Here is a 132,215-nt window from a genome sequence, read left to right as displayed (position 1 = left end):
CACCTGGGGTAGAAGCCCCTGGGCTTCAGTTTTGGCCTCACCAACCTTTGGAATTGGCCCTCCAGATCTGGGCAGCGGGATGCAGGCTTCAGAAGTCCCCTCCTCCTAGGGTAGTGTAGTAATTTTTGTTGTCAGAAGGGAGTCATGGTACAATGAAGTTTGAGAACCCCTGGTTTAGAGGACTGCACTCCAAAGAGAGAGGGAAGACTCCAAGAGCAAATGTACTGATGGTGGTGGAGGGGCCATTCCATTTCTCAGGCCTTTGCTAGCCACAAAAGATGTACAGCTTTAACTCTTCTAGTGGTACAACCCCTCTGTGGAAGCAGTTATCAGTATAAAGGGCCTTTACACTGGTAAAGCTATTCCTGTATGGGAATAAGTTATGTGCACACAAGGTACCAGTATAACACTATGATTGTATCCACACTAGCAGTTATAGTAGGATAATGACTTTAGTTTAAAAAAAAAATCACTGTGTTAAGTGAACTAGTTAAATTGGCACAAAATCTGTTTGTAGAGCAGGCCTCAGTGCTGCTCCATCTACTTGTATGCGGTACAGAGAAGGATCTACCCTTAAGTTCTGCATGGAAAGGGCCTTTCCTGGGAAGCTCCAATATAAGTTCCTATTTTCTCCTCTTTATGTTCCTCAAAGAAAACAAAAAAAATCAAAAAGCCTACAACCACCTTTTAAGACACACGATTTTCTCTTTTCACATGGATTTTAATTTGGTTTCATGAATGTTAAAGCTTCAACTATTAATTGTAATAGGCTCATAACAACAGTTGTCAGTCTAACATTAAGAGTTCCACCTCAGCATTCAGGAGCATAGGGACGATCTGATTTTAATTCCAAATGCAAGACAGGAGTTCAGCTACCCAGAGCAAAGCATCCCCAACTTTCCAGCACTCCTAACTTTCCAGATAGTTGCCTACACACTAACAGCAAGTAGGGGAAAAAAATCCATCTGAATTTTCTTTTCTTTACTATAAAAAGATAAAAACCAAAGCAAATAATGAAATGTTTCCTGTAACCTCCAGTATGACATCACCCTGGGGAGTTCCCTGATGTATCTCATCTCCCAGAGAGCAACACTCCAGAAGACATCTCTTCAGCAAACAATGTTCACATAATGCTGCTGAGTCTATTCCAGAAAGACAATACTGAACTAACCAATCACCCAGGCCCACACTGGAAGCAAGGGATACTAATGGAATCAGAGCAAGGGCAGAGCTGCTCAGACAGTAGAGAGGAACACCACCCCACCAAAGCCTACTCACCCCCTACAATAGCATGGGACATGCCAACCCTCTTCCAATACACTAACCCCTGGTGGGACTCTCTACAAAGCCGTCCCTGCCAACACAGCCCAGGTGAAGACTGAATAATTCACGTGCTTCACTCTGCCAACGTACTCCCCGAGGGCGGCGGAATGAAAAGGCCGCGCCATGACTCCAATCTGTCAGTATGCCCCAAAGAGAGTCCTGCCACCCCTGTGAGCAAGAGTCACTGTGAGCAGGCAATGTCCCTGCAGAGCCGGGCACCCGTGTGTACTACTCACTCGCACTGCCCATGGCGTTGGGAGAGGCTCAGGACACAGGGCTCCCTGCGTCCTGCTTTCACCTCCACAGCATAGGCACACAGCTAAGGAACGCAGTAATGCCACGGGCACTAGTGTCCCGCCAGCCCGCCCCTTCCCCCGCGTCCTCCCCCCAGCCCGCCCCTCCAGCACGCCCCTTCCCCCGCGTCCTCCCCCCAGACGCGGGGGTCCCCCTCAGCCATCTAGCCCCCCAGACGCCGGGGTCCCCTAGCCAGCCCGCCAGTTCGCCCCTTCCCCCGCGTCCTCCCCCCAGGGTCCCTCCAGCCCGCCCCTTCCCCCGCGTCCTCCCCCCAGACGCGGGGGTCCCCCTCAGCCATCTAGCCCCCCAGACGCCGGGGTCCCCTAGCCAGCCCGCCAGTTCGCCCCTTCCCCCGCGTCCTCCCCCCAGGGTCCCTCCAGCCCGCGTCTGGGGGGAGGACGCGGGGGTCCCCCTCAGCCTCCCCGCCCCCCAGATGCCGGGGTCCCTTCAGCCAGCCCCTTCCCCTGCACCCGCCATCTCGCCCCTCCCCCCAGACGCGGGGGTCCCCCGCAGCCATCCCGCCCCCCAGACGCCGGGGTCCCCTCGGGCTTCCCTTCCTGGCCGGCGGATACATCGAGGCTCCAGGCCGCGGACGGTGGTGGTGGTGGCGGCGGCTCCATGGGGAGCGGAGAGATCCGGCCCAGGCCACTCCCCGCAGCCCGGTCTCCCGGCGACTCTCTCACGAACCGAGCGCGCAGCGAGCGGCGCCGGACAGAGCGGCGCCAGCCGAGCCCGCGGTAGCCGCTGCCCCCTGCCGGCCGGAGGAGCTCACCGCACCGCGCCGGCTCCTCCCGCCCTGCCCCGCAGCCCCAGCCTCAGTCAGCTCTGGGCCCGCAGCGCCGATGCCTTTGGCGTGGGGCGCCGCACGGGGGCGCAGGGCAGGGCGACCCAGCCACGGGACCCCCAGCCATAGAGCCGCCGGGAACACGCTGGCTCACATCAGGGCAGCCCAGGGACAGGCCCGCTGGGTGAGGCCTCAGACACAGGCTGCTGCCACCAGCTCCTCACCGCACTAGCACTGATTGCTCTAGAACTCTTCCCAGTGACCTGCCATGCAGGGACGGCGCTACCATTTAGGCAGCCTAGGCGATTGCCTAGGGCGCCAGAATGATTGGTGGGCGCCGTTTTGCCGGAGGGGGCGGCAGGCAGCTCCAGTGGAGCTGCGCAGTGATGCCTGCAGACGGTCGGCTGCTCAGGCGGCTCCGGTGGACCTCCCGCAGGCACAACTGCGGCAGCTCCACCAGAGCCGCAGAGCACCGGACCCTCCACAGGCACCACTGCGGCAGCTCCACCGGAGCTGCAGAGCACCGGACCCTCCACAGGCACCACTGCGGCAGCTCCACCGGAGCCGCGGAGCACTGGGCCCTCCACAGGCACCACTGCGGCAGCTCCACCGGAGCCGCGGGACCAGCGTGCGGGGCAGCGAAATTGCTGTGCGCCTAGGGCGCTCAAACCCCTAGTGCCGGTCCTGCTACCATGCCACCCTGAGCAGTGATAATGACGTGTGTCTCTGCCCTACACAAATGGGTGCGATCGCTGAGCGATTCCAGGGCAGTGCCTGTGAAATGCTGGGTTTCTACAGCAGGATTTGTTATGAAGCTCGAAGTTGTTCCCCACCACCTTAGTTAAGCTGTCTTTTGGGTTTCCATAGTTAATAGGGATGAAAAGCTTGGTAACCCTGCTCTGAAATGAGAACCAAATTGCAGATATTGGCTCAGCTGTTCAAACCCTAGACAGCCCTGGTGATGACTTGTGGAAATATTTTTAGTTATTACCAAATAAAAACACTGCTACATCCTATCCAAAGTGTCCTGACAAATTATTCCCTGGTTCAGTCACAAAATCATCTCTGTGTTATTCAAGCAAGTATGAAGGAGTGAAACTAGTTTTTATCATTGTAGGTTAAAGTGTTCCCGGAACCACCAACCCCCAAAGGTGTTGTTTTGGGGTTTTTTATGTGAGAAGATCTTAAAAGTGAAAGAATGGACAGGTATTTTAGGGAAGCTCTTCCTGGTGTCCAGACTTTGCAAACACCTAGCCACTTTGGCTGCTGCTTTTCCTGCTGTTGCATCAGCTCCTGGTTTGTGATAGTTTCCTTTCCTTAAGCTGCAGCCAGTACTTCTCCCTCTCCATGTTGCCCTTATCTTTGTCACTGTGCCTAGGGGAGTGCTGTGCTGGGTTTGAGATGCAGATTTTTTACATGAGGTAGGTAGTTAACTATTGGAACAGCTTCCTGAGGGATTCTCCAAGCACTTGGAGAATGACTATCTTTCCAAAACATGTACTCTGATACAACCACTAGTTGTGGGGGCTGACGGAGGAATTTCTATAGCCTGTGTTATGTAGAAGGACAAACTAGATGACTATAGTGGTCCTTCCTGGTATTAAAATTAATGAACCATCTTGGTCTGTTTCTGTAGCAATTTTGTAATATGGCTGAAAACGTCAAATCTCCCGCTGCAAAAAAATGGTTTAGAAGTTGGCTTATGCCCTGATTCTCAAGAGTTTAACTCCCTTCCAAACCACTGCATTATCTGATTATTTGAGACCCTCACCACTCTAACTTTGGATAGTCTTGCTATGCAACCCTGCTTTGACCACTGCTAAGCTCTTGGCCTCCTAATGTCTATCTCCTAATGCCACTGCCAATCCCTTGCTGAATGCTCATTCCGGATGGAGCTGCATCCTGTACATTGAGGGATTCTGCTGACAGTTGCAAGGCACATTGTTTTAGGAAGATAAACTGGTGGGAAGCCCAGTGGTGTCACACAAGTCGATGTGCTGGCAGAAGTGGACAGGCAGGAGGGCTGGCCTGAAATAAATCATCCCCATAACATTTGGATGAGTGGGACAGTTCCTGTCCCTTGTAGTTACATGGTCAATGGCTTGTGCCCATGAAGAAGTCATGGCTTGGTGGGACTGTGAGGTCACAACAAGTTCCTCTTTCCCCTCTCCCCCGCCCCCCCTTCTCCTCCCTCTGCCTGTTACTTATTGATGACTGGCAGGATACTGAGGTCACAGGTACTTGGCAGAGAGGCTGGCCCTTGCTCAAGAAGCAGAGCCGTTGTTTGTGACTGGCCTCGAATTGTGAATCCAAACCCTGAAGCCACACTGAACAACCTCATAACACTGGCTTGTGATCACAGTGCCATCCACACCCAAGCTGGTGGAGAAATGGCAGAGCCTTTCATTGCAAATTGACTCAGGCTCATGAGGGAAATGATCAAACAGGGTCCTGACATGCAGCTTAGTCAATAAAACAAGGTTTTCCCACAGTGACCAGTCAGTGAACAACCCCAACGGGACCGTGTTTGTGGCTGAAGATGTACAAATGCAGGAGATAACTCTGGCACTGAGAGCATGGGACAAATCACTGCAGCCCAGCAGGTCACATCCTGCAGCTAGGTGCCTGCTGATACTACACTGATCTGGGACACCATGGTACACACACACACCCTCATGTTACATTACATGCACACATGTGTGTGCACATCACTGCCAGGCTTTGAAGTTTTTCACTGTCCTGTTTGAAATGTTACAGTCTCTCTCTCTAAATTGTTGTGGAAAGTTAGTTATTTATGATTGCGAGAGTAAGGGGCTGATAGCATGGAGCAGAGCCAGTTACAGGATGTACCGCAGGAGGGTGCTAGGCATGCTGCTCAGTGCACCTGAATCCTGGCCTCATAGCATCCCTGTAAGTGCAGTCTTGGGCTCCCAGAAAGGCTCTGCCCCTCACACCTGTCCTGAGATACAGCATTGTGTATGTCCTCCAAACTGCTGCTGGTGCGAACACTGTCCAGGGCCACAGCACTCCCTGCTGTTTCCATCTTGGTCCTGTGACATGGTGTAGTAGGCCTTCTCTGCCCTTGCGGTAGGCGTCACTGCCCTGACATACCCACTCAAGAAGAATTGTCACCTAGGAAAGAGTGGTAGTGAGTTCAGAACTCCAAGCTCTGGTACTGGCAGAAATAACAAGACTTGGTCCTCTGGTGGCTGAAAGGGCTAGGAGGAGGCAGTAGCCAATCAGGACCCATCAGGCAAGATAAGAAGGCTTGCCTACTTCTTAAGGGAGAGGCTGAGTCACTGGGTGGTGGATGAGCAGATCAGCTCCCTGGTCTTACCCCAAAAGCAACTGCGTCAGGGCCTCAAAATCCAATAGCACCTTTGATTTAGGCCAGGTCCCCACAAACCTTTGCTAACACACCCCAATCCCGACTTACAGCTCCTTGCATGGGGCCTCACAAATGTCTCCCAGTGCCTCTGACTCCCAGCCTGCTGTGCTCTCCCTGCCACTGGTTCTTTTTTTGTGCCTCTTAATTACTCAAAGTCCATTGTCTCTGCCTGAAGAGACAGGAAGTCTTTCTGGAGTGCAAATTCTGTTGAATAGTCTACTCCCCCACTCATTTAGTTTGATGGCTTTGTTTACCTTATACGTAAACACATTTTAATTGTTCTTTGCCTGTAACCAAGCCTGTCAGATAGGTAAATACACATTCATTTGTCTAGAGCAGGCTAGTTTTATTAAGAACATATTTCCAGCACACATCTATAATTCATGCACAATCCATACGTACACCATGCAATGATTTGGGGATCAGTGTGTCACCAATTTACATATCATACTTTACATGACACCTTTGGGATATATTTATGATAAGAGTGTGTTGAAGCAATTAATGTATAAAGATTGAGGTGAGTTACAGTATGGGGAACACTCTGCAAATTGGCATTGAGGGGTTCCTGGGGTCACAGAAGCCCGAGGATCAAGCAATTCCAGCTGGTTTGTTTCCTGCACTGCTGGAGAACCCAGCATCAATAAACAGAGCAGATGTCATGCTGCTGCATAGGCCTCGGGCATTTCTTGGTACCAGGGACACTGGAACTAGGGGTGCAGCAGCACCCCTGGCTTGAAGTGGTTTTCCTGATATCCTGGGCTTACAGGTTTGTTTAATAGCTTTCAGCACCCCCACTATACAAATTGTTCCAATGCCACTGCCTGGTACTGAGAGGTTTCCCTGCTGCTGCTGTTGTATCAATGAATGGATCAGTACCACAGTAGGGGTCAGCCTTAATGGCCCAGGCACTAGTACCAGGTCAGTAACCATTGACTAGGGTTCTGGGCAGCGTCTCTGCACAGGGGATGCTTTGCCTTGTGTTCCTGCTTGTTTCCTGATGGACAGTACAAGGGAACTTGACCTCTTAGCGTGGCTTGGCTCCTTTGAGGAATGTGGTCTGTGTTTCTTTCTCTGCACTGGACAAGGGGCTCAGTGCTGACTCTCTGCAATGTCTAGAGCAGCACTCCTAACTGAGCTAGAAGTACTCAGTATCTTTCCTAAGCAGGAAGGTGTGATGCTGGCAGACCAACTGCCAGCTCAGGCCAAAGCTCCAGGCCAACTCACTTGAGTATTAATATAGGTCAAAGTAATTGTTAAATGTATAAGGGTGTAGTTGGTGTTTAAACTTCATGAAAACAAATGCGATGTTACTTGCATTCTTTTTACTTATCCATATCCTGTTATAATGTAGTAGCAAACATTTACGTTGTGTATACCCCTGTAATTAAACAGCCCATCAAACAGGAAGAGGCCTTGTGGCATAGGTGCTGACTCCATGGGTGCTGTGGGGCTGCAGCACCCATGGGGAAAAATTAGCGGGTGCTCCTCACCCACCAGCAACCATGCTCCCCCTCCCCCCTCCTCACCTCCTTATCCCCCGAGCGCACTGCATCCCCACTCCTCCCCCTCCGCCACAGCTGTTTGGCGGTGCTTAGGACTTTCCAGGAGGGAGGGGGAGGAGGGGGGAAGCGGCATGCTCCATGGAAGAGGCGTGGCAGGGACGGGGACTTGGGGGAAATGGGTAGAATTGGGGCTGGGTGAGAGTGGGACAGGGATGGGGCCATGGAGGCGGGAGGGTCAAGCACCCCCAGGGCAGAGGGGAAGTGTGCACCTATGCCTTGTGAAATGCAAATGAAGAACAGAAAAGAGCTAATTTCAAAGCAAGTGGTCATTGTGTGTGATGATCAGAGGTTAAAGACTCAAAATGTGTTCCTCACTCTCTTTCATCAAAGGAAAAGCCCATGTGGGTAATGAGCCTGTCAGCTTGTTTTCTATGAGAAGAAGCTAGAAGTATGAATTCAGGGAAAGACCCTTCATCTTTGGACTGTTTGGACTTTTACAGGAAAGTGTACCAAATGCAAAACTGATGTCCTCAGAGACAATCTGGGAACCTTGAAAAGACGTTTTGGAAACTCACAGTTTATTACATCACTACCACCATTTGGAATTACAGTGATTTACCCATACATATATTTTACCTGCTTTAACCTCTTACTCATTTTCTTTTCTTAGCTAATAAACCTTTAGTTAGTTTACTATAGAACTGGCTGTCAGCATTGTTTCTAGCATAAGATCTAGAGTACCAACCGATCTGGGGTAAATGACTAGTCTCTTACGACTGGGAACAACCTTATGTGGTGTGATTTTTGGTTTAAGTGACCTTTTTACCAGTTCTCAACCTGTGGCCTGCTTGCAGCCCAATCAGCACACAGCTGCAGCCCATGTGACATCCTCAGGGTCATATATGTAGTATTAGATGTGGACCACATAACACATTTTGGACAGCATATGCGACCCACAATGGTAAATAGGTTGAAAACCACTGAGAGTCTCAGGGGACTGTCTGTGACTCCATGGTAAGACTGAAATAAAGTTGAAGGAGTTTACATCTGTTACTGGCTTGGTGAAATCTAATTATAGACTATACCACCAGCTGGGGGTATCTGTCCTGTTTTCTGACAGTCTGCCCTGAGGTCAGCTCTCACAGTTGTAAGCCATGCCAGACAGCATGACAGAAGGTTCAGAAGGTGGATGCAGGACAGCCTCCATAAGAAGGTGACACAGTCTCACTCCCTATCCTGCTTCATCAGGGGTTGGAAGTTCCTGCATATCAGGCAATGGTCTCAGCTGTGACCCTCATCAAGGCACTTTAAGTACTTAGAATGAGGGTCACTCATCAGCATAAATTTTTTGCAGGCAGCACAAGCTTAAAGCCCAGAGATTGAGACATACTCCAGTACTGGTCAACGGTACTCCTTGTATATTAGGGATCCAATGTCCAAAACTGACAAAGAAAAAATAAAGAAAACCTCACTAACTATTTACAGACAGGAGATAAGCCCTCTGGAAGGAGAAAATTCACAGTAGCAAGCTGACATGCCCTTGTGACAGGTTCGGTCACAGAAACTCCCTCGAGACTGTCACTCAGTGAGCTAGGATACCACTGAGAACAACCCTCCTGCCAGAACAGGGGTCCCTCCACTCCTGTCTTGTCAAGTTAGACACACCAGTCAGCTCCAGCACAGACCAGAGGTTGGGCCACGCCTCTCTGCAGTTCACTGAAGCTGAGATTAACTCAGCCCAGGGGCTTCTCAGTTAACAGTGACTTTATCAGCGCCCAGTGTTCAGCCTTTCTGGGAGCCTGAACCCCAAATAAATCTGTTTTACTCTGTATAAAGCTTGTCCAAGGTAAATTAATAAATTGTCTGCCCTCTATAACACTGATAGAGAGATATGCACAGATGTTTGCTCCCACAGGCATTAATCACTCTGGGTTTATTAATAAACAAAAGTGATAAGTATAAAAAGTAGGATTTAAGTGGTTTCAAGTAATAACAGACAGAACAAAGTAAGTCACCAAGCAAAATAAAGCAAAAACATGCAAGTCTAAGTTGAACACATTAAGAAACTGATTTCAGGTAATATCTCACCCTCAGAGATGTTCCAATAAGCTGCGCTCCCAGGCTAGACTCCTTCCTAGTCTGGGCCCAATCCTTTCCCCCGGTACAGTCCTTGTGAGTTCTAGCAGACATCTCAGGTGGTAAGCAGGGGTTTTTTCATGACTGGCAGCCCCCTTTGTCCTGTTCCACCCCCTTTTATAGCTTTGGCACAAGGTAGGAATCTTTTTTCTGTGCTTGTCCCCATCCCCACTTCATCAATGGAAAAGCACAAGGATTAAGATGGATTCCAGCATCATGTGACATGGTCACATGTCACAGTGAGACCCCAGCCTCCATTCTTCCTGGGCTGGCCCACAACGTACACAGGGAAGTTTGCAAGTAAACAGCCATTTACAGTTCATTGATTCTGAAGAACCCTTAATGGCTTCCACTTAATATGTTTACATCAGTAATACAAGTTTATATCTAAGGGCTTGTCTACATCAGAAAGTTGCAGCGCTGGTGAGGGAGTTACAGCGCTGCAACTTTGAAGGTGTACACATCTGCAGGGCACCACCAGCGCTGCAACTCCCTGTTTGCAGCGCTGGCCGTACTCCCGTTTTGTCTCGGGTGTAGAGGATCCAGCGCTGGTGATCCAGCGCTGGTAATCCAATGTAGACAGTTACCAGCGCTTTTCTTGACCTCCGTGGAAGGAGGAAGCCTCTGGTAATCAAGCTGGTTTCCTTTCCCGGTTTGCTCTCTCGGTCCCGGAGCCAGCCAGCAAACCGCGGGGAAGGAGACCTGCTTGCTCGGGGTTCCGGGACCGAGAGAGCAAACCGGGAACGCCGCGGTTTGCTCTCTCGGTCCCGGAGCCAGCCAGCAAACCGCGGGGAAGGAGACCTGCTTGCTCGGGGTTCCGGGACCGAGAGCGCAAACCGGGAACGCCGCGGTTTGCTCTCTCGGTCCCGGAGCCAGCCAGCAAACCGCGGGGAAGGAGACCTGCTTGCTCGGGGTTCCGGGACCGAGAGCGCAAACCGGGAACGCCGCGGTTTGCTCTCTCGGTCCCGGAACCCCGAGCAAGCAGGTCTCCTTCCCCGCGGTTTGCTGGCTGGCTCCGGGACCGAGAGAGCAAACCGCGGCGTTCCCGGTTTGCTCTCTCGGTCCCGGAACCCCGAGCAAGCAGGTCTCCTTCCCCGCGGTTTGCTGGCTGGCTCCGGGACCGAGAGAGCAAACCGCGGCGTTCCCGGTTTGCTCTCTCGGTCCCGGAACCCCGAGCAAGCAGGTCTCCTTCCCCGCGGTTTGCTGGCTGGCTCCGGGACCGAGAGAGCAAACCGCGGCGTTCCCGGTTTGCTCTCTCGGTCCCGGAACCCCGAGCAAGCAGGTCTCCTTCCCCGCGGTTTGCTGGCTGGCTCCGGGACCGAGAGAGCAAACCGCGGCGTTCCCGGTTTGCTCTCTCGGTCCCGGAACCCCGAGCAAGCAGGTCTCCTTCCCCGCGGTTTGCTGGCTGGCTCCGGGACCGAGAGAGCAAACCGCGGCGTTCCCGGTTTGCTCTCTCGGTCCCGGAACCCCGAGCAAGCAGGTCTCCTTCCCCGCGGTTTGCTGGCTGGCTCCGGGACCGAGAGAGCAAACCGCGGCGTTCCCGGTTTGCTCTCTCGGTCCCGGAACCCCGAGCAAGCAGGTCTCCTTCCCCGCGGTTTGCTGGCTGGCTCCGGGACCGAGAGAGCAAACCGCGGCGAAGCTGGTTTCCTTTCCCGGTTTGCTCTCTCGGTCCCGGAACCCCCCTTGAAGCCGCCCAACAGCGCTGCAGTGTGGCCACATCTAACACCACTTGCAGCGCTGGTTGCTGTAAGTGTGGCCACTCTGCAGCGCTGGCCCTATACAGCTGTACTAATACAGCTGTAACAACCAGCGCTGCAAAATTTTAGATGTAGACATGGCCTTATTCTCCTAACTCCAGACATAGAAATAATACATGCAAACAAATAGGATGAACACACTCAGTAGATAAGCTTTATAATGATACCTTACAAGAGACCTTTTGCATAAAGCGTATTCCAATTACACATATTCACATTCCTAAGCATATTTTCATAAAACATATGGAGTGCAAAGTCAAAGCACTGACTACCAATCTTGAGCAGTAAGAAGGAATTGATGGGGGGTCAGGGGTGGCTCCATCCTTTTCTTGATTGTGCGGCAGCACAAGGATGCAGAGGGCAAATGCACCACCCCAATGGGTACTGCTAAGGGAAAAATCTCTGACTCTGGTGCTCTGGGTGCATGCACCTGAAGTAGAATGGATATACATAATCGCTAATGACTATGTTTACACCTGAGTAGCAATCTGGTTCCTAATGCCAAAAAATCCTCTATTTCAGTTACTATTGCCTTTTGCACTATGGCCATCCTGAGACTTTTCCAAAAATGACCATGGCAACACTATAGCGTTCTCCTTTTAACCCTGCCCTCCTATCCAGATCACCTACACTAGTGGTTTTCAAACTTTTTTTCTGGTGACCTAGTTGAAGAAAATTGTTGATGCCCATGACCCAGTGGAGCTGGGGATGAGGGGTCTGGGGTGTGGGAGGGGGTTGGGGTGTAGGACGGGGTCAGGGCTCTGGGCTGGGGCTGCAGGCTCTGAGATGGGGCAGGGATTTGGGGTGCAGGAAGGGGCTCCAGGTTTGGGGGGGCTTGGGGCTGGGGCAGAGTATTGGGGCATGGACTTACCTCTGGCAGCTCCCGGTCAGCGACACAGTGGGGGTGCTAAGGCAGGTTTCCTGCCTGTCTTGGCTCCGCAGACTGCGCTGTACCCTGGAAGCGGCCAGCAGCAGGTCCAATTCCTAGGCAGAGGCAAGCAAGTGGCTTTCACCTGCAGGCATCCCCCCACCCCCCACAGCTCCCATTGGTGAGTTGCTGGCCAATGGGAATGTGGAGCCAGTGCTTGGAGCAGCGCATGGAGTCCTGTGGCCCCCTTGCCTAGGAGCCGGACTTGTTGCTGGCTACTTCTGGGGTGCAGCGTGGTGTCAGAACAGGTAGGAACTAGCCTGCCTTAACCAGGCAGCACCACCGAGACTTTTAATTGCCCAGTCAGCAGTGCTGACCAGGGGCGGCTCTAGCTTTTTTGCTGCCCCAAGCACAGCAGGTAGGCTGTCTTCAGCGGCTTACCTGCAGGAGGTCCCCAGTCCTATGGTACCCACTGCTGAATTGCCACCAAATCTGCGGGACTGGCAGACCTCCTGCAGGCATGCTGCTGAAGCCTGCCTGACTGCCACCCTTACAGGGACCGGCAGGGTGCCCCCTGCAGTTTGCCACCCCAGGCAAGCGCTTGGAGCGCTGGTGCCTGGAGCCGCCGCTGGCGTTGACCAGAGCTGCCACGACCCAGTACCTTACATTCCACAACCTAATACTGGGCTGCAACCCACAGTTTGAAAACCACTGACAGACACCATTTCCCTCTTTGGAGATCATACCCGTCAGATCCAGGTGTGTGCTGGGAAACCTTGAGAGCTACTCTGAGACTTTGGAGAACACACTGAAAGGAACAATCTGGTCCAGATACTCAAAAGTAGGTAAACTCCTAACTCCCATTGGTTTCTGAAAACCTTAGGACACGGGTGGGGAATCTTTTTTCTGTCACGGTCCATTGACCCACAGAAAATATCAATCGCAGGCCACACAGCCCCCGTGTCCTCTGCCCCACTTCTCCCTTGACCCGCGTCCTCTGGCCCCGCGCTCTTCCCCCAGTTCTCGTCCTCTTCCTCCCACCCCCTTGCCAGGACTCATGGGGGCCCTTCCCCTTGCGGCGGCCGAGAAGCGCCGATTGGCTGATGTTACCGGCTTTTATTTGCATACAGCGAGTGAAAGGCTGACGAGGCGGTTCCGCGCAGGGCAGGTCGGGAAGGCGGCGGGCATTTTGAAAGATCGTGCGGCGACCAGCGGGCCGCTCTCTCCTCAGCAGCGCGCCATGGCGGGGCCCGGCCCGGAGGGGCTCTACGAGAGGTGAGAGCGGGGCGCCAGCAGGCGGGGATGCCTGTTGCCATCGTTTTGCCTCAGCCTGGCGTGTGAGCAGGGGCAGGGCTGGCCCCCCCCCCGGGGCCGCAGTGGAGCTCACGGAGCTCTACTGCCTTCTCCCGTTGTAAGGGAAAACTGAGGCACGGAGAGGCTACTTGCCCGAGGCCACCCAGCCTCAGAACCTGGTATGGCCCCAGCTCATTGCTCCTTCCGCTGGGAGGCGGGGCTGGTCTGTGATTGCTCACAGAAATCCCCTCTGCGCTTTATGTCCCAAACCCTGACAGCTTTATGGCAGGCTTGTTACCGTAACTATCAGCAGGTGAGAGCAGGCTGGTGTGTCTCCTCCTCCACCCGCTGCCCGCCCCGCCCCATGACTAAGCCATGAGCTGGTTCTGCAGAAACCAGGGACATGTCTGAAGTGGCTCCTTACTGTCTTCTGCCCTGCGCTGCTGCGCACACGTCTGTCACAGATTATTACTGGAGAGCCTCATGCTACCTGGTTATGTAGCCCAAGCTGAGCACTGAGCTGGGCCCCTCTCCCCACCCCCAGCTGGAACTCCTTCCCCTGCTTCAGACAAAGCAGTAAAGAATCCTGTGGCACCTTATAGACTAACAGACGTTTTGGAGCATGAGCTTTCCTGGGTGAATACCCACTTCCTCAGATGCATGTAGTGGAAATTTCCAGGGGCAGGTATATATATGCTAGCAAGCAAGCAAGCAAGAGATAATGAGGTCAGTTCAATCAGGGAGGATGAGGCCCTGTTCTAGCAGTTGAGGTGTGAAAACCAAGAGAGGAGAAGCTGGTTCTGTAGTTGGCAAGCCATTCACAGTCTTTGTTCAATCCTGAGCTGATGGTGTCAAATTTGCAGATGAACTGAAGCTCAGCAGTTTCTCTTTGAAGTCTGGTCCTGAAGTTTTTTTGCTGCAGGATGGCCATCTTAAGGTCTGCTATAGTGTGGCCAGGGAGGTTGAAGTGCTCTCCTACAGGTTTTTGTATATTGCCATTCCTAATGTCTGATTTGTGTCCATTTATCCTTTTCCGTAGAGACTGTCCAGTTTGGCCAATGTACATAGCAGAGGGGCATTCCTGGCATATGATGGCGTATATTACATTGGTGGATGTGCAGGTGAATGAACCAGTGATGGTGTGGCTGATCTGGTTAGGTCCTGTGATGGTGTCGCTGGTGTAGATATGTGGGCGGAGTTGGCATCGAGGTTTGTTGCATGGATTGGTTCCTGAGCTAGAGTTATTACGGTGCGGTGTGCAGTTACTGGTGAGAATATGTTTCAGGTTGTCTGTGGGCAAGGACTGGCCTGCCACCCAAGGCCTGTGAAAGTGTGGGATCATTGTCCAGGATGGGTTGTAGATCCTTGATGATGCATTGGAGGGGTTTTAGCTGGGGGCTGTATGTGATGGCCAGTGGAGTCCTGTTGGTTTCTTTCTTGGGTTTGTCTTGCAGTAGGAGGCTTCTGGGTACACGTCTGGCTCTGTTGATCTGTTTCCTTATTTCCTCGTGCGGGTATTATAGTTTTGAGAATGCTTGGTGGAGATTTTGTAGGTGTTGGTCTCTGTCTGAGGGGTTAGAGCAGATGCGGTTGTACCTCAGTGCTTGGCTGTAGACAATGGATTGTGTGATGTGTCCGGGATGGAAGCTGGAGGCATGAAGGTAGGCATAGCGGTCGGTAGGTTTTCGATATAGGGTGGTGTTAATGTGACCATCACTTATTTGCACCGTGGTGTCAAGAAAGTGGACCTCCCGTGTAGATTTGTCCAGGCTGAGGTTGACGGTGGGGTGGAAGCTGTTGAAATCGTGGTGGAATTTTTCCAGAGTCTCCTTCCCATGGGTCCAGATGATGATGATGTCATCAATGTAGCGTAGGTAGAGAAGGGGCGTGAGTGGACGAGAGCTGAGGAAGCGTTGTTCCAGGTCGGCCATAAAGATATTGGCATATTGTGGAGCCATGCGGGTGCCCATAGCAGTGCTACTGATCTGGAGATATATATTGTCATCAAATTTGAAATAGTTGTGTGTAAGTATAAAGGCACAGAGCTCAGCAGCCAGTTGTGCTGTGGCATCATCAGGGATAGTGTTCCTGACAGCTTGTATTCCATCTGTGTGTGGGATGTTTGTGTAGAGAGCCTCTACATCCATGGTGGCTAGGATGGTGTTTTCTGGGAGGTGACCAATGCATTGTAGTTTCCTCAGGAAATCAGTGGTGTCACGGAGATAGCAGGGAGTGCTGGTGGCATAGGGTCTGAGTAGAGAGTCCATATATCCAGACAGTCCTTCAGTGAGAGTGCCAATGCCCAAGATGATGGGGCGTCCAGGATTTCCGGGTGTGTGGATCTTGGATAGTAGATAGAATAACCCTGGTCGGGGCTCTAGGGGTATGTTGATTTCTTCTGGTGTTAGTGTAGGGAATGTCCTGAGTAGATGCTGTAGTTTCTTAGTGTATTCCTCAATGCGATCTGAGGGAAGTGGCCTGTAGAATTTGGTATTGGAGAGTTGTCTGGCGGCCTCCTTTTGGTAGTCAGACCTGTTCATGATGACAACGGCACCTCCTTTATCAGCCTCTTTGATGATGATGTCAGGGTGGTTTCTGAGGCTGTGGATGGCATTGTGTTCTGCACGACTTAGGTTGTGAGGCAGGCGATGTTGTTCCACGATTTCTGCCTGTGTACGCCGGCGGAAGCATTCAATGTATAGGTCCAGACTGTCATTTCGACCCTCAGGAGGAGTCCATGTGGAGTTCTTCTTCTTGTGCTGTTGGTGGGAGGGCACCTGTGTATCAGTGCACGGTTCAGTGTTGTCCTAGAAGTATTCTTTGAGTCGGAGACGGCGAAAGTAGGCTTCCAGATCGCCACAGAACTGTATCATGTTGGTGGGGGTGGCAGGGCAGAACGAGAGTCCCCGAGGTAGGACAGACTTTTCTTCTGGGCTGAGTGTGTAGTTGGATAGATTGATGATATTGCTCGGTGGGTTAGGGGTACCACGGTTGTGGCCCCATGTGGCAGGTAGGACATCCACCAATGTAATATACGCCATCATATGCCAGCAATGCCCCTCTGCTATGTACATCGGCCAAACTGGACAGTGTCTACGGAAAAGGATAAATGGACACAAATCGGACATTAGGAATGGCAATATACAAAAACCTGTAGGAGAGCACTTCAACCTCCCTGGCCACACTATAGCAGACCTTAAGGTGGCCATCCTGCAGCAAAAAAACTTCAGGACCAGACTTCAAAGAGAAACTGCTGAGCTTCAGTTCATCTGCAAATTTGACACCATCAGCTCAGGATTGAACAAAGACTGTGAATGGCTTGCCAACTACAGAACCAGCTTCTCCTCTCTTGGTTTTCACACCTTAACTGCTAGAACAGGGCCTCATCCTCCCTGATTGAACTGACGCGTTATCTCTTGCTTGCTTGCTAGCATATATATACCTGCCCCTGGAAATTTCCACTACGTGCATCTGAGGAAGTGGGTATTCACCCAGGAAAGCTCATGCTCCAAAACGTCTGTTAGTCTATAAGGTGGCACAGGATTCTTTACTGCTTTTACAGATCCAGACTAACACAGCTACCCCTCTGATGCTTCAGACAGGCTTCCTTAGCCACCCCGCCCGGCCGGCTGGCCGGCCGGCCTGCCTGCTCCCTCCCTCCCTCCACTCCACACAGGGGGAACATATATCTTAACTATTTATTTTCTGGATTTCAGATTTTTAAATTTGTTACCTTCATTCTCTGCACCCCAGATCCCAGCTCACATGGAGGGGCAGGGAGAGGGACTCAGACATCTCAGGGAGAACTGGATCCCCCAGACTTTAGAACATATAACAGGTAGAGGGCTCAGTCCCCCTGCAGAGGGGTTGGACTCCCCCAATCCCAGCACACACAAGGAAAGGGAGAATTCAAGACTGACAACCCCACCCCTAAACCCCCAATTTCCTCTTACACCTCATATTCCCCAACTTCTGCTGTCTTCTCCCCTCCTACTTCCCCCCCAACTCCTTCCCTCCTCTCCCACCCATTCCCATTTATTTACCTGCCATAATACTCCCATTGCTCACTGGAGACCCAAACCCCTCTTCCCACTGACTCTTGCATCCCTAACCACCTTCCCCTCCCAGTGACCATTTGCATGTGTAATTTATTTTCTTTCCAGAACAATTTCAGCATCTTCTGAGTATTCTGTACTTAGAGTACATTTCCCAAAAATAGAAACCCTCCCCCCCCGCCCCTTTGACGGAACATGCCTGCTTTTTTACTTCAGATATTACTCTGGGTTGGATTTGAAGAACAGTGCATGAGGTGGTGCACAGATCTGATGACTATAACATATCCTCACAGATACCCAGGTCCTGTGATATGGAAGTGGTTTTCCAGATGGTTAGACCCTCTCTGCACATGCTCACTGTAATTCTGTAGGTGTGTAAATGGGCACGTGAGCTGTAATGTGCAAGAGTGGAGATACAAACTTTTTCAAAGAACGTTTTAGTTTGACTTCCAAAGGGCTGTTGGGTGCCATGTGCTCTGTTGGGGTACTCAAGTGTTTTTGACCTGGTGTGATAATCAGAACCCTGGTTTGATCTCTACCTGTGAGCAAAAACAAGTTGCTAGATTGTGTCAACTTAAAAAAAAAAAAAAGGCTGTTTTTTTATTTTTCCTTTGCAACCTCTGGGTCAAATGCCCCAAAATTTGGATCACTGACTGTATCCTGTGCCCCCAATGAGGAAATTTCAAGGCAATCTGATTAACTGTATGGCATTTAGAACACTTAGAACAGTTAAGTTTCTAAGCAGAAAGCTAGTCTTCACCTTAACTATGGCAGAGCAGCTGTTCTGCTATAACGAAGTTCTTGGATAGTTAATATATTCAAAGTGCTGTACAAACATCAGACTTAATAATGTTAAAACAAATGGACTTGTGCATGTTTGTGTTAATTGTTTGACTCCTGCAAACATTGCTCTTTTGTTTTGTGTTCTATAGGTATGTGACTCAGGCAAAAGAAGCAGCCAGAAATGGAAATCTGGAAGAGTCTCTTAAATTCTTCAATCTTGCAAATGAAATTCATCCCAGTGAAAAGCTGAAAAGCAGAATCAAAAGGCTTGAGGAAACACTTGCAGAGCTGGCACTTGCCACAGAGGAAGAAGAGGGATTTGTGGATGTATGTAACAGTGGTCTAATGATCTATGGAGAGATGCACAACAAACTCTTTGAGTATCAGAGAGAAGGTGTCGCCTTCCTATACAGCCTCTACCGTGATGGAAGGCAAGGAGGTATATTGGCAGATGACATGGGTTTGGGAAAGACTATCCAGATCATTGCATTCCTTTCTGGGATGTTTGATGCTGAACTCATACAGTTTGTACTGCTAGTCATGCCAACCACCCTTGTTAGCAACTGGATGAGAGAGTTTGCCAACTGGACTCCAGGACTGAGGGTGAAAGATTTTCATGGCACCAGCAGGACTGAGCGTAACAGAAAACTAGAGAGAATCCAAAGAAAGAATGGCATAGTGATCACAACATATCAAATGCTGATCAATAACTGGCAGCAGCTTTCTAGCCTTAGTGGACAAGAGTTTGTTTGGGACTATATTATTCTTGATGAAGCCCACAAAATTAAGTCCCCATCTGCTAAAACCACTAAATCTGTATATGCTATTCCTGCAAAAAATCGCATCCTCCTCACAGGGACACCAGTCCAAAATAATCTGCGTGAGATGTGGTCCTTGTTTGACTTTGCATGTCAGGGGGCCCTCCTAGGAACTGCGAAGACCTTTAAAATGGAATATGAGAATCCTATTACAAGGGCAAGGGAGAAAGATGCGACTCCAGGAGAGAAAGCACTTGGTCTTAAGATCTCTGAAAATCTAATGACCATTATAAAACCATACTTTCTTCGAAGAACTAAAGACGACATACAAAAGAAGTACAAGTCTGATGAAGTGAAAACCCATCTTCCTGAAGATCAGAGTAAGAACTTTGCTCCTGTGATGCCTTCTCTTACCAGAAAAAATGACTTCATTGTGTGGGTGTATTTAGCACCAGTTCAAGAAGAAATATACAGAAACTTTCTCTCTTTGGATCATGTGAAGGAGGTGTTAATGACAACGCGGTCACCTTTGGCTGAGCTGAATGTCTTAAAGAAACTATGTGATCATCCCAGGTTATTGTCAGCACGAGCATGTAGCCAGCTTGGCTTGGAAGGAGGTGGTTACTCCGAGCAGAATGATGAGAATGAAGGGGATGCATTTTCAGGAGCTAACAAAATTGATCATCTCTCTGATGAGATTCTGATTCAGGAGTCTGGGAAATTGCTGTTCCTCATGGGACTTCTAGAAAGGCTGCAAGAGGAGGGGCATAGAACTTTGGTATTTTCTCAATCAAGAAAAATGCTGGATATCGTAGAGCGCATTTTAACTCACAGAAATTTTAGGACCATGCGTATTGATGGAACAGTGACACACTTAGTGGAAAGGGAGAGGAGGATTGGTGTGTTTCAGAGTAATAAGGATTACTCTGTCTTTTTGCTTACTACACAAGTAGGTGGTGTTGGCATAACCTTAACAGCAGCTAGCAGAGTGGTGATCTTTGATCCCAGTTGGAATCCAGCTACTGATGCCCAAGCTGTGGACAGAGCTTATAGAATTGGACAAAAAGAAAATGTGGTGATTTATAGGCTGATTACCTGTGGTACAGTGGAAGAAAAAATATATAGGCGACAAGTCTTCAAGGATTCATTAATAAGACAAACTACTGGTGACAAAAAGAACCCATTTAGGTATTTCACTAAACAGGAATTAAGGGAGCTCTTTACATTAGGAGATACTCGAACCTCTGCAACGCAGATTCAGCTGCAGTCCTTGCATGCCACTCAAAGAAAGACTGACTTAGAACTGGATGAACATATTGCTTATCTGCACTCGCTGGAAATGTTCGGCATTTCAGATCATGACTTAATGTATACACGAGAAATAGCTCAAGAAGAACAGGCTGAGAATGAAGAAGCTCATCAGTATATTAAACAAAGGGTACAGAAGGCCCAAGAGCTGGTCCAATTAGAATCTCAGCTCAAAGACCAATTGATGGGAAGAATCAGAAGTGATACTGAGGGAGCATGGCTGAAACAACCAGTATCGTCTTCCCAATCAAAAAAGAAATCACCAGAGTTTAACACAAATCACTTTATTTCACCACCTGTATTAGTTGAACCTTCAAATGATGAAGCTGTTGATCTTACAGAGGATGAAGATGTTGCTAATGTCAGTGCTAGAATGACAAGTTTGATTATTGTGGATTCAGGGGAAGAGAAGCCAGCACAGGATGTGTCTAATATGGATGTTAATGAATTACTTACTAGCAGTAAGGTTTTGAAACAATCCAATATACATGAAGCTGAACAAAAACTTGATCCAAATTTTATACCATCTTCCCTTGGAGTTCATTCATTTGCTAACAAAGAGAGTCATAGTCATGAATCAAGAAGACACTCTCATTTCTCACATAGCACAAACAATGCCCAAATTACCTCTTCACTGTTTTCACAGCCTTCGTTTAATGGATCTGTCATTGCTGATCCTAAAAGATACAGAAATGCAGAAATGTCACTTCAAACTCATGATCCTCTAACTAACCCTGAAGATGATGGGAATGAAAATCCTCAGATAGCTTCTCCAGTAGCATCCAAAAGTCTATTGAATGTCATGTCAGAATTCCCTAGTGGACTCCAGAAGTCTCATGTGAATGAAGCCAGCTTGGAGACTACATCTGTTGCATCTTCTCAGTATCAGGCTGACTTCAATCTTGTTTTGGAAGACTCTGAAGATGGACAGCAAGACGTCTCAAAAAGGGGAAAATTACTGGAGTACACAGAAAACACAGGCTTTCATCTCCAAGTAGGAAACTGTGGCAGTTCTGCAATGAATTCTTGGGTAAGAGAACATGATGACTTTGGGAATTCCTGTAACGTAGCCATGGATAATCTAAATGACTCTATACCAGTGAGTGAAGCCTTGAGGGAAAGTGGTGATGACATGCCTATTGGCAAAAAGAGGAGGGCTCGGAGAATTGTTTCTGATAGCGAAGATGAAGATAATTCAGTCATGATTTTGGATGAAAATCTGCTTGAAAAAAAGTTCTCACCCTTAAACAGCCCTCTATGTCCATCTCTGATGGGGATTACTTCATCTACTCCTAAATGTGATAGATCTATGGTAGACTCCATTTTTTCCCCAAGAGGAAACAGGTCTACAGCTTCTAGAAGATCTCTTATTAATGTAGTGTTGGACCAGGTTGAGGATATTGAAGAAACCGTAGGAGCTTTCAGCCAAACACAGGATAGTGATAAGGTGCAAGAACTACTCATGGTAGAAGAAGCTGAAGAGCATAGTGTGGAGTCTGTGGAGCCTGAGGAAGAACCTATTGGAGAAACACTTGATACAGAAGGTACAACCAGTTATTTAGATGATACAGAGTCTGTTGTATCTGAGGCAGATGAAATTGAGGAAGAGCCTCAAGAGGAATCTACTGGTGATCCTGAGCTGCTATCTGGTGAGCAAATGGACTGCTTTTCAAAGGAGAGTGCAGGCCAGAAAGATGATCAGACTATTGTGGATTCTCTTCATACATCAGATAATTATGATGCCCTGATAGAATGTGGGAAGAAACTGAAAGATAATGGAAAACTACAAGATGCATTGAACTGTTTCCTGCAAGCTCTTGACATAAAAAATGGAGATCCTGAAGTTATGCTTATAACCTTAAATTTGTATAAACAACTATCGCAGAAGTGAAGATTTTGGTTACAAGTCAATTCCCAAAACAACAATCACAAACCCAATCTCACTTTTTCTGAGGAGAAGGACCCAAAACAAAACTTTGATCTAAGCTAAAGAATTGACTTAGACAATGGACAAGATTTGACTTTTTAAAAGGCTGGCACTGACAGAAGCTACAGTGAAGTGAGACTAACTACGAGAGAGACTTGGGAGATACCCATACTGAATATTTTTTTTTATAGAGGATAGAGCAAATTTTACAATTGCATCTCTGTGAGCAAGGTATTGTTTCAAGAGCAATTTGTAACTAGCACTTGGGTGCTGGAGAGAAGGGTCTTCATTTTGCATGCAGTTCACAAAGGCAAAAAGTCCCACTAATTGTATGTTTAGAAAAATGTTTAAAGTTTAAAAAAAAAAAAAACTACTACTTTCTATACTTCATGTCTGTTTTATTTGCAATATATTAACTTGCTTATGTATTTTATGCTTTTGCCTTCAAGTTTGGTCAATACATTTTGTTCCTCCATAGACCAACTGAAGAGGGAGGCTTGATTACTAAAGCATGGAAAACTGTTAGGCTGCAACTGTGAAGCCAATGTCGGTCATTGAAGCATGTGGTCATCTGACTTAATGCTGGGAAACTTACTGCTGGGCCCCTGAACTGGACTAGTACAAAGGTTTTATGGTACCCATTGCTACTCACTTGTGTCCTTGATGTTATGTCTCATTAACTATGCTAGGAGTGCTGTGTATCTGTCCCAAACTTCCTGTGGGGGAATTACTGAACTGTTCATCTTGGCACAGACACTTGCGGAACAGTCAGGAGTAGCTTCAATCCATCCAGCTACTGCTGTGGATTTAACTTGCCTTTCCTGGGAAGATGGGAGAGAGCAAAGCACTGCCAAGTTGGGAGTATCTGGTGATGAGAGCAGGCTGGTACGCTGTCTTGGTAGATGCTGCCTTGTCCTACGGCTACCTCTCTAGCTGTTGGGGAAGGGCAATGTGGGACAAAGGTTCTTTTCCTAAAATCCTTGTAGCCAAAATACACAATGTTTGTTGTAACTAAGCTACATGTCTTTCCAGGGTTAGGCTCATGCTCTGACATGAATTCAAATGTGGGACTAGGCAACAATCAGCATGTCCCCTCCCATAAGAGGCTCAAATGAGAACAAGCCTCCTGGCTGCTGTGCACCCTTGCAGTCTGTTTGGAAAATCAGATGTGCCTTCTCCCCATACCACATTAAGAGGGGCATATGCCTGAGCACAGTTATTGAAGTAATTCATATGTTTATTGAATAAAAACAAGGAGTCCTTGTGCCACCTTAGAGACTAACACATTTACTTGGGCATGGGCCATAGCCCAGTTTTCAGCCTTTACTTAGACAGACCAGTCCAACATCCAAGCAGGAATTAACTTAAATTTCACTTGTGTGGACTGTTTGTAGTTGTCTTGTGCTGTGAGACAAGAAGTCTGTGACTTTTGCTAGAGGTAGTGAGCAGCCATGCATCTCGATCAGAGTCTCTGAAAATAAGGCACAAAGATGTCTTAAGCCTGGTTGTCAGTTTCATAGATTCCAAGGCCAGAAGGGACCATTACAATTATCTGTTCTGCTCTTCTGTGTAACACAGGTCATAGACCTTCCCCAAAATAATTCCTAAAGCAGATCTAGGAAAAACATCCAAAGTTGATTTAAATATTGTCAGTGATGGAGAATCCATGATCCTTGGTAAATTGTTCCAATAGCTAAAAATTACACCTTATTTCCAGTCTGAACAAGTTTCTGACTGGAGTATTGACAAGGAAATTTTAGCTGGGTTCTGGATGTCTTGCTTTCCTAAAAAGTGCTATACAGCAGTGGCTCTCAACCTTTCCAGACTACTGTACCCTTTTCAGGAATCTAATTTGTCTTGCGTAACCCTCAGTTTCACCTCACTTAAAAAGTACTTCCTTACAAAATCAGACATAAAAAGACTAAAGTGCCACAGAATGGTGCTACTGAAAAATTGCTGACTTTCTCATTTCCACCATATAATTATAAAACAAAGTAATTAGAATATAAATATTGTCCTTACATTTCAGTGTATAGTATATAGAGCAGTATAAACAAGTCATTGTCTATATGAAATTTGTTTGTACTGATTTCGCTAGTGCGTCTTATGTAGCCTGTTGTAAAACTAGGCAAATATCTAGATGAGTTGATATATGTGCTGGAAGACCTGTGTACCTCCAGGGGTCTGTGTATCCCTGGTGGAGAACCATTGCTGTACAGCCCTGCTTCCTGCATGGCTGTGGTAAGTATGATCATCCTGGTTCTTGCAGGTGCACAAATAGCTTGTCATAGATACATAAAGCAGTGGCAGAGCCAGCTAGCAGCACAGTTAGTCCACTGTATCGTAGTACTTGTGTGCTTATCTAACCCATCTCAGATAATGTGACCAAATTCTGCCCTGGGACATGTGGACAATTCCTATGCCTTCAATGGAAGTTACAGGTGAGGGTTTGAGATCAACATCTGGCCCATAGTTGCGGGGCAGGTGCTAGCTGCCTCTCACTCATCCATGCCCTTCTGGCTTAAGATGGCTGTGTCTAGTCCATGCAATCAAAGATGACTACTATGATGTCATTTAAGCAGTGAGCAGGGCCACTGTGCCCTGACAGCAATGAATTGCACTGTTCCACTCGCGTACTCTCCTACCACTCCAGGCCATCTCTGCCCAACTATGCTTGGTTTATTTCTTTTGTGCTAAGGAGTGAAGATGGGACATCAAGGGGCAATGCAGAGATGCCAGTGTGAGGAAAATGATGTCCCACATTGCAAAGGGTCACTTTCCTTTATTATAGAGAAGGTTCAGTGTGGCAGTGGGACACAGGAGTCAGAAGCACCATGGAGCAGAAGTACAGTAACCAAACTTCTCTGTTTCCAATTGCCAAACTCTTCCATGGGCGGCTGATGTGCTTCCATCACGCCCCTACTCCAGTTGCCAAACCTCTCCCCACCCTCTGTCCTTCCCATTCTTCAGTGGCTTTGCTCTAGTCACCTATTCTGCTGACGTAATGGTGACAAGACAGTGATGCAGCAAGTGTTCCCCAGGTCCACTGCAGAACACTTAGTTGTAGAGATGATTCTTCAACAGCTGAAAAATCTCTTGGAGTGAAAGATACTCCAATCAACAGCTACTATCTGCCCTTTTAGAACTAGTTCACAGGCCAAACTAGATGCAAAGGGGTCCTGTCACTGCAGTGACCACTCAAAACTGAGCTGGCCTGCTTTCCACAGCATTTCAGCACCATGTTCAGTTAAGCTTGGTTAACTAGAGTTGTATGGTTTTTATGTTAATTTGTGGTGGTACTCACTTCTGAACCACCTGTCTCACTGAGAATGACCTTAGTGAGAAGCATTGTGGCCATACTACTTCACAACATTACTGACGTGAAGAGCGAGGACTCTTAGACATTTACACAGCTAGGCCTCCTAGCTTGAGCAACCAAGTCAAATATTTTGTAAACTAATCAGTGGGGAGGTGGGGCCATGAGATTACTTCCCCTCTGGAATGGGTCATACTGAATGCAAAAGGTGCTGACTTATTCTATTCTTAAGAACAGTGCTGGTGGTGGAGCGTCTGGGGGTTGAATTTAGGGGAGGCCAGATTTCAATTCCCCCTGAGAAACCAACGATGGGGAAGATACACTGCCTGGGTCTAACATTTTGCTACATGTAACCTTTGGAAAGGCAGTCTTCCCTCCTTTCACAGCTCCTGCTCATATGCCCTTGCTTCCAGTAATGCACAAAGCCTTTCTGAAAGTAAGGCCAAATTGACAACTTTAAACATGCTTCTGTTTTCAGCACCAACATCTACATGGCGGGCTTCTCATTTGCACTTGCTAAAGCAACACCCAACACACTAACAAAGTACTCCTATATATTAGATTCAAGAAACAGGAAACATTACAAATGTGTTACAAGAGGGTTGCACACTTAATTGCTCCTGGAGGCTGAGCTCTAAGTGCAAAGCAGATGGGGGAGAGGGGTGCACTCTGGAGGATCTGAAGGGGATTGGTGGGAGTTGGGGGAAAGGGTACATAGCTTTATCTACATAAGTAATTAAGTGTGTCATGCTCTAGTGACTGCTGCCTGTCATGTATGTGGGCAGCAGCAGAGGGGGCCAGAGAGCTTCCTCTGCCTGCCGTTCTAAATGGGCACGCTGTAGACGTGACTTGAAATTTTCTGGTTTTCACACAAATCAATAGGATTTTGCCTATTAAAGCTTGGAACTGATCAGATGTGGTTTTCAAAAGTTATCACCTTATAGACAAATGCCATTAAACAGTAGGGCCTCACTTTTGCTGGCCAGTTAGTGATCATAGCAACAGTGGCTCACAGACACTTCACCCAAAGGGTGTTTAATACAAATCTCTCAAGCTGATTTATACTTGGGTATTTATGGCACTCCTCAGTGCAAACCATTTACAAAGCTAGTTCAGAATCCTCCTTTTCAGAATAAATCCAGAGCACTCCCCCCAGCAAGAGAAGCTGCAGTGATATGATGGGCTCTTTAAAGTCCAGTGCTTTTAATTTCTAAGAAGAGGGGATTCTCAGCACAAATGCAAGGGTCATCATGTTCCCCTCTCTGTCCTGGAGAGAAATGGTTGGGATCCACAGGGAAGTGCCTGAGACAGGGCTCCTTTTTAACTCTATTTTCTGACATATGCAAGGACTGTTGGTTTTGAGTTCTTGAATTTAATACTTCCCTTTTGCTGGAAAAGAAGGAAGGCAGTTTATATAGTGGAGTGAGTGTGACTGTTTCTCCCCATGTTCACTAATTGCTCCCAGTGAAATCTTCCAATCTGACTGGTTTGCATTTTAGTGCCTCTGATTTGCCAAATCCCTTGCACAGAAATGGAATGTGAAACTACAGCACAACTGTCATACAGCTGATAAATACACTGTAGGGAAACCTTTACTACTTTAGACCATCTAGATTTACAAACTGAGGCTGAATTAGACTTCTGGATTTTCCTGGACAAACTAGGCTGGTAAAATGGCTTTCTCCATGGACCCAAAGTTGCAACTGCAAAGAGATTTTTTCCATGGATTTTATATGAAGTCTACTAATACTATTCCAATAAGACAACCCATCCATGTCAGCAGCCCAGGAAAAGCAAGGGCTACTCAACTGCTCAAGTTCTCATGAAGTAAGAATCTCACATGCCCCACACAACAAAGGAGATTTCAATAACTGCCTGAAGTGCTTTACTAGGTACCGACAGCTTCTTTCTGTTGGCTCCCACCCTGCCAGGTCTATAATCTGTAAACTGGGGTAAAATTGTCCAAAAGAAATGGTGTGGAAACCATCGCCAAACATGCTGCAAGCATGCACATACAAACCTGAGTCCTATAGATCCCCAACCCTAACAACTCTCACAACAAATCTGCTGGGAAGTTCCTAGTCAGTGTATAGAACAGTGAGTGTCAACTTCACTCTTTTTTGTATTTTATTTTCTCCCTTCAACCATAATTATGTGGTATCCAAACTTCGTTTTGACAGGAGGGTCTGTGTACACTGGCTTATCCATACTGCTGACTGCCAAGGTGAATGCTGCTTCCTGGAAAGGTCCCACCATAGAACCTCTGGTCATCCAGCCCAAGTCTCCCTGAAAGAGAGTCAATGAAAATGGCCAGGTCTGAAAATCCCTTTCAAAACATGCCCAGAGCTGCACTGTGAGACAGAGTGGGTAACATTTCTATAAAGCAGAGAGAAAAATCCAACAAACAGGGTTTTTAAGAACAAATAACCTTTTTCCATTCAGTGCTTGGAACCTTAAACTTTACAGCTGTCTACTGCACAGATGTGTGTGGAATGAGAGTATCATCAAATATTATGGCAATGTGTGCAGTATAAAAACCTATACAAAATAGAGCATAAGAATGGCCAAACTGAGTCAGACCAATGGTCCATTTAGCCCAGCATCCTGTCTTCCAACAGTGGCCAATGTCAGATGCTTCAAAGGAAATGAACAGAACAGGGTAATTATCAACGATCCATCCCCTGTCATCCAGTCCCAGCATCAAAGTCTTAGGGACACCCACAGAATGGGTGCATCCCTGGCCGTCTTGGCTAACAGCCACTGATGGACCTATGCTCCATGAACTTATCTAGTTATTTTTTTTAAATTTAGTTATGGCCTTCACCACATCCCCTGGCAACAAGTGGCACAGGTTGACTGTGCAGTGTGTCAAGAAGCACTTCCTTTTGTTTTAAACCTGCTATCTGTTAATTTCATAGGGTGACCTTACTTCTTAGGTGAAGGGGCATTTAATACTTCCTTACTCATTTTCTCCATACCATTTATGATTTTATAGGCCTTTATCATGCCCCCCCCTTAGTTATCTCTTTACTCCTGAGGGAATTCTGTGCCAAAGTATTAAAATTCTGCATCAAAAAAATTAAAATTCTGCACATTTTGTCAAAATAATGTAATATCATGCCAGTTTCAATTATTTTGGTGATTTATTTAAACTACAATACAATGGATGGAGAATGGGAGTGGGGCGCACTGGAGGAAATCCCCAAACCCCCTTTGTCTCACAGTAATGTAGACAGGTTTAACCCTTTATTTCTAGTTATTAGTCAACAAATATATGCAGCCATATGGTCAGTGTTACATCACAGGCAACTGAAGAGCAAGTGAGGGCTGGGGAAACAGACTCACAATTTATATTGGCTACTGACCATCTCCAGGAAGATAAGTACCAAACAGTTAATGGAGCACGGTTTGATAGGAATTTTTTTCAGTCCAAAAATTTAGACAAGTTCTAGTCACTAAAGCACCATAAAAATGTATAAGGCCATACTGTCTTTTACATCACTCTGGCAATGTAAAGGAGCCTTAAAACTTTTACACCTGTTTTATATCCCTGGGAGAATTCATAAAGACAATAAGAGCAATTCACTAAGCAGGCAGGTTGCTACATTCTGCTCTGCCCCATGCCTACCTCCTCAGAAACACCCCACAGCCCTGCCTCTCCACACTGAATGTGCTGCAATAGCGAGCAAGAGGGACAGAGTGTCTCTCTCCCTCTCACATACATGACTTCCCAGACTCCCAACCCCATCCCTGTGGTGATTTACGTCTCTACTGGCTGCTCCGGGCACCCGAACCAACCTGCCTGTACTGCCAGGAAAGGGTACATGACCACTCTTGTGGGCTTCCCTTTGTTTCCCCATCAGAAGTCATTTTTCTGCAGGGAAGCAAAGAAATCCGCAGGGAACATGAATTCTGCACATGCGCAGCATGCAGAATTCTGCCAGGAGTATCTCTTTTCTAAGCTGTACAGTCTGTCTTTTTAATCTCTCTTTATATGAAAGCTGTTTCATACCCTTAATCATATTTGTTGTTTGGACCTTTTCCATTTCTAATTATCTTTTTCGAGATAGGGTGACCAGGCCTGCATGCAATATTCAAGGTATAGGCGTACCATGGATTTATATTGTGGCATTATGATATTTACTATCTTATTATCTATTCCTTTCCTAATGGGTCCTAAATTGTTAGCTTTTCTGAGTGCTGCTGCATATCAAGCGGCTGTTTTCAGAAAACTATCCATGACTCCAAGATGGCTTCCTTGAGCGGTTACAGCTTATTTAACCCCATCAAAAACATTTCCTGAATCTCTGTGGTCTGTATTGTTAGAATACAGATAGGTAGCCATGTTAGTCTGTATCCACAAAAACAATGAGGAGTCCAAGTGGAATTCTTCAAGGGCCTCCTTCCCGTGGGGCCATATGACGAAGATGTCATCAATGTACCATAAGTAGAGGAGGGGCACTAGGGGACAAGAGCTGAGGAAGTTCTAAGTCAGCCATAAAAACATCCCGGGGACTTTCTTTCTGCCCCACCACTCCACACATGAGATACATTTCTGCGGTGATCTGGAAGCCTACTTTCACTGTCTCTGACTCAAAGAATATTTTCAACGCACCACTGAACAGAGCACTGATCTACAGGAACCCTCCTACCAACACTACAAGAAGAATTCTGCGTGGACTTCTCCTGGTGGTCAAAATGACAGACTGGACTTCTACATAGAGTGCTTCTGCAGATGTGCACAGGCTGAAATTGTGAACAAACAGCATCACTTGCCCCATAACCTCAGCTGTACACAACGCAATGCCATCCACAGCCTCAGAAACATCTCTGACATTATAATCAAAGTGGATGACAAAGGAGGTGCTGTAGTCATCATGAACAGGTCGGATTATGAACAGGAGGCTGCCAGACAACTCTCCAACACCATATTCTACAGACCACTACCCTCCGATCCCAGTACCAAGGAGTATCAAAAGAAACTACACCATCTGCTCAAGAAACTCCCTGCTACAGCACAGGAACAAATCTACACAGACACACCCCTAGAGCCCCAACCAGGGGTATTCTATCTACTACCCAAGATCCATAACTTTGGAAATCCTGGATGCCCCATCATCTCAGGCATTGGCACTCTTACAGCAGGATTATCTGGCTATTTTGACTCTCCTCAGACCCTATGCTACCAGCACTCCTACCTATCTTCGAGACACCACTGACTTCCTGAGGAAACTTTACAATGCATTAGTGATCTTCCTGAAAACACCATCCTGGCCATCATGGATGTAGATGCCATTTACATCAATATTCCACACAAGGATAGACTACAAACTGTCAGGAACAGTATACCTGATGAGGCCATGGCACACCTGGTGGCTGAACTGTGTGACTTTGTCCTCATCCATAAACATTTCAGATTTGGGGACAACTTATACCTTCAAGTCAGTGGCACTGCTATGAGTACCCACATGGCCCCACAGTATGCCAACATTTTTATGGGTGACTTAGAACAACGCTTCCTCAGCTCTAGTCCTCTAGCACCCCTCCTCTACTTACGCTACATTGATAACATCTTCATCATATGAATCCACAGGAAGGAGGCCCTTGAAGAATTCCACCTGGATTTCAACAATTTCCACCCCACCATCAACCTCAGCCTGGACCAATCCACACAAGAGATCCACTTCCTGGATACTACAGTGCAAATAAGGTATCGTCACATAAACACCACCCTATACTGGAAACCTACTGACCACTATACTTACCTACATGCCTCCAGCTTCTATCCAAGACACATCACACAATCCACTGTCTACAGCCAAGCCCTAAGACACAACTGCATTTGTTCCAATCCCTCAGAAAGAGAAACACCTACAAGATCTCTATCAAGCATTCTTAAAACTACAATACCCATCTGGGGAAGTGAGGAAACAGATTGACAGAGCGAGATGGGTACCCAGAAGTCACCTACTACAGGACAGGCCCAACAAGGAAAATAACAGAACACCACTGGCCATCACATACATCCCCCAGCTAAAACCTCTCCAGCTCATCATCAACAATCTATAACATATCCTGGAAAACTATTCCCCATTCTCACAGGCCTTGGGAGGCAGGCCAGTCCTCACTTACAGACAGCTCCCCAACCTGAAGCAAATGCTTACCAGTAACTACACACCACACCTCAGAAACACTAACTCAGAAACCAATCCCTGTAACAAACCCCGTTGCCTTCTTGTCCCCATATCTACTCTAGCAACACCATCATAGGACCCAGTCACACCACCCACACCATCAAAGGCTCATTCAGCTGCACATCTACTAATGTGATATATGCCATCATGTGCCAACAATGCCTGTCTGCCATGTACATTGGCCAAACCGGACAGTCTCTATGTAAAAGGATAAATGGACACAAATCAGACATCAGGAATGGTAACATACAAAAGCCAGTAGGAGAACACTTCAGTCTCCCTGGACACTCAATAACAGCTTTAAAAGTACCCATTCTTTAACAAAAAAACTTCAGAAACAGACTGCAAAGAGAAACTGCTGAGCTACAATTCATTTTCAAACTTAACGCCACCAATCTGGGCTTGAATAGGGATTGGGAATGGCTGGCTCACTACAAAAGCAGTTTTCCCTCTCTTGGTATTGGTACCTCCTCATCAATTACTGGGAGTGGACAACATCCACCCTGACTAAATTGACCTTCAACATTGCTTCTCCACTTGTACGGTAACTCCCTTCTCTTCATGTGCCAGTATATATTTATGCCTGTATCTGTAATTTTCACTACATGCATCTTAAAAAGTGGGTTTTTTACTCACGAAAACTTATGCCCGAATAAATGTTAATCTTTAAGGTGCCACCAGACTCCTCATTGTTTTTGTGTATTGCTAGACATACTTGCTGACAGGTATTTTGAAATAAATTACTAAAATAATTGAAACTGGCGTGATTATATTATGTTATTTTGACAAATAAAATATGCAGAATTTTAAAATATTGTGAACAGAATTTTAATTTTTTGGTGATGAATTCCCCTAGGAGTAAAGAGCTAGAGATAGTGTTCTGTCAAGGGGGTCTGGCTATGGATTGAGTTTCCTGAGAGGATCAGATTAATGTGGAGTCGAAGTACTTTGAGTGCATACTGTAACACCCTCCTCTGTGAGAGTATTTCCCTGTAAAACCAGATTGATGGGGCAGGTGGAGAAATATGGCCCACACAAAGACTCTTATTTCAAGGAAGGCGGAAGAGCAGGAGATCCAGGAAGTTCATAAGAGACTTCCCAATGCAACCTCATTTATATGCTACACCACTGATAAGTACTATGGAACCTGGTAGATTTCCCAGAGTCCCAGTCTCCTGCTAACGACTAGATTGGGGTGGCCAAACTTAGTGACCCTCTGAGCCACATATGATAGTCTTCAGAAGTTCAAGAGCTGGGCGTGTCGGCTGGTACTCGGGGCTTCAGCCTCAGCAGGCGCCTCCTGCAAGGCTGAAGCCCCAAGACCTTCCCCTGCCCCCCAGTAGGGCAGAAGCCTCTAGCCCCACAACTCTGCCACAGGCAGAAGCCCTGAGCTCCCTCTGCCCCAGTCTGGTAGGTGGAGAATGGAGTGTGTGTGGGTGGGTGGGGGGGCTTCGCAAGCCACACTTTAACTGTAAAAAAGCCACATTTGGCTCATAAGCAACAGTGTGGCCACCTCTACACTAGCCAATGGTGCCTCCCTGATATTAAGTAGTCCACCTAAGAGCTGTCAGCACAAGTATGACAATCAGTGATATGTACCCCTTGTCTGGCTTTATCTTCACTGTACTGTGAGGCTACTTCACTGAAGCGCACTCCAGACTTCAGCTTCTCCATGGCCTCCATGATTTTGCTGTGCTTTTCACATAGGATGTGTCTAACCTAGAATGCAAAAGTAGGGGGAAGTTACTGAATAGGCTCCTGTCAGCGTGTTTCTCAACACAGTAAAACTAAGTCCATTGGAGGGCTTCCCACCTCCAGCCCAGGACATAAAGCTCAGTTGCTGTCCCAAACAACAGCCAGGGCAGAGCTAGTGAGTCCTCTGCCCAGTATGCCTCCTGCTTCTGCAAGTGGCACACCAGCTTGGCAGCAGCCCGGTATCAAGCACTGCACCCAGTCCCAAAGACAGATTGCACTTAGCAGCTGTCTCTGAGAGGCACCTTCATCCCTCAGGACCTTACTGGGCAGTCAGGGGTTGCTGCTGTGTGGGCCAGCAGGAACCCCTAAACCCCGGAGCCAGATCAAACCCCAGCCCCGGCTGAGACCCACAACCTGTGGTTTCCTGCATAGCTGGACTTGTGCCACCTGTTCACACCACGTGCTTGGCTGAAGGCAGCAGCTGACGAGATGTGCCTATAGTCCTGCTACCCCTTGTGATGAAGTGGGACTGTTCTTAATGTTTTCTCTGAATACTGTGTGGGGGCTCTAGCAACTAATGGATCGGCCCCTCCCCCCTGCAAGGGGATGCTAAAGGTGTGGGAGAACAAAGAGGTCAGGTGACCTCTTGGCCCGGGAAAGGAACTCAACAGAGACGGAGGGGCTGGAGGGGGTTTCAGTTTGGAGTTGGCTGGGGACGAGGTGTGAGGGCAGACATGAGGGTCTGCCTCGTTGGGCCCCAGAATGGAGCTGGCCGAGGGCTCCGGTTCTCTGTACCTACAAGCTCTGTTTGAGACCATGTTTGAGCATTGGCCTGCTAAACCCAGGGTTGTGAGTTCAATCCTTGAGGGGGCCATTTAGGGATCTGGGGGCAAAAATCTGTCTGGGGATTGGTCCTGCTTTGAGCAGGGTGTTGGACTAGATGACCTCCTGGGGTCCCTTCCAACTACGATATTCTTTGATTCTATGATTCTAAGAAAATTCTCTTTTACTGGCTGGTTAAGAGTCACGTCTGACTGTAAAGTGGGGGTGCAGGACCCTGTGACTTCCCCAGGACCCTGCCTGGGCGGACTCGCTGTGGGAAGCGCACGGAGAGGCAGAGAATGCTGAATGCTCCAAGGAGAGACCCAGGAGGAGAAGCCGTGTGAGCTTCTTGCCCTGGAGACAGTCTGCTCTGAGGGAGAGGAGGCGCCCCAAAGTCCTGACTGGCTTGGTGGGGAGCAGTTCTAGAGCATCACCGGGGGACTCTGTGACACCCCTCCATGCCACACTCACCTTCACAGAGCTGCCCCCACCCTTCAGGGCCGGGGCCTGCTTCTCGGCACTGCCCCCACCGCCAGCAGCTCCTCCTTAGGAACAAACCAGATCATCATTAGCTGAGCTCGGTTCCTGGGGTGGCACCATGGACTGCCATAGACCAGGGCCAGCCGGGTGAGGACATAGACTGTCCTGGACTGGAGAATGGACTATGGTCACCCTATCAAGGCAACTGCCCATCCCCCTCTATCCCTCCCCCGACCCAGGGCACTACAGCCCACCCGCCCCCTCATCCATCCCGCCTTCCCCCGACCCAGGATGCTACAGACCGCCCACCCAGCCATCTCCCCTCAGCCCGCCCCCACAGCCATCACCCCTTCCTCCGACCCGGGCCTTCCCCCCCTTCCCCCGACCTAGGGCGCTACAGCCCGCCCCCTCATCCATCCCCCCTCAGCCCGCCCCCACAGCCATCTCCCCTTCCTCCGACCTAGGGCGCTACAGCCCGCCCCCTCATCCATCCCCCCTCAGCCCGCCCCCACAGCCATCACGCCTTCCTCCGACCCGAGCCATCCCCCCCTTCCCCCGAGCCGGGGCGCTACAGCCCGCCCCCCTTCCCCGAGCCGGGGCGCTACAGCCCGCCCGCCCATCCATCCTCCGACCCGGGACGCCGCCCGCCCTCACCCTTCCCACTTTTGCCACCGCTTTTCCCTTTCGGGGGCATCTCCCCAGCCAGGAGTCGCGCACGTGACGCCACGGAGAGCGCGAGGGCCCCGCTCAGGACCCAGCCGGCGGCCTAGCGCGGAGCACCCCGGAGCCCGGGCTGTCCGCGCTAAACGCCTGTCGGGGACAGTGCGGCTCTGTGTGCGCCCCGCCAGGAGCTGCCGCTGGCCGGCTGGGAGCATGGGTCCCGGCACAGACCCCCGCCCCTAGCGCGGGGAGCGCCCCTGGAGGTCCCCCCCGCTGCCCCCCATGGGACTCGATCCCGGCTAGCGCCCTTCCCCTCTCAGACCCCCACAGGGCTGCTGCACCCCCTGGCTCTCAGCACCCAATTGTAGCGATTGTCTGGGCAGGTGGCGCAGGGTGATGAGACAATGAGAAGAACATGTTTCCTGAGCTCTTGTATGGCGTTGTGTTGTAGCCTGAGTCTGCCCCTTGCCAGTCCTCTAACGCCTGCCTGCCTCAGCTCCTTAGGACGCTGTCCAGCACTTAACACACATCTAGGTGTTAGAGAAATAAAAACAATAAGCGTGACTAGCGTGGCAAACATTTTATAACAAGTGATTCCGGATATAATCATTCCTCTTCCTCACCTTGGGAGAACTGTATTTTGTCAAGCTTTACTTTTCAATAACTAAAAAAAATCCTAAGCATTCACATTTTTATCACACTTATTACAAGGGCTTCTTACAATCTCAGGGAGATCTTTTATATTTACCTGCCCATGTCCCTTCTTAACTTCCTTTTTTGAAAAATTGGAGAATTGTTTATCATGCTGCAACATGTGTACCACCAGTTGTAAAGGATGTGCTATTGGGTAAAATTATTGCCATGCCTTCACTATTGGTATCTTGCTTCTAGGTGCTGCTGAGGGATGGAGAGAAAGCAGCTAAGTAACTATCTAGGTATATAGTGGTGCATATAGGGGACTTTCAGTGAGTGGAATTTCTGCTCAGCTCACCTGACTCCTGAAATGGTGGCGTTATCTATCTCTCTTTCCATGGACATTCCTGCAGATTTGTCCCCATCTCAGAACCCCATTCGGTGTCTGGTGGGTTATTTTTAGCAAGGCTGACCAGAACTGAAAGGAGTATTCCCGCTGAGGCCATTCCACTAGAGTACATGGAATGGCATTAGAACATTCTCAATACTTTGTTCCATTATTTGATATAACATACCAATATTTTGTTTGCCTTTGTGACTGCTGGTGCACATTGAGCAGAATTCTGAACTGATCTGCTCACAGTGACTCCCAGCTCATTTCTCGGAGTGATCAGTCAATGTAGCCCTCAGAATTATGGATGCATAGTTCAAATGATTCCTTCTGCCTTGCATCTGTTGCCATTGAACTTCATCTGCCAGAGCTTCTGATTCTCCTACCTTGGTTAGATCCTTCTGAAGTTCCTCCAAGTCTTCTCCAGTCTTGACTAATCTAAATAATTATGTGTAATCTGCAAATGTGGCCACCTCCCCATTCTCTCCTTTTCCCAGATCCCTGTTTCTGGGTGGCTCAGACTGACAATGAAATGCACATTCTCCTATTCCACACAGTTCCGATTTATCACACTAGAGCTGACTTTACACTACTCTTAACAACTCCAGAACCTTAGGTCCCCCAGTCTGAGCCTTTTGCCATGTAGAAAATCCACCATTTATTCATAGAATCATAGAATATTAGGGTTGGAAGAGACCTCAGGAGGTCATAAAATAAAATAATAATAGAATCATAGAATATCAGGGTTGGAAGGGACGTCAGGAGGTCATCTAGTTCAACCCCCTGCTCAAAGCAGGACCAATTTCCAACTAAATCATCCCAGCCAGGGCTTTGTCAAGCCTGACCTTAAAAACCTCTAAGGAAGGAGATTCCACCACCTCTCTAGGTAACCCATTCCAGTGCTTCACCACTCTCTGAGTGAAAAAGTTTTTCCTAATATCCAACCTAAACCTCCCCCACTGCAACTTGAGACCATTACTCCTTGTTCTGTCATCTGGTACCACTGAGAACAGCCTAGATCCATCCTCTTTGGAACTCCCTTTCAGGTAGTTGAAAGCAGCTATCAAATCCCCCCTCATTCTTCTCTTCTGCAGACTAAACAATCCCAGTCATCTAGTCCAATCCCCTGCTGAAAGCAGGGCCAATCCCAACCAAATCATCCCAGCCAGGGCTTTGTCAAGCCAGGCCTTAAAAACCTCTAAGGATGGAGATTCCACCGCTTATTCTTATTCTTTTGTTTTTGGTCCATTTCTGCTCCAGGACAGAACTTTGCATCTCACCCCACACTGCTTAGTTTCCTTCATAGCTTCTTCTGAGGGACGTTGCTTCAGGCTTTTTGAAAACTCCAAGTGAATTATGTCAACTGGTTTTTCATGTACTTGTTTGTTGCTATACTTAAATAATTCTAATTTTAGTCTGTCTAGAATGCAAAACTAATGTATGTCATAATTATTTGTTAAGTAGTGTGCTCTCCTTGATGTTCTGCAAATAGGAATTACATGTGCATTTAAATTAGAGTTAAGATTACATGTAAAAACCTCCACTAAGCCAATGGGAAGAGAGAATAAATTGTAGCACAGTGGTCAGAAAATGCCCAAACAAAAGTTGCTATAGCAATATTAACCCAGCCAGATTGTACCCAGGGCCAGCTTTATTAACTGCGGGGCCCGATTCAAATACTCAGTGGCAGTCCGGAGCTTCAGCAGCACTTCGGTGGTGGGGGGTCCACTCTGGGTCTTCTGCAAGCATCGAAGGACCCCTGCTGCCGAAATGCCACCGAAGACCCCTGGAGCAGACCCCCCCACCGCTGAAATGCCGCCGAAGACCCCCGGAGCGGACTGCCACCGGGTGAGTAAAAAAAATAAAATAAAATAAAATAAAATAAATTAAAAGGCGCCGAAGGCGTGGGGCCCTAGCACGGGGCCCGATTCTGGGGAATTGGACGAATCAGCCTAAAGCCGGCCCTGATTGTACTGAATGGAGACTAATTTAGAGCATACACAGCATTCTAACCAATCATATAAAATGCTCCCTCTGTAGGAAGTGGTTTAGTTCCTGTTGCCTGGAAAAAAACCACCTTTACTTTTCCTGATTGTTCTATGTATGCATTTTTTGAGTTGTGCAGCCTTGGAGTTGCATTGAGCTAGACGTTTGCACTTCTGTTTCTTTTAGTTTTAAAAGCCTAAAAAAGAAAAAAGGTGCATTCCCAGCTATGATCCTGTGGAGTTGTGCAGTGAAAAGACAGCTCTAGGCTGATCTATCTATATAGAGTAGAACACATATTAGGGAAAGGGTAAAAACATTTTTAGTTGTTATTGGTTTGCGATTTCCCAGGAAAGACACAAATGAGAGGAAGCCTAAAGACTGATTGAATCTGAACCTCTGAATTGGAGTGAGGAAGGGACCCTGCTGTCTCCTAGAGCTGCCCCTCATGATCCTCTCTCCTCTTCCCTCCCATCCCAGCAGCACCTCATAAAGAGCTTGATCATCTCCTCACCTCACTGAGGTCAGTCTATGTCTCAGTTTTTCCCAGCTGGGTCTCTGAGACGATCCCAATGTCCTTGGACAGATGCTGATGGGCCAGGCTGGCAGCTGCTCCCAGCTCTGATCTCACTATGGGAGCCCAGAAGGGCTTCTCTCAATGACAGCAGGGTCCTGTCCTCTGTTCAAACCAATTCCCAGGCACGGATTCAATGGGTCTTTATGTTTGACCCAACAGCAGGGGATTCATGGGAAAGGTGCTGCTGACTCTTGCATTTTACCTCTCTGCTCATGCCCCTTGCCTTCTAGTCACCCTCTGCAGTGTCCCTGCATCTGCTCCCAGCAGATGTTTCCAGCTGCCACTGAACTCTCTGGTCAAGATGCCACTTATGGTTGTGCTGGCTAGGGGAATGCCAAACGAGTGATTAAATAGGCAACAAGTCCCCTCCCCAGTATATCTACTATCTGGAGCATCACATGAGAAGCGAGGGCCCTGTGTTGCCAAAAGCAAGGACACTCACTGGTGAGCAAGGGCAATTCCTGGCCCAGTGAGGTAAATGGAAAAACTCCCACTGGCTTAAATAGGGTCAGGACTTCCAAGAGCATCTCCATAAGAGTCAGTAGCTTCAGCTCAGGCTCCCTGTCATAGTTGAGCAGGTCTGATTCTGTCCAGCAGAGTGCAACATGTACCTGCTGTGACAAAGTTCCCCTTTACCTTGGTGGGTCCTGTGCTTATTGGCGGATTTGCTCACCTCAGTGATCTTCCCCTATGGTGGAACCCACAGTCTGAGTCAACTCCTCTTGTGTCTGATCAGGAGTTGCGAGGTTTGGGGGGAACCCAGGCCTGCCCTCTACTCCGGGTTCCAGCCCAGGGCCCTGTGGATTGCAGCTGTCTATAGTGCCTCCTGTAACAGCTGCATGATAGCTACAACTCCCTAGGCTACTTCCCCATGGCCTCCTCCAAACACCTTCTTTATCCTCACTACAGGACCTTCCTCCTGGTGTCTGATAATGCTTGATTGTCTGATAATTCCTCAATCCTCCAATAGCACATCCTCTCAGTCTCAGCTCCTTGCGCCTCTTGCTCCCAGCTCCTCACACACACTTCCTCTCCTCTGGCTCCTCCCCCCTGATTGGAGTGAGCTCCTTTTTAAACCCAGGTGCCCTGATTAGCCTGCCTTGATTGGCTGCAGGTGTTCTAATCAATATAGCTATCTCCACTGCCTTCTAGAAAGATCTTAATTAGCCCCAGGTGCTTTGATTAACCTGGAACAACTGCCATTTGGTTACCATGGTACTAGGGATTTGTTTAGCCTGGGGTTAACATACCTGTTCCTCAGTACTTTACTGTAGCCATCTGGCCTTGCCCCATCACATAGCCCCACCCTCTGCTCAACACCATAGGGTTGGGCAACTTGAGACGCCAGGCAGTGTGCTCGTGAAAGACCATCAGCGTTGCCGTGGTGGCATCCAGCCCTGTGCCATATGCGGAACTGGAATAGTTGGAGGGATAAGAACCACCTGGTGACCCTTGCATTCTTTTCCTTATTTCTCTGCATCCACTGGAGGGGTGCATGGTCTGTCACAAGAGTAAATCGCCGGCCTAAGAGGTAATAATGCAGTGTCTCCATGGCCCATTTGACCGCAAGGCATTCTCTCTTGACTACCGCATACTTCTGTTCTCTTGGGAGCAGCTTTCTGCTTAGGCAGAGGATCGGGTGTCCTTCTTCTCCAATCATTTGTGACAGAACTGCCGCCAACCCCACCTCAGAAGCATCTGTCTGTAAAATAAATTCCTTGTTAAATTCCGGGGCTATGAGTATGGGGTCATTACAGAGGGCTGTCCGAAGGTCTAAAAATTCCCCCTCTTCTGCGTCGGTCCACTTCACCATGTCTAGACCTCGGGCCTTCACCAAGTCTGTTAGAGGACTTGCCCTACTGGCGAAGTGGGGAATAAAACGTTGGTAGTAGCCTACCACGCCTAGGAATGCACGGACCTGCTTCTTTCGGGTCAGCCAGGGCCAGTTTTGAATCGCCTCTAGCTTATTAGTTTGGGGCTTCACTATATCCCTTCCTACAATATATCCCAGGTACCTAGCCTCTGCTAGTCCTATGGCACATTTAGCAGGATTAGCAGTGAGGCCAGCCCGCCTTAAAGTGCGTAGTACTGGCTCAACTTTCTCCAAGTGGGTTCCCCAGTCTGGCGTATGGATGATGACATCATGTAGGTATGCAGCTGCATAATTAGTATGGGGGCGCAGCAGCTTATCCATGAGGCGCTGGAATGTGGCTGGGGCCCCATGTAACCCAAAAGGGAGGACAGTGTACTGGAATAGCCCATCTGGGGTGGAGAACACTGTCTTTTCTTTAGCTTCTTTGGTCGGGGAATCTGCCAATACCTTTTTGTCAGATCCAGCGTAGTCAAGAATCGGGCACTACCTAGTCGGTCAACCAGTTCGTCGATGTGTGGTATGGGGTATGCATCAAATTGGGATACTTTATTCAGTCGGTGAAAGTCATTACAGAATCTCGTGGTACCATCAGGTTTGGGCACTAGAACAATTGGACTGCACCACTGACTGTAGGATTCTTCAATAAAGCCTAATTCTAACATTTTCTTTACTTCAGCCTTGATTTCTTCTCTTTTGGCTGCTGGGATTCGGAAGGGTCTCAGTGTTACCTTGGCTCCGGGGATCGTGCAGATATGGTGATAGGTCTCAGTTGTCCGCCCTGGTTTTGTAGAGAACACATCTCAGTTGCGATTAATCATGTCAGTTGCTTCGATTTTTTGGATTGGCGTCAAGTCGGGTGATATCTTCACTTGCTCATGTAAGTTATCCTCCTGGGGAAGGGTCTCCTGGGTGACTAAGCATGTCTCTCGATCATGCCAAGGTTTTCGAAGATTGATGTGGTAAATTTGCTCCGGTTTCCTGCGGCCTCGCTGCCGCACCTTATAGTTTAGCTCTCCCACAGTTTCAGTCACTTCATAGGGTACCTGCCACTGGGCCAACAGCTTGCTTTTTGCTGTGGGCACCAGGACCATCACTCAATCCCCTGGTTGGAACTGTCGAAGCTTTGCTTGGTTGTTATAATGGGTCCGTTGGGTCTCTTGTGCTTTCTCCAAGTGTTCCCATACAATGGGTGTAACTCGAGCTATCCGATCCCTCATCTGTAGTACATGCTCGACTATGTTCCTTCTGGGATTTGGCTCCTCTTCCCAGGCTTCTCTGGCTATATCCAATATGCCTCAGGGGTGGCGCCCATATAGTAGTTCAAATGGAGAGAAACCTGTGGAGGCTTGTGGAACTTCCCGGATGGCGAACATGAGGTAAGGCAATAGGGTATACCAGTCTTTCCCATCCCGGCTCACCACTTTCCTGATCATGGCCTTGAGGGTCCTATTGAACCTTTCCACAAGACCATTTGTTTGTGGGTGGTATACAGAGGTCCGTAGGGCTTGTACATGGAGCAATGAACAGAGATCTTTCATCAACTTGGATACGAAAGGTGTCCCTTGATCAGTCAGTATCTCCTTGGGTAGCCCAACCCGGGAAAAGATCTGTACTAGCTCCTTAGCTATTGTCTTGGAAGCTGTGTTGCATAGGGGAACAGCTTCCCGGTATCAGATTGCATAGTCTAATACAACCAGCACACGTTGGTGGCCCCGAGCTGTCTTCTCTAGGGGCCCAATCAGATCCATGGCTATGCGTTCAAATGGTACCTCTATTATTGGAAGAGGTATCAAAGGGGCCCGCAAGTGTGGGCGAGGGCTATGTAGCTGACACTCTGGACAAGAGGTGCAGTATTGCCTGACATTTTCATGTACTCCTGACCAGAAGAACCTCCGCAGGATCTTGGCCTGGGTTTGTTCTACCCCTAAATGTCCTCCAAACAGGTGACTGTGGGCGAGGCTCAATATGGCTTTTTGATGTTTTTGTGGCACCAGAAGTTGATGTATCTCCTGCTCCTGCATTTGCACCACACGGTACAGGAGATCTTTCTTCACTATAATGTAGGGTCCTGGACCCCAGACCCCAGACCTGTAGTCTCTGCTCCATTTATCTTCACCGGCCTGGTGTAGTTATGCGGGGCTAATGCGACGCCCGCAAGGTGGATAAGGGCGCATGGGACCTCCCAATCCCCCAAGTTGCATTGCATAGGCTCCTCGGTGCTAGGACACTGTGCTGCTATGTGTCCCCACTCCCCACATGCATAACATCTATAATTGTTTCTAATTATTCTCCTATCATGTGGGCTAGGGGGTTTAGTCCCAGGGTTCCCCCCACTCAGGCCAATCCCTTCCTTCTGGAGTCTCTGCTGGTTTTCAGCCCCCCTCTTCCTCCACCTAGGACTCTCCAGGGGTTTGGCTGTCCCACCTTCCAGGGCTGAGGTTGGGTGTTTGCTACGAAAGGCGCTTTCCTTGGGTAGTTAGGTCAATTCCCTGGCTGTCATGCGTCTTTCTACCAGCGTGATCAGCTCATCATAGGTGGACGGATCGTTCTGGCCTACCCATTTGTGGAGATCTGGTGGCAGTACCCTCATGTACCGGTCGATGACCAGAACCTCTAGTATCTCTTCCGGACTCCAGGACTCTGTTTGCAACCACTTTCGTGTGAGATGGATGAGGTCATACAATTGGGATCGTGGGGTTTTGTCTTCCTGGTACCTCCACTCATGATACCGCTGGGCCCGCACTGCTATCGTTACCCCAGATCTGATCAGGATCTCTGCCTTCAGCTGGGAGTAGTCTGCTGCAGCCTCTTCAGGCAGATCATGGTAGGCCTTCTGGGCCTCCTCACACAGGAATGGGGCAAGGATGCCAGATCACAGATCTCGAGGCCATGCCTCCCTTAGGGCTGTCCTCTCAAAGGCCAGAAGGTATGCCTCTACATCATCCTCCCGTGTCATTTTCTGCAGCCAATGGCTCGCCCATATGAGTCGCGTCCCATCATGGCCACGGTTCAGTTCTGTAAGGGTCTGTACCTGGTTTACCAGTTCCCGCAACATAGTTAGGTCTTGAGCAGCTTGGTCCATCAGCAGGCGATTAGTCTCTTGCTGCAGCCACACTGCTTCTTGCTGGGCAGCTGCCTGGACACGGGTAGCCTCCTGCTGGGCCGCTGTGGCTTGTATCAGTGCCCGCACTACGTCATCCATTGTGGTGACAAAAAAAAAATTAACTTTTTTTTTTTTAAATCACCCTCCTTCTTCCGCCGTGCTGTGCACACCAAAAATCCCACCCCTAACACCAGTTGTGACAAAGTTCCTCCTTTACCTTGATGGGTCCTGCGCTTATTGGCGGATTTGCTCCCCTCAGTGATCTTCCCCTCTGGTGGAACCCACAGTCTGGGTCAACTCCTCCTATGTCTGATCAGCAGTTGGGAGGTTTGGGGGGAACCCGGGCCAGCCCTCTACTCCGGGTTCCAGCCCAGGGCCCTGTGGATTGCAGCTGTCTATAGTGCTTCCTGTAACAGCTGCATGACAGCTACAACTCCCTGGGCTACTTCCCCATGGCCTCCTCCAAGCACCTTCTTCATCCTCACCACAGGACCTTCCTCCTGGTGTCTGATAATGCTTGATTGTCTGATGATTCCTTAATCCACCAGCAGCACATCCTCTCAGTCTCAGCTCCTTGCGCTCTTGCTCCCAGCTCCTCACACGCACTTCCTCTCCTCTGGCTCCTCCCCCCTGACTGGCGTGAGCTCCTTTTTAAACCCAGGTGCCCTGATTAGCCTGCCTTGATTGGCTGCAGGCAGGACCGGCGCTAGGGTTTCTCGCGCCCTAGGCGCACGGCCATTTCGCCGCCCCCCGCGCTGATCCTGCGGCTCCGGTGAAGCTGCCGCAGTTATTCCTGCGGAGGGCCCGTTGGTCCGTGGCTCCGGTGGAGCTGCCGCAGGCATGCCTGCGGGCGGTCCACCGGAGCCACGCCAGCAGCCGTCTGCAGGCATGACTGCGGCAGCTCCACCGGAGCCACGGACCAACAGACCCTCCACAGGAATGACTGCGGCAGCTCCACCGGAGCTGCGGACCAGCGGACCCTCTGCAGGCATGCCTGTGGCAGGTCAACCGGAGCCGCCTGCTGCCCCCCCGGCAAAATGCCGCCCCCTGAATAATCCTGGCGCCCTAGGTGATTGCCTAGGCTGCCTAAATGGTAGTGCCGGCCCTGGCTGCAGGTGTTCTAATCGATATAGCTATCTCCACTGCCTTCTAGAAAGATCTTAATTGGCCCTAGGTGCTTTGATTAACCTGGAACAACTGTCATTTGGTTACCATGGTACTAGGGATTTGTTTAGCCTGGGGCTAACAAACCTGTTCCTCAGTACTTTACTGTAGCCATCTGGCCTTGCCCCATCACACCGCATACACCAGCCTCTTCAGCCACACTGCCTAGAACAGGGGTCGGCAACCTTTCAGAAGTGGTGTGCCGAGGCTTCATTTATTCACTCTGATTTAAGGTTTCGTGTGCCAGTAATGTATTTTAGCGTTTTTAGACGGTCTCTTTCTATAAGTCTATAATATATAACTAAAGTATTGTATGTAAAGTAAATAAGGTTTTTAAAATGTTTAAGAAGCTTCATTTAAAATTAAATTAAAATGCAGAGCCACTTGGACCGGCAGCCGGGATCCAGGCAGTGAAAGTGCCATCGAAAATCAGCTCGCGTGCCGCCTTCGGCACCCATGCCATAGGTTGCCTACCACTGGCCTAGAACAGTGGTCCCGCAATGGTAGGTGCACCTCCCCTAAGCGGGGTGGGGAGTGGTGGCAGAGGGACATTTGAGGGCTCACATGTGGGCTGTGCTAGCCCCCACAAAGGGCAGGGAGGAAGACCCCCCTCACTCCATCCTGAGCCCAGCTCTGCCCTTATTCCCTCTCTGCCTCCAGGCCAGTTCCTCCTCCATCCCCAGTTCAGCCCCCAGCTCTGCCTTCAGCCCCAGCTACTCTGATGAACCAACTGTGCAGTAATGGCAGGTGGGGGGTGGTTTGTGGACAGATTCCATTACTGGCCCAACAGGAAAAGTTTGGGAACCACTGCCCGAGAAGCAGGTTGGCTCATACTCCCTGCCCCTGGAGCCCCAGCATGCTGCCAACAGGATGTGGCTAACTGCTGGGAGCTCAAGGGTGGCCAGGCGGGCGGGGAGGATCTGCCACAGGGCCAGTGCTTACTCTGGGACTGGTCTCCCAGGAGGCAGCCAGTTCAGTGCACTTGGGGGCTGCTTTTGCCCATCAGAGGTGATGGAAGTCTCTCCCAGTGGTCTTTAGCTCACACCCCAGCGGTGCTGCTCCCCCCAGGCAGTGCATGAGAGGGGTTCCTAACACAGCAGGCCTGGCCTCTACAGACATAGCTCTGTCCTGCCCCAAGCCATACCAGCATGCCCAGGACCTACCCCATGTGGGCCGTTATAGATGTGTAATCAGATTGGATGCCTATGATGTGTCAAATGCATGCAGGATGCATAACACCCTAAGGCTGTGTGTACACAGCAATGTAAGCCTATGGCTAGTGGGACTTGGGTCAGCTGACCCATGTCAGGGAATCCTGGGCCAGAGTGTCTACACTGGCTTTTAACCCTAGATTAAGAATTTCCTGACCCATGCTTGAACCTAGGGTGCTGGCAGCCACACTGCAGTGCACATACCCCGGGCAAAGTAACCATATCCCAGCATGCCTAGTGCTCCCCACTCCCTGTTGACACTCTAGGCCAGTGGTCCCCAACGTTTTCGTGTGGCAGGCTCCATATGAAAGACGGTAGCGGAAGTGGAGCACCCACCAAAATGCCGCCGGATTTCTGCAGCATTTCAGCGGTGACGCCTCTCGATGACGTCACATGTCGGCAGCAAGTGACGTCATCGAGAGGCATCGCGTCTGAATTTCTGCGGAGTTTTAGCGGCAGTGAGTGACGTCATCGAGAGATATTGCAGCCAAAACACCGCAGAAATTCAGCGGCATTTCGGCGGATGCTCCACCGCCGGCCGGGACATGGGTGCATTTAGACCCCTGCTCTAGGCCTAGGAACGTGGTGCCCTGTGGGAAAACTACTGTCTATGTTCATGGGCTGGCTGGGCCACTATTCCCACCAAATGCCATTGACATAAATGGTGTTATGTGCTGGGACAGTGAGGGGGCGGGGGAGGAGATTGCTCATTTTTGGCAGGAGGGCAGTGCTGGGGTGGGGGGGTGGTCTTGAGTGCCATGTAGTGTAAGTCAGAATGACGTGATGGAAAAGAAATGTATGGTTGGGGGTTGGGTGGGGTGGAGGGGGGCACAATGGCTTTACAAAATGGCTCAAGCTTATCGGTTTGCACTGAAACCCTGGAGGCTCTGAGTGTGTGTGTGCCAAGCACAGCTCACTCCTGCTGCAGAGGAACGCCTCAAGTGGGATATATACTGCACCAGAAACACCACATCTGACTAATGTCTTGTAGCCTGGCCTAGCTGGACACTGGTGCCCTGCAGAAGCAGCCTGGGTGCAGCTGCTGGTGCCTTCTGACTCCCACTTTACTGACAAGACTCCCAAAGCAGCAACATGGTTGACCCATGGGTCTGCTTAATAATCAAGATCTTCAGTGTTTGGCACTCCCCGCTGGGAACCCCAGAACTAGCTACTTCCTTCCCTGCTTCACTCTGCCCAGGATGTGTGGCCCCAGCCCACATGACCCAGCTGGGGGATAGCTGCTCTCCTTCCAAAGATCCCGTCCCTTAAACACACACCCAGCCTGGATGCTGCCAGCTGAAGAGTGGTGAAGTGCACCTCCAGGAATTGGGGTGTAGTGTGCTCCAGCACCTCTGCCCCGCTCCCTTATCCCTGCCCCCACTGCACCTCAGGAGGTTGCAAGGAAGTTCTGGGGGTGGCGCCTGGCAACTTTGATCCCTGCTCCAGGAAAACTCCAGGCAGCAGTGAGTTGGAGCAGGAAGGGAGAGGAGGCTCAGCCAGGCAGCAATGGCACTTCTGGCTGCTGTGCTGGCTGCCTGCAGTGCACTCTGCCCCCAGGAGCTATGGGATACATCCGGATGACTCCCGGGACCTAAGTCAAGCCAGGGCTGTACACACAGGAAAGCACTAGGGCTCAGACCCTAGGTCCCAGCTTAACAGCCTCAGTCCCTTCAGCCTGCAGGGACCTAGGTTAGCACAATTACAATGCAGATGCAAGGAGGGGTTTGCCTTGAGTCCAGGCTCAGAACTGGGCTTACCTGGCTGTGCAGACATACCCTAAGTAGTCTTGGCCAAGCTGCTTTATCTTGCTGGATCTTAGTTTCTCCATCTGTAAAATGGAGCTAATGATTCCAGCTTTTGAAAGCTCTGTGAGGTCTATGGCTGGACAGTGCTAGCTAAGTGCACACTATAACTGCTATTTTATATACACACACACTCTCTCTCTCTCTCTTAAACTTCACACAAGTCCACCTGACAAGGCTTGGGATGGGAACTGTGTAGTCAATAGGGTTTTAATATTTCCACTGGGTTTAAAATGTCTGAACCCCTACTACCCTGCCCTCTCAGAGCTCAACTCTAGGACCTTTCCAGGCAAGGGCTCTGAGGAAGAAAAGCACACACACAGCCAGTGGATCTGACAGTTAATGGAGTTTAACAAGCTTGCAATAGTTAAAAAGTACAACATTCAGAAATATAAAAATGTGGTTTCCCCATCTCTGAGGGCTCTCCAGGGGCAGGGATTGGGCTGACATTGCAAAAGAGGCCACTTACACGGGGGTGGGGGTAGGGGGATGTTTGCATAACACTCAAAAATAGTTCACATTCTTTCATCTTGCCCATGGCTGGCCCACTTAGGACAAACAAGTCCTATATATTTATAGACCTTACTTCAGTCTTTGCTGCACAGAACCAATCCGAGAATTTCATCTTAAGTTCAGTTGGGTGGTGTATGAGGAAACCCATCCCTAGCAGTCCAATTAATTCCCTGTAGTGCTCCAGATCTGCAAAGAAACAGTTCTGTCCTAGGTGCAGATGTTGAACTTGGCAAACAAGAGCCACGTTCTCTGTTAAAGCATTGTGTGGGGGATGCCCTGGCCCCACTGAAGTCTAGGGCAGACCTCCCAGTGACTTCACAAGAGCCAGGATTTCACCCACAGGTTTTTAAGGCTGGGATGTGGAGATTAAAACTTTTATTATATATTTTTTTGTTTTAAAAAAGTGAGTTTTTGATAGTGAAGAAAATCAAGGGAAGATTCTTTTTCTGAAGCAGCTATTTTCATAGCTTTGCAAAGTCCCTTTCTAGCAGGACATTTACAATCCAAGTGCTAAAAATCATGCTTCAGTCACATCATACAAAGCCATTGCTAACTGCTGTGTGTAGCATCTTTTTCCTGAGCAATCGTGTGCAATACTGTACATGGTTATTGGCATTTTTTCTTGACCATAAATTCCAGCAGTAGCTTCTCTTTAACAAGTTATTTGTTAAGCACTCAGATTTTACCCTGCGATATGCAACACTTCACTAAGGACATGTTGGTTCTACTAAGGCTTATGTTTCTGCCTGGCCGAAAGACAATTGAGGAATAAATGTCTATGGAAATGCTGAGGCATCTATGAAGCTCATTGTATAACAACTTTGCACAAACTGTTCGAGATGTTCAAGGACTGGAACCCAGGTGGTGCTGGTTTTCGCAGCCACAAATCCAGCTACTGGAACCGAGCAGGAATATCAGATGACCTCAGACTACATTCTAATTGGTCAACAGCATGTTAATAGGGCGAAGGAATCATTCTTCATTTGTTCCACTGACCGAGTGAGGGGATGCTGGCAGCAGAAGGGCTATGGCACATTCCCAGGTGGGTAGCAGTTCCAAAAGAAATCTGGGTTCCCATCTCACCTGTTCTTCCTACGCTAGACACCACTTTGGTGCCAAAATAAAATTGGGACCTTAACTGGGGGCTGATATGGGCCTCAGCAGGAGATTAAGATTGAAATGGAGAGAGTGGTTCTAAACTCTGCCCTGGAGGAGCCATCTAGCAAGTCCAACAGGAAGCTCCAGTGCTGTGTCTTTTGCCTTCCTTTCAAGGTAGAGATATTAGGCATAGACCAATGGCTGGGCCATATTTCAAGCCCCAACCCATGCTGCTTGGACCCAGTCAACATAAATGAGACCAGGTAAATAAGCCAGCTCCTTGGCACTGGAGTCAGCAACCCTGTGAACAGCAGGAGCCCATGGCCTGGTGACAGACCCAGCTGACTGATGTGTGTGTAGTGACTCTTCACCTGCCTTCTCAACATGGCTGTGATTACACGTGGCACTTTATAACATGGAGGCAGGCACGCTTATTCAACAGAGCACAGTGATTGGCTCACCTCGCTTCATGTGACATAAGAACTTTGTGAGTCACATTCCATGTCTCAGATACACAGGGGACAGAGATGGAAAAGTCCTTCAGGGCCACTGAATCCATCTCCAGGAACATGTGGGATGTGAACTCCAGAGAGAGGGGGTCTGCAATGGGAGATAGACACTACCGTGCAGCTGGGAGAATCTTCAGCCTCAGTGGCATCTGAAATCTTTCTTCTGGAGACAGCAGGTTGAAGACTATTGGTGGCAGAGGCAGAAGAAACAACAGTGAAGCTTAGAAATTTTTATGATCTATTTTTCCTGAGTTTCTCAGCCTGGATGTTAATTACAGGCTGAAATTCTGCAAATCCATGACAACGGAAGGAGTAACATGTAATTAAAGAGAACAGAACTGGCAGCATGAAGCGCTGAGCCTCCTTTAGAGCAAAGTACAAAGTCATCTTGGTAAAAATGGGCCAGTAATGCTTCCCCTGGGATAAAGACAGAGCGAGGTGTAAACACAAGAAAGCCTGGTGCTTCTCCAGCAGGACTTCCCTGCCAAGGGAGAAGAGCTGGCTCTCCGCTCTGGGTGAGCTGTGTTCCCAGGAAAGCAGTGGAGGTTCTAGGACTGGGTCTAAGAGTATAATTTTGCTCTACAGACTGGTCCCCCAAAGATGACTCTCTAGTGCTGCCTCAGTCAAATCAGAGTGGGGAGGAAACTGTCCAACACCAAATGCAAGACACTCAGGTTTTGTCAGGTCTTATCTGGAACTGGGGCACCCCCCCACACTCATCCCAGAACTCCAGTTCAGGTTCTGCTACAGCCACTCAACAAGGGTTATTCCCTTCCCCAGAATGGTGGGTTAGGCACTGATTCTCTCTCCACACCCCCAGGGTTCAGAACTGGCCACAGGTGTATGCCATGTGAGTACTCACCAGGAGCACTGCAAAGATGGACACCATCACCATGCTGTGTGGACCCCTCAGCTCGCAGAGGACTGGAACTTGTAAGATGAAGTGGGGCTGTTTCTGGGGACTGGAGCTCAGAACTCTTGGTAGTGCTGGATTCAGCAGCCTATTCACCTGAGAGTGGCAGTGAAAACCAAGCCTGATCACAGCCCCACCCCCGTGTCATCTTCCCAGGCTGCAGGAACCCACCTGGTGCTGAGGACACATGGGCCTGCCATTTTCACAGCCTGACTCTCCCACTTCCTCCCTGCTGAATGGACACAACCCCAGCTCCCTCTGCACTGAGTTTGGAGCCTGTTTTCCTGACACAGTCGCAGGGGCCTGATTCTCCTCACACAGACACCAGGCCAGCGCAGTCAGCTGGGTATAACCCATTAAAGAGAGAACAGAAACAGGCTCATTGTGTCAATCACGTACCACACCCTCTGCCAGAGAGGGACTGTTCATTTCAACACAGGAGCCTGTGACACCAGCTTGGTTGCTTTTCCAGAGACATACCACATCACTAGAGCTCAGTCCAGGGCAGCTGCCATGCTGGTGACAGGAGCAGCACCTTGCATGGTCAGGTACAGCAAGGAGAGATAGCAAACAGTGACTGGTGAGCCGGGAAACCCTTCGGCATGAAATCTCCCAGAAGGGTGGGCTTTTAGCTTCATGTTACAATCCACAGTTGTTCATGGACTGAGGGGTGCCACAAAGCTAACACGTGCTCACTGTAGAGTGTCCGTGGAGCGTCCACTCGACAGGGCCTTGCCCCATGGTGCATGCTGTGCAGATGGAAACATTTGCTATCCCCTGGCCTGGCTGATAGGTGAGTAGCCTAAGAACTTGCAGAAAGGGCACGATTCTGAACAGATCCTGGGGGTGCTGAGGGAAGTGGGTCGAATGATTCATTGTGAATTTAGCCCTTTTTCCAGTGCACAAGCAGTTCCTGGGTTTTTGGCCTTCACAAAGATTTGCTGATTAGTTTGGACCAAAGATTTCCAGTTGGGTTGCGAGCTCTTTACTGTGACTAGCACTAGCTGTTATTCGTGGGGTGTGACTGGTCATTGAAGTCACATGGCATCATTTTGACTCTGATTGGATACCTGAAACTTTTAAAACAGAATAGCACCCACCACTTAACATGACCTTCACCTGCATGACTATCCAGACAAACCTCCTACCTGTGCCGAAATACATGGTGCCACCAGGACTGGTGTCTTCCCACATACCCTACTGGAATCTAAATCTTCACCAGCTGGCAATAACGGCCCCCCAAACCCAGCGTTTTTGTCTGTGAAAATATCGCAGCTCTTTGCATTATTCAGCCAGCTCTGGTGTTAAGTGCCAGTGCTCCTGCTGGAATCAGTGTGACAGGATCAGGACCTTGAGTCATTGTTGTTCACCATGGTCTGCTGCAGGGTCCTTCTTGTACCATCACATTCCAAAGGGAAGGCCACTCATGGCAGGGCATCACTCTCGGATATCCCATGCCTGTTTTGCCTCAGCCGGTCCTGAATGAGGTGGAGGAGCTGCTGGGCGTGTGCTTGCTTGCTGCGATGAGTTCCTTTCACCACGTGCAAGGGCTCATACACAACAGCACATTGGTATTTAGAGAAATACAGAAGGAAGCAAATTCCAGGTTGTTGTTTTTTTCAAAGCTCCTCCATTAAATGTCAAGTCCTTGTGCACCCGATAGTCATCAGACAGCAACTACTAACTGCTCTGTGTCCCTCAAGTCACGGTTTGATCATTAGGGATCAGGTAGATGTGTATGGGCCATGCAAGGTTCTTATTGGTGCCTCACACCCTGGCGGCTTCCAGCCGAAATGTTCTATCCTCCAGGGACCATGGTGAGCTCTGAGCCAGTGGAGGTCTGGCCCTGAAGTCAAGTGAGGAAACGTTGAGATAGAGAAGCCCTGGATTTCAGTGGAGACTCTGCAAACTGGGACAGGTAAATGAGCAAGGCAAGTCCTGCTGCTACCAGATTGGCTGGCAGGGGCTGAGAGCCCCCTGGTCAAGCCAGTTAATCATGCTGTGGTTTGTGCCCCCCAGTTTGTGAGACCCACTTCCAAATACTGTGTTTATATGTTTTGTCTAGAGCGGGGCCTGAAAGGCCAGGGCCAGCCCCAGGAGTCTGGGCCTAGTGGATCTGGACTTTGCTTTTGAGCAGATCTCTAGTTTTCCCCTTTGGTGAATGCTGGACTCTGAATGGGGCTGTTTGTAATGTGAATGTCTGCCTGCCTTGCCCCACCCGCAGCTGGCCCACACTGTGCTGTGTGTGGATCGTGGATGGTGTCTTTGGGGGTATATCTACACTGGAGCTGGAGAGGGAATTTCTAGCTCAGGCAGCCAGACCTGCGCTAGCTGGAATCAAGTAGGCATGCTAAAACTAGTGGTGTTGCCATGGCACCAGACGCGGCAGAAGAGGCCAGCTATTTTGAGTGCACTGCCCTCCGAACTCTAGGCCGGGCTTCGGTGCCTGGCCCCCCACTTGACACTGCGGCTACACGCAGGCACTAACTTGGTTACTAACACCTCCTGACGTGCCTGGGGCCTGTCTGTGGGGAGCTCCTGGCAGTAGGTTTTAGGATTTACAGTACAATTGGCTAACTTGGCTAGCTTTGGGGGGTTTAATTCTTAGCAATGGAAGGAGAGATTCCAAAGGAAAGCCTGGATAGGGTCAGAGCCCGGAGCACTTCCCATCCCATTAGCACAGCTGTAATGCGCCTGTTAGGACAATCAGACTGTCTCCCCCATGTTGCTGGGGCTGCTAGTGGGAAGGTGCCAGGCACGGACATTGCACAAAACATAGACATGAAGGTTACTGCTGTGATTCCGTCCCATCCAGAGCCACGGTGCAGGGACAGCACAAGGCGAGCGCACGGCCCTCCTCGTGGGAATGGAACCAAGAATAGGTTTGCACAAGCGCCCCTGAAATGCTGCTGCTGGGCTGAGCTGGCCGAGTGGGGATCGCTGGAACTGGCTCTCTGGTTTGCGAGCCCTGAGCCCTATTCTAGGAGCTGGTTTGTTGCTTGTGACGATGCCCAAACTGGAGGTCACTCCCAGGCTACCTGACTGGCTTGACCTCGTTTGTGAGACTGGGCACCACCGAAGTCACATGGCAGTGTTTTTGCTCTCTGATTTGATGACAAACTATTTAAGCAGGTGACTCAGAAATCATACCTTTTGCAGGGTGAATAAACCTTGGTGCTACAATCCCTGGGACATTGTACCCGTGAGGCATTTCCCAAGTGCCTGGCCATTGCCAAATGCCTACCAACAACGGCCCCCTTGTGACTGCTCTGCTTACACAAACAGCAGCCTCAAAATTACCTGGCAGAGTTGTGCTGCACCAGAATAAATAACCCTATCACAGCAGGTCAGCTCTGACTTCGTTGCCCCACTGATTTCCCATTCCTCATAAGTCTGGCCTGCGTACAGTCACAGGAAAGCGCGTGGATCTCAACAGAATCCAGGTTCCCACTACATTCACCTGCCTTGTTTTTAGTTATTACTTCGCCTAGCTGTGATGTCTAGTTCAGGAGCAGACCTATAGAGGACTCAGTCTCCGGGCCTTTCCTAACTACTCATGGATTTGCCTGATGTCTGCCTTTCCTTCCTTTTGCCACTAGGTGTAGCCAGAACAATTCACTGCTCGCGCTGACCCTGGCTCTTTCTCAATGTTGTGGCAGCATCCTGGCCTATCAGCAGGGAGTTCTCTCTGCACCCCTGTAGCCTCACACACTTGTCCACTGTCTCTGCCTCTCTGCAAAGCGTCATGCATAGCGAGTGCTATATAACTAGAACAGGGACAAGATCACCCATTGCTGCCTACTCCTTCAGGGCGTCTCCCCAGGGCCTGGATCCCCCAGCTGCTGCAGAAAGGCTGCCCAGGGAATCAGACCCAGCAGCTAGTTCTGGGGGCATGCTGAGGACTGGGGGCTGCCCTCAGATGAACGTGCTGCTAGCTCCTTCCATGCTGCCATCACCCAATCTCCTGCTATGTGCTCCTTGCATGGAGCATGCCAGGGCCTGGCAGGGGGGCTGATGGGAAGCAGACAGCTGCACCTTTGATCACAGCGCTGGCAGGTTGTTTCCCCCCATTTTTATTATTATTATGTTAAAAATATTAAGTGAGCAGGCTGAGTGTCTGTGCTCAGTGTGTTTCTGCGCCAGCAGCTCTCGGGACTGACAGGGAGTGAGGGGAATGCAGGCTGGGGAAAGCATCTCATTTGATAAAATATCAATACAGGCCCTTGGGACTCTGTAAGGTGCTGAGTCACCAGGAGTGCAGGGTGCTCACAGGATCGGGCCCCGACTCAGCAATGCAAACATTTCAATAGCTTTGCTTTAAAGCGAGCAATTCCCCAAACCCACTGCTGATTTGCTTCCGCGAGAGCACAGGGGCTGCGTGCGAGGGAGCTCACAGTGCTATGCGTGTGAAGGGGGGAACCTGACAGATGCATTCACAGAAATTGGACTTGTGAAAGCCTGTTGTGATTTGGAGGCATTTTGTATCCGATCCAGGAGGACACTCAGGAGAGGGAAATCTGTTACCTGAAAGCCAAGAATGGGGCCGGAGCAAACCCCTGACCCAACACTCTTCACCTTGGAGGGTCTGAAATCCAGTTATGGCTCAGGCACCTCTCAGACAACCCAAAGCTGTCTAGCAGGAAGCAGGCCAGCCAGCCCAGGGGCTTGCAGAGTAGGGCACTGCCTGAGTGTGTGTTGGGGGCTGGGGATGGAAGCAGGCTGGGGCCTCAGCTCTTCAGTGATTGTCACCGCATTCAAGGCGGGGTTGGGCTGCTGCCAGGCAACCTGTACATAACCCGGCCAGGATTTGTGCATCCTTGTCACATCAGCAGCCACCCACTGTGCATGAGACAAGTGTGTACGGAGCAGAATGGCCCAGCTGTGTGCACATACAATGCTCCTGTGTCACAGGAACATGGCGCCTGGCTCAGCCCAGGCATAACTCCGCCGAACGGCAGCCTGCCTGCATCGGAGGGACACACCAGAGCATGGGTAAAGTGTGTTTTGTGAGCAAGGTGACGGACTCCTCAGATATACTAGAGGGAAGGCGGGCAGGCCGGTGCAAGATAGCTGAGGTCAGATCAGATTGATAGGTAAGAGTTTGTCTTACGAAGGAAAATAAGCCATGCCTAGCACCTCCTGAGACACGACTCTCATCTGATTCACAGGAGAGGAGTGGTCTCTTTCCTCAAGGCCAGCTACAATATGGTTTGGGCAGAACTCCCCAGGGCTTGTCTCTGGGATGCTTGGTGTCTGGGCAGGGAGGACCATGCTGTGGGTCCCTCCCGTGCTCCATGCCAGTAGGACCCTAGACTCTCTAGACTGTTTCCAGCAGGGGCAGGAGGAACCAGGCTCTGAAGATTCCTGGTGAGGCTGAGTCCATGGCCTCTTATGATGCCCTTCAATCCTATGAGACACACAGAGCCAGCGGAGGAGACACAAGCCATTTTGCCAATGACTCGCTAAGTGCCTCTAGCTAAGTCGGTCTTCAGCAAGTTGCTTCAACCTTCACATTTCCTTTGCAGAAAAGCACATCCTTTTGTAGGTCGGCTGGGCCAAAGTCATCCTGAACAGAATCCCAAGGGTAGCCAGACTACACCAAGGATCCGTTTGCCCCAGGCACTTGCCATTTCAGGCCTTGGTCCTGCTAAGAGCATGTGGCCCCTTGTGCCCAGACAGATTCCCACTGGGCTGAGCACACAGCACTCATGGCAGGGCTGGGCCTAGTCCTGGCTTGCTCCCTCTCTGATTATCAGTGCTGGATGTTCCTTCCTTTTGGCTGACAACAGGCCCAGTTCTCTCCCTGCAGCATTACCAGGGGCTGGCAGCTGGCATCGAGTTGATGGTGGAAGCTCTCAGAAGAGCGTTAGAACTGGCCAGTGAGTGACTGAGGGTCGCTTTGGTTGAACAATGAGTCTGAAGCATCTTGGTTCTTCCAAAGCAACCTACATTCTAACTGGCCTTTCCGTCTCTGCTGCCGGGAATTTCCATCTGTTCAGCTCAACTCAACACTGGGGACTTTGCCCAGGGAATGAAAATTACAAAATCAAATGAAAGAGAAAAAACATCATCAACATTTCGCATGATCAAAGCCATTTAAAGTACCACATGCCATAGCGACTAAACAGTTTCAAGCTAGCTTGGTCGTGGACACTAGGTTACAACTGGGGCTGAACTGGAGTCCGTTTGCAGAGCCCCAAAGAGCAGGAGGGAAGTCCACATTTGTCATCGGACCCTGGAAATAAATGGGAAGCCCACTATCATCTGATGATGGCCCTGCTCATGATGACTGATGTCTGCCTTCTCCATTCCACAGCCATCTCCTTCCACTGTATCTCCACCAGAAACAATGCCAGTAGCCGATTGCACAGGGGTACGGGCTCTGTAGTTAAGACAATTACCTTCCATCTGCTGGAGTCCCCAGGGAGACACAAAAAAGATTCGTAAATTGCCAATAAAGAAAGGAAAAAATGATATAAATCCCAGCAGGACAGGATGTCCTCACAGCACCAGCCTGGGAGGGTGCAGCCCCTGCAGCTGAAGCTGGGCTTTGAAGAGCCAGCATAAAACTCCCAGCAATGCTGTCTCCACCCCTCCCTGGCCAGGATGAACTCAGGGTGGTCAGGGCTGGGTTCTGGCACCACTTGGGTTGTCTAACTCGGGGGCGAACTCCATCATGACCCGCCGAGCCAGTGGATTTGTGCTCTTGAGAAGCTCTGCTGCGGAGGTGCGAGTCCCGGGACTGGCCTTGCTGCCTTTCTTCTGTAGCAGGGCCTTGAAGTCTTCATTCCGACTGGAGGCTCTGCTGGGGCCACCCCCCACTGGGGGGGACTCGCAGGCTGGAAGCCCGGCTGGGTTCTTCACTGGGGAGTGAGAATTCTGCCTGCTGCCAAAGGCATCTCCTGGCTCCTTCCAGCCCAGCAGCTTCCTCTTCGACCTAAAGACAAAAGAAGCCTATGGTTGGCGTGCTGTGGTGGTGTGTGCCAGTTCCTGAGGTGGAGGTGCTCACAAAGGAACATTCCCCACAATCCCCAGGCAGATGGCTGCATCCCACCCATAACTGTGGTTTATGCCTGACCCCCAGATCGGCTGTGCCCCCACTGCAACCCGGAAATGTTTCATCCACTGGAAACTTATGTATAACTGCAAATCCAGCATGGCCAATCAGTGCCAAGAGATGCAGAACCCAGTTACTTCACTGAGCACCATGGCATAACATAGAATAGAAAAGGGGTTGGTAACCTTTCAGAAGTGGTGTGCCGAATCTTCATTCATTCACTCTAATTTAAGGTTTCGCATGCCAGTAATACATTTTAACGTTTTTAGAAGGTCTCTTTCTATAGATCTATAATATATAACTAAACTATTGTTGTGTGTAAAGTAAATAAGGTTTTTAAAATGTTTAAGAAGCTTCATTTTAAATTAAATAAAATGCAGAGCCCCCTGGACCGGTGGCCAGGACCTAGGCAGTGTGAGTGCCACTGAAAATCAGCTCGCATGCCACCTTTGGCACCCGTGCCATAGGTTGCCTACCCCTGGAATAGATTCATAGAGAATATATATACATCACCGAGAACAGGCCAAATTCACCCCTGGTGCCAGCCCCTGAAGTCAGTGGAGCTGCTTTAAGTATGAATCTGGCCCAACACTGCCTGCAAAGGACTCTCAGGCTGGTGAGAGGTCCTGGCCTGGCAGCTCTGGACCCTGACCCTCTTCCCCCTGGAGTGAGGAGAGCAGAGGCAGAAGCAGGGAGTGCTAAATTCTACCATGGTGCCACCCTCCCGCTTGTCCCAGTGCCCAGACAGGAGGGGAGGGGAGTTCAGCCTCTAGGGCACTTAGCACATCCAGTGTTTGGCTAGCAAGGGGGACAACTGGTGCCACTGGTGATGGGGGGGATGCGCTGTAGATAGTGGGAACTGCATTGAACCCACCCACTTCCCTTCCGAGAGGCCACAGAGCAGCCAGCAGGTGGTGATGACCAGCGAGGAGCTACAGACTCCCCAGTCCCCAGCTGCCCCACAAGCCCGCCAGCACAGTGCTGTCCAGCTCCTGTGACAAGCCCTGGCTCCCTGGCAGAACTGAACACTGCCTGGCCAAAGGGCTGCTGCCTGAGCCAGTGCAGACAGATGGGAGCCCTGGCCTGGTGCTGTTCCCAGGGTCATCTCTGTGGCTAGGCCAGTCCCAGGCACAAAGGGCTCCTGGGGGCACAGGATGAGACTCGGGTTCCACGTCTGGCCCTGTGCTGAGAGTGGGCCAGGAACACAAGTTCTGAAAAAAAGGCAGCTGGCTGCCCAGGGCTCTCTGTGGAGATGCAGCGCTGCCCAGTGTCCTGTAGAGAAATCCATCCAGGCTTTAGAGACGTGTGACGTTGCGCTCTATATGATTTTATGAAAGTGTGCTGATGAGTGTGAATATAATGTAAATAAAATATGCTTCATGCAAAAGGTCTCTTGTAAGGTATCCTTACAAAGCTTATCATCTACTGAGTGTGGTCATCCTATTTGTATGTATGTATCATTCTTGTATCTGAAACTAGAAATATGAAGTATAACTCTGAGGGCCAGTAGTGTAGCTAGGGGGGAAGCCAGGGGAGCAGCCGCTCCCCCACTGAGCAGAAGTGGCGCATTCTCAATTTCCTGGTGCCTTTGTACTCACCCAGGGAAGCAATAAAAAGAATAAAAAGGCGCCATCCCCTGCAGTGCTTTTATTTTACTCACCTGGCGGCACTCTGGGTCTTTGGCGGCACTTTGGCGGCGGGACCTTCACTCGCTCTTGGTCTTGGGTGGCATTTAGGTGGCAGGACCTTCAGTGCCGCCGAAGACACCCGGAGCAAGTGAAGGGCCCACTGCCGAAGACCTGGAGCACCGCCGGGTGAGTAAAAGCGCCGCAATGGGTGGCACCTTTTTTTTTTTTTTTTTATTGCTCTCCCTGTTCCCTCCACCTGGCTATGCCACTGCTGAGGGCCTATTGTAATTATGCAAAGTGTGGGCCATTAATGGTGGTTCGGAATCTTGATGGCTCCCATCAGCCAGGACAACTGACTGTGGATGGCTCTGTTTGCAGGCAGGCCTTCCTGTCAGTCAGGCTGGGAGGAATGAAGGGGTCTTACAGTGACATGTGATCATGTCACCTGAACTGGAATCCATCTTTAACCTGGTGTTTTTCCATTGAGAAGGAGGTGTGGAAACTCAAAGGGAAAAAGGATTCCTGCATTATGCAAAAGATATATAAGTGGATGGAAGAGAACAGGGGTCTGCAACCTTTTAGAAGTGCTGTGCCGAGTCTTCATTTATTCACTCTCATTTAAGGTTTCACGTGCCAGTAATACATTTTAACGTTTTTAGAAGGTCTCTTTCTATATGTCTATATTATATAACTAAACTATTGTTGTATGTAAAGTAAATAAGGTTTTCAAAATATTTAAGAAGCATCATTTAAAATTAAATTAAAATGCTGATCTTACGCCACCAGCTTGCTTAGCTCGCTGCCAGCCTGGGGTCCTGTTCACCTAGGCCAGCAGCAGGCTGAGCAGGGCCTGCGGCTGGGACCCCAGACCTAGGGGTGGGGATGGGGTTCAGGGGTCAGGGCAGAGGGCTGGGTGGGGTTTAGGGCAGAATGCTGGGGTGTGTCGGGGGGTTCAGGGATCAAGGCAGAGGGCTGGGATGTGTAGGGGTGTAGGGCAGAAGGCTGGGTGTGTAGGGAGTTCAGAGCAGAGGGATGGGGGCTGTGGGGGTGCAGGGCAGAGGGATAGGGGTGTGGGGGGTGCATGGCAGAAGGCTGAGTGTGTGTGTGGGGGTCAGGGCAGAGGGTTGGGGTGCTCCCAGCCCCCTGTCCTCAGCGGCTCATGGCAGGGGGCTGGAAGGGATATGCCCTGTTCTACCCCCTTCCCCATAGCCCCATCCCTACCTCTCTCTGCGTCCTCTACGGAGCTGCATGCATGCTGCCGCTCTTCCCCCTCCCCCTCGCTAGGGCCATCAGCTGATTGGCGCAGGGAAGGAGAGGGGGAGGGGCAGGAAAGCACCATGCTGGGGGAAGAAGCGGGGGAGAGGGAAGCTTGGCTGCCACCGGATCAAGCTTCTGCCTCCTGCCCCTGCAGGGGAGAGCGGTGGATGGGGGGGGCTGAGTGGGGCTGGGTGCCGGGACCGCGGCAGACAGCTGCGTGCCATTCAAAATCAGCTTGCGTGCTGTAGGTTGCCGACCCCTGAAACAGAACAAAGGAGGTGGCTATCACGAGAACTCCCCTAGCTACCACCTGAGCTGGAACAAGGGCTGCACCAGGGGAAAGGACCGTGCCCAGACTAGGAAAGCATCCAGTCTGTGAAATAAACTTATTGAAACATCTCTGAGGGTGAGATTTTATCTGTATTCAGGTTTCTTACTGTATTAGACATAGACTTGTGTGTTCTATTTTATTTTGCTTGGAAATTCACTTTGTTCTTTGTTCTGTCTGCTATTACTTGGAACCACTTAAATTCTACTTTCTGTATTTAATAAAATCACTTTTTACTTATTAATTAACCCAGAGAATGTATTAATCCTGGGGAGGGGGTAAACAGCTGTGCATGTCTCTGTATCAGTGTTATAGAGGGTGAACAATTTATAAGCTTTGTACAAGGTAAAATGGATTTATTTGGGGTTTAGACCCCATTGGGAGTTGAGCATCTGAGTGTTAAAGACAGGAACACTCTTTAAGTTGCTTTTAGTTAAGTCTGCAGCTTTGGGGCACGTGGTTCAGACCCTAGGTCTAGGTTGGAGCAGACTGGCATGTCTGGCTCAACAAGACAGGGTGCTGGAGTCCCAAGCTGGCAGGGAAAGCAGGGGCAGAAGTAGTCTTGGCACATCAGTTGGCAGCTCCCAAGGGGGTTTCTGTGATCCAAACCGTCACACCGGCCTCTCGATGAGCAACGGGTCTAGCACCACCAGAGTGGCCGGGGCTTGCTGCAGAAGGCCCTGAGTGCCCTGAGACACACAACTAGAACTGGGGTGCCATGCCACAGCCATCTCTCTTGCCCTGGTCTACTCAGGGCACTCAGTGTTTGGGGTGGGGGCCAGGCCAGTAGCCCAGGAGACAGAGGGGCCTTGTTTATCCTCACAGCCGGTACTGGCCTCACCCAGATGAGTTTATCTCCATGGCCTGCTCAGTCCTCGGCTCTGCGGAGACCAGCCCCCAATTACTGCCTGCTGGGCCAGAGACTCCCAGAGGCCGACGGTGGGTAAATGCGATGGGGGTGTGGGTTTTCCATTCACAACGTGAGCTGGTACCTGTGGATGACGGTAAATAGATCCTCTGTCGTACGAGTCGTCACGAATACATCATCATCCTCTTCCACTATCGACTCAGCTGTTTTGTCACTTACAAAACTCCTCTCATCAGCGCTGAGCTCCACGGAATCGCCTAGATAGAGGGAAGAAGAACCGTGAGCTGGGCTTGCAGAGAGCAGGATGGAGTGGCGGGGGGCCTTTCCCAGGAGATGTGTGGAGTCAACCCCTTGGAGCAAGCTGAGGATACCTGTATCCATATGTGTGCCTGCCCCGGGCACCTCTAGGTAACCTGGCTCTGCACATTCCTGTGGCTCAACAGGAGCAGAATCCCAGAGTTAGTTCCAGCAGCACCTGTCCTGCCTGCCTCCCCAGGCACTGCGACTGACCAGATGGCACGGGCACGCAGCTCCACTTCCTGCACACACGTACCACTTGGGAGACACCTCGGCTACAATGAGACTCAGGCAATGAGCAGGCAGGGCTCTGACCCTGCAGTCCTCGCACAGTCTGGCTGCTGGCCATGGGAGGTCTCTGACTGGGCGTCCCAGGGTGCCCTGGCCACATCCCGGCATGGGCAGCTGCCTACCAGCTCTGCTGAGCACTTCTCACCATTACACCCCCTCTGAGGAACGCAGCCAGCCCTGAGTGGGCTGTGGGGAAACGTGGCAGAGAGGAGCCAGCCACAGCGATAGCTACAGCCAAAGTCAGGACTCCTCATGTGCACAGAACTGGCTACAGCGCAGCTGGATGTTCTCTGCCCTGTGCTCACCAGCTGTTTGTCCAACCTCTCTTCCCCTAGCCTCACTCCACATCCCCACCTTACCCTCCTCCTCCCTCCCAAGTAGATGAACCCTTCTTAAGTGCCTCCCCACTTGCTGCCCTGCCATGGGTCACTCTGCTGGGGTGTTCTGCCCCTTCCCCATGTCTGCCCTGGCTAATGGACCGTGAGAACTGTCTGTGATGCTGTGTCTGTACAGGGCCTAGCACAGCAGCGCCCATCGGCACCATTGCAATGGACATGTTAGCTAATAATACCCCCTTCCCTTCCTCAGCCAAAGGAGCCTTCCAGTGCCCCTGGGGCGGGCAGGCCAGAAGAGACCTGCTGACAGGAGCCCAGCAAGCCAGTGCTAGGACGAGGGCTAGACTAGTCAGCTGCTACCTGTCTGCCAGTGCTTACTCCACCCTGCCCTTCGGGGCAGCCCACTTCCCTTGCAGACACATTCCTCTCTCTACCGGGTCTGTTACAACTCTGTGCTGGTCAGCAGCTGCCACGCTTTGCCACAGAGGTGGCTGCTTTTCAAGGTGGGGCAATCCCTGTGCAGCAGTGTGGGTGGAGCTCTGGGGTCTAACACTGACGCTATCGAATGGTGTCTGGCCACGCCGCAAGGAGCTGCGTGACCAAGGCTGTGCACCCGGGTGTGCAGTGAGCCACACAGAGGCAGCAGCCAGACTCCCCAGCTAGCTGCACATGGCAGCGATTCCCAAGCCATGCCCGGGCTGCTGTGGGGGGCAGAGCATCTGTGACACTAACCTGCAGGAATCTCCCCAGGCGTGGCAGCAGCTGAAGGGCTCGAGTTCTTTTCCATGGCCTCGGATGATGGCAGGTAGTCTGCGTCTGGGTCACAGCAGCTGGTGTCCTCATGCAAGGTGATGATGGGGCTGGGTGTTAGCCTCGGATCCCCCGGGCAGGCTCCCAGGTGGGGCGGAGGAGGGGTGAGCGGCAGGTACAGCACACTGGGCTTCTTGGGGACGGGGGGTGGGACTTTGGCTTTCCTCTTCTCCCCCTCGGGCCCATGGGGAGTGCCACTCCTCTCCAGCTGGGCTCTGGGCTCCTCCTCCAGACTGCTCTGGGACAGTCGCCGCGATCCTGAGAAAAAGATCCCTGGGCAGCCCTGGGAGGGCTCTAGCGGAGAGGGAGGCTCTCCGGGGCTCCTGGCCTCTGGGCTCCTCTTAGGCTTGGGTTTCCGAATGACCATGTAGATGTCCTGCAGCCCCCTCTCGTGGGCAGAGGTGCCCTGTGACATGGGTGGGGAGGTGGGAGATGCCAGGGGAGACTCCTCCTGCAGAGGCGGGGGCTTGGCCATGATGTTTGGGGGCCGTTTGGCCAGTGGTGGCTTCTCTGCAACAGGTGGCTTCGCTTTCCTTCCCAGAAGTGGTATGGCATCGCCCCCATGCTCCTCGGCATGGTCTGGACTGTCCAGGTCATCCTCTGGCTCGGATCTGCTGACGGAGCGCAGGCGCACGGACCTCAGGTCCGACTGGGTGACCACAGGCATGACGGGCTGGATTGGGCTTGTCTTTGGGCCAAGCTTGGTCCCGAAGGTGGAGTCTGAATGATGCCGGCTCACCTTGGTCTTCCCCTTGAGTGAGATCTTCAGCCCAGAAAGGTCCAGGTGCGTTAGCGGCGTGACAGGCAGGTCGAAGGAGAGCCGGGACTTGGGGCTTTTTTCCATGGGTGATGGAGGGGGCAGGGAGGACTTCCTTTCGGGCACCAGCGGCCTCACCCTGACGGTCTGGTGGGGAGAGTGCCCGAGAATCACTGAGGTGGGGATGGTGGGTGTTGGGGTCTCCGACTGGCTGGAGTAGCCACTAGAGGGGGACATCAGCCTCGCGGGCTGCCCCGTGGAGGAGATCTTTAGCTCCACTTCTGTGGAGAGCTGGGAGGGAGTGGTGGCCCTGGAAATGGAGGGGGAGGGGAGGGACTCGGAGCTGCCCTGAGTCTTCGTGCATTCGATCACAGTGGTACCCGTGGCAGTACTGGAACTGGACAGGGACCGGTAGGGATCGCTGGCTTTCCAGTCTGCTAGGCACCAGTGCTGGGATAAATGCCCGCCATCCAGGTCCCTCGCAGGAGGCACTGCTGTGTTACCCTGGGTGTCCGTAGGCACCATGCCACAGCCCTGAGGATCTAAGGGGAGACAAAGGCTCTTGGGCCGCAGCTCCTTTGGCAGCGCTGCGCCAAGCTCTGTGCTGAGCCCCTGCCCATCTTTAATCAGTGAGACGCTGCGCATGGGGGGAGACGGCTTCTTCTTCGCCTTCTTGAGAGAGATGCTCTTGGAGCGGCGCCTCCGCTGGGCATCCTGCTCCACCCCCAGGGAGACATTGTCCGTGCTGGTGCTGCCCTCAGAGCTGGCGCTGGGGTAGCTCAGGGCGTAGGTCCCGCTGCCTCTCCTGTTCTCAGGGTAAATGATGTCCACAGAGCAGAGCGAGCCTGAGTCTGTGGGCACAGACAGCGACCTCTCGCGGAAGGGGCAGGCCCTGACTCCCAGCTCCAGCCGGGAGGGTGTGGCCTCCTCTGCGTCACCAGTCAGGAAAATCACCTTGGCCTCTCTCCCCTCAGGTGTCTGGCTGCTGGCAGCATTCAGTGAGGACTCTGGAGCAGTACAGGGGAACGCATGGGGCCCATTGCTTCCTGGCTGCTCGTCTTTCGCGATGAAGAAGGAGGCTGCACCGTCGCAGTGCTCAGGCAAGCCCAGGGCTGGAGATTCCAGGGAGCCGCCGGGTGAGGGATACGCTGCGGCCTCCTCAGCCAGGCTCAAGCAGTTGAAGGAAGTCGTGTTCCAGGGAGGGGAAAAAGTGGTGTCCTTTGGCCCGTTGCAGGCAGGGCTGGTGCAAGCCATGGTTGTGCTCTCCATCCTGGCAGGAGGCTGGTAGCAGCACACCTGCAGGCCTCCCCCGAGGTCACTGAATGTCTTTCTCAGTGGTGCTGCTAGGGTCTGCGGGGTGCAGGGCTGCTGGGACACGCTCTTCCCATTTGCAGCCTCAGGGACAAAGCTGCAGGAGACCGACTCCCCTATGGTCGTGTGTGGCATGAACATGGGGCCATTGCTGCTGCCTGCAGGGACAGACACAAGGACAGGTCAGCACTGAGCGAACGGCTAGTGGAGCTCCGGCCGCAGGATGGGCTAGCAAGCCGCACACTCACCCACTGCCCACGGAGAGCTCTGGGAATGACACACACCTACTTGCACCACACTCGGCAGGTGCGGGTCTGTGCGGCACCCAGAGCCCTGGCTGGCCTGCGCTCTGACCTGCTACCTGGTGTCAGCGTGGTGCTGAGCTCTGCCTGGCCTCTGAATAGAGCGAGAGCTGGGCCTGCCCTGAACAGAGGAGACCCTCTATGTGACAATCTCCTTCTTGCCATGCAAGGCGGGCTCAGCCATCTGCAGCATCAGTGCCCCACTCTGCACAGTCCTGAGTTCATGTAGGGGAGGAGTGGGACAGGGCACGCAGGGGGATGGATGAGCTGTTCTTTCTGTCCTCCTGCCCCAATAGTGGAGCAGAGACCTTGGCCCTGCTAGGTCAGGTGCAGTGGAGCCAGTGTGGAAGGCCAGGGTTCCTGTAGGAATGACCCTGTTCCCCAGGGTCCAGGCAGACCCTTGGGGATGCGCCAGCTTTAGGAGCCTGCATAGAGGGTTCCTCTGGGGAGGATCTGACCAGCGGGTTCCAGTCTGGACAACCTGGCTATGCGGGTCTAAAGGGCCTAGCTGGTCTAGAGCTGTGCCCAGCCCTTGCCTTGTGGCAGAATGAGCGGCTGGGGGCTGCTGACTCCCTGGGAATCAGAGCCACTGCTGGAGGTGGTGGGGAACAGAAGTGCCCCAAATCCACCAGGGGCAGAAGAAGCGAATGCTGGGGAAAGCCAAGGGCCCTGCACTGGCACCTGCAGCTTACCCCTGAACATTAGGAAGGGGCACAGGAATGAACACCCAGGTGCCCCCAACGTTGCAATTTAACATGGCTGGATGCAAGCCCCCTTCCTGGGCGCAGGCTTTGGAATCACTTCCCTACCCCAGGGATGGGAGAGCACCCACTGTCTTGTACTGTCTGCTGGACCTTGCGGTCCCCCACGGTGAATCCATGCAGGCCTGCACGTGCCAGAGGGGCTCCCCCAAGACGGATCAGAGCACGGACCTTTCCACTGGGAGTAAGAGAGCGCAGGAGCCCTGAGAAAGGCATCACCCCTCACTTTCTGCCCCTGCTCCTAGGGCGGGAGGTACTTCACCCCACTGGTAACACCAGACTCAGACTTGCCCTCCCTCCTGAATTAGCTGTTCAGAGCTCCCTGCAAAGCAAGACACCCCACTGTGCTCTGCTCCCCGCTCATCCTTAGGGCTTTCAGGGCAGAGCTCTCCACAGAGCAAAGCAGCACCCGGGCTAACGAGGAGCCAGGCCTGAGAAGCGTGGAGCAGCCTCTGCTCCCAGTGACAGCTGTGCATGCAGCACCTCGCAGGACCGGGTTCCCTGGGTCAAGCACACGGAGCCATGTAGCTGCTGCTCCCCCAGGGACTCCTTGCTGTGACCCAGCAAGGGTTGCAGGGCAGGAGCTCCTCCTGCCCTGGACTGGCCAGGGAGGTAGGGGTTTGCAGCTGCAGTCAGTTTAGGAGCAGGATCTGGCTGGGCTGAAGTCTCATAAGCTGTTCTCACTAGGTTTTGGCCAAATCCAGCCTGGATCTGGAGATTGGGCCCCTCTGGACTGGAGGCAGCTGGACCCAGAAAGGATGGTTACCTGTTCCGCAACTGGCATTCTTCGAGATGTGTTGCTCAGGTGTATTCCACAGTAGGTGTGCATGCTCGCCACGTGCACCAGTGCTGGAAGTTTTTCCCTTAGTAGTACCCTTAGAGGGGAGCACAACTGCGACCCCTGCAGTGGCGCCTCTATATCGCGCTATAAGGGGAGCTGCACACTCCCCCCACCCTTGGTTCCTTCTTGCCAGACAACTCCGACAGAGGAGAAGGAGGGCGGGATGTGGAATACACCTGAGCAACACGTCTCGAAGAACACCAGTTACGGAACAGGTAACTGTCCTTTCTTCTTCGAGTGATTGCTCATGTGTATTCCACAGTAGGTGACTGCAAGCTATAGCTGATGGAGGTGGGTAGGAGTTTAAGGGTTTCCAGGACGGAGTACCGCTCTACCAAACCTGGTGTCATCCCGTGCTTGGGAGATGATTGCATAATGCGAAGAACAGGCTAACTAGAGAAGCTGCAGTAAGGCTGGAGCATGAAGTTCCAACTTACTTCACTGGCAGCAAAAAGGAACCGAGGGTGGGGAGAGTGCGCAGCTCCCCTTATAGCGCGATATAGAGACGCCACTCCAGGGGTCGCAGCGGTGCTCCCACCGTATGGGTACTGCTAAGGGAAAAACTTCCGGCACTGGTGCACATGGTGAGCATGCACACCGCCTGTGGAATACACCTGGGCAATCACTCGAAGAAGAATGGCAGGAGAGAGGTGAACTCGAGGCAAACTTCCCCCAGCCCACAATGGAGAGGGACTGGGATTGCAGGTGCCAGTCTCAGCTCCAGTGCTCTGCTCAGTGCATCCTGGGGCATGGGATGGGAAAGTCTGATTGCTGTCTCCCCAGGCTCCTGTCTCTGAGATGGGTCCCAATCCCAGCCACAGCCTCCTCCGGGGCCGGGCCAGGCCTGGCCCCCCCAAAGCCCAATGTGGGTGGGGTGCTGTTGTTTTGAGGGGTGTGAAGAGCACGACAGGTCTCAAGACACAAGGAGCCCTCCCTTCCCATGGCTTGCAGCATGCCTAGTCTTGCAGCATGGCTTGCAGCATGCCTCCTCACTCCTGACCTGCTGGGTGACTCCCGCCCTGCAGCCCACAGCACAGCTAGCAGCTCCCTCTGGCCTCTCTGGAGGGCGCTGCCAAGGTCTCTCCCCTCTGAGCTGGAGTACAGGCCAGCGGTGAGCAATCTCCCATCCCAGAGGAACCCTCCCGTCCTGCTAACTGCTGCCCAGCCCAGCCAGCAGCACCAGCCCTGGTGGTGAGCAGAGCCAGGACTGGGCTGGATTGCAGCGAAAGGGAATTCTCTGTGCCCAGGCTGACAGACACACCCCATGAGGTTCCCTTGGGCCCCCAGCATCAGCCAGTGCTGCTGGGTGGCTCCCAACTTCCTGCTCTGGAGTCAGGGAAGAGGCTGGATTCCAGGGCTGTGAGGTGCAACTCTCTGGGGAAGAAGCTGCTTGTGCCACCAGAGATCGAGCTGTCATTTTACCTCCGCTCCCTTCCAAGAGCCAGTGTGAACAGAGCCCAAATTACCCCTAATCACTTGTCAAGAGAGATCATTTCACAGAGGAGCTGTCAGGAGCGTGAGCCCAGAACAAAAGCACTGGCTTCCTGGCAACACCTCCCCTCGCACTCCCAGCAACTGCACTGCCAAATCCAGCAGGGAGCCAGTGCTGCAAACCAAGGGCCATCAGGGCAGCAGACCCTGAACTCTGTCCTCAGCCTGGGCTCCCCAGGGCTCAGATCCGAGAGGAGCTGCATATCCACCTCTTCCGGTGCTCAGCACCCTCCAGCCAGACCCCTGGTGCTCACCCAGGGCACCCGCACCCAGGGCCCTCAGAACTAGTGGGCACTTCAGAAAACGTGGGCCCAAGTGACTGGCCCACGGTCACATGGCAAGGCCCAAGCGAGGCCAGGAATCACACCCCAGGCACTTGTTCCAGGCCACTTCATGATGGACCAGCCAGCCCTGCTCCCCAGCTCAGGGTGCCAAGCTGTAGCTCCTGGGATCCCCCACCTAGGCTGGGGTAGCCAGGGGCATATAGGACATGTACCTGGAAGAGGGGTTCTGGCTGCCTGGCCTCAGAGCTGGAGAAGGCTGACCAGATCTCTGAACTGCCCGGCCTGGCCTGAGCTCCCTAGGGTGTTAAACCAAGGCTCTGTGTGGAGTTCCAGGCTGCTCCTTCAGTGAGCAAATCTCTGGCAGTGGGAGTGGCTCTGCCTGCAAATGGTGGCAGCCTGCAGTCAGCTCTGGCTGCATGGCCCCTAGCATGGCCTGGGGACACCTGCCCTTAGGAGCCACGTTCCTGGTGGTCCCTGAGTGCTCTCTAGCCTGGGAGAGGGGAGAGCAGCCATATAGTTGTTGTTGTCACCTTGGTCTCGCAGCGCGAGGTTAGGGAATCCGATAATGGTCCGTCTTCGCCGCAGCGTGGACTTGGGGTTCACCGCGGTCTCTGTGTTAAACAAGGAGTGCCGCGCACTCGCGTGCCTATCAAAATGCTGTCCTGTAGCCAAAACAAACACACTCTCCGTGGCAGCAAGCAGGGGGCATGGGGAACGCCTGGCCCGGTCCTGGCTCGGCTGCTGAGGCCACGTTCTCCCTGCGTTAACACCCCAACTTGCTTGCCTAAGGCTGCGTTGCACTGTGGTGAATTTGGCTCTTGGGGTTTATAACAAAGGGCTCTGCCCTTTTCCTCATGTTGTTCCTGTTCCTGCGTGAGCGCGAGGGCTCTATGCTGGAGCACCCAGGCAGCTGTGGGGCAAGGGCCGGGCAGGGAGGGGGTGCCAGGGTTTATGAATGGTGTTTGGGGAGGTACCAGGCATGGGGGGTGGAGAGGGGGGATCACACTCGGAAACTGCAATCACCAGCACAGCAACACAGATGGTGAGCCGCTGTCCTGGAGCCAGGCAGGCTGCAGGGCAACATGTGTGGCAAAGTGTGGGGACACTCACAGAACAAGGCGTGTGGTCAAATATGTACATATTTACACATGCTGCTGGGTACAGCGTTTTGGACATGTGCTTGGGATGCATGCCTCAGTTATGAGTGACATGCTCCAGGGGAGTTCTACGGGTCACCCACATGCTGTCTGCCCACCCCCACTCTGCTTTCGCCAGGGACTCCAGACAAGCCACTCTGCAGATCTGTCATTCAGCCAAAGAGTGTTTATGGGCATTATCTGGAGGTGCCCAACTCTCATGGGCCCCACTGCATGGCCTCAGGAGAGGAGTATGAAAACCCCCAGACAGGTGCTGATGGGGCAGACACCAGGTCACAAGCCGCAGGGCTAGAAACCAAGGCCTTGTCCCACTGGAAAGGGCACTGCTGGCTCCCTACAGCATAGAGCTCAGGTGTGTGTTGGCAAGCAGCCCTCACACCCATTGCTGGTTTAGAGCGCTGGACTTCGGGGCAGGAGCCCTCACCCCATCTCCGTACCTCCAATGGCAAGCCAATGGCCATTTTATAATTGCCTGCTGGATAAATGGGGAAGGCGATCAGGCCAGCCCCTGCTCTTTGCTCTGAGAGCCAGCCCCTCGCCTGCCCATGGCTGTCCAGGAGGCTGAGGGATTGATGCCAGGATCAGGCTGGCACTCAGGGAGAGGGGCTGGTTAGCAGCGAGACACAGGCCTTTGGAGAGAGATGGCATGATGGATGGGTGAATGACTCCTGTGGGGCCTCACACATGCTGCTGGGCAAGCCAGCCGGGAGAACACAGAGACAACTGACACGTGCTGATGGAGATACGATGTATCGGAAGCCACTGAGACCCATCCCCACCCCGCTTGGGGACCCTGGTGCTGGGCAGGAGGGCTCAGGGGCAGTCCAGTGACAAAGGGCCAGAGACACGCTTGGCAGGTTCTCCCCACATGTGAGCAGGGCTGAGGGCCTGGCTCCAGGCATCTGATGGGGTGTAAAGGGAGGAGTCAAGGGGCCGAGCAGCTCCTCTGGGGCTCCATACAGGTCTCGTGCGCCTCCAGCCCTGATCTCCAACAGGGCCTTATGGCAGCCTGGACACTGCTAGGGAGGGGCAGGCACCTCACCAGGCCAGCAGGAGGGTGCATGTGTATGTGCCCTCCCAGCCAGCTCTGGAGCAGGGTGCTCATGCAGTCCCTGGGGAGGGAGGGCATGGGTGGGGGGGACCTAGTTTCCTCCAGAACCCAGGTAGTTTGGTGCTGCTGAAGGCCCCATGCTGAGCAGAGCTGTTGCCGGCAGCCAGTGCCCTGCAGCCTCACATTCCTGCCGAACACAAGTTCCCCTGCACGGATGGAAGGGTCTCAACCACTGGGAGAACCAAGGTGACAACAGAACACATCGACCGGTCGGCTCTGAGACACTCATTAGATGATGCAGATGAGACTGGATTAACTTAATGACGTGGCTAGCAGCTCAGAAATGAAGGGTGATGTTATGGGTGGTAAAATACATGGGCAAGAACAAAGCACAGAAATGCAGCCCTGCAAACTGCACCCCACTGAGCGCTCCCCTTGGCCTGGCTACTGAGCATGATTCCGCCCTCTTTATAACCCACAGCACATGTGGGCCAATAGCATCCCTGCAGGCCAGCCCCTCCTCCCTGTGCCTGGCCCCGCCTCCTCACATCGCTGCAGGCCAGCCCCTCCTCCCTGTGCTTGGCCCCACCTCCCCACATCGCTGCAGGTCTCCCTGTGCCTGGCCCCGCCCCCACCCCCACATTGCTGCGTTTCAATTTTACAGGATCTATGCACTTTCCCTGGAAGTGGCATCACAGCGCCTGGGGCTCAGAGCCAGCAGCACTTGCTATGCCCACAGCCACCCTCTGCAGGCCGCAGAACCCCAACATCGCTGCTTGGAGCAGACTGGAAAGATTTAACTCCTTGCCCCCCATGCTTCTACACACACTCCCCGGGGGCCTGGAAGGGGCACAGCCCTACCAGAGACATTGATGGGGACAATGTTGGCTTGGATGGAGCAGGATTGGTGCCACCTCTTCTCCTCCACGGTGGGCAAAGGGAAGGCTCGGGTCCAGGCTGGCTGCTTGTCTGGGGTGGTGGGTAGGCTCAGAAACGGCTCTGGGGGCCTCACACCCAGTGTGGTGGCCTCGTCCTCATTCACTTGCCGAGCTGCGGGCTGCCAGGGAACAAAGGAAATGGATCGAGATATCAATGTCCTGGTGGGGCGATAACAAGTGTGGGGAAGGGGGTAAGGGAGGGATTGTGGGAGTGTGGAGGAGGAAGGGGGGCTTGTGAGGAGCAGGAGGTGACTGTGTGTGTGGGGAGGAATCTAGTGCTCAGAACGAGGGACTGAGTGATGGTTTGAGTCAAACCTTGTAGGTAGGATTATCCTCTTCCCTCCTGCACCACTCTCAACCCGTAGTCCCTGGCAATCCCAGCGCAGAGCCAGCTCTGTGATGCCCCTCACTCCCAATCCACAGCCCCCAGCTACCCCAGCTTGTCGCTCTCCCCTACCACCAGCTCTGCCGATGCCTCTCACTCCTGACTCACAGCCCCTACATCTATTGCTCTGCAGTAACCTCTCTGGGTGACATCAGGCAGAGTTGATATCCTCATGGGTAGCCCATGGCCATAGGAATGCTGCTGAGACACAGCGCCTTGGGGTTGCCTCTGTACAGAGATGGACTCACCATAAACACGAACTCCAGGCGCTTGGTGGGCAGAGGCCTGGGAGAGGGCTCAGGGGGCGTGTCCAGGGGCAGGTGGCTGGCGTAGCGGAAGGTCTGACCAGTGACCCTAGCCTCTGTGTACTGCTCCTCATACTCCTCTGAAATACAAGCAGCCAGGGCATTTCCATAGCTGGTGGATTGCGATGCGCTGTGCCCTCCCCACCCCAGTGCTGAGCCAAAGGCTAGTGGCACATGCACTGGGCATATGCCAACAATGCACTTTCTGGGCCCTCTCACAGCAATGGGACCCTGCTCTCTGCCCCTTTTTGCACATGGGGAGAAGAGCCCAGAGGAGCTCCCCGCTGCTCCTGAGCACACCACAAAGCGCTGCCCAGACTGGCTAGCTGGCAGCCCTGCTGTGGGCAAACCTCTGCTCGCTACCTGTGCTGGACACCTCATCCTCTCCTCCCCTGGCCTGTATTCGTGTCACTGCTGGAGCTGTGTGGGGTAGGGCCTGGCCTAGTACTGCCTGGCTGCCCGACCCCTAGATGGGTGCCTGCAGTGATGCACATGGGAGTCACTGCCCCAGATGCTCCCAGGTCTCTCTGGGGGTGGCGGCAGCTCCCAAGGATCTTTGGGCACAGCAGCCTCGTGCTGGTCTCGTGCACCTGCATGGGGGGAGTGCCAGTGCCTGAACACAGCTTCTGGCCTCTGGGCACCGGCTCCATGTGGGTATTTGTCTTCCTTAGCTAGTAAGCTATGTGCTTTAGCAGGTAGAGGAACCAGACAACTGCCCTGACTGGAGGAAGCAGCTCTCGCTGGGACCCACAAGTCTTTAGAATCATAGAACCATAGAATATCAGGGTTGGAAGGGACCTCAGGAGGTCATCTAGTCCAACATCCTGCTCAATGCAGGACCAGTCTCCAACTAAATCATCCCAGTCAGGGCTTTGTCAAGCCTGACCTTAAAAACCTCTAAGGAAGGAGATTCCACCACCTCCCTAGGTAACCCATTCCAGTGCTTTACCACCCTCCTAGTGAAAAAGTTTTTCCTAATATCCAACCTAAACCTCCCCCACTGCAACTTGAGACCATTACTCCTTGTTCTGTCATCTGCTACCACTTAGAACAGTCTAGATCCATCCTCTTTGGAACCCCCTTTCAGGTAGTTGAAAGCAACTATCAATCCTCCCCTCATTCTTCTCTTCTCCAGACTAAACAATCCTAGTTCCCTCAGCCTCTCTTCATAAATCATGTGCTCCAGCCCCCTAATCATTTTTGTTGCCCTTCGCTGGACTCTTTCCAATTATTCCACAATCTTGTAGCGTAGGGCCCAAAACTGGATGCAATACTTCAGATGAGGCCTCACCAATGCCAAATAGAGGAGAATGATCACGTCCCTCGATCTGCTGGCAATGCTCCTACTTATACAGTCCAAAATGCCATTAGCTTTCTTGGCAATAAGGGCACACTGTTGACTCATATCCAGCTTCTCATCCACTGTAACCCCTAGGTCCTTTTCTGCAGAACTGCTGCCTAGCCACTCAGTCCCTGGTCTGTAGCAACGCATGGAACTGTTCTGTCCCAAGTGCAGGACTCTGCACTTGTCCTTGTTGAACTACTTCAGACTTCTTTTGGCCCAATCCTCTAATTTGTCTAGGTCCCTCTGTATCCTATCCCTACCCTCCAGCGAATCTACCACTCCTCCCAGTTTAGTGTCATCTGCAAACTTGCTGAGGGTGCAGTCCACGCCATCCTCCAGATTATTAATGAAGATATTGAACAAAACAGGCCCCAGGACCGACCCTTGGACACTCCACTTGAAACTGGCTGCCAACTAGACATGGAGCCATTGATCGCTACCCATTGAGCCGGATGATCTAGCCAGCTTTTTATCCACCTTATAGTCCGTTAATTCAATCCATACTTTAACAGACCCACATGGCCTCACATCCTGCACAAGGGTGCATCTGTGTGGGAAGGATGAGAGAATGGAGCAGCTGATGCCAATCTCACAAGGGGACGGGGGAAGGGAGCACTCCGCTCCCTCCAGTCAGCAATGAGTCAGCCTGTTCCCTGCTCCCCCTTCCTCCCCTGTGTGCAATGGGTCAATCTCCCTCCTGCCGTCCTCCCCATGGGTCACTCTGCTCCCTGCTCTCAGCAATGGGTCAGTTTGCTCCCTGCTTCCCTGTTTGTGATGGGTCAATCTGCTCCCTCCTCCTCATGGATTACTCTGCTCCCTGCTCTCCCCTCCCCTCCTGGCAGCAATGGGACAGTCTTCTCCCTGCTGCCCCCTGTGTACCAAGAGCTGTGGAAACAGTCTCCCCTTCTCCCCCCCATTCCTGCTGCAGCCCAGCCCTCCCCTCGGCGCAGGGTACCTTGTAGCAAGCTCTGGAGATTGAACTGGGCCTCCTGGTGCAGCTCCTCCACGCAGGGTGACCTGCCTGCGGCCAGGAACACGTTCACGGGCTGTTGCCATGGCAATTTGGAGTGGGGTGTTTTCTTGTTCTCCAGGTCCAGGTTAGAGGTGGCTGCAGAGAGGAGAGGAGGGGTGAAACACAGGCTGCAGCTCCCCAAACCCTTTCATCCCTCCCCAGCCAAGGGTGAGCTGCAAGCCCGAGACCCCAGCGTGCACACCCGGGACACAGCCCTTCATCAAGGGCAAGTTAAGCCTGGCAGTGGTGGTGGTGTCAGTGTTGTAATCCCCATGCTTGGAGAGGGAAACTGAGGCAGAGGGGGTTGGCACCTGCCCACAGTCACATGATGAATGAATGATTCAGCTGGGAACAAAACCCAGTGCCCTGAGTCATGGACCCTGGCTCCAGCCCACACCTCCTCCCTCCCTGTACACCAACAAGCCTCTAACCCAGAGCCTGAAGCAGCAGCATGGCTTGACACTGGGCACCAGACTATGAGCCAGGAGTTCTGTTCCCAGCTCTGTCACTGCTCACTGTGTGCCTCAGTTTCCCCTCTGTAGCCTGGGGATTCTGGGCTGTCCTGGCTTTGCAAGGCACTTTGGGCCTAGGGATGGACAGTGCCAGCTGTTATTCGCCAGCCCCCTCCCAGAGTGCAGGGGTCGGGCCTCATGTTAACAGAAGAGAACTGCACAGGATTTGAGGCAGTCATACAAGGCAGGCACTGGCTGTAATAAACAACGCACATATGGACTCTCACTAGCAAACAGCCTCCCCGCCCCCGACTCCCCAGTTTGACCCTACACCACAATGGGTTTTCCTGCCTGCTTTTCACCCTGACGCCACTAGATGGCACTAAATAGCAGCAGACCAAACTGCACCCACAATCTTCACCCCAGAAACCGCAGCTACACAGTTCCTGAAATTCAACCACCACACAGTGAACAAACCAGCAGACAAGGAGTGCCATCACAGTCCTCAGCCACGATGACTACGGCAACAAGGCCAACCAACAACTCTCTGACACTGCCTACTATAAAGAACTCAGAGATCCCACGCCACAGTCCACCCAGGAATTTAAGGGATATCATTGAATCCTTCCCCAACAACTCCAAAAGAAACTCAACAACCTCATCCCCACGAACCCAACTCAGAGACCTTCTATAGACAAGGGACCCCAGGCAGACACATCATATCTGGCCATGGAACCCTTGCTGAAGGGATATGGGGACTCATAGAACCATCCTCGGACCACTCACCACACAAAGGGCTGGCTTCCTCCAGGACTAGGGTGGATAAAAATCAATGATTTTTTTTAATTTAAATTGGATTTTTTTGATAAAATGCTTTTTGAAGAAAAAACCTATCAATTAAGATACATTATAGCGCAAAGATATCTCATCATGGAATAGAGATTATAAATTCTAATTCGGTAGTATGAGACAATATATTCATGTAACATTTAAGAAAGTTTTGTAAATTAGTTCCAATAGTTCATGGATTAGGGACCCAATCTAATGGGGTTCTGCAGGCTTCTGAATAGATTATTTAGGTTAATCTTTCTACCTACCCAATGGGACTCAGTGCTCAGTCTAGAAGATACCATCAGAGATGCTTAGTTTTGCAGTTCTCACACTGTGGATTTGTGTCTCCAGAGGTAACATGCTTGTTAACAGCAAAAATGTATTTAAATAAATAAATAATATATAGAGGTGAGAAATAACAGACCTCAACTCTATTGTCCCTCTGCAAATTTGTGTACACAGAGGCAATCCCAAGAAGAAGAAGTCTGGAGATAAATGTGAGAAGCAAGGGACATATGCTTGTTTTGTTCAAATATTATATGTTTGCTGTTGAAGAAAAAAATCCAGAATACTTAATGTTGTTGTTTTAGTTAAATAAAACTTTTTAAATGTCTTTCTGGTGATGTTCTCTTCCTAATACAACATGGCAAGAAAATCCTCCAAATATTAATGATTAACCTGTTGAATTGGAGATAGTTCACCTCCCAATCACTTCATAAATATCTGCTTCGATTACCTTTCGTAAATGAAATAACCAAACAATCATTCATTTTCTGATATAGCTGTAAAATGAATCTGAAAAGTTTTCAAAATAAATCACGGTTTAAAAATGTATAGTGTTTACCTTCTAAAAATGAAACCCACATCTATCTCTTAGTTCTGTAGAATATGTATTAAGGTTATAACAAACAACAAAAAATCACTTTTATGTAGAAAACCATGATTAAATCGAGTCTTTCTGAATAGTAATTTAAATCATCATTTAAATCAATTTTTTTAAATCAAATCCACCCTGTCCAGGACACAACTGACTTCCTCCAGAAACTCTGCAACATTAATAACTTTCCACAGAACACCATCCCCACTACCATGCATGTCACCTCCCTATACAACAACAGCCCTCATAGTGACGGCATCGTTTCCCGCCGCAACTATCTACAAGAAAATGGACACCCCTCAGAAAGCACCTCAAACAGTGTGCCAGATTCATCCATTTCATCCTCACCCATAACCATTTTACATTCAACAACAATCACTTTGTCCAAACCATGGGAACAGCCATCGGTACTAGGATGGCTCCCTAATACGCCATGCTTTTCATGGGCCACCTTGAGGAAGAATGCATCTCCTGGACAAATGCACCATGAAACCTGAAATACATCAATGATATTTTCATGCTCTGGACAGAACATCTAAACTCCCTCATAGATTTCTACCACAACTTCAACAACCACCATGCGTCCATTAAACTTTCTCTGGAGCACTCCCACACTAGCCTCAACTTCCTGGACACCACAATCAGCTTCAACAATGCAACCCTACAGATAACCATATACAAGAAACCCATAGATCACCACACTTACCCCACAGATCTGGTAACCACCCCAAACACATCAAGAAATCTTTAAGCTACAGCCAGCCACTCAGATATCACAGAATATGCTTGAAGAACAAAGTCACGGATATACCCCTTAACACATTTAAAATCGCCTTCACCAAACAAGAAGACTCCATCATGAGAAGATCGCATCATGGAATGCGTCACTCACATACCCAGAGAACCTTCAATACAGAAATAAAATACACCACACACCCCTAGTGGTCATCTACCACTCCACACTGGAACCCAGAGGGGGTATCATTAAACAATTACAACCCATACTCAATGGGGACCCCATCCTGAAATAAATCTTTCCTGAACCTCCTATTCTGGCCTTCAAACAACTCCCCAACCTCGCCAAGCTCATTATCAGAAGCAAGCTCCCCACGGACCAGGACCCACCAACTCAAAGCCACAGCAAACCCTGTCAGAACAACAGACGCAAAACCGGCAGATGTAGCTCCACTGCTGCGATTATCATTTCCCACAACACACCTTTCAAGATTCATAGGTCCTACCTATCCATGCCTGTCACAACATGTGGTGTACCTCAGCTAGTCACAGATTGTCCTAAACAAAAACAACTGGGTGCATGAAGCCAGACAATCACTGCGCTCTCGAATGAACTCACACAGACAAAAACACCCTATCACTCATGAGCCAACACTTCTCACAAAACAACCACTGTATCACTCTCAGTACTCATTCACCAAGGAAACCTGCACAACAGCTTCAAAAGACGAGCCTGGGAGCTTAAATTCATAACTAAACACTAAAAATCATAGACTCAACAGACACACTGGATTCATGGCTTATTACAACAATCAGATATCTGCCCACTAACAACTGCCTTTTTCATTTATGTTTCTCCTCTCTGTTCATTTCTTCCCTGTGCCTGGAGGGGTGTTTATGGGCCACTTCTCTTTGAATGATCCCTTGAAATATGTACTAACTACTTATGCTAAACAATGTGTTCTATCTTGTATTTAGCTGTGGCACACTCAATACATTTCCCATACATGAAGAACTCGGTGTAGCTGGAAAGCTTGTCTCTCTCACCAACAGAAGTTGGTCCAATAAAAGACATTACCTCATCCACTTTGTCCCTCTGATCTCCTGGGACCAGCACGGCTACACCACCACTGAATACCACAGCACCATGCATTCATACGTTCATAGATTCCAAGGTCAGAAGAGACCACTGTGATCATCTAGTCTGATCTCCTGCATGACCCAGGCCAGATATCTGCCCCCAAAGAATTCGCAGAGAAGATCTTTTAGAAACAAATCCAATCTTGATTTAAAATGTCCAGTGATGGAGAATCCACCACAACCCTTGGTCAGTTGTTCCGATTGTTAGTTACTCTCATGATTATAAACGTACGCCTAATTTCCAGTCTGAATTCGTCTAGCTTCAACTTCCAGCCATTGAATCATGTTAGACCTTCCTCTGCTAGACTGAACAGCCCATTATTAAATATTTGTTCCCCATGTAGGTACTTATAGCCTGGGATTAAGTCACCCCTTAACCTTCTCTTTGTTAAGCTAAACAGGTTGAACTCCCTGAGTCAAGTTTTAAATCCTTTAATTAATCTCATGGCTCTTCTCTGAACACTCTCCAATTAATCAACATCCTTCTTGAACTGTGGACACCAGAACCAGACACAGGATTCCAGCAGCGTTCGCACCAATGCCAAATACAGAGTAAAATAACCTCTCTGCAAGATTCCTCTGTTTATGGATCCCAGGATTGCAATAACTCTTTTGGCCACAACGTCGCTCAGGGAGCTCATGTTCAACTGATAATCCATCATGACACTCAAATCCTTTTCAGAGTCCCTGTTTCCCGGGATAGAGTCCCCCATGCAATAAGTATGGTCTACATTCTTTGTTCCCAGATGTGTACATTTACATTGAGCTGTATTAAAACGCATATTGTTTGCTTGCAACCTGTTTACCAAGAGATCTACATCGCTTTGTACCAGTGACCTGTCCTCTTCATTATTTACCACTCCTCCAGTGTCATCTGCAAACTTTATCAGTGATGATTTTATGTTTTCTTCCAGGTAACTGATACAGATATTAAATAGTCTAGGTCCAAGAACCAATCCCTGCAGAACCCCATTGGAAACAGAGCCATTCAATGGCAATTAGTTATATACATTTATATTTTGAGACCTATAACTTAGCCAGTTTTTAATCCATTTAATGGATGGCATGTTCATTTTATATTGTTCTAGTTTTTAAATCAAAATGTTGTGCAGTACAAAGTCAGTGTCCTACAGAATCTATGGATATTACATCAACACTATTATCTTTTTCAACCAAACTTGTAATCTCATAAAAAAAGCTATCAAGTTAGTTTGACAGGATCTATTTTCCATAAGCCCATGTTGATTTGCATGAATTACTTTTAGTTATTTACTAATCAAGTCCCATATCAGCTGCTCCATTATCTTGCCTGGGATTGATGTCAGGCTGACAGGCTTATAATTAGCCAGTTCATTCCGTTTACCCTCTTTAAATATTGGCACAACCGTAACTTTCTTCCAGTCTTCTGGAGCTTACTCAGTGCTCCAAGACAATTGAAAATCAACAATAATGGTCCAGGCCATTGCTGTTCCCGTGGGGTGAAGGACAAAGGCAGGTGAGTTCCTCCAGTGGATCAGACATTCCACCAGGGGGGGGCCAGGCTGCCCAAGCCTTACTGGAGCAGCAAGGGGCCACAGGGTGCTCTCAGAAGTGTCATGCATTTCTGGCTCAGGGCATCACAAACAACAAGCTCCTGCCCCCGGGGCTGCTCCAGGCAAAGCAGAAGAGGGTGGTGCACAGAGAGGCTGCAGCTGACATCAGCAGTGACCCCGTGTGACACCCACTCAGTGCCTGTAGGCATGGCTGTGTCCTGCCTCCATTAATCCCTCCTGCAGGTTCAGCAGGACACCATAGTCTCCCTCATGTTGTGTGCGTGGCTGTTCCAAGCTGCTGCATGCTGCCCCGAGGTGGGTGCATGTCCCTGGGACCCCTGGCATGCTAGATATGCCCTGTAGCAGTGTCGGTGCCCTGCCCCCTGCCGGGAGAGACTCCTGGGACTGGCTTTGCCCCAGGAAGTGGACAGGGCCATTCACAGAGTTCTCTTTGCAGGGAAGCGGCTGAACAGAAGGGGAAGCGGATTTCCTGCTAAGAATGTTTTCCTGCCAGTGTGATTAGCACAGGGATGGCCGGGGGAGGGGAGGGGGGGGAAAGAGCATGAGAACCCTGCCCAGCGGTCTCTGGGCCCAGTGAGCCCAAGTCACTGGCTATGCCTCTGACCCCGGCGGCCCAGACCCAGAGGACATTCATTGCTTGCTTTGCTTCCACTAGCCTGGGTGGCCCCCAGACAGTAGAACTCCAGTAAGAACAGTCAGCTCCCAAAGTGCTGTGCAATCCACAGGATTTGTGTACAAAACCCAGCGCCCTGAGACACCAAGTGCTCAGGAGTCAGGAGCTGCAGGCAAGGGGAAAGCTCAGCCCCAGCTCTGTTTCCTGCACTTGTGCCTTAAAACATGGCCTCTTTTACAGCAGGAGAAATTGTTCATTAATCTGTCGTGCCAGCCAGAATCTCCCCCTCACCCTTAGGCCCAGTAAGGCCCAACCCGGCCTAAGCAGACCTGCAAGTGTTCTTGGGTCTCAAGGAGGTCTACAAAACAAGCCAAGTTTGAAGCAAGTCAGTGGTGCAGCTGGAGAGGGCTAGAGGCAGGTGAGAGCATTGTGTGCCATTGGTTTGATCGATTAAAAAGGAGGCGGGGCCGACAGGGCTCAGTGGTCCCACCCGCACCCTCAGGTCAGAGCAGGGATGGGAGCAACAGCCAGGGTACTCACATGCCACTGAATCCCAGTGCCCCCATGGGTGGGTGGCGAGCTCCCCCTTGATCCTCACTTGTCGGAGCCAGCAGAGTTGTCCAGGACTCTACCCCTACCCCACGCATGGCTGGGGCCGAAGAGAGGGAACTTGGAAAGTGGCACCCGCTGGCACCAAGAACAGCCCCGTCATCTGCCACCTTGGGGACCCTCTACCAAAGGCCCCATCCTAACAGCATGCATCCAGTCCCCTCTGCCAGGCAGGCTAATGCCCCTCTTCAACCACTGCCAGGCCCCTCTGCACCCGCTGCGGATACACCCAGGCTCCTCTGCTAGGCAGGCCAATGCCCCTCTACACCATGCTGCTGGGCTCCTCTGCCACGTACGCCCAGGTCCCTCTGCCAGGCATGCACACCCCCGTCCTGCATCCTCTGCCAGGTAAATCCAGACCTGTCTGCACCCGTGCCATGTGTGCAGATCACAGCCTCTCTGCAAATGTGGCCACTGACCTGACACAATCCAGTACATCTCTCCAAGGCAGCTGGGGACCACCCCCTGCTCTCAGCATAAGGCTGCCCCACGGCTCCTGGGCTATCACATCTCTGTGTGCTCACTGGGGGGGAGACAGGGACTCTGCACTGACATTAACGGGGGGGTATGAGCACTGCCACACTCAGCACACCCCTCTGGGTGGGCTTGTGCCACCTGCCTTACATCCCAGCTTGGCCAAGGCCTTCGGTGGCTGCTGGCTGCCCTGACCCCAGTCTGATTGCACAGAGACAGCCGAAACAGAGCCCAATGCCCCGAGCCTGGGAGACCCATCCCCCATGGCGAGCCCCGGTGGCTCAGGGTCTGCACTGGCCCCCTGTGCTCTGGGAGTGGTTGGATCCACAGCCAGACTTTGTGGCCAGTCTGTCTCCCAGAACCCTGACTTTAGGGGGCGCTGGAGGCTGACACATGTATCTGGGGTTCTCCTCCCCTCTCCCAGCCTGGTCCAAGGATGCCGAGTCCCTCAGCTGGGAGCTGGTCCCTGACACTCTCTTCCTGCTCTGTGTGGGCTCTGTGCTCTGCAGGGCAGAAGCACGGTGCCAGCTGTTGTGGGAGGGCTCCTGGCTCATTGTCACTGCAGGAAGCCCAGCACCGGGCTGCCACACATGGCTCCCCTAATGACCACCCAGCCTGTTTACAGCCGCCACACCAGCGGCGCATTAAGCAATAGGCCCTGCCCCACTGGGATGCTCACAGCTGCAAGCAGGGTCACACGAGGCCACCTGGAAATGACCTAGTCTGCACCCTGCCCAGTCCAGAGTGGGAGGGAAAGGGTGTTGTGCCTACCCACAATGCACCGGGCCCACGCACAGAGCTGGCCTTAGGGGGCTTGAGGAGGAACAGAACAGTCTCTAAGGACCCTTCTTTTGCCCTCAAGTCTTCTCCATGCACCTCCACACAATGTACCCTGCAAACACGCACACAACAGGCTTGTCCTGAAACACATGCACATGGAAATGCACATACACACACCTATTCACACAGAGGTATAATCACATGCAGAGACATGTATACAGACACACAGTATACACACTCATTCACACAGAGGTATACACACGCACACATGGGTATACACACACACTCAGACACCCACTCACACAGAGGTATACACACACATTCACACAGAGGTACACACAGATACATGTGCACATAGATACACACACATGCAAATCGTGGATGTATGTCTGTTTGTGTAAGTGTCTCCCACAACTGAGCCCCTTCAGCACGGCTCTGCTCACTAAGGCCTTGTCTACCCTAGGGCTGGTTGCCGTGGGATGCCCAAGGGATGCAGGGCTCCTGAGAGCAGCACTGGGGCAGCTAGGGCTGGATGCCACGTGCTGGCCTCACTTCCCCATGTAGCCCACATGGGCTAGGAGGCAAGGGGGAAAGGAAGCCGAAGCTGCATTAGCAAGCCAGGGCCGCAAACACAACAGGGAGGGATGTTTGGGAGCCCTTGGCAGCCCCCTACAGCCCACGCACAGCCCACGGCAGCAGGGTCTGGACAATTCCCCTCCCATTCCATGTCAGACCGTTTAGCTGAGAGTAAAGCCGAGCATTTAATGAGTCACTGGCTGCCTGGGAACCTGCTCCACTGCTGAGTTAACTAGGGCACTGTCATCTTAATGGCACAGACACTCAAGTGAGCAATAAACAAAACAAAACAAAGCCACGCTCACCATGCTGCCCTGCCAGCCTGGGTCATGGGCCAGGAGAGAGCAGGGCGAGCCCAGGGACAGCCGATGCAGAAAGCAAGCCCCACCTTTCAGTTGTGGACCAGAAGAATGTAAACGATGTGCAAACTTGAACTCTGAGCTAAATCCAAATGCTAGGCCAGGCTCACCATCTCCAGAACAAAAGCCCACATCAGCTGCTCCCCTGCCCCCTGCCCCCTGATCAGTTCAGCAGCATGGCCATCTCTCCTGATCTTATCACATGGCTCGCAAGATTTGGTATTTAATGAAAGCCACAGCTCTGGGAATCCTGTGATTAGGTGAGAATTTCAGTTGCACTAAGAAGGGTACGTTCCTAGACCTCTGGCTGCACGGAACCCCATTCAGGTCTGACAGTGGAGGGCCAATACAAAAACCCAGCCTTGATTATTGTTAAAATCTCCTGACTTATAAGCAAATCTTGGGAGCTGGGGGCCCTGACTCGTAATTTTTGCACACTTGGGGTTGGCAGTTCTGAGCCCATCTCCAAGCAATACTTAGCAGCTCCCAAGCCAGCCCTCCTGCCATGTGGAGGGAGCCTACAGGGGCCAGACGCAGGCAGACTGGCATGGGTAAGGGAGAGCAGGTGCTTTTGATAAAATAGGAAACTGCTCAAAACCACAGCACCCTTGGAAACCCAAAACTTCTGTGTTTATTCCCCCACCCCCCTCCCCTTGTTGTGTTCCATTGTCATGAGCCCCTGCACCTTTGGGAGCCAGCTCCCTCCCCAGGGACTGTTCTGACTCTCCCCCACCCGAGGTATCAGGCTTTCCGAAACCCCATCCAACGCGGAGTGTCCTCATGGTAGAGCAGAGGCGGGCTGCAGAGAAGAGAAAGGGAGCACTGTCCAGAGGCTGCTGGACACAGACACACCTGCGGGGCTCACTGACTGTCCAGCTCCCAGTCTGTACTGGTTAGGATGCAGAAGTCCTGGGTGCACCTGCTCCCTGTCCTACCAGCCACTCACACCTTGCTGAGCAGGAGCAAGGAGTCTGGAAAACTATCCAAGAAGCCTGTTCCAGAGGGGCTGATCCTGTGAGTGCTGAACACCCTTGGCTCCCATTGATGTCAATGGGAGTTGGGGGCACTCAGACCCCTGTTGGAGCTGTATCAAACATCACAGGATCAGGCCTGCCTATTTGCAGAGTCTGGTTCAGCGCCTGACCTGGGTCCTTCTCCAAACCTAGGACCAAGCCCTGCACTGCTCCTAGCCAGTGTCCCAGGGGCAGCAGCGGGAGGTTTGGGTGCACATAGAAGGCAGGATCAGGCCCCGGGTCACTCAGCACCAGTGCAGGAAACCCCTCCCCAGCAGAAAGCAGAGCTCCTACCACTAACCCTTCCCCTGAAACACACTACTCAACCGTGGCAGCCAGTGAACTCTGCAGTGAGCCACATGGGCAGCCAAGCTCACACGAGATACTGACTGTGGGGGTGTGATGCTGGTAGGGGCCATGACAACAGTGCCCACAGGGGACAGAGCAAGTCCCCACCTCACTGCCAAGGACTTTGCAATAGCCCTAGAAGGACGGAGGCCTGACACAGCAGGGAGATGGGAACACCCCAAGTGGCCTCTAAAGCAAGCCTGAAGGACAGATGGTCTCATCTTTCCCTGTGTGGTCTCGGCAGACACAGCCAGGCCCCGTCACTAACCCAGCCCACTCCAGCTCCCACCCTGCTGGTATTTTCAAAACTCCCTGACCCAAAAACAATGAGTTCAGACGCGGCCACCTGACTGAAAGCAGAATTAGGCAGCCTACTGCGTTGTGCTGCCTGCAGGGAGCTCTTCTCCACCCCACATGCCTGACCCTAATTAGTGCCAATGGCAATAGGGAAGAGAGCCTGCCAGTCCTATTCACAGACTGACAGCGCACCCTCTGCAGGCCTCAGAGTGAGGTGGCGAGTTACAGCCTCACTCCAATGAGGTGATCGTGTCACTGTCCCCATGGATGAAAGGCAGCCACCTCTGGGGTGGAATGCAACAGCTGGGTAAGGGCACCCTTTGGGACGGTTCCAGAGAGGAAAGCAATTTCACATATGACTGCTGTGGGGCAGAACTCACTTGTGGGAGGCAGTTCCAGAGAATGGCTACTGGTGCTATAGTGTGGCCCAGGCCCTGCTCCTCCAAGCTGGGCGCCCCGGGGGAGGCAGACTGGCTTCTGGGCACTGAGATGGATAAAACTCAAATGGTCCAACCCTGCTCTGTAAGTGCCGGCCCTCCTTGCCCCTCTGCTCATGTGTGTGTCAGCCCCATGCGGACTGGGTTGCACCCAAACTCCAGGAGGGCTGGCCCTGTTTCTACAATGGATGAACCCCAACCCTGGAACCCTTGGGTCCCCCAGTCTCAGAATCCCCTCCTCCACATTCCCCCTACTAATCTGCTTCACCCAGAGGCCCACCCTGTAGCGACCATCCTCTGACCCGACTAGTCTAGACAGGGCACGGTTCCTCCACAGCCTGGCCACCCTGTTCCTACAGTGGCCAGCGGGGGTTGCTGGAAAGCAACATGAGGAACCTCCTCCTCTGAGCACCCAGTGCCTCCCTGAGACCTTTGCTGGGAGAGAGAGTGGCACCTTGAGCTGCTGGCCTGGTTTTCACAAAAGTGCTATTCTGCTTGGCTGCAGGGACACGCAGGCCTGGCCAAGGACAGGGACAGGGACAGACACACAAACAGGGACACCCAGAAACAGAGACACCTAAGAGATAAGGACACACCCAGAGACAGGGACAAACACACAACTACACAGGGCCACCCAAAGACAGGGACATACCCAAGACGGGACACAGAGACACCCAGAGACAGGGACAAACACACACAAAGAGGGAGACACAGAGACAGGAACACACAGAAACAGATGCACAGAACCACACACTGATACAGGTGCACGCGCACACCCTGACACACAGATCCACAGGTTGCACTGATACGTATGGTTCATCCTCCCACTGTGGTCCCAAAGCATCTGACATCACTAACATCTGCCTCAGCTCCTACTAGAGTTGGAGGTGAAAGGGGGGCTGGGCTGACACTGGGAACAAGTGCAGGCCTATCATGGGTCATTTCTGTTACACAGAGGTGCTTCAGCTTGGCTCTATCCCTGCTCCCTGGGGGCACAGGACCCACAGCAGGGTGGGAGCATATCCTCAAAGCACTGCCACATCAGCACTGGGCACAGTCGACATGAGAATCAGCATCAGAAGCTCTGTGCTCCAGAGATCATCCAGGCCTTCCCGGCCATTCCTCCCCTTGTCCCTACCAGGCTGCCCCTGCCCTCCCACCTCCCTGGGAGTTTTGCTGAGCCATGGAGTTTGTGCAAAACTTGGGATCAAAAAGCAACATGCCATCTCCTGTGCCTAGCTACTGCCACAATTCATGTTCCCATGACGACAGCATCTAGCAGACGACTTTTTATTCTTTAAATAATTTGACTCGTTTCCATATCAACAGAGAGATGGGTGCACATGTAGGGGTGTGTGTGTGTGCATGCATGTGTGCACACATGAATGTGTGCATGTATACATGTGCACATGTCAATATGCATGTGTGTGCGTGCATGTATGTGCACATACACGTGTGTGTTAAAAAACACAGAGAATGGTCTTTCCCCAGCCGGGACGTGTCCATGTGTGACAAAATGGGACTGTTCTTAATGTTTCCTCTGAATACTCTGTGGGTGCCTCAGTTTCTGGCCAACACTCTGTCTCCTGGCAACTAATGGCCGGGGCCCTTCCCCCCTGCAAGGGATGCTAAAGTTGTGGGAGAACAAAGAGATCAGGTGACCTCCTGGCCCAGGAAAGGAACTCAGCAGAGGAGGGGCTGGAGGGGGCTTCAGTTTGGAGCTGGCTGGGGATGGGAAATGAGGGCAGATGGGGTTATCTGGCTCGCTGGGCCCCAGAATGGACTGGGCTGAGAGGTCCCATTCTCTGTACCTACAAGCTCTGTTTTAGACCGTGTTCCTGTCATCTAATAAACCTTTTACTGGCTGGCTAAGAGTTATGTCTGACTGCGAAGTGGGGGTGCGTGCAGGACCCTCTGGCTTCCCCAGGACGCCGCCTGGGGGGACTCGCTGTGGGAAGCGCACGGAGGAGTATATGCTGAATGCTCCAAGGTCAGACCCATGAAGGTGAAGCCGTGTCAGCTTCTTGCCCTGAAGACAGTCTGCTCCAAGGGACAGGAGGCTCCCCAAAGTCCTGACTGGCTTTGTGGGGAGCAGTTCCAGAGCATCGCCCAGGGACTCTGTGACACCATGAGACCCGTGTGCTGCCTGCTAACGATGATGAAAACTGCTGAAAACATCTGTGACCAAACCCCATTAACTTGCTCCTGCCCCCTGGCGCCTGCTCCTGCGCTCCCCACCTGCCTCCCCCCTACCCCAGCGCCCACTCCTACACTCCCCCGGCACCCACACCTGCACTCCCCATCTGCCCCCCAGCGCCTGCTCCTGCACACCTGCCTGCCAGTGCCCGCTCCTGCACTCCTGCCCATCTCCCTGAAGCCCGCTCCTGCACTCCCCGCCTGCCCCCTGGTGCCCACTCCTGCACTCTCCACCTGCCCTCCAGTGCCCGCTCCTGCCCGCCCGCTTGCCAGCACCCACTCCTGCACAACTGCCTGCCCTCCTAGCGCCCGCTCTTGCACTCCACACCTGACCCCCAGAGCATGTTCCTGCATGCCCGCACGCCCCCCAGTGCCCACTTCTGTGCGCCTGCCTGCATCTACTCCTGCACACCAACCCGCCCCCCTGGCACCTGCTCCTGTACTCCCTGCCTGCTCCTTCACATCCTCTCGCCCCTGTGACACCCGCTCCTGCACTTCCCACCTGCCCCCCAGCACCTGCTCCTACATGCCCACCTGCAAGCGCCCGCTCCTGCACTCCCCATCTGCTCCCCGGCACCCACTCCTACACGCCCCATCTGCCCCCCGGCACCCGTTCCTGCACTAACTACCCGACCCCCAGCGCCCACTCCTGCACTCCCTGCCCACCCCTGGTGCCAGCTCCTGTACTGCCCGCCCACCCTCCAGTACCCGCTCCTGCACTCCCCGCCTGCCTGCTCTCCTGGTACCCACTTCTGCACTTCACATCTGCCTGCCCCCCGGCACCCGCTCCTGCATTCTCCACCCACCCTCCGTTGCCAGCTCTTGTACTGCCTGCCTGCCAGCCCCCTGGCACCCGCTCCTGCACTCCCCGCCCGTCCGCCTCCCGGCGCCAGCACCTGGACTCCCCGCTCACCTGCTCGTGTACTCCCTGCCCACCCCTCAGTGCCTGCTCCTGTCTTGCCCGCCCACTCCTGCACTCCCCACCCATCCCCTGGCGTGCTCTCTTGCAGTCCCTGCTGGCCTGTCCCCCCCAAGTGCTCGCTTCTGCACTAACTACCCACCCCCCCGTACCCACTCCTGCACTCTCCACCCACCCACCAGCACCTGCTCTTCCATTACCCTGGCACCCGCTCCTGCACTAACTACTCGCCCCCTGATGCCTGCTCCTGCACTCCCCACCCATCTCCCAATGCCCACTCCTGCACTCCCCGCCCGCCCACCCCCTGGCGCCCACTCCTGCACTAACTACCAGCTCCCCTGGCGCACACTCCTGCACTCACTGCTCATACCTTGGTGTCCTCTCCTGCACTCCCCACCTGCCCCCCCCCAGCCTTCTACTGTCCCTTGACCCTCTGGCGCCCGCTCCTGAACTCCCCGCCCACCACCCCCTGGTGCCTGCTACTGCACTACCCACCTGCCCCCTGGTGCCTGCTCCTGCACTCCCCACCCGCCTGCCCCCCCCTCCCCTCCCAGCGCTCGCTCCTGCACTCCTCACTGTGACGAACTGGGAAAGTTCTTAATGTTTTCTCTGAATACTGTGTTGGTGCCTCAGTGTCCCCATGGCAGTTCTTAAGTATCTGGCAGAGCAAAGGGCCAGTGCACCTAAATGCCTGACACTCTGTCTCCTAGCAACTGATGGCCTGGGCCCCTCCCCTGCAAAGGTGCCAGCTGAAGGTGTTGGAGACAAAGGGATCAGGTGACCTCCTGGCCCGGGAAAGGGACTGAGGAGAGAGGAGGGGCTGGGAGGGGTTGTTAGTCTGGAGCTGGCTGGGGTCAAGGGTGGAGGGCAGACCTGGGGGTCTGGCTCACTGCCCCCCAGAATGGACCCAGCCGAGGGGTCCGGTTCGCTGTATCTACAAGCTCTGTTTTAGACCCTGTTCCTGTCATCGAATAAACCTCTGTTTTACTGGCTGGCTGAGAGTCACGCCTGACTGCAAAGTGGGGGTGCAGAACCCGGTGGCTTCCCCAGGACCCCGCTGGGGTGGACTCGCTGTGGGAAGTGCATGGAGGGGCAGAGGATGCTGAATGCTCCAAGGAGAGACCCAGGAGGTGAAGCTGTGTGAGCTTCTTGCCCTGAACAAGTCTGCTCCAAGGGAGAGGAGGCACCCCAAAGTCCTGACTGGCTTGGTGGGGAGCAGTTCCAGAGCATTGCCCGGTGACTCCGTGACACTCACCCATCCCCCGGCACCCACTCCTGTACTGCCCCTCCACCCTCTGGTGCCCACTCCTGCACTAACTACCCGCCCTGACGCTCGCTCCTGCACTCCCCGCCCATCCCCCAGCACCCGCTCCTGCACTGCCCGCCCGCTCCTTTGGTGCCCACTCCTGCACTCCCCACCCTTCCCCAGCGCCCGCTTCTGCACTACCTGCCCCCGGTGCCTGCTCCTGCTCTCCCTGACCGCCCACCAGCGCCTGCTCCTGCACTTCCCATCTGACCCATAGCACCTGATCTTGCATCCCCTGCCCGGCCCCATAGCCTGTCACTCCAGTGGGAGAGCTGGTGCCCACAGAATGCAGAGGCAGGTGCCAGGGATCAGTAAGTTTCTGTGAAAGTATTTGGCAGGCATGTTCCTTCTTTGATCAGTGCCAGCTGGTGGAGTCCCACCCTGGGAATTGAACCATCTCAGGACGAGGGCGAGGAGCTCATGGAGCAGTGCCCACATGTTTGTGAGGAGCGGTGTGTGTCTGCGCAGTGCTGATCCCAGTGATGGAGTGAAGCAGCAGCAGGGCTGCCAAGTTCTCCCACTGGGCCAGCAGCATGGCTGGGTGCTGGGCGTGTGTGAGGCTGCTGCACTGCAGAGGGGGATCAAACCCTTTGTGAGGCAGGTTGCGGCCCACAGGCAGGCAAACAGCCGCTCCTCGTGTGTTGGGGGAAAGGGCTGCAGGTACTTTGAGAATTGACGCACTATAGCCCCATGGCATGCCGGCCGGTGCATGCGCAGCATAACATGGCCCTTACCATGCTTGCACCAGTCCTGCACTGGCATGTGTATATGCTCTCTGCCTCTGCTGGACAGATCACACCTGGGCACGTGTCTCTACTGGTCAGCGAGGGCTCCAGCAGCATGTCAGGAGTGTAGGCCCAGATGCCCCGCTTGCTACCTTAACCATATAGCTACCATCACTCTAAATGCCACCGACTCCAGCTTTCCCAGGTCTTCAGGCAGCAGCCATACAGCCCTGCCTGCTCAGGCAAATCGTTGCAACCAGCCCCTCTAGCAAGTTTCTGGGTGGCTCTGCTGCTTTACCTGCACTGTTGGGCTCCACTCAAATCATCCCTTGTGTTTCAGGTCACATGAGAAACGCTGTCTGCCATGACTGGTTTGCTTCAGCATCACAACAGGAACCCCACCCTCTAGGAGCCCGAAGAGTGGGTTGATTCTAGCAAGTGGAACACAGAATGGGGTGGAGTCCAGGGTTGCAGCCCTGGCACCTGTGGCAGCTTTGAGAGGGGTGGTGGTAGAGTCTGCAGCAGTGATGCAGCAGCATCGAATGCTATCCTGGAGACAGAGAGCCCATGGCTCTGCCTCTCCTCTCAGTCGGCACAGACTAGCCGAAGCCTGGCTCCCTGCAATCTGAACACGGATGGAAGCGTTGTCTTACATTCCCCCAGTGACACAGCATTACTTACAGAGTTTTCTCCAGCAAATCTAGGCAAGCAAGGTTTTCCAAAGAAATGCTCCCTGGACAGAGGTAGCAGGGAGCATGCTGAAGTCGAGGCAGGGGGCTGGGAGCTCACATGGAACAAGGGGAGAGCAGTGGCAGACTGGCAGTACATTCCTGGCCCAGGGCACCCCCCAGGCTGGCAACGCCCAGTCATTCTGCGGCTAGGCAGCTAGGCAAACTGATGACCCAGGCTGAGCACAGGGAGCCCAAATCAGTGACACTGGCCTATGGGCCGGAAACTGGCATTTACCAGTGCCCAGACACAGGACCGCATTCCAGAAACGAACCCCTCATTGGCCGAGAGCAGCAGCCTGGCACTACTTTAATCCTCAGAGCTCCCTGCCAGCTGGCAGGGGTACCCACCTCCCATGCCCTCTTGGGACCCCGGTACCTTCAAACACCTAGACACAAGCAAGGCAGCTGCAGCCACCACAGCTGAGATGTGCAAGCAATTACCCTCCGCCACAGGGAGCAGGATGTGAGAGTGCTAGGCGTATTGCTTACGTGTCTACTGGCCCCGATCCCGCTTGGTCCTGGATTCCCTGCAAGCCCTAGCTGCTCCGGGCGACTCTGGAACAGGGGCAGCAAGTGCTGCAGGACAGTAGGCTTCCTCCAGCTCCACCCTCAGCCTGGCCCAACCGACTGATTCTGGTCATGTGTGAAAACCGCAGCCCTGAGCCACAGCCCTTCTTGTGCAAGGAGAAGGGGGAAGTGGGGCACTGCACAGGATGCAGGGAGGCATCCGAAAGCTGCAGCGTTAGCTAAACAGGCTTGCAACTGTCTCCTCAGCCCCACCCTGCTGACCCCATCCTCGGAAGCAGGACAGGGCTCAGGGCTGCCTCCCTCTGTGGAGGCAGCTCCCGTCAATTTCTCTGCTTGGATTCAGACAGCCCCCCTCGCTCTGCAGGGTGTGACGATTAGAAGGGGCGATGCAGCTGGAGATAAGGCATTAGACACTGAAACACTACAGCCAGCAGCCATTTCCTATTTCCTACCTCCAAAGGGTGTATCCAACATGGGAGAATTCAAATACAGATCGCAGTCTGGAATTGATCACAGAACTAAAAGTTAACAGTAACTGAGGGCTTGGCTACACTTGCACGTTAGAGTGCACTAAAGCCGCCCAGTGCACAGTAATTCACTCTCCGTCCACACTGGCAAGGCACGTAGAGCACTCTGACTCTGAGGCTACAGCACTGCTGGTACTCCACCTTGGTGAGTTGAATAACATTTGCTGCGCCTCCCCTCTCCCCCCGACAGGAGTGCTGTGGCACAGCACGGACACCCTGGTCCTATAGAGCACTCTGACCAGCCTCCAGAAGTGTCCCACAATGCCTGTGCTAGCCACTCTAGTCATCACTGTGAACTCCATTGCCCTGCCCTCAGGTGACCAACCGTCAGACCCGCCCTTGAAATTCTCTGGGAATTCTGAAAAATCCCTTCCTGTTTGCTCAGCCAGGCGTGGAGTGATCTCAGCAAATCTTTTCAGCTGACCTGCTTCCACGCATCCCCAGTATGGAGCAATGGCAAGGTGCTAGGCCTCATCAGTGTTTGGAGGGAAGAAGCTGTCCAGTTCCAGCTGCGCTCCAGCCGTAGGAATTATGATACCTTCGGGTAGACATCAAGGGACATGATGGAAAAGGGCCATGACCAGGATGCACTGCAGTGCAGAATTAAAGTGAAGGAGCTGCAGAATGCCTACCACAAAGCCCGTGAAGCAAACTGCCGCTCCGGTGCTGCGCCCACGAGCTGCCGTTTCTACAAAGAGCTGGACACAATACTTGGGGGTGACCCCACCTCCACTCTGGGGACCACCATGGACACTTCAGAATCCAGTCCCACAAGGCAGGAGGAGGAGAAGGAGGAGGAACAAAGCGGGAGCGAGAGTGCTGAGGTGGAGGAAGACACCCCGGAATCCCTAGATGCATGCAGCCAGGAGCTGTTCTCAAGCCAGGAGGAAGGTAGCCAGTCGCGGTGCTGGTGCTTGGGGAAGGACAAACACCAGAGGCAGTTCCCGGTAAGCAGCTTTTATTTTGGAAAGGAAGTTATTTGGTGCAGGCTCTTGGGGCGAGGAGGGTTAGGGCTGCATGCATGCCTAGATGCGGAATAGGGCACTGATGTGCTCTCTCACATTGTGGTAATCAGCCTCAGTGATCTCTTCAAAGGTCTCATCCAGAACTTGGGCAATGCACTTGCACATATTTCTTGGGAGAGCCACTGTGGTCCTTGTTCGAGTCAGGCTACTGACTGTGCCATGAGGGGCAAGGGGACCATTGCTGCACACAAGCAAGCTGCATATGGGCTAGGGCGGAAGGCCGTGAAACAATCAGTCACGCTTACTCACCATTTTGGGGCTCCCGTGGGTTATGTGTGTTCACTTTGGGATGGGCAAATTATGCTATTGTGTAGACTGTCCTTGCCCTTAAGTATGGGGGAATCATTGCTCTGTTTGGTGTGCCTCTGTTAAGTGTTGCATTTTGCCTTTACAGATGCAACCTTGAGATCTCAGCCGTTCGTGTTATCACCATCCAAAAGACCCGAAAGAATCAGAAAGAGGCCACGCAGAAACAAGGATGATATGTTGCATGAAGTAATGCAGCATTCAAGTAATGAAAATCAAAAAGTGCAGGAGTGGTGGGAGAGCTAAAGGAGGGTCCGCCTGCAGAATGCAGATCGCCAGCACCAAAACCCGGAGTGGCTGCTAAGCATCATGGAGTGCCAAGCGGACTCGATACAGGTGCTCGTAGCAATGCAGGCGGAGCACCACTGCGCTCATGCCCCACCCACCCCCCGCCTTTGTCCCAAAACTCTTTCCCTTGTGTCCCCATGTCATCTCCAACCCACTTTCCCCAACATCCGGGTTCTTCTGCCACCAGCTGCCTCCAACACCTGTAGCTTCACTACCCAGCCCTAAAAACTATGACCCTCACCCACTGCACTCAATTCCCATCACCATGCATTATAGCCTTCCTGAAGTGCAGTACTCATTGCACAGCACTCCAGACAGGAAGACTGAGTATGATAACAGGACATACGCAAATCTGTGATTGTACCATTCCCCCCAACCCTTGCCCTTTTTGTTTCCCAAGCAGTTGTGTTTCTTTTCAATAAATGAATTTTCTTTTCAATAAATAAATTTTTTGGCTTTGAAAACATTTTTTATTATTGCATAAAGTAAAAGATACCTTAGCCCAGGAAAGAAACAGGCATTGCAAGTCAGTGTAGCTAACACAGATTCCTACTAATATTGGAACCACTGCACTTCACTCCTGTGCAGGGCACCAGACATTACTGGTGGCTTTCAGCCTCAAATTGCTCCCTCAAGGCATCTCTAATGCTTGCAGCCCCACGCTGGGCCCCTCTAATAGCCCTGCTCTCTGGCTGCTCAAATTCAGCCTCCAGGTGTTGAACCTCCAAGTTCCATGCCGAAGAGCATCTTTCACCCTTCCCTTCACAAATGTTACGGAGGGTGCAGCACGTGGATATAATGGTGAGGATGCTGTCATCGGCCAGGTCCAGCTTCCCATACAGACAGCACCAGCGGCCCTTTAAATGGCCAAAAGCACACCCCACAGTCATTCTACACCACTGTCAAGGCTCCCTGTGTAGGGTTTCATGAGCCAAGGCATTAAAGGGTAAGCGGGGTCTCCAAGGATCACAATGGGCATTTCGACATCCCTTACGGTGATCTTCTGGTCTGGGAAAAAAGTCCTGGCTTGCAGCTTCCTGAATAGGCCAGTGTTCCGAAAGATGCGTGCATCATGCACCTTTCTGGGCCAGCCTGCGTTAACGTCAGTGAAATGCCCATGGGGATCCACAAGTGCCTGGAGAACAATCAAGAAATACCTCTTCCAATTAACATACTCGGAGGCTAGGTGGGCTGGTGCCAGAATTGGAATATGTGTGCCATCTATCGCCCCTCCACAGTTAGGGAAACCCATTTGTGCAAAACCAGCCACAATGTTATGCCTGTTACCCAGAGTCACGGTTCTTCTGAGCAGGATGCAATTAATGGCCCTGCAAACTTGCATCAACACGATTCCAACAGTCGATTTTCCCACTCCAAACTGGTTAGCAACCGATTGATAGCTGTCTGGAGTTGCCAGCTTCCAGACTGCAATAGCCACCTGCTTCTCCACCGGCAGGGCAGCTCTCAATCTCGCGTCCTTCCGCGGCTGGGTGGGGAAGAGCTCCTCACACAGTCCCACAAAAGTAACTTTTCCCATGAGAAAGTTCTGCAGCCACTGCTTGTCATCCCAGACTTGCATGACAATGTGATCCCACCACTCAGTGCTTGTTTCCCGAGCCCAAAAGCGGCGTTCCACGGTGCTGAGCATGTCTGTGAATGCCACAAGCAATTTCGTGACGTATGTGTTACACGACTCGCTATCATCATCAGACTTCTCACTGTCACTTTGGATCTTAAGGAATTGCTCAACTGCCAAACGTGATGTGCTGGCGAGACTCGTCAGCATACTCCTCAGCAGTTCGGGGTCCATTCCCGCAGACCGAAACGGAACACAGATCACGCTGCACAGAAACCGTTGAAAGATGGTGCCAAATGTGGATGGAAGCAAAGGGAATGCTGGGATGTGAACCGATGCATCATGGGGCGTTGGGACAGAACCCAGAATGCCCCTCACTCCACGCCCCCTTCCCATAATGAGAAGAGGTGCTCTGTGGGGGATAGCTGCCCATAATGCACTGCTCCCAATGCTGCTGCAAGTGCTGCAAATGTGGCCATGCCAGTGCACTTGCAGCTGTCAGTGTGGACAGACTGCAGCGCTTTCCCTACTGTGCTCTCCGAAGGCTGGTTTAACTCACAGCGCTCTACATCTGCAAGTGTAGCCATGCCCTTAGGTACAAGTGACCATGATGTGATTACATTTAGAATGTGTAAACAGAATAAATTCCAGATCAGTGCTATATATACTTGGTGCTTTAAAAGGGCAATTTCACAAAGCTGAAAACAATTATGAGACAAGTCAACTGCAAGGAAAAAGTTAATTACAAAAATGTGAATGATAATTGGGAATTGTTTAAGATAACTTTACTATACGTCCAAAAAGCCACAATCCCATAATTGAGGAAGTTTTCCATATTGGTTAAAAAATCCATCTGGTTTAGACAGAAAGTGAAAACAGCCATAGAAACTATATATAAACAAATGGAAGAAAGGGAAAATTGATAGTAAGGAGGGCTTTTTTTAAAGTATATTAGGAACAAAAATAATCCTAACAATGGAAATGGAAGAATTATCAGTAATAATGCAGAAAAGACAGAAGTGTTCAATAAATATCTCTGTTTTGTATTTGGGAATAAAAACAGATGATTTAGTCATTGATGATAAACATCCTTTCCACTCCACTAATCTGCAGGGTGTTAAATAGCAGATACCAAAGTTAGATATTTGTAAATGGGCAGGTCCAAAAAACTTGCATCCAAGAGTTTTAAAAGAGCTGGCTGATGAGCTCCCTGGACTGTTAACACTGATTTTCATTAAGTCTCAGAACACTAATGAAGTTCCAGAAGACTGGAAGAAAGCTAATGTTGTACCAATATTTAAAAAGAGTAAAAGGGATGACCAGGGTAATTATAGGTCTGTCAATCAATCTCAGGCAAGATAATAGAGTAGCTGATATGAGACTCAATTAATAAACAAATAAAGGAGGGCAATATAATTAATGCCAATCAAAATAGATTTATGGAAAATAGATCTTTTCAAACTAACTTGATTTTTTTTTTAATGAGAATATGTGTTTGGCTGATAAAGGAAATGGTGTTGATGTAATATACCTAGACATCTGGAAGGCATTTGACTTGGTACCACAAGACATTTTGATTAAAAAACTAGAATATAAAATTACCATGACACACCTTAAATGGATTAGAAGTTGGCTAACTGACAGGTCTCCAAATGTAACTGTAAACAGGGAATCATCATCAGATGGCTGTATTTCCAGTGGGGTCATGCAGGAATCAGTTCTAGGCCCTAAACTTTCAAACATTTTCATCAACGACCTGGAAGAAACATAAAATCATCACTGATGAAGCTTGCAGATGACACAAAAATTGGGAGAGCGATAAATAACAAAGATGACAGGTCACTGATACAGAGCAATCTGGATCACTTGGTACGCTAGGCACAAGCAACAAAGAACACCAGCAGGCAACTGTCCTGACCCAGATGGAATTGTGAGACCATCTTTGGGAGGAACTTAGGGTGTGGGAGGAGCTGCACCTTATCTCTGTGAAACACAGTATATGATGGCTCCAAGGTGAGAGCGCTCAGCTCCAATACCCTTCTGGACGAGGTGATTGCCACCAGGAATGCCACCTTCCAGGAAAGGTGGAGAAGGGAGCAGGTAGCTGAGGGCACAAACAGGGGGCCCACAGGACTAAGTTGAGATTCCATGGGGAAACCGAGGGGCGTGAGTAAGGGAACACTCTTTCCAGACCTTTAGGAATTGTCCCACCGTTGAGTGGGAGAAAACCGAGTTACCTAAAAACCCTGGGTGAAAGGCAGAAATAGCCACCAAGTGTACCTTAATCGAGGATGGGGCCAGCCCTTGCTGCTTAAGGTGCAGAAGGTACTCCAGAATGATCGGAACTGGGGCCTGGAGTGGTTGCACCTGTTGTGACCTGCGCCAGCACGAGAGCCTCTTCCACTTGGCCAAGTAAATGGCCCTGGTAGAGGGTTTCTTACTGCCAAGTAGAACCTGCTGCACAGGAAGGGAGCATTGGATTGCCAAACCACTTAACCACGCAGCTTCCATGCCGTCAGATGCAGCGATTGCAGGTCGGGGTGGAGAAGCCGGCCTCCGTAATGAGCTCCTGGTGTAGAGGCAAGGTGTGATGAAGTGGGACTGGTTTTAATGTTCCCTCTGAATACTGTGTGGGGGCCTCAGCTCTGGCTGACCCTCTGTCACCTAGAAACTAATGGCCAGGCCCTTCCCTCCTGCAAGGGGATGCTAAAGGTGTTGGAGACAGAGAGATCAGGTGACCTCCTGGCCCAGGAAAGAGACAAAGGCCAGAGAGTAGGGGCTGGAGGGGGTTTGGTAGTTTTTGGAAGCTGGCTGGAAAATGGAGGGGAGCCTCGAGGTGGCTCGGGCCTCCCAGCAGGGCTGTGGCCTCCCTGAGGCCCCAGATGGACCTAACTAAAGGAGGTATTGTTGTCTGTACTGGCAAGACCTGTTTTGGACTGTGTTCCTGTCATCTACATAAACCTCTGTTTTACTGGCTGGCTGAGAGGCAAGTCTGACTGCAAGGTGGGAGTGCAGGACCCTCTGGCTTCCCCAGGACCCTGACTGGGTGGACTCGCTGTGGGAAGCACACGGAGGGGCACATGCTGAATGCTACATGCAAGCTTCCTGCCCTAAAGATAGTCCGCTCCAAGGGAGAGGAGGGTCCCCAAAGTCCTGACTGGATTTGTGGGGAGCAGTTCCAGAGCATCGCCCAGGGACTCCGTGACACAGGGATATTGGGGCCTCCACTGACAGCTCCAGGAGCATGATGAACCAATGTTGGTGGGCCCATGCCAGGGTGATGAGAATGATTGATGCCCTGTCCCTGCACACCTTGAGCAGTACCTTGTGCACTAGGGGGATAGGAGGAAGAGCGTATTTCAGTTCCTATCCTCTCCGGATCACAAATGCGTCGGCTATTGAGCCCGGGCTGGGATCCTGGAATGAGCAGAAATGTGGGCACTGGGTGTTGTCCTTGGTAGTGAACAGGTCCACCCGGGAAAACCTCACCTCCAGAAGTGCGAAAGCACGATGTCCATTTTCAGTGTCCACTTGTGCATGCAGTAGGACCTGCTGAGGTGGTCCTCCAGCTCGTTCTGCTCCCCCGGGAGATACACCACCTCGAGGTGAATGGCATGGGCTATGCAGAAGTTCCAGAGAAGGAGAGCTTCGTGGCAAAGCGAGGAGGAATGGGCTCTGCCCTGCTTGTTTATATAAAATGTTGCAGTCATGTTGTCTGTCAGAACTGTCACGCTGTGACCACTCAGAGTGGCGTGGAAGGTCTGGCATGCTAAACGAACTGCCCTGAGCTCCTTCCCGTTGATATGGAGCGATTGCTCCCTCCCCGACCACAAGCCCTGATGGATCTGGTGGATGATCTGATACGCTGTCCTCGAGCGCACCTTCAAAAGCCTGGCTTAGAGCCCAGCTGAGATTTCTGTTGGCCTTGGTTCTGGCCAGGCCTATTGGAATTGTTGTTGTTATAGCGCCACTTCGTATTGTCTCCGCCCTGCCTGCAGCAAGGCTCCTGCCGAGGATGAGACTGGTACTAGCGCTGATGAGGGGGTTGCGGCTTAAAGGGCTTCCTCTGAGTCACCGGGGTATGCATACCCAGTGACTTGAGTGTGGCTCTAGAGTCTTTAAGGCTATGTAGCTTCAAATCCGTTTGGTCCGAGAAAAGTCTGGACCCTTCAAATGGGAGGTCCTGGATCGAATTCTGGACCTCAGGCAGTAAACCTGACTCCTGAAGCCACGCTGAGCGCTGCATGACCACACTTGAAGCTATTGTCCTGGCTGCCGCATCCACCGAGTCCAGGGACACTTGGAGAGAGGTTTTTGCTATGGCCTTGCCGTCCTCCATTAGGGCTGTGAACTCCTGTTAGGAGCCCTGCGGGAGGCTGTCCTTAAACTTCTCCACCATCGCCCAGGAGTTGAAGTTATGCCTATTGAGGATGGCCTATTGGTTAGCAATCCTCAACTGGAGGCCCCCTGACGAATACACCTTCCTGCCGAACAGGTCCAGGCGTTTTGCTTCCCTGGCCTTGGGGGCTGGGGCTTGTTGCCCATGGCGCTCTTTCTTTTCACCACTGAGACTACCAGTGAACATGGGCTTGGGTGACAGAACAAGAAGTCGTAACCTTCTGATGGGGCAAAGTACTTGCACTTCACACCTTTGGCCGTTGGTGCGCTGGATGCTGGAGTCTGCCATATAGTCATGTAATTAGACTGAATGGTCTTAATGAGTGGGAGTGCTATTCTGGAAGGACCTTCTGGGCTCAGAATGTCCACCATGGGGTCTTCCTGCTCCACCATCTCCTCGGCTTGCAACCCCAAGTTATGGGCCACCTTACGAAGCAGTTCTTGGTGGGCCTTATGGTCTAATGGCGGAGGTCCTGACACCGCCGTGCCTGCCACCGCTTCATCCGGGGATGACAAAGAGGTTAGCAGCTGCTCGGCTTCCTCTTGTTGGTCCCCCTGGTCCTCCTCCCCCAGGGAAGGGGTTTCCGGCTCAAGCCAGGGCCGGTGGTCCTGGGACGGCAACAGGTATGGTACTGGGCTTTCCCGTCTCTTGCTTAGTGAGGCTGCAGGCAGCTTGGACACCGTAGCTTCCCTTACAGGGGAGCGTCAGTGTGGGGACCGGGATCTCTGTACCGAATAGCTTGCCCTAGAAGGAGCGCTATGACGCTGGTGTAGGCTCATAGGGTTTAGAAGAGCCAGTGTCCTGGTGGTCCCCATTGTGGTAGCCAGCCAGTTTGTTGTTCCCTGCTGTCTAGGGCCCGTTGTGGATAGATGTATCAGCCCGAGTCGGTGCTGGACTCCGGTGACGCTGAGCGCGAGGGCCACGGCAGTGCTGTTGATCTGTGCCTGCAGAAGGCTTATGATCGGCTTCTGGCTGACCAGGACCGGTACCGGTACCGCTGCTCTCTGGACTGGGACCAGTGCCGGTGTTCCCGAGACTGGGACCGGTGCGTTCTGGGCACCTACGGTGACTGCTGGCTCGAGTCCTGCTGGTGCCGGTCTTGGGTGGCGGGGGGCACCGGGGAGTGCCATATGTCCTGCACTGACCCCGTGCGTTGACTCATCTCCGGTACCGAGACTTCCGTCTGAGTCAAGGGTACCTGGGAGTCCTCGGACTCAGAGCTCAACTGGGACCAGCGCCGGGAGCGGTGCTGAGACAGTGACCTCGAACGGCTCACCACTGCCGGCTTTCCCCTCGACGGCACCCTGGGCCGCGGTACCGTAGGCTTCTCCCTGGCTGAGAGGGGGCTCATCGCCGACAATCCGATGAGGTCTTTTGCAGCCTCTAAGGTGTCAGGCCTAGACGGCTGATTTATCGTGCCCTTGAGCCCCGCGTCCGCACTGAGCTCACTTATAGCTGGACTCGGTGAGACTTGAGGAGCTGGTGCCACCAGTGCTGGAGTAGATGCAGCATCCTTTCCACTCTCCCGTGTCCGAGGCCTGACATGGCATCTGTCTCTTCTGTGGAGAGCGTCCATGCCCCTCCTTTGGCTTTGCCTTGGGCCGTATCGGGGAGGATGAGTGGTGCCGGGACCCATTTTGTCATTCGGAGGCCGATGGCTTATGATGCTGTCACGGAGTGTGAGGAGTCCGGCCCTGCACCCCTCTTCCTGGGACCCACAGTGACTCTCAGCCAGCCAGTAAAACAGAAGGTTTATTGGACAACAGGAACACCGGTTACAGCAGAGCTTGCAGGCACAGTCAGGACCCCTCCACTGAGTCCTTCTGGGCTTTCAGGGTGCTTGGATCCTAGCTAGGATACCCTGAATTCCGCCCACACAGCCCCAAGCCCAAACTCAAACTGCTTCCCTCCTGCCACTCCCTTCCTTTGTTCCCCTTCCCGGGCAAAGGTGTTGACCTTTCCCCTCCCTTACCTAGCTCAGGTTACAGGCCCTGGCATCGTCCATCCCCTAAAGTCCTCCCCTGCTCTCCCACTCCCCACACAGACAGTCCCTACTGCATCACAGATACCTGGCCCGGTACTGGGTGTCTTGATGACTCCAGGGTGCTCCGCACCAAGGAGGCTGAGGCCGGTGTTGGGCATTCCGGGCCCAGTGGCTGCATCACGGCCTCTATCAACAGCTGCCTTAAACAAAAGTCTCATTCTTTCTTTGTTCTTGGCTTAAAGACCTTACAAATCGTGCATCTGTCTGTTTGGTGAGCTTCCCCCAGGCAATGTAGACAGGAGTCGTGGGGGTCACTAACGGCCATAGGCTTGCAGCACGTGGCGCATGCCTTAAATCCGTGGTCCGGGGCACCGGGGCAGGTGCCAGAGTCCTCCAAGCACCTAATCTAGTAAGAGACCAGCAACAACTGTAACTAACTGATAACTGACTGATAACAGCTATGCGACACAAAGGTTAAGGGAATTGCTTCTCTTAGGAGAGCAAGAGGTTGTTCCAATGCTGTCACAGACGGTAAGAAGGAACTGGAGGGGGTCGGGCCAGCGGGGGCACTCTGGCGGGGGCCCCACCGGCCCGACAGGAGACGCTAAGGGGGTCGGGCCAGCGGGGGCACTCTGGCGGGGGCCCCACCGGCCCGACAGGAGACGCTAAGGGAAAAAGTTGCTGACACTCGTGCACGCGATGCACCCACACCTAATGTAGAATGGATGTGAACAAGCACTCGAAGAAGAATATGTATTTTACTGTGGCTAAATGTAAACGTACACCTTTAGGAACAAGGTATGTCGGCCATATTTCCAGGATGGGGGACTCTATCCTGGTAAGCAGTGACTCTGAAAAAGATTTGGGAGAGGTGGTGGATAATCCGCTGAACATAAGCTCCCAATATGATACTGTGGTCAAAAGAGCCAATGAGATCCAGGGGTGCATAAACAGGGGAATCTCAAGTAGGAGCGGAGAGGTGATTTTACCTCTGCATTTGGCATTGGTGCAACCACTGCTGGAATCCTGTGTCCAGTTCTGGTGTCCACAATTCAAGAAAGAGGGTGATCAATTGGAGAGAGGTCAAAGAAGAGACGTGAGAATGATTAAAGGATTAGAAAACCTGCCTTAGAGAGAGAAACTGCATAGACAGAGCTCCTGGAGTCTAATAAAGAGAAGGTTAAGGGGTGACTTGATTACACTCTAAGTACCTACCTGGGGAACAAATATTTAATAGTGGGCTCTTCAGCCTATCAGAGGAAGGTCTAATATGATCCAGTGACTGGAAGTTGAAACTAGACAAATTCAGTCTGGAAATAAGGGAAACGTTTTAATCATTAGAATAATTAGCCACTGGACCAATTTACCAGAGGTCACAGTGATAGAATCTCTATTCCTAACCATTTTAAAATCCAGACTGGCTGTTTGTCTAAACAATCTGCCCGAGGGATTATTTCAGGGAAGTTCTCCGACCTGAGATGTCAGACTAGATGATCACAATGGTCCCTTCTGGCCTTGGAATGGATGAAGCTCAGGCCTGACTGAGCCTAACAGTGGTGAGGGATGAGAGCCCCTGAGACGGAGACTGAGCCTGACCCCACGGAGTGCAGGAGAGGGAGCACTGGCAGTAGTATCCTTTGGCAGGCCAGGGAATCCCCATGTCCGGCAGAGACATGCTAAGAGCAGAGCAGAGACCCATCCCGCTGAAAGAGTCTCTGTGCTTCTTGGAAACTTCGGCAGCCTCCATCCTGTCCCTTCCAGGCCATTCTCTCTGCTTGGCTTTGTGCTGCCCAGCTCCCACCAGGGCCTGCAGGGAGGGTAGAGAGCTTGCCCCACTCCATGGAGAGATCCCATCAGCTGTGTTCAGAGCCCAACGAGAGGGTGAGGGGAAAGCTGAGCTTGCTACGGAGAGTGGGACTCAGCGGCTAGCTCTGCTGTCTCTCCATAGGCCAGCATCGTCCCGGAAGCTGCACCCTCTCCACCCGGCTTAATCTCTTAATCATTGCTAGTCAGTAATAAAACACCTTCCCAGTGCTGCCTAACTGTTAAAACAAATCAATCGCACTGATGCGGGGGCCAATGCCATGGCACATCTCCCCCGCAGCGCAGGGTTTGTTCAAACCCAACTTCCCCAAACCCCAGCTCCCACAAATCTCTGTCTGCCGTCACTACTGTCCCCTTGCAAGTTGCAAACCTTCTCAATACCCAGACAAACCCCTGCCTGTCAGGATCCTGGGCAAAGCGGGGCAGGACTGAGGGCAGGAACTGAAGCTAGGGGACAGAGCACTATCAGGTCAAGCCGAAGTCAGAATCAGGAGTCTGGCTGAGGGGCAATAGCAGGTCTCAGGGCCCCTGTTGGGGCTTCTGGGGTCTCATGGGAGCCAGGCTCCAAGTCAGAGCTGAGGTTCAGAGGCAGAGAGCTCAGCAATAGAAAAGCAGGGCAATCACAACAGACAGCGAGGAATCAACACTGTTACCTGGGTGTTTCCTGGCATACCCCAAGGAGTTGAAACAGGGACAAGGAGCCAATCAGGGATCGCTAAGACCACTTGAGCTGGAGCTTGCTGCGGCATGTAACCTTTTTGCACTGGGGTCCCAGGGAGAAGCCCAGTAAGAGCAGATGCCAGGTGGCAGTGGGGGCTGTCAAACAGCCCTGTGGGCCTGGGTTCAAGTCCTGTTGATCCTTACAAAGCCTGTAGGCCTGGGCTTGTGCCTGAGAGTGAAACAGCAGTGGGACCAAGGAGTCTAGTTTCACCACCCAAACTGAGAGGAGCAAGCCGGGGAGAGGAGATGGGAGTGCTCAAACTCACTTCCCTCACCGCGAGTGTTATTAACCCAGGAGAGGAAACAGAGTGAGTCAGTACAGATGGGTGTGAGCATCACGGAGCTGTAATCTGCAGCTGTCCTTTTCTCATCATCCAGCAAGCCGCCAGGGGTCACACATTCTAGCCTGCTGTCTCCAGCCAGAGCTGCAGCTTTCCATCGATTCTGAGGCAGCAGGGCAGAGCTGCCCTCCTCGCAGGGTGTATGACAGGCTCAGGGGTTGCCCACATTGCCTGGGAACATGGATGCAGCGAGGTCTTTAATTCTTAACTGAGTGACAGAAGCTCCCCCCACACCTGGCACCAAGGAGCCCCCTTCCCCCACACCACAGCCCCATCAGCCACCCCGGCCAGCCCCGAAGGCTCATCAGGTCATTTAGCTCCTGTTCCCTCAGCAGGGCCAGGCTCTTCTCCAGTTTGCAGTCCAAGAGGAACTTTGCAGCACTACCTCAAGTTCTGCATTCCTATGGAAACCCAGTGGGAACCTGTGCAGTAAAGGAGCCATTTCCTGCCCAGGAGCTGGGCAGGGCTTAGACCTGGGGCTGGGCTGCCCAGTCACTCCAAGGTTGTCTGAACCTCAGACAGCACTATCAGGCACAGTGCACCAGGTGGCTGGGGGAGCAGCATGGGAAGGGAGGCTGCATGGGAACCCAGATGCCGTGAGCGGCAGCAGACCCAGCAGGGGAAGGGGTGTCGGCCCATCCACACATGCCCTGCAGACTGGACCAGCAAATAGGACCCATGGCAGGACTAACAGCTGAGCGTCTGTGTGCTTGAATGCTAGAGCAGGGGCTGTTTCCCAGGCTTGCATGCTGTAGCTCTGCGTCTTCCCCTGAGGCTGGAATAGGTTTCCATACATCCCATCCAATCCTGTTGGGTGTTTCCATAAGAGTGGCAGCCTCTCTGCTGGCTGCAGCTGACTTCCCACAGGCTGGCAATAAATAGGGCATTTTTTGTGTTAGTAGGAGGGGAGTACACACCTCACATGGAGCCCAAGTGTCGCGGTTACAGCTGTGGATATAGTAGGAGCAGGCTGCAGCTGCCCTGTCTTTCCTGCCGAAGAGCAACCTCAGAGATGACAGTCGCAGCAGGCGAGATCCAGCCATTGGTGCTTAGCTCAAGGGGGCACATTGCATGCTAGGGCCTGTGCTCAGAAGGAGTCACATTGACAAAGTGGAAGAGCACCCTGGATTGATGTGCTGACGCTGGCTACAAGCCCCCCGATACACGGCAGCCCTGCTCACAGACCCTCCCCTATGCTCCGATGGCAACCCAGAGCAGCTATGGATTCCACCTGTCAGCCCATCCTGGGGCCCAAGAGCTGGAAAGCACCGGCGGCGATGGAGAGTTCTGTTAACCCCAGCTGGGCAGTGGTGACAGCTGCCCTGACCCTGGGAGACCACCCAAGCTAGACCGATAGATTCTGTGTGGCTGAAGAGGCCCTGAATCCCATGTTATGACTGGGTGAGATCACTGCAGGGCCTGGTCAGGTCACAGCTGTGGCTGGCCCAGAGAGAGAGCTTTATTCCCCATCCAGGCTGCCACCACAACTACAAAGCACAGGGATACAAAAACCAGGTGCATAAGGCAGTGAGAAACCCCCAAACCTTCGACAGTGGGTGGCCCCATGGCTGTCGGGTTCCCCTTCCCACAACTCTGCCTTCCCAGCTGAAGTAGCCCTTCCACACAGCATCCCTCCAGGGGCAGCACAGGATGCAGGTGCAGCCGGCTCAGAGGTGATGGACACTGACAATGAACAACCAACTCAACAGGCCCGCGCAGAACTGAATCGTCACTAGTGTCAGCCCCCTCACACAAACCATTTCACATCCCCCACTACAAAACACACTGCCCAGCATGGCTGTGTCCCACCACACCCTCCTGTGCTCTGGGGCTGCAGTGAGTCAGGTCCCAGAGAAATGCTCCCACTCTGGCACTGGCTCCAGCTGGGACAATCTCTGTGCCTCTGTGTCCCCATCTCCCAGGGACAGCTGAGACTCAGTGCCCTAATGTTTGCAAAGCACGTTGAGCAGGGGGGGAGAGGAGGAGGTTAATAGTGAGCCTTTCTGCCAGGAAAGCGACTGGCTGCTTTACAAAGGGGACATCATCAGACTGGCCAGCAGGGAGGAAATCCCTGGGTGCTGCTAGTGTCACAGAGAAGAGCTGGGCTTGCTCAGGTGTGAGCACAGGCTGGCAGGACCAACCCTTCCCAGGCCCAGGAACAAATGCTGACTGACCAGGACAGTTTGCTTTTAAATTAGCGCCAGCCTGACAGCTCTTACAGAGGAGGCTTTTAGCTGGAGGTCTTGTTCAGTGCCTGGCCACTCCCTCCCCCACCCCCCAGCAGAGGAATATGGGGTGCAAAGAATAACCCAGGCCTTTCCCTCGCCTGAGGCTCCACAAGTGCCTTACAAACTTTTTAGTCCTTAGTCAAGTTTCACTATCTGAATGCTACCCAGGGGAAACTGAGGCATAGACTGATGGCAGAACTAGGCCAAGGTGTCAGAGAGAGCCAGCCCAGACTCCTCATTCCCAGTCTCCTGCTCTGACCCTACCCCACCTCACTGAAAGGCCACTCCTCCTCATCCCCATGGGCAGGCAACACAAAGTTCAGCAGCAGCATAGGCTACGGTGGCCTATGCCAATGGGGCCTCCTCCTCCCTCCCAAGGTTGAGGGTGGGTGGGAAAGGGGTGGCTTGGACAAGGGCCTGGGCCTCAGGGACAGTGAAAGATATCACAGCTTGTGTGTTTCAAACTCCCACTTAAATTTCTCCCTCCCAGCCCCAGGCAGCTCAGTGACATTTGTTTCGCACCTATACTAGTTTCCACATTAGTACAAGTTACACTCACTTTCACTGCCATTTGTACCAGGGATGGACTTGACTCCACATGGAAGATGTCTCCAGAGACAACCCAAAAAGTTCATACAAGGGGGTCTCTGCATGCACACATGCAGCTAAGGATAAAGCCCTGCTAGAGGTACCAACCACAAACATAGACTCAGGGGATCTTGCAGTGATGTCGGTATCATTAAATGGGTTACCAGGCTAACAGTCCAGCATGCATTGCTTTGCTTAATAGGTACTGGCATGACAGGTGTCACCAGATGGTGCTGCTATACATAGTCTTCCAAATTCTTTATCGCATTGTGCAAGCAAATGTTCAGTCTTTGGAAGATGCACTTGTGACGAAGTGGGAATGTTCTTGATGTTATTTGAATACTGAGTGAGGAGTATTGACCTGGGAAGGTTGCAGGGGAGTTTTGCTGGGACTGCCTTTGGGGAAGGGAGGATAACTGAGCATGTAACATGAGAACCCAGGACAGGGGTTGGAGGCCAGGTAACATCTCTATCCGGGAAACTGGACAAAGGACACAAAGGCTGGGGGAGGAGCCGAGGGGAGACTGAGTGAGACGGCTGGAGGGAGTTTCAGTTTGGAGCTGGCTGGGAAATGGAGAGGGGCGTCCTGACCGGGCTTGGGCTTCCCCATGGGGCTGTGGCCTCCCTGGGGCCCCCAGATGGACCTAACTAATGGGGGCCCTCTTGTCTGTACCGGCAAGACCTGTTTTGGACTGTGTTCCTGTCATGTAAATAAAACTGTTTTACTGGCTGGCTGAGAGTCATGGTGAAACGCAAGGAGCCGGGAGTGCAAGGCCTTGACTCCCCCACACTCAGTGACAGCATTGTACTGTGGTTTGTGAGGCTTTGGGCAGGGGGAGCTGTGTTGGCAACAGGTGCTTGTGCTCTCTGCCTTGGGTTGTGATTAGTGTCGATCCTTGAGGAGGCATTGGTGCCTAGGGGCTATGCACTGGTGCTGGGCTGAGATTCCTGGGAGAAGGGCATGCCCTGAAGGCTGGGTGACCATCTCACTCCAGGACTGGTGTATGTGTGCACCCCCCCCATGCCCCCGAGGGTTCCCCTGGGAATCACCCCCACAGGACCCTCCAAGCCTTTCCCTAGTGCCTAGGCATCACCAGTTCATAGAGAAAAATTCAGCAGAGTTCTTGAGGGTCATTTTAATTCTGAGTAATGTTAATATTTGGTGGTGTCACTCTAAAATGGTTGCCCATACCTCAGTCTGAATTCAAGCAATGGAAACAAAAGGCACCAAAACGGCACGCCTTTACGCCAGGGCCAGCTCTACAGTTTTCGCCGCCCCAAGCAGCGGCCGAATTGCTGCCGGACAGTGGGGGCAGTCCCTGTGCCCTTAGGGTGGCAGGCGCATTTCCGCGGCAGTGGCAATTTGGTGGCCCCGCTGTCCGCGGCGGCAATTTGGTGCGCTGCTTTGGGGCAAAAACACAGGGACTGCTGCCCCTTGCAGAATGCCGCCCCAAGCACCAGCTTGGAATGCTGGTGCCTGGAGCCGGCCCTGCTTTACGCTCACCCCCTACCTGCCAGTAGCTCCCACTGGGCACGCCAAGGCAGTAACAGGCCTTCTCCTCCTCCAGTATGCCCCACTGATTTCAGCTTCCTCCAGCAAAAGCGAGAAGAGAAGCAGACCCAGCACTCTGTCAGCGGAGCTGGACTACATTCGCTGAGGTACCTGAGCTGAAACGCATGCTGGGCAGTGCCCAATGGGAGAGCAGCAGAAAACAGGAACCAACAGGATTTGGAAGAGATTGCACAGAACGCTTCTCATCTGAAGCCTGGCTCATGCTGAACTCACACACAGGCTGGTGCAGCTGCCCCACTGAAATGTGCCAGGTTAACAGCCCTGGATGCTGAAGATCGTATCATAATGCACATGCACAAAGGGGCCAAACTAAGGCTGTAGGGCAACCTTCATTTTGGCATTTCCTATGTTTTCAGTGTTTGACTTTGCAACCTTAATAATATTCTTTAACGTAAGTATTTTGGATGCAATTTCCAACATTTTTTTTAACCCCCAAACTGTCATTTTGTGAACCATACAGACAGGGCGAGGATCTTTAGAGTAATGACTTGAGCTAAGGGAGTGACGGGTAGCAGGAGAAGGCTGGGACCTGCCACTAAAGAGGGATGAGAGAGACACTGCTGTGGGGTTTCACTGCTAGTTGCTGACAGCAGAGGACTGGCGAGACTCAGAAACGTTACATTCCATTCCAGACTGGATAGGGAAGTGCACTCTGGTGGTCACAGAACCTTTTGCCCCTGCACATCAGGCTCTCCCTCTGCTCCTGTCCCTTCACTGCTGCTCTCCCCACTAGCTCATGCCCAACTCCTGCCCTATGCTCCTAGCCATCCCGTCTCCTTCTCCCTGACTCCTGCCCCATCACCAACCTATCCTTCCTTTCTTTGCCTACTCCTATTCTTTCCCCACCCCCAGATCCTGCACCACCTCTCCCCAACCCTTGTTTCAACCCCTATCCCAGCATTGGCCCCTCTCTGCTCCCCCCGCACTCCTTCACCTAACCTCTCTCCTCTTCAGGCTCCTATTCCCCCGTCCCCTTCATCTTTTCCCCTACATTCCTCGCCCCTCCGCATCCCCGTCAAAGCTGTTTCCTCCTCCTCCTCCTCCAGGCTGCCTGGGTGCCAGCTGGGGTGTCTCAGAGCACAGGAGACAGACTCCCTGCTCTTAGTTCAACAGTCCAGGACAGGAACTGCAGAGTAGTCCCGCTCAGCCCCTGCATCCCCAGGCTGGAGCATGCTCTGTCCTGATCTGGGGATGGAGCAGGCCTGCACAGTCTGATCAGCACTAGGAGCTGGGAGGGGCTAGAGCATGCTCAGCACAGGTAGACTCTTGGGAGAATTTAGCTACCAAACTCTTAACAAATTTCTACTGAGCATGTGAAAATTGAGATTTTTCAAAGGCTTGACTTAGTCTGGGCATTTTCCCAAGAGGATAGTTAATGCACATCCCTGACACAAAGGAAACTTCTCCACCAAATTTCAGGCCCCTCTGCTCAACAGCATGGAGGTGTTAGACGTTCCCCATGAAAGTTGGAAGAATGGTTTTAGCATGGTCAAAACAACGTATTTCCCCCTAATCTCAGTCTCAGAAATGGCAGCACTGTTTGAGCTGAAACTCAGCCACCCTAAGTCAAACCTCTGGCATGGGACATTTCAGCCTGCCTGGTTAAAGTCTTGCAAAAGTATAAGCAACTGAAAACAGGAGCTTAGAAAGTGTCAGGCAGCAGCAACCAGTTGGACAACCAGGAGCACCGATAATTCCATGGCAAAATCACTTCATGCTGCAGCACTCCAATGCAGTGGGCTGGAACTTCTGCACCGGCTTCACTTCAATTAAACAATGGAGCTTCTGACGCAATTCAATTACAATAATTAATACAATCCAGACAGTGGGCCCTGTGCTATTTAATCTACTGTTCAGTTCAATGGATTCTACACCGGTCCCACATTTCCACTGTTCACTATGCAGCTGATTTTTTCCTTGCAGGAGATAACTGCATTGGTGAAGCTGCTGTGGGAGGAGTGAACAGTTTTGGCAGCTGAGTAAGGGACATTTGTGGCAGGTGGGAGACAAATTGGGATTGTGAGATAAGCATATTAGTTGTTGTTTCTGCTAAAATTTTCATCAATAGTTAAGGTTAGTATTTACAGCATCGTTAGGGTTCAGAATTAACATATCATTGAGACGAATAGGGCAATTCACCACTCTCAAGCTGCAGATTCATGAAGGTGACATGATAGCAGTTACACTCAGTTAACAGATCCCAGAAATCAATGCTGACCTTGTTCTCTGATTTAGCTTTCCCTCACTAATTCCTTTGCACCCCCACCCTGCAGAGGCTTATCCCACTGTTTCCTCTCAAGCCTGGGAAGGAGGAGAGACCATTATTTTGATCTGTAAACACAAACTCCTATTTTTCAGTGTCTTCTTTGTGCTAGATGCACAACATTTTTTTCAATGAAAGCTTTGATTCAGCTCAGGAGTAGAGGGACATGGAGTCTGTCTTTATCCATGGGCCAAGGACAGCTTCCACCCTATCCGTGAGCCTCAGCTAGGACTTCGGTCTCCGTGGCCTGGTGAGTCCTTTGTCTGACTGTTGACACAGGGCCACCGAGTGCCTCCTCCATTGACCCCTAAACTATCTACAGCAATTCCTATCTGGCTGTACTAGCCTGCGCTCTGGCCCCCTGCGCATTCCCAATGCCCCAAGCCACCCGGGCCTCCAATGGCAGGTGCCCTATGTTCAGGCTCCACTGGGCTGGCCTGAAACCTGCACCAGCTCAGCCTTCCTTCCCAGAGCCCTGGAAGGAGCAATGGATGTCGGGAGGGTCCCCTGCTCCCCACTACTCGGGAGCGGTCACCATGGCAATGGGAGCACTGTCACTTTCTCAGGGACAGAACAGCCATAAAAGGTGAAAACAGTGACAGCCAAAGAGGCATTGCCAGTCAAGAAGCTGGGAGCCTGCTGGGATACAGTTCTGGAGACCACACGGCACAGTGCAGCTGAGTACGGCCCCACGCACGCCAGATGGGCGACTGCCCGGGGGAGGCACAGTGCGGGGTATGGAGGGCGGGAGAGGAGATTATCATAAAGGAGATCATAAAGACTGATTTCTTTAACAGGAAGGGGGGTCTAGTGGTTAGACCTGGGGGAGCTGGGAGTCAGGACTCCTGGGTTCTATCCCAAGCTTTGGGAGAGGAGTAGGGTCTCGTGGTTAGAGCTGGAATGAGTGACTCAGGAGGCCAAGATTCTATCTACAGCTTCACCACTGACTCCCTGAGTGATCTTGGGTGAGTCCCTTGCCCACTCAGGGCCTCAGTTTCTCCACCTGTAACATGGTGTTTGTGATTCTGTCCTACCTCATGGAGTCAGGATAATTACTTCACTCCTGTCTGGAAGTCAGGAAATTGGAACAGATCAGATCAGGTTTCCATCCTGGGAGTGCTTCACATGAGGCAGCTCTTTTAAAGGACCCAGATCCCGCTCAAGTCTCAAAATGGTCCATTCTGTAGAGCTCCAGACGCTCCATGGTCACCATTACAGAGGGGAAATCTGGTTGTCCTCCTCGTCAAATGCGGTATTTTTATAAAATGCAACACCTGGCAAAGCTCATGGGCCCTGTGTGGACTGTGGCAAAGCCCCACCATCCTCACTGGGCCCCTGGCTGCCTGCTGTGAGCACTTCTTCCACCACTCTCTGCTCAGCAGTTGGATTAGGGAGCGCAGCGCTGGCCTGACTCAGAGCACTGCTTTCTGACATTGTCCAAACCCCTCCTGCAGCTCCACTCCCCCTGCTCCCCGGGGGGAGGGGAAGGAGGTGAAGTCATGCACTTTCTCACACCCACCCTCCCGAATCTGGAGAGCAGAGGAAATGGAACTCCAGATTCTGTTCACATGCCAGGCCGGGTGATTCGCTCCAGTATGGGGGATGTGTGGGACAGCAAGCCACAAATGGTCTCTCTGCCTGCCCTGCAACCTGGGCTGCTGCACCCACCCCAGTAAGAAACTGGAAACCAACACGAGGAAACCAGTATTTTACTTCTAGGCATCTGAATTGTGCTCCAAACGGCACCATCCTCGTGCTTCACAAACATTAGTCCTCAATGAGCCCTGTAATGTCTCAGCACATGCTGTATTTTACAGGTGGGGAAACTGAGGCACGAGACAGTGCTGGGACCTGCCGAAGGCCACAAACAAATCAGTATCAGAGCCAGTATCAGAGGACTTTAACCACAATGCCATCCTCTCCGGGTGCTCACACAGCACAGTGTAGGAAAGAACTCAGCACACCCCCACTTGGCAGAAAATAGCTGTAAGCTGACTCCACTTTCAGGGATCCGATGTAGATAAGCAGCCCGACATACTTTAGGAACTGGAGGCTCTCCCCAGCCCAAGTGTTTCCACCACAGATTGGCCCAGCAAAACCCCAGCTCCAAAGACCTCCCATGTTTGACCTTCAGCCCAGACTTTACCAATGACCCTTATCTCTATAATGAGCCAGAGTTAGGTTGGCCAACCCTCCCAGCTTTGCCAGGAGTCTCCTAGAATCGGGCTCTATCCCCCAGGAGGTTAATGAATCCAAACCGGGAGATTTTAAGCCACTAAATGTCTGGCAGTGCAGCGGGGCTAAGGCAGGCTCCCTGACTGCCCTGGGCCCCATCCCGTAAGCAGCTGGCTCGTCTCTGTGGCCCCTGGTGAGGGAGGTGATAGGAGGTCTCCATGCACTGTCCTCCCGCTGAGCATTGACTCCACAGCTTCCATTGGCCAGCAACTGCAGCCAATGGAAGCTGCAGGGGCAGTGCCTGTGGATGTGGGCAGCGTGCAGAGCCTCCCTGGCCCCTCCACTAGGGGCCACAGGGATATGCCAAGAGCTGACCAAGATACACACCTCCCAGCCGGAGCTGCACCCTGCACCCCCTCCTGCACTCCAACTCCCTGACATTGCCCTGAGCCCCTTCCCAGAGCCAGCACCTCAAACCCCCTTCCACACCCCAATCTCCTGCCACAGCCCTGAGCCTCCTCCTGCATGCAAACTCCCTCCCAGAGCCTGCACTCCCTCCCGCACCCCAACCTCCTGCCCCAGCCTGGTGAAAGTGAGTGAGGGTGGGGGCGAGTGAGTGACGGAAGGAGGGGGGATGGAGTGAATAGGGCGGGGACTCAGAGAAGGGGCAGGGGGTGGGGCAAATGTGTTTGGGTTTGTATGATTAGACATTTGGCAACCATAGCCAGACCTCACCCTTAGATCTGAACAACTTTCAACCAGAAGCCTCATGCTGTAGGACAGAAGCCAGCCACAACCCTCCTAGATTAGCAGGAGATTTGGCCATAGGCAAATTAGTGCACCTTAGCCCGTAACAGGAGTGATGTGCATTGAGGATGTGCTGCTGGGTGTGGAGCAGGCAACATTGGTGGCTGTATGGTCACTGTCCCTTTAAGGGGAGTGTTGTAGGGAGAGTATGAAGCACTTAGCAGCTCGAGCTGGTAGGGGGCTGAGTCTAGGCAGGGAGTGGGCTGGGTGCAGCTTGGGAATACACCCCCCTCTGCGTATGCTAACAAGTTGGGCATTAATTTGCCTGTTCCTCAGATCCCATTAAGAGTCCCTGTAGCTAACTGAAATGCCACAGTTGGCTTATCTGAGACTGGAGCCACAGAGGCAGACCCTGACTGGGGTGAACTGCCATTGATCCACTGCCGTCAGCACATCCCCATGGCTTCACCCCATCTGAGCAGCTGGCCCGGTCAGCCAATGGCACAGGATTATGCCCAGCATGTCTTGTGCTCTTGCTGTGTGAAATGGAAGTGGCATGCATCCTGACCTAGTACTGCAGCCATTAATCAAATTACCTCATTCAGCCCATTCAAGGGAGCAATGGCCAAAAGCTACGAGGAAGGCGCCTGATTCTGTCCCACGTCGAGCCAGAACCGGAATAGCCAGGTGCAGGGCTGCTGATGGCACTGCAGCTCACAAGTACTGGGCAAGACCAAGCTGCACACCGGGTATTACCAGCGCTGGGATGGGACAGTTCTGTGCCGCTCTCATTCCGAGTGCAAAGGGAGGTTGTGTATGCAGGGAGCTCCCACTTCTTTGTCCTCTGGTTTCTCATCCTCTCCTGTCCCCTGGGCAGGTACCAGGTGCTACAATCCCCCAAGACAGTAAAATCAAATCGAGCCACTCATCTCCTGTACCCTCTCCTGCTACTCCCAGGTCCACAGACCCAAGGCTTGAAGGATCATTAGGAAAGGAAAAGAACAAGATCTGTGCCCTTTTAACTCCTGGAGGCTTTAGGCCTGACTGTTTTTCAATCTGATTTTACTAAGAAAAACCAGGTCTTTGCTGAAGGACCCTGTGGACAACCAGAGAGCTGCAGGATCTCACTGAGCACTGCAAAGGGGGAGTAGTTTTATTCAGGATGCTTCAAGCTCTTTGTTTTATTATGAGCAGGTTTGTTGTCTACAACTCCTCCCTTGGAAGAAAAGCTCTCCAGGACAGATTCCACCCTCCAACCCTTGGACAGCAAGGAAAGCACCTCCTCAGACCCCTGATCCCCAAAGGACAGCTCCAGCAGAGACAGGCAAGGCAGGACAGGTCACCCTCATATCTCCAGCGCCAAGCAGCCCCCTTTTCCATGCACAAGGAAGGCACCTGTCCCACTGCAGCCAGTTCCCTGTAAGGGATACGGAACAACCCCTGGGGGTAGGGGGATAACGTGTCCTTCCAGGCAGCAGTGCACCAGGGGGCTCCAGAGCTTTGCACGAAGTGCTGGGCAGTGCCCAGCACAGAGCAGCGATGGGCACCCTGCTGGCCATCCTGCCTGGGGCACCTCACTGAGCTGCAGCCCGTGCTCAGGGCTGGTGGCAGCTCCCGCCCCCAGAGGCACAGGCAGCGCTATGGCACAGCCCCCAGGGTCAGGGCTGGGCCAATGGCAGTATGCCAGCTTGCGTTCTCATTGTCTGAGAGTGTTGTTACTTCACACCCTGCGGTAGCTCTGGGGGCTGAATTTATTGGAAACTGAATGAGATACAAGGGTCAGTCTGCAGCCTGCCCCCAAGCTCAGGTCCCCACTCCACCAGATCAGGCTCCAGAGATCCCCCCAGATTGGCCCCAGTGGGAGCAACTAATTTTATTTATTTTAAAACAAAAAACTGACACCCACACTTCCAGCTCCTTTGACACCACCAAGAGGTTCCCATCTCCTCCAGGAAACCCAGCGGTCACTGCCTTCCACCTTCTCTCCCACAGTGGCCCCTGCTGCGTCTGTGCACCGTATGTGCAGCGCCCAACACACTGGGGCCCTGATCCCCCAGGGGGCCTTTGGGCGCGGCCACCACCCCCCTGCAACCAACAGCAATCTATTTACATCAACTTCTCGAAACAGAACGTGACCAAACCCCAGGCCAAAGGTAAGAGTCCATGGCCAGGTACACATGGTCACCCCAGGGATGAACCTGAGAGCTCCAAGGGAGCCTACAGAGCCCTACCACTTTGCCACAGGAGAGCCTTCTAGCTGCAGCGTGCTGTCACAGGGCCAGGGCCCAGCCTCTAGAGGGAGATGAGCCCGGCTCAGGGTGGGTCTGGATCTAGATCTGAACTCTGCCTGGGCACATCTCAGGCCTCGCCTGCAATCCCCACGGCATTGCTTTCACTAGTGCCAGGAGTTTCGACCATTTTTGGTTCCATGGTGCAAAGCACTGTGTGGACACTCAATTTAAATCTGGCTCCCATCGACTTAGCTTCACTTGCTTTCTATAAAAACCAGTTCACTGGGAAACTGGTGCAACTCTGCAGAGAGACCAGGCCTCAGTTGCTTGTAGCACGTAGTAAAAAGAAAGCTGTTGTGTTTCTAACTCACCGCATCATAATGTCATGGTCACACAGTAAAGAGCGACTCAGGCTGTCCCAGCCAGGCCTCTCTGTTGTAGGCCTGGGTTTATTATTGCGGGGAGGAGGCTCTTCCTAGATCTCCCCTTTGAACCCCCCCTCCCTAGTGGCCAGCAATGCTATGTCTCAAGTCCACAGAGAAGACAGAAGAGTCTCTCCCATGCACAGAATCCCCAAATAGCTTTGCGTAGAGCAGTGGTTCTCTAACTTTTTGTACTGGTGACCCCTTTCACACAGCAAGCCTCTGAGTGCGACCCCCTCTTTTAAATGAGAAAAACTTTTTAATATATTTAACACCATTATAAATGCTGGAGGCAAAGTGGGGTTTGGGGTGGAGGCTGATAGCTTATGGCCCCCCATGTAATAACCTCATGACCCCTGACCCCCAGTTTAAGAGCCCCTGGTGTAGAGAAAAGTGGAAGCATGCTGGTGGGGAGGGGAGCAGCCAAAAGGGCTGCTTGTCAACTTGTCCATAGAGGGCGGACAGGGGAAGGAGAGGACGTGGGAGCTGCCCACAGGCTGCACTTCCCAGTTCCCAAACAGCACATATCCCACCATGACAGTACCAAACCAGCCAGCAGTGAAAGCCTAGATTGTCCTGTCCTGATGGAATGGGGGACGCTGACAGATGTGTCGGGCATGGGCCACACACCAGCCCCATAGCCTAGCGGCAGCACAGGCCCAGTACTGCCATGCTGGAGACTCAGGCTCATGGGTAGGGACTTGGTTGAGGGACACCAGGGGCTGGGTGTATGGCATGGAGCTCAGGCTGGAGTCACTTCAGGTTCCCAGTGCCCTGTGGGATGGGAGGTCTCAGTGCAGATACTAGATGGCAGGTGTCCATGGCACAAAACCACCACTGGCTGTTTTGTCAGCCTTGGCAGAGGCTGGACTCCCCACTCCCCCTAGAGATGCCCCCAGTCATGGTTAAGGTGCGCTGGCAGGGCAGTGTGCAGGCATGATTGGGGTGCATCCCCATCACTGGACAGCTGCTCTGGTGAGCAGCACTGTATCTGCCCTGCCACGAAGGAAGAGTCCCCCAAAGAAGGGCTGTGATCACAGTCACTGCTGAGCTCTGCCCTTGCAGAGATGCTGGCTGTGGCTGACTGGAGCAGCTGCAGCCCCCGGACTGCTAACACGCTGCAGGGAACCAGAGACTCCAGGAAGACGGTGCTTCCCCGCGAACCCTGCTACCCTCACGGCAATGCAGGCTCTTCCGTCCCCAAGGGCAGCATAAAGAATTTGTGTGTTAGAGGAACGAGGCTGGGCAATCGGACCAAGGGGTGCGATACGTGGGATCAGAAACAGCTTGGGAGGGCAGGGCAGACACCTGACCCCACACGCAGATGCTGTAATAACATCGATCCCCAAGTCTATAGCAAAGGGCTCTGCCTGAAGGTCTTGCCCTACTCCCCTCCCCAGCCCTGCAGCTGCCTCTGGGGGATGCAATGGCTGTCATCAGCATGCAGCACCTCCGCCCAGCAGCGCAGGACAGGAAGAGACTGCCATTACCCAACAGAAAGGGAAGTGGGACCTGTGGGGAAGAGTACGCAGAGTTAGCACCCAGCTGTAAGGACAATCAGCTGGAAGCCACTAGCAATGCCCAGCATTCAGTCATCCAGAGCACCCAGGGCAGATGCTCTATTGCCTGCACCTTCCCAACACCCCCTCCCCACCCCAAATAACACAGCCCTGCACTCCCACCCCAGCCCAGGAGGGGAGCCAGGACACAGGGGCTGCAAACCCTGTGCTCTGGGATCCCAGCATTTACATCCCACGGGCCAGGCAGCCAGCCAGTGCCTCAGATACATATACCTGTCCAGTAAGTGAGACGACACCCAGCCTAGGACACCCCACTCACAATGAACACACACCTTTCCAACTGGCCATCCCACAAGCACCCCTGCCACTGGTGATCACAGAAACTCCTTGCTCAGCCCTTGCACTCCCCAGTGCAGGTCCCACATACCCAGCAGGAACGCACCTGCCTTTCAGTGACATTTGGGTCTCTTTCATAGAGCCATGTTCTCCCTTTTCTTCAGTTTTTTGTGTAAGTTGTTTCAGGGCAGAAGCCCGGAGTTCCAAGAACCTCCTGGCTCACTTGCCCTCAATGCCAACAGCGCCACCCTCCTCTCAGCAGCAAGGAGACACATTCCCATAGCTATAAAGAGCTTCTTTCTCTTGCCTCCCAGCTCTGGATCCTCCCAACACAATTTCAGCTCTGACTCCCACTCCATCCCCTCTGACTGCTCCATATCCCTGTCCATTCCGTAGCCCCCTTCTCCTCGTGCCCCACAGACCATCGGTCACAGCGCAGAGACCACCCTGTGCTCCCATTCATCTGGACACAGGAGTCCCTGAGTCGGTCACTGTTGCTCTCCCGGTCACGGTGCTGCTCTGTACTTTACTGCACATCCACACAGTACTGACAGTGCAATGGCACAAGCCATGAGTGCAGGAGGGAGCCAGACCCTGATTCAGAGCTCTCAGACCCCACTCATGAGCCTGCTGTAGTGCTAGCTGATGGGTGGAAATGCATGCTCCGCAGGGCTCCATGCCATTTTCACAGCTGCTAGCAGAATAATTACATCCCAAAGGGCTGGGAAACACAAGCAAGCACTTGAAGGAGAAGGAAAAACCTCATGCTCCTGGCCAGTTCAGCAAGGCAGCACTGAGCTACAACCCTGGGGCATGGGGGCAGCACTAGAAAGCAGGGCAAGGACTACAGCAGTGCTGGCCTGCACAGCCAAGCACCAGCCCCATCACCTGGCTGAGGAGGATAGTTCCACAGGGCCGGAAGGCAGCACAGCTGGAGAACCCTGCACCATCCATCAGTGCAAGCCCTGGGCGCCAAATACATCCCCAAGGCACAATGGACAACCCAGAAGATGCACCACAGCAGCTACATGAAGCACTAATTGCTGCTCCATGCCCACTGATCTCTCAGCTCCTGCATAGATCAGACCCCTGGCCCATCCAGCCCAGTAGCCAGCTCCGACAATTCCCGATCAGATTGCTGACACAGCTGGACTGGAAACCTGCCTCCTGCCAAGTGACAAGACTCCATGTGGTCTAGCCCTGGTCAGACTCCCAGCCTATTCGCCTTGGACCCCACCAGCTGCCACGTCAGACGGGACCCCTGGTCTATCCGCTCTGCACCCCACCAGCTGCCACGTCAGACTGGATCCCTGGTCCACAAAGCCCACGTTCTGCCTCTGGCCTGTACCAGAACATGAAGGAGCGCCCCACAGAATCCAGAGCATCTGGACCCTAAATATGCACCCTCATTTAGCTGGAACATTCAAAATCCTGAGTGTCCACAGCACAGTGCTACCCACAATAACTAAAGCTAACTAGCCAGACCAACTGCCCATTGACAGGGCAATGTTGGAGCTGAATGGACCTGGCTGGGCTCTGGTGGGTTCAACCATCCCACTTCTAGCTCTGGTTCTAAGCAGTCTGTATTATGCCCTGCCCCACCAACCATCTGGCCCTGAGATTCTCCCATTGCATATGCAGGAAAGGGGCTCTGGGAACAGCTGCCAGTTCCCAGCCAGAGAGGACACTCCCCAAGTGGTGCTTTGCTGCACTTCCTTGCTGCTCACACCACATCCCGGCTCTGTCCCCGCCTGCTAGGATCAGTGGGACAGAATGAACACAAGTTATGGTGTGTCAGCATAGCCACAGTTCCCAGTGCAGAGGCCACTCTGGAGACAGCAGCCCATTGGAGAGATGGAGGCGAGCCAGGCTGAGGGCAGGTGGCTTCCCCACCCTGGCTGCCAGTGAAGTGAGGGCTTCTCATGGAGTCTGGGCATGATTAGAGGGGCAGCAGGAAGCAGAGGCAGTTTGTACTCTGGGTGTGTGACTCACTCACTGCACCTGGATCCAGGACTCTCCCCACTGCCCCTGACAGAAGAACACCCAAGGCAATGGGCCATTATTACTCTGTCTACCCAGTAGCTCTGCTGTGTCCCCAGGAGTGGGGGCTTCCAGTCTCATTTACCTGTTGCCCTGCAGTGGGGTGACGTGCTGGGTGCGCAGCTGCGGACCAGGATGTTCATGCCTGGCTCCAAAGCTGCCTCTGGCATCAAGTTTACCTCGCTATCCCAGCTACTCACCACCAGGTGTAGCCCTCAGCACACAGAGCACCATCCTGCCCAGGACTCCAGCCCAGCGCTGAGTAACCCCCAGAACAGCTTTATAGAGAGGGACTGGTTTGTGCACACCAACGCCCCCCTTGCCCTGCCAAGGGAACCCCTGGATTAGGACCCAGTGCCATGTCACAAACCCCAAAAGCTGTTGGCAAAGGCGGGGAGACAGCTGCCTCCCTGTGCAGCATCCCTCACACCAGCAGTCAAAACCAGCCTGATGGCTTCGAAACTGCCTCCAATACGCAGGACATGTTCAGTGATTTCTGCCCTGGGCCTAGTTCAGACGAGGCGAAGCCCCACCAGATTCAGAGTCTACCCCAGAATTCTTGGAGGAGCCCCAAGTTCGTGCTGCACCACTGGAGAGCAAGATGCCCCTTATGTGCCATGTCCAGTGCCAAGATCATCACTGGCACCTAACCAAACCATCCCCAATGCTCCAGGGTTTCTCTGGTGCCCTGCCCATACTCCTCACCAAATGCCGAGCTGGCCTCCACCCCACTGGCATGGGGCTCACTGCGATGCCATCCTACCTGCCCTGTGCCAGGAAAGGACCAGCGACTCGGACCAGTCCACGGTCGCACGACAGCTGCCCATGACTCCACATAAAGTGCTGACCCCCTGCGGCAGAGCAGAGATTATGGGAACATCCGACCAAGCACAACAGAAGAGTCTGCGCCGGAGACCCCTGGCCACGCCCCACGGCTCGGGTCAACTCTGCTTCCAAACAGTGCCTTTGCTCCAGCCAGATGCAGAGAGGAGGGGGGGGGTACCCCAGCTGGCCCCAGCAGCCAAGGCTCCTCTGGCTGGGGGTCCCCACGGCTCCGCTCACAGGCTGGAGGGCACTTGCCTCTGGTGCTCACTGGGTCCTGTATCATAAACACCTCGAGGGGTGAACTTCCTCTGTCTCCCCGCCCTGCTCCAGCGACAGAGGGAGGAAATGGTCAGGAACCGGCTGTTGGAGTCAGTTCCCTGCAGCCCATTGTCCTGGCCCCATCCCCTCTTCCTTCCCAAGTGCACAGGAGGCCGGGGGAGGGGCCTTGCTTTGCAGTCTCTCTCTCCCTCCCTCCCTCCCCCAGCCCTCCCTCCTCAGACACATCTGGACCCTGCTTTGGGTTGTTATCCCCGGGCAGAGAAACCCCTCCCAGGGTCCCTAGCTGCAGCCAGCCCCTGCGCGAAGCTGGGCCTGACCACAGTCCTACTCTGATAGCCAGCTGCCCAGCCAATGGGAATCAGGAAAGCTCCACCCATAGCACAGAGCTGCCCCTCACCTGCTCCCCTGCCACAGCCACATCAAACCTCCCATCCAAAGCAGCACTAAGGGGCTGGCCCAGCCCGCAGCAGAGGATCAGGGATGCGGCCTGCTCTGCTTACCCCAGGGCTGCCCCCAGGGCCAGTGCCCACAGGAACAAGGAGCATGCCCCTGAGATCCCCTGCGCCATGGACAGCACCACCCTGCTGCAGCACTTCCCTAGCAATGTCAGCAGAGGGGTTCACATGTCAAACAGTACCATGCCCCGGGACATGGGTCCCCATGTTGCAGATGGGGAAACCGAGGCACCAAGAGGGGCAGGGACCTACACAAGGCCACACAGGCAGAACTGGGACTAGAACCCAGGACTCCTCCCACCCCTACTTGTGCTTCAGTCAGGAGCCCCCCTTTCCCTCCTCTGTCCTATGGCTCCAAGGTCCCCTAAGGGTCTGCAGCGAAGAGATGTTCTCACATAGGGTGACCAGACGTCCCGATATTATCGGGACAGTCCTGATTTTAACACATTTGTCCTGCATCCCGACCGCACATCAGTCAAGACGCCCTTTGTCCTGATATTGGGGACCATTCACCATCACCGCTAAAGTCCAGGGGCTGGTGTGACGGCGCTTCCTGGGGCAGCTCCCGGCAGCACGTTCGCCCGCCAGCAGGAGCCTGCAGTGCTGGTGGCCCCTAGGCACAGAGGCAGAGGGGGTCTCCGTGTGCTGCACCGGCTCCCTCCTGCCCAATCAGAGCTGTAGGGGCGGGGCTTGCAGGCACTGGAGCAGACAGAGAGCCCTGCCCCCCGACCTAGGAGCCAGAGAGACCTGCTGGATGCTTCCCGGGACGTGCCCCAGTTAAGCACCACCGGGACTCCCCACCTCACCCCCCGGCAGGTCCCTCTGGGGCCCCGTGCATGGTGCAGAGTGCCGAAGAGCGCTGCCCCAGGCTCCCGCTACCCCAGGAAGTGCAGTGAGCCAGCCCGGCTGCAAGCTGGGGAAGAAGCCCACCCTGAAGCAGCGGCGCAGCACCACTGGGGGAACCGCTGTCACCTGGCTCTGGGCGGCTGGAGGGGGCCCCAGCACCACCTCGCCCTGCAGACCGCGTAGCTCTGCTCCCCACTCACCACACAAACAGCTCCCTGCAGCACGCGGGCTCTGTTCAGTGCTGGGCGCTCCACGTGCCAGCACAGTAAATAGCTCCCTGGCCCCTGCCATGCTACCCCCACGCAGCCACCCCGCCCAGGCTGCTGCCCGCCAGCAGCCGTGACCCAACAAGGGCATTTGGCCAGGGATTGCAGCCTTCAGCAGCTGGAGGCGGGAAGGGCAATGAGGGGTCTGTGGCAGAGAGCAGGGACAGGGGGTGCCTCGATGTGATGATCATAATGGTCCCTTCTGACCTTAAAGTCTATGAGTCTATGTGGGACAGTTTCCCATGTGCACCCCCCCCACCCCAACTATCTCCCTCAGCATGGGTGGGATGGTTATAAAGCCAAGTGGGAGAGTCAGTGGCCACTTTGGGTGAGTCTGCACCACAGTTTAAGTGCAGGGTTAGTGGAACTTGAGTCAGCTGAGCTGTGTTAGGGAGCCCTGGCTTAAAGTGACCAAAGGTGCCAATATTAGAGGCTTTTTCTTATATAGGCAATTCCTCCCCCCACCCCCCCAAAAAACAAAAAAGGTCCCGATATTTTACACTTGCTATCTGGTCACCCTACTCTCAGAAGACTGGAGCAGGACTCTTGAATGAAGGGGCAACTCCCTGCAACTCAGGCACCAGGCTCTGGTGCTGTCTTATGCAGCAGGAGTTTGGCTGGGGGACAGGGATACAGGAAGTGCTTTACCTCCTCCTTGAGTCTAGGTCAAAGTTCCACAGAGTAACTGTTACCCTCCCCCTCCCAGCTGCTGGGCAATGCTTCCTGACCTGTGGTTCTCCCCCAAGGAGTCCATTGCCAGCTCCCAGAGCCACAGGTTAATGCCAACCCTTGGAACTGGAGCCCTCTCATTGTCCCAAAATGCAACTGCTGACTCCCAGGGCTATTTGTCTGCACCCAGCTGCCACAGCAATGGTGCCCCAAAAGTCAGTGGGAGAGGAGGCTGCTCAGCACTATGTGTGCGGGGGATGGGGTAGGGAGTGGAAGTCAGGTGACTACGTGACTGGCACATAGACATACGTGACTCCAATGTGGGGAGCCGCATTGCAGCTCAACCACCCCTTCCCTTCCGAGCGGTTCAGCCCCTGTGGCTGAGTTTGTCCCACCCTATCTGCACATGCCTGACCTCCCTGCGGGCTGTCCATGGCGCAGGAGGGAGCAGGGAGCACTACAGCGCTCGCTTGGCCAGCCTGGCTCAGGGCTCCTGCTCCATGGGTTATTGGCCTGCAGAGCATGAGGCAGCCCCTAGAGAAGGGGTGGCCAACCTTAGCCTGAGAAGGAGCCAGAATTTACCAATGTACATTGCCAAAGAGCCACAGTAATACGTCAGCAGCCCCCACATCGGCTTCCCCTGCCCCCCCCCCGGGCCTCCCACCCACTGGCAGCCCTGCCGATCAGCACTTCCCGCTCCCTCCCCCACCTCCCAATCAGCTGCGGCATGCAGGGAGCTGGGGGGGGGGAGAGCGAAGGCACAACAGGTCAGGGGAGGGGGTGGAGGAGGGGGTGGAGTGGGGGCAGGGCCTGTGGCAGAGTCAGGAGTTGAGCAGTGAGCACGTGCACGCACGCACACACACACAGGCAACAGTTGGGGCCTGCTGCTGCCAGCCCTCTAGTCGGTGCCTATACAAGGAGCCGCATATTAACTTCTGAAGAGCTGCATGTGGCTCGGGAGCCGCAGTCTGGCCACCCCTGCCCTAGAGAGATTCAGGCACCACCTTCGACCCTTCGACCTCCATGACCTCTGGAGTTGGGAAGTTCAGAGACCTGCCAAAGCGATAGGCCTCTGCCTGGAGCGTGCTGCTGGGGGTTGATACCTGTCAAACCCTTAGCACAGCTGGTGCTGGCGTCCTGCCCACTTGGGAGAACCACAGGGCCTCTGCCAGCCTGGCTGTCCATCCACACAGGGTGGCAGTCACAGCCCCCTCCAGTCACTCCAAAGGCATGCTGCAAACGCAGGGCCACGACCCAAATGGCCCTGTCCTAGGAGTAATCCGGCTGAGGGAGGAAGCGGTTGGAAAAGCGAGCAGCTCTCAGAGGAGAAGGACCCAGAGCTCCATGGGGCAGTGAACCAAGCCCTCGCTCTTCATTAGCTCCACATCACATGGCCCATTTGCCACCCTCCAGACAGCCAGACAGGGTGTTCAGCTGGCTCCCTACCAGCATTCACCTACCAACAGCACCCAGCCTGCAGGCTCCTTACCCCAGAGTGACTGCATTGCAAGAGGCACTGAACACTGGGGAGGGAGCCAGACTGCCAGCCCTGGAGAAGGAAGGCCTGTGAATCCCTAGCGCAGGAACAGCACAGGCAGGGCACACTCTGCCTCCCTCCATGGCTTTTCTGTTGAGGAATAACACCTGGGGAAGTAGGAGTCTCGACTCTGGAGCACGTTCAGTTCTTGGTCTCTCTGTTGATGCTACCCCCAAAGAACCTGATTAGTGCTGGCATGAGGTATGGCTGGAGACTGTTCCAGCGCAGCTCCCACAGAAATCAGAACAGCCCTCCAGTGGAAGCCAGCCAGTCACTCTAGGCCAGGCCCAGGGCAGTGAGAGGCCCAGAGCCCATTCCCAAGCTCTCTTTGCACTTTCTCCTCCTACAGCCCCTCAGCTTGGGGTGGGGGTGGAGAGATCAGGAAGGACCCTGGAATCTTCTTGCTGGAAGAGCTGAGGAACCCCAGCTCACCTTCCAGCAAAACAAACAGCTACATCCAACAGCAGCTAGGGCTGGGTCCAAGCCCTGGGCCAGGATCTGAGCTCCAGCTGCGGTTCATTAGTAGAGAAGGGACCGAATCCAAACACAGAGCTCAAAAGCCTCCCTCGGAGGGGTGCTGAGTTGGGTCAGGATTCCAGCTTGCTGCAGCCAGCCAGAGTCGTACCTGGGGTTTGGTTGCACCCAGTAAAAAGGTTCCCCTTCCCCTCCCCGCTTTCATTTGGGGTAATCTGCTTCCTGCTCTGCTCTGTGCAGTGAGAAGAGAGGGGCATAGACCTTGACCGCTCTGTATCTGTCAATCACTTTCACAGCAGAGATGTAGAGGATGGGCATGGAGCACATCACTCACATGTGACAGAGATACAGAGCAACTGATAAATGGGTGTAAGTTAAGCGATGCAGACTCAGATCCTTTCACGGGGCACGGGTACTTTTTAGTGTAATTTCCCTTTAAATGTGAGAGAACAGCCACTTGGGAGGGGGTGCAGGAAGGGTGACACACACACTGTGCTCTCAATCACTCTTCTGGAAACTTTGTATTTGTTCTTTCCTGGCTACTAGACATCCCCACCAGGCAGAGTGTGCATGCTTAGCTGTTTGTGTGTATAGGCAATACAAGTTTGGAGGACCCACAGCTAAGGAGGGACATGGGAACAGGCTGCACATGCTGGAAGGTGCGAGCCGGAGAATTGGAGACAAATTATTTGGGGTGGGTCAGGAGGGTGGAACTAAAGGAAAATGTAGGCCAAATATTGGAGAAGTCCTACCCAGCCGAGGAGCAGTCTTTCCAGGAGTTTCAGTGCTCAGGACAGTTCAAACTAGGCTGGACAATGCAGTCCCCTGGTACAGTCAGGGATCCTCCTGCACTGGCAGGGTCAGGAACCAAATGGGCCTTTTCCTTTGCTAATTTCAGTGGTGCCCCCATGCAGGGCTGACTCCTGCTTCCAGTGCTGCTGCCTAGGATGATGCTCCCATTTCATAACTTGGGCAGCGAGTGCCTAGTCTCTGATTGCCTCGGGCCGGGTGCTTGGTCCCAGCAGGCACAGACCAGGGAGCCGCCTTCTCATGGGGCTTTTTGCTACCAAGTAGCAAAAAAATACCAGGAGAAGAAGTTTTGAACTCTGACCAACTCCTCTATCTTTAGATGGCCTGAAACCTGCCCTGATCCTGCCACAGCCACAGACCAATCTCCCAGCTGTGAGGCCAACAGGCGACATTTCCGAAAGAACCTAAGTGATTCAGGTGTCTAAGGCCTGTTTCCAAAGAGACTTGGGCACTGCAACACCTACATCTCATTGGCTTTAATGGCGGCTAGGCCTTTCAGTGCCCACGTCACTTCTGAGATCGGGACGTGGATTCTAAGTTACACAGGCACTTTGAAAATCAAGCCCAGTGCTCCTTTGTTTGTGGGTTTCAGAAAGGAGTCAACTTGGGGGGTGCTGACAGAAACTCCACTGCAACCTGAACCAGGGAGTGGCTGCTACTTCCCCACTGCGAGCGGGAGAAGAGGTGCCAGGGCATCACATCTCCCAGAGAGCCGGGATTTAAGGCACCACAGATTCAGCATCCCCCCCGCCACCCAGCCCCAAGGGACATCCTGACTCAGCTAGAGACATGGGTCATCTCATCCACACAAAAATTCAGCTCCCATCTCTACGCTGACAGCTCTCACCCCTACCTCTCTTCTCCAGACCTGGCTCCTTCTGATCAAACTGCCATCGCAGCCTGTCTCTAATGGCTCCTCAGGGATGTTCAGCCACCCAATATGGCTGAAACAGAGCTCTTCATCTCCTCCAAGCCCTCCCCATTCTGTCTTGCTCAATCACCGTGGACAACACCACAACCCTGCCTGTAACCTGGGTGTCATCTTTGCCAGGGCCTTTTCTCTAGGTCCTCACATCCATGCTATGTCTAAGCTACGCCTTTCCTAGCCATCCGCATAGCTAAAACCCTTGCCCAGGCTCTTATCTTGCATCTCACCCACTGCAACAGCTTTCTCTCCAGCCTTGACCAATGATGCCCACTTGTCCCACTCATGCTCGTTCAGAACGCTGCTGCAAGGATCCTTCTCCTAGCCTGCAGCTTTGACCATGTCATACTCTCTCTGCATCCCTCCATGGGCTCCCCCTTCTCCACTGCATCAGACAGGAGCTACTTGTTTTCACTTCCAAACACCTCCACAGAATATCCCCACACAACCTCTCATCATGATAAGGCTCACCTCCAGCCAAGCCATGAACCCAGCCTCCATCGCTCACGGGTTACATGTTCAAACAAGCCCTTCATGCTTTCCCCCCTGCTGTGACCACATCTGGGAGGCGCTCACTGTAAACATCTGCAGAAGTGACCCCTTCTCTTCTTTCAGATCCCGCCTCCCAGCTTTCCTTTGCCATGATGCCTACTCGAAGCTCTCAGGGGTAGACAACATCTTTCTGTTCTGTTTGCACAGCACCTAGCGTAATGGGGTCCTGCCCCACCAATGGGGCTCCTAGGTGCTACAGTAATACAAAGAAATACCAGGGTAGTGGATAAGGTGCGGGGAAATACAGGCAGAACCCATTTCCCATGGACACAAGTTATCCAGGCCATAGTTTACATGTGACCATCACAGCTCAAACAGTTTAGCTAGCAGGATTTGTACCAGTGTGGGACACGAAGGGGGGCTCTTGTCCTGCAATGCATCTGGACACAGACTAGGGACTGGAACTGGATTCCTTTGCACACCTGGAATGGATTCTCAGCACAGCCCCTGCTTGCTGCTGACTTAGTGTTGCTGAGCTAGTGTTTTCTGCCATGTCCCCAGCATCGCTCCACAGGTTACGGCAGGCCTGGCATGCCATGTAGCTGCAGGACTGAATCTTCCTTGCTGTTCTTTGTTTGTTTTCTCTGAACCAACTAACATAACAAGCAAAATGTCAAAAATACAGAGAAGGGAAGCGGCTCCCTGGATGAGACTTCTCTGCAGGGCTCACAATGCAGTGCCGGAATTCCATTTCCAACCCTGCACGAGCCGTCGTGCTCCACAGCTGCATGGCTTACCTTTGCAATCAATCTCTTAGAATTGACCGACCCTGCGCCCAGGCAGCAAGCGAACGATGCAGTGCATCCTCAGACAATCAGGCAGAACACACACATCACCTCCCGGGAGCCACCACCTTCTTCGGTCACTTTTTGCACACATTTGCGTGAGCAAAACATTGTCCTCAAGGAAGCCTGTGGAAACTGAAAGCATCGGGCATACTTGCACATGAGGGTGTGTGCATCCTTATTCACAATGGCCGTGTTCCCCTGGCCAGCTTAAAAGTTCTTAGCAGGTCTGGCAACCCTCAAATTGGGAAGTGGAAACAATACCATGCAACTCTGTGACTAACCTCACCACACAAATATTCAGCAATAGTGACAGTGAAGAGTTCACAAGCATTCCACGGGCTGAAATAGGTTTGCACAGCCACTTGTGGATTAATCAACACATCCCTGAAACCAAAGCCTGTTTGGGGCTAATCCACAAACAGGAAGAGGGGCTAATTCATCCCACAAACTACTCACTGCAAACAGTCTGGGAGAAAGGCAGCTTTCCCTAATCAACTCCAGCACAAACTAGCAAATCCACAAACAAACAGCACACATGACATCAGCCAGAGAACCAGGCCACAAGCTCCAAAACCAATGGCTTCTCACTCAGCCTCTTCCTCTTCGCAGGTCTCCAGCGACTAGAGGAAGACAGATTCTAGCCAGAGCAGGCAGAGCTGAGTCCAGTGGAAGGCAGCGATGCATGTAAATTATTTGATCGGCTTTGGCTCTCGGGCCAATCTTTATTCCAGCCTGTCTGCAGAAGTTGTGCCATCCAGGACCCTGACGCAGGAGAGGAGTTCCAGGTTCGTACAGGAGAAGTGAGAAGGAGAGGGAGCCTCTGCAATACAACAGATTGGTGTGTGGAACCTCAAAGGGAGGTTCCTGCAGAGCTGATGGAGAGTCAAGCTGATACAAGGACTCCTGCAGATCCACACAGCATCCCTGGTAACGCTAAATCCCTTACAAGGACTGTCCTTCGGCACTCCCCCTTCATAAAGCACCCTAGGACCCATCCAGGCATCACAGAGGAATTTGTGAAAAACACTAAGAAATTTAAGGAGACTTACACACACACACACCCTTCCTGGTGAAGTGGGGAGGAGCTGTGGGTATACTAGGCCATCAGGCCCTGCACCAATCTGTGATGCTTGTTACAGACCTCTCTCTACCGGATACTGAGGACACATGGGGAGGTGGAGAATGGAGAAGGGCAGAGTTAAGGTTACCAGAGGGTCCCAAACAGTGACGTTTGTTTAAGGTGTTACGCT

The 132,215-nt window shown here is 52.4% G+C and overlaps 3 protein-coding genes across 4 annotated transcripts; 1 reads left to right on the top strand and 2 right to left on the bottom strand.

Moving 5' to 3' along the window:
• Positions 1-12,644: 12,644 nt before the first annotated feature.
• ERCC6L (ERCC excision repair 6 like, spindle assembly checkpoint helicase) lies at positions 12,645-23,825 on the top strand. The gene is made up of 2 exons (XM_030575654.1): positions 12,645-13,330; positions 18,336-23,825. Exons 1-2 carry the CDS (start codon positions 13,113-13,115, stop codon positions 22,141-22,143), a joined length of 4,026 nt encoding a protein of 1,341 aa, XP_030431514.1. The 5' UTR covers positions 12,645-13,112; the 3' UTR covers positions 22,144-23,825.
• Positions 23,826-27,599: 3,774 nt separating this feature from the next.
• Positions 27,600-35,447, bottom strand: PIN4 (peptidylprolyl cis/trans isomerase, NIMA-interacting 4). The gene is made up of 4 exons (XM_030575655.1): positions 35,341-35,447; positions 34,678-34,751; positions 33,289-33,408; positions 27,600-27,781 (listed from the first exon to the last, which is right to left on the bottom strand). Exons 1-4 carry the CDS (start codon positions 35,378-35,380, stop codon positions 27,623-27,625), a joined length of 393 nt encoding a protein of 130 aa, XP_030431515.1. The 5' UTR covers positions 35,381-35,447; the 3' UTR covers positions 27,600-27,622.
• A 12,967-nt stretch (positions 35,448-48,414) lies between these two features.
• Positions 48,415-123,613, bottom strand: NHSL2 (NHS like 2). 2 transcript variants are annotated; one of them, XM_030574954.1, is made up of 8 exons: positions 123,303-123,613; positions 75,871-76,023; positions 73,514-73,650; positions 72,804-72,999; positions 70,265-70,396; positions 63,910-66,213; positions 62,379-62,511; positions 48,415-58,053 (listed from the first exon to the last, which is right to left on the bottom strand). In XM_030574954.1, the coding sequence occupies exons 1-8, from the start codon at positions 123,364-123,366 to the stop codon at positions 57,738-57,740; spliced, it is 3,435 nt and encodes a 1,144-aa protein (XP_030430814.1). In that variant the 5' UTR covers positions 123,367-123,613; the 3' UTR covers positions 48,415-57,737. The 2 variants fall into 2 exon arrangements, with proteins under 2 accessions (XP_030430814.1, XP_030430815.1); XM_030574955.1 differs by lacking the exon at positions 70,265-70,396.
• Between the last annotated feature and the right edge of the window lie 8,602 nt (positions 123,614-132,215).

The sequence above is a fragment of the Gopherus evgoodei genome, chromosome 9, assembly GCF_007399415.2.
Source record: "Gopherus evgoodei ecotype Sinaloan lineage chromosome 9, rGopEvg1_v1.p, whole genome shotgun sequence".
Taxonomy (NCBI): domain Eukaryota; kingdom Metazoa; phylum Chordata; order Testudines; family Testudinidae; genus Gopherus; species Gopherus evgoodei.
This window is presented reverse-complemented; position numbering and strand designations above follow the sequence as displayed.

Coding starts and splice junctions, on each gene's coding strand:
- ERCC6L (XM_030575654.1), top strand. CDS start 13,113: ATGGGGGCCCTTCCCCTTGCGGCGGCCGAGAAGCGCCGATTGGCTGAT. Junction 13,331..18,335: donor CCGGAGGGGCTCTACGAGAG/GTGAGAGCGGGG, acceptor TGTGTTCTATAG/GTATGTGACTCAGGCAAAAG.
- PIN4 (XM_030575655.1), bottom strand. CDS start 35,380: ATGCCCCCGAAAGGGAAAAGCGGTGGCAAAAGTGGGAAGG. Junction 34,752..35,340: donor CGGTGGCAAAAGTGGGAAGG/GTGAGGGCGGGC, acceptor TTTGTTCCTAAG/GAGGAGCTGCTGGCGGTGGG. Junction 33,409..34,677: donor GTGGGGGCAGCTCTGTGAAG/GTGAGTGTGGCA, acceptor TTTGCATTCTAG/GTTAGACACATCCTATGTGA.
- NHSL2 (XM_030574954.1), bottom strand. CDS start 123,366: ATGGGCAGCTGTCGTGCGACCGTGGACTGGTCCGAGTCGCTGGTCCTT. Junction 73,651..75,870: donor TCTCCAGAGCTTGCTACAAG/GTACCCTGCGCC, acceptor CTTGTATTTCAG/AGGAGTATGAGGAGCAGTAC. Junction 58,054..62,378: donor CTATTTACCGTCATCCACAG/GTACCAGCTCAC, acceptor TTTTGTCTTTAG/GTCGAAGAGGAAGCTGCTGG.